The 144,179-nt window shown below is 41.4% G+C and overlaps 2 protein-coding genes and 2 pseudogenes across 7 annotated transcripts in view; 1 reads left to right on the top strand and 3 right to left on the bottom strand.

The window, feature by feature from the left end:
- The window catches only part of Ndufaf5 (NADH:ubiquinone oxidoreductase complex assembly factor 5), a 32,843-nt gene extending 20,274 nt beyond the window's left edge, over positions 1-12,569 (top strand). For all 4 annotated transcript variants that reach the window (XM_050134325.1, XM_050134324.1, XM_050134326.1 and 1 more), the window contains 4 exons: positions 231-291; positions 11,802-11,885; positions 12,223-12,305; positions 12,461-12,569. In XM_050134325.1, the coding sequence (XP_049990282.1) occupies positions 231-291; positions 11,802-11,885; positions 12,223-12,305; positions 12,461-12,550 (318 nt within the window). In that variant the 3' untranslated portion in view covers positions 12,551-12,569. The remainder of the gene's footprint in view (positions 1-230; positions 292-11,801; positions 11,886-12,222; positions 12,306-12,460) is intronic.
- A 24,260-nt stretch (positions 12,570-36,829) lies between these two features.
- Positions 36,830-97,762, bottom strand: Sel1l2 (SEL1L2 adaptor subunit of SYVN1 ubiquitin ligase). Of its 3 annotated transcripts, XM_050134322.1 has the most exons (18): positions 97,600-97,762; positions 81,631-81,733; positions 79,766-79,928; positions 72,581-72,634; positions 72,097-72,156; positions 71,929-72,010; positions 70,221-70,375; positions 69,348-69,404; positions 61,527-61,595; positions 59,811-59,888; positions 53,543-53,605; positions 52,929-53,016; positions 49,370-49,518; positions 48,142-48,307; positions 47,946-48,020; positions 45,148-45,320; positions 37,704-37,832; positions 36,830-36,949 (listed from the first exon to the last, which is right to left on the bottom strand). In XM_050134322.1, exons 2-18 carry the CDS (start codon positions 81,678-81,680, stop codon positions 36,830-36,832), a joined length of 1,731 nt encoding a protein of 576 aa, XP_049990279.1. In that variant the 5' UTR covers positions 81,681-81,733; positions 97,600-97,762. The 3 variants fall into 3 exon arrangements, with proteins under 3 accessions (XP_049990279.1, XP_049990280.1, XP_049990278.1); XM_050134323.1 differs by lacking the exons at positions 45,148-45,320; positions 48,142-48,307; XM_050134321.1 differs by lacking the exons at positions 45,148-45,320; positions 48,142-48,307; positions 69,348-69,404; positions 97,600-97,762 and having other exon boundaries at positions 36,830-36,952; positions 81,631-81,680.
- Positions 55,991-56,079, bottom strand: LOC126496869 (uncharacterized; annotated as a pseudogene).
- Positions 97,763-127,278: 29,516 nt separating the features above from the next.
- LOC126494625 (sodium-dependent phosphate transport protein 2B-like) lies at positions 127,279-129,352 on the bottom strand (annotated as a pseudogene).
- Positions 129,353-144,179: the final 14,827 nt, after the last annotated feature.

Below are 144,179 nucleotides of genomic sequence, written 5' to 3'. Positions count from 1 at the left end.
CAGTTGTTAGAGTTCTGGTAATATAACATTGCAAAGAATATTCAAAACAAGACAATTCTTGGTGGAGATAGAACTCAGTGGTGGACATTTACTTTGTACTCGTGAGGCTCTAGTAAGGGACATTTCCTGCTTACCTTGAGAGAAATAGTTATAACTCCTTTCCAAAGCTTGATTTTTGTTTGTTTGTTTCTGATAGTCCCGTGAATATTATGTTTTTCTTTTAAAAATAGGATACTGATGAAATTCAAGTTAACTATCCTGGAATGTTTGAATTGATGGAAGACTTAAAAGGTAAGGAAGGCATTTGTAGACTCCATTTGACACTGTACTCTAGGCATTTGGAATCCATTCCTGTAGAGAAAGCACACCATGGTCTAAAATGGAGGAGGCAGACAGTAGGCATGTCACAAAGAAGGGTTAAATTAGAGTTGTGGTCAGTGCTGTGAAACTGAGGCTTGCAGCCCTGCAGCTGCTTCTGGAATAACATAGGAATTTGCTGAAGGGTACACTTGTTATAAAATACTTTAGTGACTTCCATTAGCAGAAGTTCGTATCTCAGGTCTAAGCGTGCACACATGCATGTCTACACATACACACACACACACACACACACACACACATTTAAACACATGTCACCTTAGATAGTTTAATGAGTTTGAGATTGAGGGCTTAGTTAGAATAGATCCTGATCTGTGAGAGTAAAGAAATTTTGTTTGAGAAGCTGGCATTTGAGCCATGTTCTAAAGAGATAAAGATGAGTTAACTGGATGAAAAGGTGAGAGAAGTGTGTCTCAGGCACAAAGAATAGCATATTCAAAAGCCTTTTGCAAGAGAACATAGCTGGAACTGGATAAATGGCATTTGGCAGAGGACAGTGAGATGGATTGTTTAATGATGGGATTGTTAGCAAGCGAGAATCAGGTCCTGCACAAAACTTTACAGTCCCCGAATTACTTAGTTTTGTCTTTATGACCAAATAAATACCTGACAGAGGCAACTTAAGGGAGAAGTCTGTGTTGGCTCAGGGTATGTGGTCTGTCATAGCAGGAAAGGCTGTGTTCTGGGAGAAAGAGGCAGCTGAAATACCACATCAGGAGGCCAGAAGTGACATGGAACCAGCCTATAGTCCTCAAGGCTTAGCTTCCCAGTTGCTCACTTTCCTCAGCTAGGCCTTTCCTCTTCCACAGTTTTCCAGAATGGTGCCACCAGCTGAGAACTGAGATTTCAAACACAGGCTTTTTGGCAGTGGTGGTAGTGGTGGGGTTCCATGTTTAAACAATAACACACCCTCTTAATATTGTTTTCCCTTCCCTGGGTTTGATCTCTAGTACCCAAAATAAATGGACAATTTGACTTCCCAAATTCTTGAAATTTGGGGTGGGTTTGGTTTTGTGAAACTGTGTCTCATGGTTTGGCCCCAGGCTGGCCTTGAACACAGGGCTGTGCTGTTTCAGCTTGGTTTACAGGCATGGGCTACCCAAATTCATGTGTTGTAGTGCATTTTTTCTACATACATGTTTGCCGTCTCCTCAGAATTGGGGAAGGCCCTTACCATTAGGTCAGATCCAGAGCTTTAGCTTGACTTTGAAAGTTGCATAAATGTAACTGTACCAGGCTTGTCACTTAGACCTTCAAAAGTCTCTATAATTGCTTTTTTCACGGTTCATTTGTAGCATCCTGATGTATACCACACCTGCAAAGTGGCCCAAGTGTCAATAGAGAGCTCTTAATTTGTCTCTACTTGTGGTCATGCCCATGTTGAGGCTAAATTCCTTCGTCTGCTTCATCTGACAAAGGTCCTCATGGGTTTCACTTTTTAATCCCCAACCTGATGCAGTGGCCTTTGTGAAATAAGTATTTGGTGAATGCAGTCTTATAAATTTTGGTTACCTGTGTGTCTTTGCTGATCATCCTTTTACTCCTGTAGTAATTTGAGTATCCCACATCACTATAGATCTTCATTAAATAATAAATTAAAAAAGCAAAGATTGTTCTTATCAAGCATTTTAATTGGGAGGAAGTTAAAATATCATTAATATTTTAAATTTTTTTAAATTTATTTTATATGTATGTGTATTTTGCCTGCATGTATGTATGTGTGCCATATGTGTGCCTGGTCCAGAGGAGGCTAGAAGAGGATGTTGGGTCCCCTGAATTTAAGCTTATGAATGCGGTTCCTGGGATCAAGCCGTGGTCCTCTGCTAACACAACAAGTATTCCAAACCACTAAACATCTCTTTAGTCCAAAATTTGTATATTTAAGAGTAAATTAGCAAAAGAAGCTTCCTGCTATAAAGTTTGCTAAGAGATGGTGGTGTTTTGGATTTGGGTAAGTGTATTTCAGATATTTAGGAGGGAAAATGACAGTTTTAGGTAGATCAAATGTGGCCTTTGTGAAGAGTAGATGCAGTCTTACAAATTTGGACTATCTGTGTGTCTTTGCTCATGAGCCTCTTACCCGGTGTAGGAACTTGAGTCTCCCATATCACTGCAGCAGAACTGATTAGGGGATGGGGAGGCATATGTGTCTGTGTGTGTCTGTGTGTGTGTGTGTGTGTGTGTGTGTGTGTGTGTGTGTGTGTGTGCATGCAAGAGAATAGTTCTAGTAGACATAGATGTTTGTGTTCAATAGCAGTAAGTTCCCAGCTAATGAAGTTGTCTTCCTTGTTACAAAGGAAGTAATACAATATAGAGGTGCAAAGCTTGAGAATTATGGTGAAACACTGGGAAATAGTCATTGAAGACAAAGGTGAACTGACTAGGGAAACGTTAGAGTTGGAAGGGTCCATTTGAAGTCAATCAGACTTTTCAGTGTGGTTGGCTACATACAGAAAGGTAGTTGAGTCAGTTAGGGGTGGGGTTTTGCTATTTAAATGGCAGAAATCCAAAAGTGAAAGGTAACTCCATAAATATAATTGAAATAGTAGCCTGGAAGAATAGGAAGTAGAAGGCAAAAGTAAGTTGGGAAGTTGGGTGAAAGTTGCTGTAGCTAAGCATCTCAGAGTAGTCAGAAAATTGTTATGGCTGAAGTATGTAATCCTGCTGAAAGGCTAGAATAATGAAGTCAGAAAATGAGATGCCAGGTGAATGATGGAAGGTAAAGCAGTTAAAAGTGAGAACTCCTGGGGCACAGCTCACAGATGAGGCAGAGAGACGGAGCTCATTGGATATGCGGTGAGAGAATGGAACTTGATTGACATTAGCTCTGAAAACCCCTCCTCTCAGAATGGTGGCATGAGCAGAGGCACACAGGAAAGCTGAGCCAGGTACCAAAGCTTGCAAAGGAGGGGACTAATCTGCCAGCAGACGGGAGCAGGAGGAGGTTATAGCTCAGTGGACAAGCCCCTACAGGGTGAGGGTTTACACAGGCGGAGGAAGTAATATCTGGGAAGACACTGAGGAACAACAGCGACACAGACCCTACCTCCCAACTTAAGAAGGATGTGACCCTCTATTGGGAGACTTCCAACTGTTCTCCTTTGTGAACTACTTGATCATGCTCTCTCCCTCTCGCTCACACACACACACACATTCTCTCTCTCTCTCTCTCTCTCTCTCTCTCTCTCTCTCTCTCTCACACACACACACACACACACACACACACACACACCACATTTCAATAGTAGCATAGTTTTTTTGTTTTTTTGTTTTTTGTTTTTTTTTGGTCTGCTTGTTTGTTTTGTTATTTTGAGACAGGGTCTCTATATACAGCCCTGGCTTGGAACTCACTGTGTAGACCAGGCCTCCTGAGTGCTGGGATCAAAGGTGTGCACCACCATGCCTGGTAACATTCACAGTCTTAAGACCCAACATCAGCAAATTCCTAAGCATTACCCCTAGAGAAGCCCTCTGCATGCACCAGGAGGTCTGTAAGAGAACAGTTGCAGTAATACTTTGTGTCCTTGAGAAAAACATGGGTAAACAATCAGAAAGACCACCAACAGAAGAATGGGTAAATTGTGACATATTCATGCAAGACTACTCCCCAGCAATAGAAATGAAAAGCCAGACAGCTAGTCAATAACCTGGCAAGTCTAAAATACACAACACTGAATGGGAAAAAAAAAATTGCTCTGGAAGCTTTCACAGAGTGAAGCCAATTACATAAAGTTTAATACCAACAAAACAACATTTTATAATGTCAATGGGCATATTTTAAAAACGCTGAAATTCTCAACCCTAAGTGGTACATTTGTATCACAAGCCCTCCTCCCTAGGCTCAGGACTTCTCACAGAAGACAGGTGGGTAGATTGTAAGAACCAGCGATGGTGGGTGGCTACAAGGAAGCCGCGTGTCCCAGACAGAGCAGGCCAACTGCACACACAAACTCCCAGCAGTGTGGCGGCATGTACAGCACCTGTACATGCTCATTCCAGACAAAATTCCAAGCATGGAGAGGGAAGAGAGGTGGGCATCATATCCCACTTCTAGCTGAGAAGAGCTATAGGCAGTTGGTAGCGGCTGGAAAAGGTAGAGTCAGTATTTTTTAAGGGTGTGACCTCTGGTAGGCTACCACGTTCCAAGGGGTAGTCCCACACCCGAGACTATTTAGGCAGCCTAAATTGGACTTGATGGGTTTATCAAAGCAGGGGACGTGACATTGGGTGGGTGGGGAGGTAGAGGTTGATCTGGAAGGAGTTGGGGGAGGGGAGTAAGTACCACTAAAATCCATTATGTGACATTGTCAAAGAATTTCTAAGAATGCTGTTTTTAAAAATAGTAAAAATGCATGGCGTAAATACTAAGTTCTGAGCAGTGAAGATCTCTGAGGGACTGAAGGAAGAGAATGGAACCCCCTTAGCTAAATAGAGCAAAAGGAAAAAGCTGACACTTAGTAGGTCTACTTGATGAGTGCTCAGATATTCAGTATTCCAGTGCACATGTGTGTAAAACATTTCAGAAGTTCTTTTAAAATTAAAAATATATANTTTGTCATATGATAGGGCATCTCTTGGGTATATTCCCAAGAGTGGTATTGCTGGGTCCAGGGGTAGGTTGATCCCGAATTTCCTGAGAAACCGAAACACTGATTTCCAAAGTGGTTGCACAAGATTGCATTCCCACCAGCAATGGATGAGGGTACCCCTTCCTCCACAGCCTCTCCAGCAAAGGCTATCATCGGAGTAGCATAGTTTTGATTGCTGGTGGAGTTAAAGTTGGGGGTCTGTGAGATAGAATTATGCTTACCTAAAAAAGCCTTTATGTGGTTCTGAAAGTTGTAATGTTTTGAAATAATGAAATTTATAAAATTGCTTGCCTGTTCTTTTATTTATAGATTTATGGTTTTTACAAATATTGTTGCACTTGCTTATTTCAGTAGTCCTCTTGGTAACTGTGTTGCCCCTGTGTTAAGTGATAAATATTAGGGCTAAAGAGAACACTTGAATCTAAGTGGCAGAATTAGGTGCCAAACTCTTTTTCCTGCCCTGGCTTCTAACTGACCCCTGTTGCTTGTTGTTGTTGTTTATTAGTGATAAGGTTCTCGCATGCTTGCTTCCATCACTTTCCCATTTGTCACAAGGCCCATTTCACATGTTTAGCACACTTCTGAGTGTGTAGTTACACTGCTATATTCACACAGGGAAATACACATAGCCCAAAACTTACCATTATGGTCCCTTTTCATTATGAAATATAGGGTTGGTAGGCTCTAGATGTATACTCAAGATGATAAAGATATTAAATGACAGCAACCATTTTTGAACACTTCCCCAAGTACTAAACACCCTGATAGAATCATGGAGCCCTTTTATCTAAAAGCTTGAGACATGGTAATGAACTTATTTCTCATTTAGGCTTCAATGATAATTCTTCAAATGGAGTGTTTATTTTGCATTGGTCTATATTAAATGCAGTGTTCATGATTCATTTCAAGAAAAAATAGAGACAAGAAATTAGACCTATCAGTTGGGAAAGGTTACTGCCCACTGATTTAAAAATACAGTAATTACTCTGCAGTTCTGAGGCTTTTTCTTCCCATGTGTGGGTGCTGCCCTGCCCCATACGGCTGTGTGTTTCTAAGGATCAAAAATCGTTAGCCTTGCACATATAAAGAAAGTGCTATATCTTCAGCCTCTGATGTTTTTGAGATGGTCTGGTTATGTACCTCAGGCTAACCTTGATCTTGCTTTGGATCACAGACTGACCCCAGACTCCCTGTCTGCCTGCCTCTACCTCCTGAGTGCTGGAGTTATAAGTATGTACCATTGTATCTGGTTTAGATTTTTCTAATACATTGATTTATAGGTGAACACATCAAGGCCTAAGTACTTTATCTGTAGTCATGCTAAACCTAGAATTAGTTGCTTGAATTGACATACTATATACTAAATACAGATATATCTTTAAAACAGTGAAATTAGTCTTTTTGTCCTGTTAAGTGCCACAATCTCAATGCTATAGCTACTTGTTGTATATATTTTTTATTATTTGAGGTTTTCATATAATATATTTTGATCATATTCACTCTCCCCAAACTCTTTTTAAGATCCACTTACTTTCCCTTGCCTCCCAGTTTTGTGTCCCTGTTCTCCTTGGTTACCCACCCCCCCAAAGGCCAGTTTGTGCTACTTGGATCTGTGGCCTTCTGCTGGATTGTGGTTAGTTTATCAGTGGCTACATTCTTAGAAAAAAACTGAGCCTTCCTCTCCCTGCAGCTCACAATGGCTAATAGCTCTTCAGATAGAGGTGGAGCATTGTATCCAGCTCCACCCTCCTTTGCCGGGACTTGATTTGGCTTGGGCTTGCCAGGTCTGGTACATGCTGCCACTCGAGTTATGATTTCAGAGGCTTAGTTCATTATCATGGGAAATGTCAGGGAATTTGGTGGTATGCAGGCAGGCATGAAGGTGAGAGTTTACCTCCTGATCTACTGGCAAGCAGGCAGGGAGAGACACACCTTCTCCAACAAAGCCCACACCTACTCCAACAGTGCCATACCCGCTAATTCTTCCTTAACAGTTCCACTTACTGGGAACCAAACATTCAGATACAGCTATGGGGATCATTCTCATTCAAGGGCTATTCTCTTCAAATCACCATACATGGTCTTCAGGCTGTGATGTAGGTGATTTCATTGGTTAATAAAGAAACTGCCTTGGCCCATTTGATAGGCCAGCCCTTAGGTGGGTGGAGTAGACAGAATAGAATGCTGGGAGGAATAGGGAAGTGAGGCAATTGCCATGCCTCTCCTCTCTGAGCAGACACGATGAAGCTCCTGCCCCAGATGGATTTAGGCTAGAATCCTTCCCGGTAAGCTACTGCCTCCTGGTCCTACACAGATTACTAAATATGGGTTAAGCAAGGTAATGAGAGTTAGCCAGTAAGAGGCTAGAGCTAATGGGCCAAGCAGTGTTTAAATGGATACAATTTGTGTGTTGTTATTTCGGGGCATAAGCTAGCAAGGTGGCCGGGAGCTGGGCGGCAGGAACGCAGCTCCTTCTACAAGGCTGTTTGCATTTTTAACTGTTTGCATTTTTAACCACCTTCTAGACCAAGTTTTAAAACCTTTCTGGTCCCTCAGAAGGGTGCCTCAGCCCCTTTCCAGTTGGTGATGCCTGTTCCATGGGGTCTTAAGCCGTCTTACATTTTGAGGCTGTGTTTTTCACACTTACCCTTTCCATTGATACTTTATCTCTACTGTGAGGCCTTCTACGAAAGTCACATGTCTCTGATGTTTTTATCTGTCAGTGGATTAAGAAGAGTTATATGTGTAAACATGCTATTTGAGAAACTAGACAAAATGTTAACTGCTGGATTTTATATTTTTCACTTACTATTTATTGAGCAGTTGCCGTGTGCTAACTCCTCAGCCAGTGGGAGAGACACATCGTTTCTGATCTCAAGTTGCTAATAAAGAACTTCCAAGATAGACAGACAAATCTGTAAAATGAGAGAAGCAGAAGGGATTTGGCCTTAAATCTGCTTATGATGTCAGGGAGTCTTTTGTAGAAAAGGCTGAACCTAAGCTAAGGTTAGCTGTCCAGGAGGATGAAGTGTAGGGAATATTTGGAGGGATGACACAGAGAATGATGTGTATAAAGCATGAGTGGGGAGATATAAAAGGCCATGTGTATCCTAAGCTTGTGTTGGGGCAACTATGGTAATAATATTGCTTACGTGTATAGAAGAAGCAGATTTGTCTTGAGAATTTCCCGCAGAGATGAGTCAGATTTGGGAATAGAAGAAGCACACTGCATGCTTATAAGGCATGGCTTATAGGAAGGTTAAGACTGGAACTAGTATGATCAGTCTGTCCTGATACACGAGGAACTGACACAGACAGGTAAGGACCTTGTCCAAGTGGAGGCAGACAACTTAATTCATTCATAGCCTGAAATCACAGCTATTTACTCTGTAGGAAAAGGCCAAGGGCTATGAGACTTGCATGAGCTTGGGTGCTTGCAGGGTGCTGCTGTGCTGACTGGAAGGTGGTTATCTCCCCATTGGCTTTTGTATTCTTCATCTGTGTTGTGGTTGTTTTCCGAATAGTTGAGGTGTGTCTCGTTTTAGCTGCCATTATTATTAATTCACAGAAAAAAGTCCAGAATATTGACATAATTTTACAAACAAGTTGCATTACCAGCTGATGAATACATGAGAAATTTTCAAGGCTTTCACAGTGGTCTTAAGGTAAATTCAGTTTTTTTAAGGCAGTATTCATCATTGCTCCAGTAATAACATATTAAAGTTTGTTTTTAATAAGCAGTTGAACTTAACCTTAAAAACACTGTGAGAAACCTCAACCTTTTGGCCAAGATCAAATGTGAAAGCACCGAGAGTCTTAAACAGTTCCCTGCCGTCTGGTCTCATCACAAGCTCAGGTCGAGTCCGCTGTCATAGATGACTTTCTAGGTGGTTGACAGTCAAGCTTCCCCACGGTGTACTATAAGATACTCCATTTTAAAGATGAAAAACTGGTTTTACTAAAGGTAGAACCATTCTTGTCCTAGGTTACATAAAGTTGTGCTCCCAGGGTTCAGGTTCTCTTCAGTACTTCACAAGGAAAGCTGGGGGGGGGGGGGTGGTGTTCAGTGAGACAGTGTGCGGCCCGAGGAAGAGTGGACTCCTGAGGCAGTGGAGTTGCTGCTGATGCTGTGGAGTGTGCTCTTGAATCTTCTATAACTGAGCTGGGTCAGCCCCGCAGAGGTGGCATGTGCCTAATGATCTTATTTAGAATATGCAAGCAGTGATTGTTTGAAAAGCATTTTAGAACGTCTAGTAGTCCATTTTGTGCTGTATGTGTATTTACTGCATGTGATGTGTAAGGAAGCCAGGGCCATGGAAAGCTGAACAGAAACTAAGGTGACTGTGTCCCTCATCGGTAATGACCCTAGTTTACTTTTGGTCACTATGTGATTGATATTCACTATGTGGAAGAATATTTTTACGATGAATATAGAGTGGGTCTAAAATATTTTTTAAGCTTTCTCTCTCTCTCTCTCTCTCTCTCTCTCTCTCTCTCTCTCTCTCTCTCTCTCTCTCTCTTTCGTGTGTGTCTCTCAGCATATGCCACACGTGTAGATGCCCGTAGAGGACAGTGGATCCTCCAAAACTGGAGTTACTGGACATTATGAGCCTCTAATGTAGGTGCTGAGAATTGAACTCAGGTCCTCTGGAAGAGCAGTACATGCTTTTAACCACTGAGCCACCTCTCCAGCCCCCAGTGCTTTTTGTTTTGGTTGGAGGTTGTTTGTTTGTGTACTTGAAAAGGGGTCTCATAGCTGAGGATGACCCTCTCTAATCACGGTCCTCCTCCTCTGTACCCTAAGTGCTGGGATGGTAAATGTGTGTTTACAGTTTACACCCAGCCACAATTTTCGTTAACTTTCTAGTTTGTAGCTATTAATAATCTTTATGAATTGGGCCATTAAGCTCATAAACACAGGGCGTTATATTAGTACAGTCAGTTTCATTACTTACTGAAGCAGTGGCCTCAGAAGCCTGAAGAAGCTGTCAGATCTGTGGAGCTGGGGTTCTAGGTTGTTGTGTGCTGCCTGATGTGTTTTGGAAGCCAAACTCAGACCCTTAGCAAAAGCAGTGTGTGCATTTAATTTTATTACTAAAATTTTATTTAAATAAAAATTTAAAATCACTTATTTTTAACTCTTGAAGAAAATAAATCATTTCTTGATTAGTGAAAGTAAATAGTAGACACTGCTCAAGTTTTTGTTTTTGTTTTTTTGAGATAGGGTTTCTCTGTGAAGCCTTGACTGTCCTATGTAGATCAGGCTGGCCTCAGAGATCTGCTTGACTCTGCCTCTAGAGTGCTGGGATTAAAGGCATGTGCTGCCACTGCCCGACATGTAATAAGTTTTAGTATTATAATTATAACATTTTAAAGTTCCTTTAGTTATTTTGTAGAATGATCTTAAACAGGACCTTTCCAAATAACTTTAAATTTATATGTATAAATAAAGAACCAGGTGGTGGTAGTGCTCGCCTTTAATCCCTGCACTCAGGAGGCAGAGGCAGGCAGATGCAGGTGGATTTCTGTGAGTTCCACGGCAGCTAGGGCTGTTACACAGAGAAACTGTGCATTGAAAAACCAATAGATAAACAAACAAACAAACAAACAAACAAATGAATATATAAAGAAATATATATAACATTAATTTGATATTATATTAATTTATCTTTATTTTTTGTGGTACTTGGAAATGAACCCAGGACTCTGTGTGTGTGTGTGTGTGAGATATGCTTATGTGTGCATATGAGTGTGTGTGCAGCCTCCATATGTGTACACATGTGGTTGTCAGAGGTCTTTGTCAGTATCATCTGTTGCTCTCTCTCTTTCTCTCACTGAACCTGGAGCTCACTAATTTTTAGAATGAGCTGCCTCAAGGATTCCCTTGTCTCCCTTTCCAGCACTATGATCACAGGCAGGCAACACCACACCTAGCTTTTTCCTTTTTTCTTTTTTTTTTTTCAAGACAGGATTTCTCTGTGTAGCCCTGGCTGCCCTGGAACTCACTCTGTAGAACAGGCTGGCCTAAAACTCACAGAGATCTTCCTGCCTCTGCCCTTGCCCCTGCCCTCTGCCTTCTGTCTCTGCCTCAAGCTGGGTTAAAGGCATGTGCCACCACTGCCTGGCACACCTGCTTTTTATGTTAGATCCTGGAGATCATAGTTACCCATTAACTCATATCCCCAGCCTCTTGAACATGTTAAGCAACCACTGTACCACCTGTCTCTCTAGCTCTACAATAATAATTGCCAGTAAAAATGACTTCTTACCATCAACTTAGGGAAACAGTTTGAAATTTTAAAATAAGGGAAGAGGTCTGAAGATTAATTTTAAAATGTTAAGCTAGTGCCTCTGTAGGAAATCCACATAATTTTTAAATCTAGTGTTAGTAAAATATCACAGAATTTGAAGACATGGCGTTAGTCTTGTCTAATGAGTCCTATAGCCCTTTTCCAAGTTTTGAGCTTGTAATTATATATGCTGCTTAGAAGGAGGAGGGCGTTGTCACAGCATCACAAGAAGGGGTGTAAGATGTGGTTTTCTTTAAAGGCACTTGTCAATGTTTGTGACCCATCTGGAGTCTAAAGCTGTCTTACAATAGACGGTGGCTGTTGTGGGAAGAAGCATCCTGGGGCTTCCCTTCTGAGAGTTTCTTACCCGACTTAATAATGAAGAGGCTTCAAGCAGGTTTGCTGCAGTCAGAAAGCAGGCTAGCTATCATCTGAAGGTAGATGAGACTGATGATAGGTACGCTGTTGGATAAGATGGATCATGTCTTTATCCTGAGCTGCGAGGGTATTTGCAGTATTTTCTCAAACTGTAGTCTATTTTTAGGTATGGGTGAGAGCAACTGTTCTTGGAACAGAAAAGCCCTGCTGCACCGAGACACGATGCTGGCAGCTGCAGCGGTTTACAGAGGTAAGCTGCCCACCCTTTCTTACCTGCACTCACGGAGGGGTTTGTGCTGTATGCTGTTGGCTCCACAGTGCTGTTTCCTTCTTGTATGATATTGTCAGACTTCGTGGGTTTTATTCTCTCTAAACATAGATCCTAGCTCTGTATCTGTTTCCAAACAGTTCTTGTTTCCAAAGTGTCAGCTTCTCTGTGTTAAGACTTCTTCTGTAAGGCATTCATTCTCAGCCCTGCAGTTACCTTAATGCCCATTTCTCTTTAAAATACGTGATTTTATTTTATTGAGCAGATACTTTTTCCTCACCTGATTGTTTCCAGAATTTAACCACGTGTGTCTTTTTAGAAATGTACAGAAATGAGGATGGCTCCATACCTGCCACTTACCAAATCTACCACATGATAGGATGGAAATACCATGACTCTCAGGTAACATTATTAAGGTCTATCTTTTCCTAGAGGGTTTATGTTTCTCTTTGTTTCCCATTGTTGATTGACTTAGGGTATGTTTTATTATGCATAACATGATTGGAATTACTCTGGGCTTATCTATATCTAATATCTTTCATTTTTATTGTTTTCAGGCAAGGCCAGCTGAAAGAGGCTCTGCAACTGTGTCATTTGGAGAACTAGCAAAACTAAATGATGTCATGTCACAGGGAAAAAAAGAATAAATAATTTATTCAATTATAACATTTTAGAATTTTCATCAGAAATGAATAACTTTCACATCTAGATTATTGCAGTTTGAAGCAAGAAGCAATGTATTAAGCTATTTCCTAGCAACCTAATTCTGATCCATACTTAGTAACTATTCCAGGTTCTCATTGTTTCTATTTATGTGAGGATGTTGTTACCTGGTGTTTTAGGCATCTTTGCAGATTCAGCCTGAAAGCAAAGGAAATGTTTTCTGTGGTGGAGGGGAGGGGATGGCTTGAGGTAAAACTAGAAATGTGCATTTGATAGGAAAACATTACTCATACTAGCATTCTGTACCTTTCTGCCTTCTGGTCTTTTGTTATCTCTGTGGGCGGATCACAGCTCTGAAGGTGAGAGGAGGGGCAAATTGCTAGGTTCTGGAGAGTAATCTTGTGCTGCGCAGTGAAAGCACTTTTCATAGTGACTGCCGTAGACACTGAGGCCAAAATTATTTCTTACACTTCTTTTTGTTTATTTGATTTGATTTGGTTACTGTGTAACCTTAGCTGGGCTGGAACTCACTATGTAGACTAGGCTGGACTCAAACTGCCTTTAGTGTTCAGATTACAGGTATGCTCTACCACATGTAGGTGTTTGTCACACATTTGTCTTGTCTAGATGGCCAGAGGATTCTGTACATTCTATAAAGCTACTATATGATTATGGATTTTGAAAGAACATCTCTTTACCAGATCCACCTCCTTTCCCTGAGTGTGTTATTTTTGTTGCTGTTAGTTTTGATGTTGTTTTTAAGGGTTTAAAGTTTTATTTTATGTGTATGTGTATTTTGCCTGCATGTTTGTACCATGTGTATATTTGGTACCTTCAGAAACCAGAAGAAGGTGTTGGGTCTCCTGGAATGATGTTTTGATGGAATGGGTGATTGTGAGCCACCACGTGAGTGCTGGGAACCAAACCTGGATCCTCTGCAAGAGCAGCCAGTGCTCTAAACATTGAGCCATCTCCCCAGCTCCTCCTCTCTTATTATAAGAGCAACTGAATTCTGCTTCTTTTTTTTTACTTCTGTGGTCTAGGTAGGATCACCATGATTTCTATACTACTTTATCTTAAGAAAAGGAACATTTTAAAGAATTGCAGAGGCAGAATCTCATGTAGACATCCTGGTGTAGTGATTAAAAAGCTGTTTACATCAGGCTTTCCTTGTTCATTTTAGATCCGTTGCTATCCTAATCCAGGTCCACTGTCTCATCCTCTCAGGGTCAGAAAATTTGGAAGCAGTGAATGTGCCCACAGGGCTTTGTGTTGGAGCTTTTGGTCTCTAACTACTGCTCCCGTTTAGGGAGTTTGTGGAACCTTAGGAGATGGGGCCTACGTAGAGGAAGTGGATGATAGGGGCCACGTGTGTGTGTTTGTGCGTGCACACGTGTATGTGGAACTGGAGTTACAAGTGGTTGTGAGCAGCCACATGAGTGCTAGGAACAGAACCTAGGCCCTCTATAAGAGTAATAACCACTAAGCCAGCTTTCCAGCCTAAAATAAACATTTTTAAAAAATTTATTATTTACACTTATTTATTTATTCTTTTGTGTTGACCTGTTGTAGTCAGAAGACAACTTGCAGGAGTTGGTTCTTTCTTTTTAACATATGGGTTTCTGGGATCCAACTAAGGTTGTCAGGCTTGGTGCAAACACTCTACCTACTGAGCCATCTCTCTAGCTTTGAAGTAAACATTTTTATTTTTTTGATCCCCTTTCAAAATATTTTCATCCAGTAGGTGGAAACACCAATAATAAAGACTATTATTGTATATGTGTATTACATATATGTATATATACACATTGTATATACCTATTGCAGTCATGTTACAATTTCTATTCTGATTATGTAGTTCTTAGGTGGGGATAGAATAGTAAATATTATTTTGCCTTAGATTGGTCTCTGTCTAGGAAAGAAAGAAATAGGAGTACACATCTGAGGGTGGGGTAGATAGTTGGTGTGGGAGAGAAAAGGAAGGAGAAGAAAATAGTGCAGTGGGCCCTGGTGCATTATAGCAAATGAAAAGCTAATGCTCTTGCTAGCCTGTGGTTTTACATTGCTACACATATAGGATGGAGCATGAAGACATGGAGCTTCAGTTTCCTCCCTGAGTACCCTGAATCTGAGACATTGAACGAATAAAGATATTCAGGGGTATTGAAAGGCATTGCTCTTTCCTATCTCTCCTCAATCACTCACTTTGAGGCAAGCCAGCTGTTGAATTTTGAGGCTTCCCAGGCAGTTCCATGGAGAGGATATAGGGGTCAGAAGCAGAAGGTGCCTGCCAACTGATATGTTAGGGAACCTGCCTGGAAGCAGGTCCTCTGGTACTGGGACGTCTTAAATGACTGCAACCCTTGCTAACACTGATTACAACCTCATGAGGCCCTGAGTTAAAATTATCCAGCAAAGCCACAGAAACTGAGATCATAAATGTTTGTCGTTTAAGCACTGTGCCTTATAGTAATTTTTACAAAGTAGTAACTAATATACTCTCTTTGGGAAAAGTTAGGTACCTAGGGTAAACATCCTGTTATTAAAATTAGGTAAAAGTCATATGAAGTACCCTATTGCATTTATTCTCAGAGATCACAAGGCCCAAGATAATTTTGCCTGTAGATTTGATTTCATAATATCTCAGAAAACAAGTAAGCCTCCCAGGGTTCATGTACTGAGACTCAAATTTTGTTTCCTAGAAGTATTAGAGACAGTTTTCTGGAAGTGTGATTGGGGGCAGTTTCCAAAGTGAAATGGGAGAATTTGTGAAAGCTGACTTTGAAAATTCAGTGAACTATGGGTACATTCATGGACTCTTTAGTTGGTTCCCTTTTGATTGTTGAGTTGCTGACAGCTTCTTATTAAGATGGCGTGATGGTACCCCACACTTATGAGGCTGTTAAAGGAACAGAGTGTATGGAAATAGTATGGGTTTTCTTTTTAACGAAATAAAATAGAATAAGACAAAACAACTATATGTGCTTTTTAAAACTCAGATTTGATCATGCTCTGTGAGCCTGCTCCACCCTCCCATTAAAATTTATTTTTGTAGTTATGTGTATATTGTGTAAACATATGCACAAGGTGCAGGTGCCTATGGAATCCAGAAGAGAGCATTGGATTCCCTGGAGCTGCAATTACAGGTGAGTGTAACCTTTCCTACACAGGTACTGGGGATGAGTCATTTCACCAGCCCCGTAAATACTCTTCCAAAGTAGCATGTTTAACCCAGCCTGTTTCTAGTCTGTAAGTATGGGGATTGTTTTCAGCATGTCAGAATCATATTGGCAGAGAGTCAAGAACAGTTACCAGATTTACCTATGAATGGGAGAATGGGAAGAGAGAAATTCCATGTGAGAACTTGGCAGCCTTTTTAGCTAAAGCCTAGAAATGCAAGAAAGGGGCCTGGGAATCAGGTGGTCTGGGCTATGCCCTGAACCTGTTTCTAGCAATTTTGTCTAGCCTTAGGATCTTCATACGTAAGACTACATGTTTGGTTCAGTCTTAGGAGAGGCTCCCAGCCCACCTTGCAAGTTTCTGAGTGTCAAGTGAACTTTTACTGTAGAGATGTGAAAGTCATCTTATCCTGGAGAAGGCACCAGCAATGGACTAAAGAAATGATTCAGCCCCAAAGTCAAGCTTGATGAGCCAATGAGTGTATTGGGCTTACTCAAAGGTTTGTGGGTGACTGAAAGCTGCCACACTACCAGAAAGTCTCAGCATAGAAGACAACTTCCACACTATATATACTCTATAGCATAAGCCTAGCCAGGAGAATAGCCCTGGTATAGAAATACAACTGGGAGAAAGGTATAGGAAGGAATGACTAGACTCTCAGATGAAGGTCAGCAATTCTGATGAAGATAGTAGTGCATGTTGAGCTCCCAGGATGGCTTTCTACAACACTGACTTTTTCAAGCATTTCCCTTTTGTTGAGAATCATGGCCTAAGCAAACCCATCACTTAGGTAAGGAAGTGGTTATGAGCCATTGGACAGACTGAAATGAGAAGAACATCCAGTCTGACCCCAGGACCTGAAACTCAAGACAAACTGACCAGGGATGCCTTCCTATGCTTACAGTTTCTTGGACCTTTGTTTACTTGACATTTGTGTTGGTGATGCCCTGCTTAATGGGTTGCAGTCTGGTATTTTCACAGATCTGTATCACTGACTTGGTTCACATTTTCCTCCATCAGGTTGATCTTCCTCTAACTTGGGTAGTCCTTTTCCCTTTAAAGTTAAATTTGATTTTTATTGGATGATAAACTGGGAAAGAAGTACAGAAATACTTTGTGATTACCTAGGTTCTTCACTTTCCCCTTTCTCCTTTTCCTTTTTAGATCTTGGCGGTGTCCCATGTATCCCAGTTTGGCCTCAAACATGTAACTTGCTATGTAATTGAGAATGACCTTGAACCTCTGATACTCCTGCCTCAACTTCCCAAATGATATGATTACAGATATGATCCACCTTGTGTAGTTTCACATACTGTGGATTGGACCCAGAACTGCATGCTAGACAAGCACTCTTAAAAAATGACCTACATCTCCAGACAGAAAATTTGAACAATTTTCTGAGCTGTAAAGGAGAGTTTCAGTCTCTTGCACTCAGTAGGGATGGCCTGTATTTTCTGCAGAACACATTTTCTCTAGTCCTAAAGAAGTAGACATTTGGAAAGTGCCCTGGACTCTACAGAAGTTCCCAGTTCCTTACCCAGATGACTAGGTCATAGCTGCAAATCACACAAGCACTGAAGATGTTTGGGCTTCGGGTGGCAGTGGCAGTTCTGTGTAGGACCAACTAGAGGCATCTGTAGTCAGGTCAGATTGTCTGCTGGCTTCTTGAAAAGTCAGCTAAACACATGGTTCAAAGTAACTTCCTTTATCCTCCACAATGCCATGGGTTTTTTTTTTAAAGCTTTAAGTATTGATGGGCGATGATGTCACACACCTTTGATCCCTGCATTTGGGAGGCAGAGGCAGGCAGATCTGTGAATTCAAGGCCACTCTGGTCTACAGAGTGAGTGCCAGAACTACACAGAGAAGCCCCATCTCAAATAACAAACAGCAAAAAAGCTCTGAGTATTATTCTCTTGGCAGATAGTTAGTCTGTTGATAAACATCATAATTATCTGTAGCTCCTATGAAATACTAGTACTATTATCCCACTTTTCAGGTGAGGGAACAGGTGTGGAGATTGTGACTTTTGCAAGTTCATATAAATATCTGATCTCGGGCTGGAGAGATGGCTCAGCGGTTAAGAGCATTGCCTGCTCTTCCAAAGGTCCTGAGTTCAATTCCCAGCAACCACATGGTGGCTCACAACCATCTGTAATGAGGTCTGGTGCCCTCTTCTGGCCTGAAGACATACACACAGACAGAATATTGTATACATAATAAATAAATAAATATTTTTTAAAAAATCTGATCTCATTGCTGTGTGTGATGAGGCAGAAAAAGCAGTTTTAATGCTAAGGGTATAGTTTGGTGGTAAAGCATTTGCCTACCAGGTATGAGTGATGTTTCCTGAGTTGGATTTGAATAGGGGTGGGGTGCAGTGTGTTAATTACCTCATAGCATTCGTTACTTTTCTCATTGCTAATAACAAAATACTTGACAAAAGTAACTTCTTTTTTTTGGTGAGAGAGGCATGTACAGTTTAGAAGCAAGGATGAATGTTGCACACCATGCTCTCTTGCCCTGTTTTTTTTTTTTTAATGCAGTGTGGGAACCCAGCCTATGTTAAGGGTGGGTGTGGTAGTTTGAAAGAAAATGGCCCCCAAAGGAAATGGTACTATAAGGAGATGTGGCTTTGTTGGAGGAAGTATATCGCATGTGCACATCCATGCTCCCCACCATGATGATAATTGGCCATCACCCTAATTAAATGTTTGTTTTTTTAAAATAAGAATTGTTGTGGTTATGGTGTTTCTTCTCAACAAGAGAAACCCTAACTAACCAGTGGGTCTTGTCCTACCCAACATACACATGCCTAGAATTATGTCTCCTAGGTGATTCTAAATCCAGTCACGTTGACAGTAAGTCACGTCTGCCACCTTGTGGAGGACAAGAACATGAGCCTCCAGACTCTCTTTATATCTTCCTCCCCACCTGCTACAGTTTGGATCTTGAATGACCTCTACAGGTAAATATGTTGAAGGCTTAGTCCTATTTATGGTTCTCTTAGTTGGTGATGGGACATTTAGAAAGTGGGACCCTATGGAAAGAACATAAGTCATTAGGGGTGTGGCTTTGAAAAGCAACCTTTTTGGTTTCTGGCAGCATAAGGTTGGTGTAGGAGGTCCTTCTGTCTATGTGTTGCTTTCATTAGTTAATAAAGGAACTGCTTTGGAGCTATAGCAGAGCTATAGGGGAACAGAGCTAGATGGGGGAAAACTAAACGAAATGCTAGGAGAAAGGCCTCTAGATGCCATGGATCTGTGGCTGGAGGTAGATGTGCTGAAACTTCACTGGTAGGCCACGACCTTGTGGTGATATACAGATTACTAGAAATGGGTTAAATTAAGATGTAAAAGTTAGCCAATAAGCTAGAGCTAGTGGGCCAAGCAGTGATTTAATGAATATAGTTTCTATGTGATTATTTTCGGGCTGGGCAGCCAGGACAAACAAGCAGCCCCTTGCAACATAGAAACTTTGTTTCTGATTGCCTTTTCCATGTGAGGCTGCCTAAAGCAGCAGGGCCATGCATCCATGGAACTAAAGCCTCTAAAACCACAGGCCAAAATAAAACTTGTGATAAGTTCATTTTTCTCCTGTTTTTTCTTTGGTTTAGGTCTTGGTGGCAAAGACTCTGTGCACCCTAGCCAGTTATGAGTTAAGAACTAGGGAGAGGATTATGTCCTTAGCATACACCTGGCCATCCTGTTTCAGAATCTTGGTCCCTGCATATTTTTCTGCCTGCCACTTTCTAGGTCCCATGTAGCCTCAGCTCAATTGTCTTTTCAATCCAACCCAATTTCTTTTCGATTTTCCTGCTCTGATTTGAAGTTGTGTTACTTTGTCCTTTCTGCATCGTTTCCTGTTTGTAAAGTTAGTGTGACATCTTCAGCTAAATGTTCGCCTGCTACACTGACACTGCTATCACACCCATAGTTCTAGTAGCACAGAGAGAACGAATACGAACACTGGAACTCAAATGAACACAGCAGTATCAGGCACAGTTAGCTGTGAGTTCTAAGACCAGCCACTCAGTAGGAATTAAAGATGGACTGTTGCCTCAGAAATCTGAGTACCGAGGAAAACCGTAGTTGGATGTGCATGGTTACAACACAGATGTTGGGACTAGGAGGAGACGTATGCTGAGGTGAGGGGACTCACCCTAGAGATCAAAATAGTAGGATTTTGAGGTCAAAGCAGAATTTGTAGCCAAACTGAAGGAGCATCACATTATAGAATAGTGTACATCTAAAGTCCAGGAAGGTATCTAGCTGTCATTCTACACCAAAATGCCCTGCAGAATGGCAGTTAAGATTAGCCTGGCTTCTGAAGTCAGGCCTTCCCACTGAATTCCCTTCTATCATTATGTAGTTGACACCGATAAGTTAGATAACACTGAAACAAACTTTAGAAATGTTAGTGCACAACACAGCAGAGAATAGCATGATGTTTGTGATTTCTAGCCTAGAAAGCCCAGGCTCATTAAATGTTCTGCCTGCCTTAACACAGGCTAGTAGTAGGCACTATAAAGAAAGGTGTGGATTGGTATGAGGGTAAAATTTAGTGGCTATCTTACCTGTGACTGTTTCATAGAACCTCTGTAAGTCTCAAGAAAGCTCTCCCCCTGCCACACCCAGTCTTCCATACTCTTATCAAAACCATAAATTTGCTTCAGGAAATCCTCACTCAGCACAGTGGTGTCAGGTGTTGTAGAGGCTTGTTAAATAATTTGAATCATTCTGGGAGATTCAATGTTCAGTTGTTAGAATCTCCGCCTACAGACTTGATCCTCCCTTAAGACAGCACAGTAGCTAAGACCTGGGTCTCGAGTGAGTGACCTGACCTCAGTTTCCTCTTCTGTAAAATCAGGATGGTGGCATGGTGTTCTCCCAGGAAGACTTGTGAGGATCAAATGAGTGAGTCTGTCTAGTTAGAACAGTGCCTGGCATGTAGTAATTGTGACATGTGTTAGCTCTCATCTAGAAAGTTTTAAAGATATTTTCAAAAATAAATGGATTGTTCTTATGATGCCCATTGATTTTCCATGAAATTGCTTCCTGTTCATGCCCAGTTAATAAATAGTTAGGTACTATGTGAATCACTGACTTATTTATTTTTGAAATATTGTGATTTTGATATATTGATATAGCCCAGGCTAGCCATCATCTCACTGTGTAGCTAAGGAAAGCCTTAAACTCTTGATCCTCCTGCTTACACTTCTGGTGCTGGGATTAGAGTCTTACACCATTCTACCTGGCTTCATTTTTATATAAAAGTTATGCAAGTGTGTACATGGTGGGGCACAGGTGTGGTTAGTGCTCAGAGGACAGCTTTTGGAAGTTGGTTTTCTCCTGCCACCTTATGGGATTTAGGTTTGTTGGGTTTGGCTGCAAGGTCACCTACCTGCAGATACACAATTCTCACCAGATACACACTTCCCTTTCCTGCTTCCTTTTATGAGAAGACTAAATCACATGACCTCAGACATTTCTTTTGCTTCTCTGCAAAATCTAAACAAGGCTTGCATATAGGAGCACTGCAGAAATACTTTAATAAGGTGATGATGAATCATTTTCATCTTTAGCAAATATTTTCTGATGAATGAAATAAAAATTAGAATAGTCTTTTTTACACAAGCACACACTCAACACACAAAATAGGAAGCAGATATTGTTGTATCAAAACAGGCATACATGCTAGATGAAATTCACTGAGTACCAAATAGAAAAAAAGGTAAAAATTCAAACAGTGTTATTGCCACAAGAGGGTCTTAAAAGTATTTTCCCCATATTTTGTAGACCTTAATTTCTCATCTGAGAAGCTACCCTGCAAGTATTTGAAATTTGAGTCATAAGATACTAGAGCAGTTGCACTTTGCAGTTGAGAAAGCCGTGTCCTCCAGAAAGGGACTTGCTGCTGGCAGTACTGAGCTGGTAGTACAGAAGTGGAAAGGCAGGTGCTTCAGCTCCCTTGGCACAACCCTGGCACATTTACCCGGCTCAACGGCAGAGTGGGGAAGGGAATGGTAAATGAACTTTGTTGGGGTCCCTAGGGGGTGCTCATTTCCGGCCTCTCAGGATGGAGTTCACAAACCCAGGGTCACCTCTCATGATGCATGTGTTCATTCAAGTGTTCGTGTTGCAAGTCATGATAGACTGGTGTGTGTTGCAAAGGACACAACCCAATACCAAAACTCTTGCCTGTCACCTATGCCCAGAAATATTGGTTACCTTGGCTTCCAGGAGTTTTAAAAGATACAGACCTTACAGAAGAATAAGGTTTCTTTGAGAAGGGAAACGGAATCACAAAAACCTAGTTTGACCCCCTTATTTAAGGTGTTAGAAACTTCAATCAGTTGCTTGGTAAAACAGTGCTGGGGTTGGAACCCCAGTTCTTCCGCTAGGCAAGAACTCTATCACTGGCTGCCCCCACAGCCTACATCTGGGAATCTTGAAGGACTAGCTGCTGCTGGGTTGGTAATAAGGTATGTGTGTTGTGCTGGCGAGATGGCCCTTTGTGCTATGAAAGCCTGCTGACCTGGGTTGGAGAAAGGTGGAGAGCCGGCTCTACAAAGCTGTCCTCTAGCATTGCCGTGTTTGTGTGGTGTACGCACAGCAGTCAGTGAGATGAACTGCATGCTCCGTGATGTGTGTTATGTGAGGGGGCTTACTATGAAAGAGGCTTTTAGACTGCCGTGAGAGAGGAAAAGTGGGTATGGACAAGTTTGTCATTTAGTAAGTGATTAAATTTCCAACTGCAACATAAAGGAGCACAAAGATTGATCTTAAATGTGTCCCAGAGGCTCTTGGGTTGAAAGCTTGGTCTCTAGATAATGGCACTGTTGGATGGTATGTAACCTTTAGGAAGCAGAGTTTAATGTAAGGAATAAAGGTCACTTGGGACATGTCCTTAAGTACATATTGGGCTCTTACACACCTTCCTGTCATTTGCTTCCTGGTTGCTGTGACATGAACAGCTGTCTTCACTGCAGACTCCTCACCGTGGTGCTGTCTCACTATAGACCCCCAAACTATAGCTCCAATCAAGCATAGTGTGAAACTTCCAGAAGGTGAGCCAACAAATCTTCCCCAGAAGTTGCTTATCTCACTTTCTTCAGCACAGTGGTGAAAAGCTGGCATGTGTATAGTAACTGCTGAGTGCTCAGCACTGTGGGAGAAGCATGGAGACAGGAGGTCACTGAGGCTTGCTCACTAGCCAGCCTGTCAGAATCAAAGAGCTCCTCTGGCACATAGGCACATATGCACATACGCATGTGCGCATGCACACACACACACTCCCACATGAACCATGAACATGTGTATATACTATACACAATGAATAAATGGAAAGCACATATATGTCTCACTATACACTTATGTTTATTACAGTTTATATTTAGCATACTATTGCTGTTTTAATATCTTTAATTATATGAAAAAACGAACCTACCTGTTTTCCTATGGAACAGTAGCTTGACATTTGTTTAAGAACCAAGTTCAAGCCAGGTGTGAGCTATTCCAGCACCAAGGAAGCTAAGGCAGGAGGAGTGCCATGAGTTCAGTGCTGCTTGGACTATATAGTGGATTCTAGAGCAGCCTGGGCTATACTGTGAGATCCTGTATCAAAACAAAACAAAAACATAAAATCCATCTTGGCTGCCTGCTGCAGGTGTCCCTAAGTGGATCTGGGTGCAGTATCCACGCTACCTGCTGGGAAGGCCCCATTCCTCATCCCCTCAGCTGGGATGTGATTTACTGCTCAATGGGGTATCTGAGACCTTTAGACCCCTCCTCTATGGTCACCTTCCTATTCAGGGTTGCAGGAGTCCTTAATCCATCACAATTCTGCCCTGGCTCTGGGACATTCAGGGTGGTCCCAGTTTCTCTGGACTGGGACACCCATTTTCCTGAGGTGCGGAAGAGCATTGGTCCCCCCAACCCTCTGCCCTCAGTAAGCTGTTCGTTCACGCTTTGTCCATGCCTGTCCAGGACCGGTACCAAAGCTACAAAGAGACCCTGCATCAAAAAAACCAGAAAAAAAAAAGTTGGAAGTTACTGGTCATGCATTCCTTCTCAACAGAGTGACAGCAAGCTCTTGTTGAGATCTGGGAGACCTGTGTCATGTTCTGGTTGCCAGGGTAGGGAAGAGAGAGTGGTATAGGGGATTGGTGATTTCCACAGGAAAAAATGCTGAGAAGCTTTCATGGTGTTCAACAATTCCATTTTCATATTCCTGTGACTAGTTCTAAATTTTTCTTGTTGCAAAGAAATATACTCCTTCCCCAAAATAGACTTAGAGTCAAGAAACCTTTGGGTATCATTGAGGTTGCCTTTTATTGATTGACTTGAAAAAGAACCCAGACTCCTGTTTACATGTGTGAACCCCAAACCCAGCTTCTCTTTCTCAAGAAGTTGTCTTTTAGCTGGGCGGTGGTGGCCCATGACTTTAACTGCAGCACTTGGGAGGCAACGGCAGGCTGATCTCAGTGAGTTCGAGACCAGCATGGTCTACAAAGTGAGTTCCAGGGCTATGGAGGGCCTTGAGTTCCAGCCTCAACACCCCCTTGGGGTCCAGCTAAGATTCTCTTTGGCAGTCGAAAACTGGTTGAGGAAAGGAATCTGAGGAGTAGAACAAACTTACTGACGTTCTTTCTGTATGTTTTTTTATTCCTTGGACGATGAAGAAAAATGGGAAAGGGAAGGAAAAAAGAAGGGCTGTTCTCCACACAGCTTTCAGGTTATATAGGCATGCAGACAAGTTAGCATTCCCATAGGTGGTAACAATAATATCAAATACACATTTCACAGAATCACAAGAAAAAAACCCCGCAAGGAGGTGCCTTATGTCTCAGAGAGGCGTGGCTGTGAAACTCCCCGGCAGATGGGAACACAGCATTGGTAGCCATAGCAACTTGTGGGCTTGATTTGCATTAGCGTCTAGCTGATGGAGTTAAAAGAAATCTCTATTGGGGACTTTTGACTCCAGTAGGGTGCCCAAGTGAGAATTTTTCTCTCTAAAACTAGTTTTAGTGACTCAGGCCTTTTCCCTGTATAAACAGTTCATTTCCTGGGCTATGATCCTATGTTAATTGAAACTAAGGGTAAACACATAATATTAGCAGTTTTAAGGTTAAGACAGAGCAGAAGACCAGTAGATTACACCTTCCTGAGTCTGCTGTTTGAGTCCTGTCAGTAACGACAAGTTGTGGGGGACTAGATTTATGTAGATGTTGGCTATGAAAAGAAAGATTTGGCGGCATGAATGCTTTCACACCAGGCCTCATGGTGTGAGGAAAGGTATCTGGTCGCCCTACAGAAAAAGTCAGGTTTTCACTGCTGGGATATTATTTATAGAAGGGAGAAATGGCATGATTTCACAAGATTTCTACAGAACTGACAGTGGCTTATCCAAAAGACAAGTGTTCCCACAGCTTGGCTGAACAGGTTCTCCATGTGAATGTGTACATATGCACATCCCGTGGGTCTGCCTATTGGTCTGTCAGCTGTACACTGGCTGTGTAATACTTGTGGGCTCACCATACAGGACAGCCAGGACTGGTACACAGAGAAACCCTATTTTGAAAAACCAGAGAGGGGGCGGGGGTTGTCTTTCTGGTATCCATCTCAGTTACTGATTGGGGAGTCTAGGGTGTGGGTTCTGGCTTTGTACTATTTCCTACTAATCCCCACGGATCATCCTAGACGATCTTGATCCTTCTGGAAAGGGTGCCCATCATTGCTTAATGGGACAACTGCTTGAAAAAGTTATTTGGGACCAAAGAACGTCTAGTTTTCTCTCCGTGTACTTTATCAGATGCGCAGGGAAGGACTCACCCAGACATGGGAAGTCCATTCTGCGATGTGTTTGTGGAATACGGGTGTCAAACTCAATAGGCAGCTGAGAATGACTTTTGAGTTTCTGACCCTCCGGCTTCGTGAGTGTTGGTATTACAAGCATGCTGTACCACACCTGGTTGAAGATAAGGGTTCAGGACTCCCAACATGCTAGGCAAGCACTCTACCACTTGAGCACATCTCCAGCCCACAGGGGCTTCCCAAGCCCTGTTCATTTCTCTGCATTTTGTAGGCAGCAATATTGTTCTGTCTGCTTGGGATATTGCTGGAGTGTGAACAGTGCCCCTTGGGCTTTTCTTTCCTTGTTGGCACCTCCCAGTTTTAGAGCTTTCCCTAAGTCATTAGACCCTGCCCCAGGCCCATTCCCTCCTCCCCTCCATGTTAGGGAAGTTGGTGTGCTTTGGACCTCTTCCTGAAGTCATGAATTTCTGCTCATTTCTGCTCAAAGTGTGACTTGCTCCTGACGGGTCGTCAGGTTAGTTGACATTAAAGTTTTATGTTATGATTTGAATCTGAAATGTGCTGTCTCCTGAAGGCTTGACTGTCAGTAATGGGGCTTCAGGGAAGTGACTGGATCCCGACTGGCTGACTCTAGGGTTGAGTGGAGGCTGTGAGATGTAGGGCCTAACTAGAGAGGGAGGGGGTTGAGATGAACCTTGTTCCTGGCCTCTTCCTCTCTTCCCTTTGTCACATGTTGCTGTGCTCTGCTCTCTGCTTCAGACAAAAACTGAAACTATGTGAGAAAATCATCTTCTCTATTGCTTTTCTCAAGTTTTCTGGTTGTTTTGGGTTTTAGTTTTGTTTTGTTTTGGTCACAGGAACAAAAGGTGATAAATACATACAGAGATTAAATCGACATGTGTCTGAGGTGTGCTCACATATGTTTGTTTCTTATTGTTTGTTTTGTTTTGATTTTTCTAGACAAGGTTTCTCTGTGTAGCCCTGGTTGTCCTGGAACTAGTTTAGGAGACCAGAAGGACCTTGAACTCAAGAGATCCACCAACCTAAGCCTCCCAAGTCCTGGGATTAAAGGCTTACATCACCCTCCGCCGGCTTTGATTCTGTTTCTGTTGGCGTATGTGTGTACAGCTGTGTATGTGCGCTTGTGGAGGCAAGGGGATGACTCTGGATCTCCTCCATCCCTCTCCACTTCATATATTAAGGCTGAGTGTCTTCCTGGTGCCAGGGCTTGCTGATTTGTCTAGCCAGCCAGCTTCCTGGAAGTCCCGTTTCCATCTCCCCGTGTGCTGAGGGCCACACTCACTCAGCTTTCAGAGGTTCTAGGGATCCAGACTTAGATCCCCACTATTGTGTGGTTAGCACGTTGCCTGCTGAGTCATCCCCCACAAATATTTTCATTTTTGAGAGGAAGAAAATAGGCTGTAGATACCCTAAACAAAGAGCTTTTTAGTGGAGCCACTTGGAAGAGACAGTTGTCTTGGATGCCTCTGGGCATAGTTAGCTTAGTTTTGCACAACTGTGAGGTTGAGTTTGCAGCAGATATGAAGCTATTGGGAATCTTTGATAAAATAAATAGTTTTCGTGGTGTATTGACAATTATGAGAAAGGGAGATTCTAGCCAGTGTCAGGATGTTAGTCAGACATGCAGACTCTGCTCCTCCTGCGGTGCGACACAGCCACCCATCAAATCATGGGCCTCTCTGCAGCATCTTGAATTGCCATGTCTCCGTGAAAGTGATACTCAGGTGTACCCCATTTGAATCTGTGGTGAAGGTGAAACATGATATTCCAGAAAACTGACTCAAGGTAGTTGTGACTTTATCATTCCATTACTAAATAGTTTCAGGTCTGTGATGGGCATCAAGTCTCTTGATAGCCTGAGTAATTCTATAAGAAAGCAGGACGAGCAAGTCATGATGAACAAACCAATAAGCAGCACCTCTCCCTGGCCTCTGTATCAGCTGCTGCTCCAGATTCCTGTTCTAGCTTCCTTCAATGATGAACTTGCTTTTGGTCCTGGTGTTTCATTGCACTAGAACCCTAACTAGGACATGCATATAATATCTTTTGATCATGTTTCTCCCTGTTTTCCCTCCAGCTCTCCCCAGTTCTCCTCATCATGATTCCCTCCCAGCTTCATGTCCTTTGTTTTTTGTTTTTTATCTATTAACCACCGAGTCCTATGAGTGCATGGGTGTGGGACCATCCACTGGAGCATGGTCACCCGACCAGGGTCCAGATCCTAAAGAAAAAGGACGTTTGCTCTCTACTCTGTCAGTAGTCCCCCAGCTAACGGTGGGGGCTCAGGTGCTGGACTACTGACTGTCTTGTCACGGTTGCCGCGAGCTCATGGTTGTAGCAGTTGTCCAGAAGTCACTATCACTCCAGCCCTCCACCACCTGCCCCCTTGTACAAAGAAACATGATGTCGCTTGCATGATCATGGAGAGGGTGAGTGGTATATGCACAGGGTCTATAAATAGTAGAATAAATAACTGTTGGCTAGGTTTTAAGTAGACCCTACACCATTTTTCCCCCTGTGGTGATTTGAGGTAGAATAGACCTTAAGTGTTGGGCACATCTATTCCAGATGTTTCCCTCCTTGTTTCCGTTTTTTAGGTTATAGCGTTCTTCACTTGGTTGCTACTCACTTTGTCCTAGCAATGACTTCTACTGATTTGTACTTACAAATTATTACCCCATTCTAGGATCTTAAACATTATTTTATTTTTTTCCCAGTTTTTCTACCACCACCCCATGCTCAGGTTTGAAGCCAGGACCTAGCACATGCTGGGTGAGGAAATCCTTAGCCTTTAGGTTTTCTTGAGGCAGGAGCATGCTAGCTAGCGCAGGCAGGCCTTGAACTCTTGTGTGGCCCAAGCTGATCTTAAACCTGATCATGCCCTTCCTCCACAGTCAGTGTGCTGAGAGTGTAGGTGTGTGCCAACAAGCAAGCCCACTGGCTATTCCTGATAGTTCTATGCCAACACATTCTATCAAATTAGAGTAATTAATATTGTTTTTTTCCTTTGGTGCCTCACTCCCTTTGTCCAGTACTATAGCCATCTTTCCCTTTGGTTTCCAAGGCCTTCTTGTCAGGGAAAGGAAGACTAAGGAACCATAAACAGCTTTGGACCACCTTGGCCTCCTAGAAGTGCCAGAAATCACTTTCACAGTTCATTGGCCTGAATTAGTCACATGAGATCAATACACTCATCAAGGAGAAGCTTAGGGGAGCATGGGCAATGTTTTATTGAACACCATTAATCTGTACTATAGAGCGTAAGGAGCTAGCATGTTCCTTCCATGTTGTCTCAGCATCCCTTTTCTTTGACTATAATCTAAAAATTAAAATTTAACAATAAAATAACAGTCATATTCCACCAGCCCTAACAAATGTGAGGACTGTCATATTGTCCCCATCTGTTTATTTTTATAACAGCTTGAATGGAGCTATAATTTCCATAACATAAATTTTCCCTTTGTAAGAAAAGATTGAGTGGATTTTAATATATTCACAGAGCTGTAGAACCATTAATAATATGAAATATTAGAGTATTTCATGGCCTCATAATGCCCATACATATAAAATATTCTTAAATATTTTTGAGAAATTGACAGAGCATTTCCCACAGTTCTATTGTTGGGAGGGATGTTCTAATAGATACCTGCTGTGTCTAGTTGGTTTGTAGTGTTAGTCCAATTATGATCAGCTACTGAAAGTGGGGCAATGAATGGTTATTATTGGTGGATTGTCTCTCCCTTTAATCCTGCCAGATGTTCCTTCATGTATTTGGTATTGTATGCTATAATCTTAGCTTCCTGAGAAGTTGTTCCTTTCACTCTAAAAGCCCTTCTTTCTCTGTGTCACTTTTTGTTCAGTGCTGGGGTCAAGCCAGGACCTTGTATGCGCTGGACAATTGCTTTATCCCTGAACTACACCTCTATTCCCTTTTCTTAACATAAAATATTTTGCCTGGCATCAGTACCACTATTTTTGCTACTTTGGTTACTGTTAGAATAATCATATTTTCTTTTAATATTTTGTATCTTTGAACTTAATGTATGTCTCTTTGCTAAAGTTTATCATGTTTACATCTTTGCCTCTCTAGAATTTAATGTAGTTTATGAGGTAAAGCTTTGATTTTTGATTTTTTTCCTAGCAAGCTACCCAATACAAACAAAAAAAAATCCTAATTCTTCATTGATTTGAAACACCCGTTATATAGTATATATTGGGTCTTTAGAGGGCTTATTCTATTATAACTTATGTAAATGGTTTAGTTATCAATAGCCTTATATTTCTATCAGTTTGTTTATTTCCTCGATATTGTCTTTCTTTCCCAGAAATTGAAATAGTTTTTTTTCATACAGTATATTCTCATCGCAATTTTCCTCCCTCGACTCCTCCTAGTTCCTCCCCACCTCCCTTCCCATCTGAGTCCACCCCCTTTCTGCCTTTTATTAGAAAGCAAACAAGAATCTAAGGGATAATAACAAAATGTAATGAGATAAAACAAAAACAAACACATTGAAATAGAACAAAACAAAGAGAAGGAAAAGACAACCCCTTTAGAATCACAAAGGTGAGGTAAGTAATAGAGTATTTTCTATAAATTTCACAAATACAAATGGTCTGAATATTGTTACTGTAATTCTTACTTGATAGCTGTTTTTTTGTATATAATATTGTTATGGTAATGTTAAAACCTTTCTTTTTAATTAGACAAAAGGGAGAAATGTGCAATATTCCTTTACACTGTGTGAATATATGTTACTATGATTGGTTTAATAAAGACTGAACAATTGCTGGACAGGATAAGGTTAGGGGGAGAGCCAAACAGAATGCTGGGAAGAAAGGTGGAGTCAGAGGGAGTAGCGAGCAGATGCCAAGAGAAGCAAGATGGACAAGCTGTACTGAGAAAAGGTATCAACCTATGTGGCAAAGCATAAATAAGAATTGTGGGTTAATTTCAATGTAAGAGTTAGCTAGTAACAAGTCTGAGCCATTGACTGAGCATTTATAATTCATATTAAGTCTCCATGTCTGTTATTTGGAGGTGACTGCTGGGACAGGAAAACTCTGCTTACAGATCACAATCAAGAATGCACATTCCATTCTAAATTATGAACAAATAAAGTGGACAAATGCCTTTCTTTCTCCCGTCCTTCTTCTCTTTATTTTTCTTCTTTTATATTTAGTTATTTATACTACAATGACTCAAAATGTGTTTTTTTAAGAAAAGGATTTTTCTAAAGAAAATTGTAAAGTTTAATTTTTGCTCATTTTAATACTTTTGTACAAAAGTGAGCCAGGCAGTGGTGGAACACACCTTTAATCCCAGCACTTGGGAAGCAGAGGCAGGTGGATCTCTGTAGGTCAAGGCCAGCTTGGTCTACAGTCGAGTTCCAGGACAGTCTCCAAAGCAACACAGAGAAAGCCTGTCTCTAAAAACAAAACAAACAAACAAGGAAACAAAACGTGCAAAAGTGAAAACAGACGCCATAACAGTGAAAATTATTTTTGATGGTAACATGAAAGCAGGATAGACGAAGAGCAGGAAATGGTGATGTACGTATTCCTGTAAATTCAGCCCTTCAGAGGCTGAGGCACAGAACACTAAGACAATTTGGGATCCACAGCTATATCCTATCTTAAAAAGGGAAAAAATAAAGACAAAAGAGAATGAGAAAGGCTGGTGGTAAGGTTGCTAATCTACTCTCTGAGCTATGGAGTCCTTAACTGGAGGTTGTTCATGTTGTTTAATTCTGGTTTCTCCAGAGAAGCTATTGAGGCTCAAAATCTGGAAACTGCAGGCTTCAGTTGTGTTTTGCTTCTAGAAAGGCCAGCCAGCACCACCTGTTTCTCTTGTTGCCTCTGCTGGAATCACTATTTTTAGTTTCATGCTTTTTTTCGTTAGTAACCTACTATTGTTAGAATGGCACATTTATTTTTAATGTGGGTTGATACTTTTACTTCAAAAAAAGATGTGTCTAGAGGAGGTGGATAATTTTCCTGTGTCAATCATGTATAAGCAAAATAACTCTGTGGGAAAAATAATTTGTTCTGGTCAAGCAAGGATTGAAGGGAAGATAATTGGTGGGGAAGCATATGGCTCCTCAGGAAGCAAAACTCAGCATGATACCCAAGTGTCCCTCCCCCACTCTGCCTCCATTTTATTTCTGACCTCTCCCCATCTCCAAAACAAACAAACAAGTAAATTAAATTCTCAAATACCTTACATTCCTTTTGTGAACGAAGTAGTCTAGTTCTATATTTGTGAGCCACCATAAACCTACAGTTAGGTTTTCAGTTGGGACATAAGCACAGGTTCTTTGGGCTCCAACAGAATTTTCTCTTCAGCCTACTTTGAGCAGGGAGGCCCTTCTTCGTTCAGAGGTGAAGCTGTGTACTTGCACAGTGTTCGTGGCTTTGTAAACTCATCCAACATTCTCAACTTCCTAAGTGAACCGGAAAATGGAGCGGTTAAGTGACCAAAACCATAGTGCTGCTCTTGTTTCTAAGGTCAGAGTCATTCAGTGCTGCTTAGCCACAGCTCACACCTCAGCCCGAAACTGTCAAGGACTTCTGGGCAGTGCAACAGGACAACTCGAGTCTTGGTTTGGTTGAGACCTAAGTCAGAGTTAAGGAAAGGAGCCAGATGCCTCCTCTTTGTAATCTGGGAGTCTGGATGTCCTGGGCTAGCATTGCTGATGAGTGACCGGTGTGAAGTCCTGAAGTGGGAGGGTGACAGCAAATGTTTTTAGAAGTTCTGATCACTGTTGCATTTTCCACTGTAAAAAGACAGACAGCTCTCCCCTGAAGGCTCTAAGAAAGGTTCTACAGGAGCAGCTGAGAGCGCTTAATCTGCCACCTTTCTGCTAGAAAACAAATACAAGAAAGAAAACTGCTTAGCAGTCTGTAGAAAGGAGCTGACAAAGTTCCCTGTTGGAAGAAACTTTCTTGAGGTGGTGGGGGATCTGGATCAGCGATATAACGTTTGGAACAGAGGTCATAATGGATTTGCGTGTGGCACAGCCTAATAGCAGGGAGGGTGAGGCCATGTGCCAGAGGACAGAACAAAAGCAATGAAAGCAAGAGAGACCAGACTGCCCGTGGAGCCAGATGCCTTTCTACTAGCACCGAGGTAAGGATACAAACTTCTCCTTTCAGCAGAGAAGCAGGGCGGATAACAACATGGAAAGGTCAGTAGTTTTTTTTTTCCCTTAAATACTAGTAACAAATTGTGCTAAGGAAGAAATTGGGAAAACACTTCCATTCACAGTGTCCATAAATGATTAAAACAGGACTAAGCCTAACCACGGGGGTGAGAGACCTCTATTAGTCAAATCCTTGCCTTGGTCTTTGCTTTGAGAAAATCCTAGACACTAGGTTCCCAGTGGAGAATCATGAGAGCCTACCTGATGAATTTCTATGCTTAGAAGTTCCTGTGCCAGTTTAGGAAAATAGTTCCTGTCCTTAAACCATCCTGTCTCTGTCCCTGTTCCCTTCAACCATGAAAGAGCTAGGGATGGGAGAACTGGGGAAATGGAAGCTAACAGGGTAGGACTGGAATACAAGAATTCTGCTTTAAACACCCTCTGCTAATGGCTGTGAGGATAGGAAAAAGGGGAAACTAAGGAATCACAGGAAGGGAAGGAGAGCTCTCATCATCTGGAAATCAAGCATATCAGCACAATTAGCAGCATTTCCTCTGAAGCTTTTCTATGTGTGGATGATGTTATTCTTATACAGAGATAATTTCAAGTTAATAATGTTAAAATAGCAGTAAACCATGCTAAGGCCTTAGAATGACATTTTTTTTTTCCTTTTCCTGGTATTTTCAAGGGATCTCATAAGACTTTTGTTTACAATAAAACACCTTTTCCTATGAACCCTGTGATCTATGATATCCTTATCAGCTCTAATCCTATCCAGCACACCCCAACAAGGACCCCATGACCCCAATTCAAGTCCTTAGTTACCCTTTGAAGACAGGAATTCAGAATCCACCAAAATCACATATGTGGCTATGTAAAAACAATGAGAGGCAACCCCAGAGGAAGCTCACATCTGCACTCTTAACACTTGAACTTAAATTTATGTTAAAAATCTGTTTGAGTAAGTTCTAACTCTGCTTCCTACTGACTCCCCCTGAAATTCTTTTCTGTGAAGTTGGGAATCCCGACAGCATTTGAATGAAGGGCTCTTAACTCCTCAGGCTGCAGGCGGCGGCAGCAGAGCTGTGTCCCAGGCCCTACAGCTGCTGATCTGATTTGCGCTATCTGAAAACAGAAAGCTGATCATCGTTCCACGTGTCCATAGAACAGGAAGAAACAAAGCTCACTTCACAGACTGTCCGAAGGATGAAGGCAGCTAACTCGAGAAAATGCTTGTCGCATGGTGGATGTGCTGACCGTTGGGTTTTCTCTCTCCTACAACATACATTGCAAGCTTCCCGAGGACGAAGACCAGATAAAACTCATACGTATTTCTCAGGTTCTTGGCAGGGAATCTGGGACACAGGAAATGCTCAGTGGATCATTGGATTGGAGGAGTGAGAAGAGCAGAAAGCAGTTGTCACGCCTCCATCCTCCCAGGCCTCACAGTGCTTTGAAAGTGAAACTGATAATTTGACTACTTGCATCCTGTTGGTCCAAGGCAGTGATCCTCAAACCTGCGGGTCTAGACCTTCTTGGGGGGAGGGGTAGAATGACCCTTTCACAGGGGTCACCTAGCAGATACCCTGCATATCAGAGATTTACATTATGATTCATCACAGTAGCAAAATTACAGTTATGAAATAGCAACAAAATAATTTAATGGCTGGGGGTCACGGCAACCTGAGGGGCTGTGCTAAAGAGTGGCAGGAATGGGAAGGTTGAGAACCACTGGCCCAAGAGCTGTGTCTAGGGCACTGCCGTCCATGTGGGAGTTCAGGCAATTACTGTTCTCCAAAAGACCCATCAATAATGACATCTTGTCTGTAAAAACTTACCTTCCTTGCTCCTTCAGCAGAATAGCTAGAAAGTACATGCTCTACCCAACCTACCAGAAAGCTGCCCTGAACTCCAGTGGCCAGATGTGGTCCCCTTGATACCCACTCTGGTGTTTCCTTCTTGCCTGTTTCTCTTGAGATCCCCTCCAGATAAACTACTTACACAGAAATCCCTGATTGACTCATTGGGGAAGCCAAATGATGGGAGACTAATTAAATTCGAAATGTTGGTGCCACATGAGGCTCTCAGGAGTGAGGCCATTCCCCTCTCGCCACATCCATCCCTCCTCTCACCTGGTTTGAGATCTTTGTATAAGCTGATTGTCCTTACTCTCGTTCACCCTAGGCCAGCACATCTGCCAAGTCTCAGCTGCCTTCGTGCTGGCCGTGGTGGCTCTATTTTAGCTGGCTGATTTCCAGGCCCCATAGCAGTCCTGTGACTGATGTGGCTAAGCAAATCGTGGCTTTTCTTGGCTCTGAGATGACCTCGGCTTGCTCAGGGCTTATAATCCTGATCCGATTTGCCTGCTGTCAAGAAGACAGTGGCTGAACATTGTTACATTTCTCTTGGATTCTATTAAGAGTCTCTGTATACTTGCTTGTGAGTCTGTATGCTCTCTGCTAAATAATGTACTGAAGAGTACAAAATGCCACTTTGCTATGGTGGGGAAATGTCAGTGGCTTTCCAGAGGGAGGCTCTTTCTCCCTTGGTCAGTTATCTTGAAGCTGCCCTCTCTCCAGTGGTAGAACCAGAGAAGAGGCCCAGAAATGGACATTTTGATGACTTGTAAACTACTAGATTTTAAGCCTGCTTTTCATGTTTTTCTAGGTTCTCTTATCTCTATTTTTCTCCACATCATTTACAACAACAAACTCTTGTGACTGTGTTGAATTATAAAGGACCAAAACGGATCTCTTCTTACTGGTTCTCAGCACTTTTGCTGGAGAGTCACAGGGCACAGAGGCCATGGTGATTACCAACTCAGCTTCCCTCACCACTTTCCAAGTCATCTGAGGTTTTGTTTGTGTTTGCTTTTGTGCTTTAAATAGGCTCCCTTTATGTTGTCTATGATGGCCTTGCTCTCGCTATTCATACCAGATTGGCCGCAACTTCAATGCCTCAGCTTCCCAAGTGCTGTGACCACAGAAGTATACACTGTACCTTGCTTCTTCACTTTGAGTTTCAAAAGGATATTCAAAGCTACCACTTACTTGTTTGTTTTATAAAATTACCTTTATTTTTAATTATGTGGGTGTTTTGCCTGCATGTATGTCTGTGCATTGTGTTCAGGCAGTGCCCAAGGAGGTCAAAAGAGGGTGTCACAACCACTGGGACTGCAGTTACAGATCATTGTGAGCTGCCATGTAGGTGCTGGAAATTAAACCAGGGTCCTCCAGAAGAGCAGGCTCTTAATTGCTGAACCAGTTCCCCTATCATTTATGATGTACCTCCTAGGTGCAAGACTGTTGCTACTTTGTTTGCATTCCTTATTTCATTTAAGTCTCATGCCAACTGTAAGATAGGTATTTTTCCCTCTTGTCTTGCACATCAGGAAACTGAAGCTAAAAGATTTCAAAAACAGCTAGAAAGGTATAAAGCTAGGATTCAAGTCTAGCCTTCAACAGAGGTCATGGGCCTAATGGCTTCTCCTCATCCACCGATCCCCCTGTTTAGTCTTAGGCCCCCGACTTTCCTGTTGGGATCCAGAAAAGCTAGACCTTTTCATTTATGCCATGAAGCTAATACCAGCTTCCACTTTTGCCACCCCCCTTTTCCAGGCATGACCTGCTGTGAAGAAGCACTGTTGTTCATCAGGACTTCAGTTTGCCCCCGAGATCATCCCTATGGAATCTATGTGTTTAGTCTATTTGTCATCTTCTCAGGCATCTGCATTCCTACTTCCCCTGAAACTACCATACACTCCAGTATGTGTCTAGAGCCAACACACCCAGCTTGTTCTCTCAAGAGGGAAGGACACCTTTGCTATAACACAAAGATGGTGACCTTTATCGAGGCCAGGACTAGATCACCAAGATGATAAATTTGTGGCGTAGTCTTAGATGACCTGTCCTCAGCATCCCCCTTTGGTACCCTTGACTAAGCAGAAAGTCTGGAGTTGTTTCTCTAGATCAGTTCTTAAGCTTTGTCCTCTCTCGATCACAGCTGTGTGGGAAATCTGCATTAGCTCTTGATTTGGATGAGGAAACTCTTTATTTGGTGAGGATAGCTTGGCTTGAACCTGTGGGTAGGTTTCCTGATGGTCCAGAGCCTACCCATGGCGATTTGTAAGCAAGAAGATCAGCATGGCAATAATTAGGCCAATCACAAATAAATCCCAGTATGGTCCAACGGTGCTGTCTACTTTCAGCCATTTCCATCTCATGGTAAACTGCTGGCAAGAGGCATTCAGTCAAAACCAAAACCAAAACCAAAACCAAAACCAAAACCAACAAGCAAATACACAGTCCCAGCACCTGACTGTAGTCAGAACCAGCTCTTCTCACAAGCCTGCCACTGCCACCCTGCCCCCAGCCCGCCCCCTGCTCCCTTCCATCTTAGAAGATGCGATCTATTTCAGGGTAGAGCCCATACGTGGGCTTAATTACCACCACTAAAATAACCACAAAGTTGTATAAAATGTAGCTGGACAAGGTGGCGCTTGCCTGTCATCCCTGTGCTGGGAAGCCTGAAGCAGAAGGGTCTCAGATTTGAGGTCAGCCTGGGTTACATAGTGACTTCCAGGTCAGCCTTGATTATGTCATAAGGCCCTGTCTCAAAAAAATTAATGTCTATGTTTAAGAAATGCAGCTCTTTGTATCGCTTGCCACCTGCCATCTGCTCACCCGTCTCAGATTCTGATGGCAGGAGCTGTGTTTTGAACAAGTATATATAGCACATCTCCGCTTAAGGCTTTGAACACAGCGTGTGCGGGAAGAGTATCTGCTGAATTAATTCACTGGTTGTACTACACAGTGTCAACACATGCTCAACAAGCAGAGTTGCCGTGTGCTAAGTACAAGACTTTGCATTCCACTTATCAAAGAAAAGTTAGCTAAATAAAAAAAAAATTTTTTCCCTTCGTAAGCCTCATCATTTTGTCCCAGAGTTTCTTAGTTTCTAGAATCGATTTGAGACAAACTTACGTTAAAAAACAGGATATCTTGGAGCAGATGCACAGTTTCCAGCTTCATAAGGGCAAAGAACACAGGTATGTGAGCATCCGGGCTTGTCTGAGCAGCCATGTCGTACAATCTTCGGGCCAGATGAAGGTCCTGGAAAGAAAGCATCCTGTCTCTATCAGGCACAGATTCTTGAGAAACAGAAACCGTTGTTAGAAATATCACAGTTTCTATTTGGTAGGTAGAATGGGCCCACGAAATTGTCCATGCCCTCATCATGCCTGGGGCAGACAGGGAGATGGAAAGTATGAGAGGAACTCAACTTTGCTGGGTGCTGGGGTGCGGGGAATCACAGGGAAAGAATCAGAAGCAACTCAAAGAGCCAGCCAGCACACAGGGGGCTTGGTCTTAACACCGACAGAGAACTTAGTTTACTAACAACCTGAATCAGATCGAAAACACATTCTTTCCCATTGCCTCTAGTACAGAATTAGCCTTGATTTTAGTCGTACGAGACCATAAGCAGAGTCAGGCCATTTAGACTCTTGACCTACAGACCATGAGAAATCAGCATGCTGTGAATATCATCTGTGATGGAAAACTAACACAGGCCTTGAAAACCATTCTTATATCATCTGGGGTTAGTTAGCTCCTACTTGAGAACAAAGAACTTGAGGTGCCACGAGTACAGATCCCTATGTGTAGATAGCTAATAATAATCATACAATCTCTGTAGTATGTATCATAGAATTTGTTTATTTATTTGTCTTTTTCCAGGTCCTTGACTGTCTTGGACTATCTGTTCAAAAATAAGCTTAATAAGGTGCCTACTACATAGTAGGGCTGTTTTTTTTTTTTTTTTTTTTTTTTCTCCTAAGCTCTTTATTCTTTGGACTTTTGAGGGGAGGTTGTCACCCAGCTCCCAAATAAATCACACACACAGAGGCTTATTATTACTTATAAATGCCCAGCCTTAGCTTGGCTTATTTCTAACCAGCTTTTCTTAAATTATGCCATCTTTCTCTTGCCTCTGGGCTTTAACTTTTTCTTCTGTATATCTTATTTCACTCTTACTCTGTGGCTGGCTGACAGACCCCTTCTTTCCTCACTCCTTGATCTCTCTTTCTTACTTTTTCTCCTTCTATTTATTCTCCCTGCCTGCCATAACACATCTTAAAATAATATAGGGCTTCAATAATTCTTATGAAATGAATGGGTGGGCTATTTTATCTTTCAGGTTGGAATCTGATTCCTGAAATGATGTGTTATCGTATTCTTTGGGGGCCTTTTCCTTATTGAGTTATGCCAAGGCAGATAGTTATTTTCCAACTACGTATGGCTTATGTTATTTTATTTTTGTCTTGTTGCTTAACATTGATAAAAAAGACTTCTAAGGAATATTCCTTTAAAACATTTTTACATTCAGTGTGTGTGTGTGTGTGTGTGTGAGTGTGTGTGTGTTATCGTTCTCAAGTGGAGTACAGAGGCTGACTTTCAGGACTTGCCCCACCATGTGTGTTTCATAGATTGAACTAGGTCATAGGTCATCAGGCTTGGTGACAAACTCATTTACCTACCGAGTGTCTCTCTGGCACAGTATTGTTTTCAAAGCATCTTTCCCAGTTGGGTACCTATGGACTAAGGAGAGTTTTTTTCTTTTTTTTCCCAAGAAATTCATTTTGGTTTTGGTTTTGGGAATTGAATTCAACACTTCATACATACTAGACTACCACCAAGCTGCATCCTCAAACCCAGGTGTCTTTTTAGGCTTCAGTACTTGTGAGTTCTTAGGCCCTCTGCTAATCCTTGTCCTATGTAATGTCCCTCAGCTGTGTTCTGCTCTCTGCATTAGCTCCCTCCTTCCCCCTCCCTCCTTTCCCACCCCTAAGAAAGCAGGGTCTCACTATGTGATCCATGCTTGACCTTGGACTCACAATCTTCCAGACAGCCACCTCCTGAGGACTGGGATCACAGGTGTGTCACCATACCTGGCTCACTTCTTCCTTTTAATTTTTTTGTTAGTTTTGTTTTTTAACTGTTTTTACTGCATTATATACTTTTCTTCGCTCCCCTCCCTTTCTCCCCTCTCGCCTTCTACCCTTTCCTGTGACCTCCATGCTCCCAATTTACTCGGGAGACCTTTTCTCTTTCCTTTTAGATCCACGTATGTCTCTCTTTGGGTTCTTTTCTTTGTCTAGGTTCTCTGGGGTTGTGGATTGTAGGCTGGTTTTCTTTGCTTTATGTCTAAAAGCCACTTATGAGTGAGTTCATATTATATTTGTCTTTTTGGGTCTGGGTTACCTCACTCAATATGTTTTTTTTTTCTGGAGTCATCCATTTGCCTGAAAATTTCAAGACGTCATTATTATTATTATTATTATTATTATTATTATTATTATTATTATCTGCTGAGTAGTACTCTATTGTGTAAATGTACCACATTTTCTTTATCCATTCTTCAGTTGAGGGGCATCTAGGTTGTTTCCAGATTCTGGCTATTATTACAAATAATGCTGCTATGAACATAGTTGAGCACATGCTGATCTCCAAAATATAAAAGAACTCAAGAAACTTGACATCAAAAGAACAAATAATCTAATAAAAAAAATAGGGTACAGACCTAAACAGAGAACTCTCAACAAATGAATCTCAAATGGCTGAAAGGCATCTAAGGAAATGCTCTTTAGCCATAAGAGAAATGCAAATCAAAGTAACCCTGAGATTTCATCTCACACCTGTCAGAAAGGCCAAGATCAAAAACAATCATGACAGCTTATGCTGGAGAAGATGTGGGGTAAGAGGAGCATTCCTGCATTGCTAGTGGGAGTGCAAATTTGCATAGTCGCTTTGGAAATCAGTATGGCGACTTCTCAGAAAAGTAGGAAACAATCTACCTCAAAACCCAGCAATAGCACTGTTGGGTATATACCCAAAGGATGCTCATTCATATCACAAGACATGTGCTGGCTCATTTCTTAAAGACTTCTAAAGCTTCAAAGTCTGCTAAATAAATTTGTTGGAAGCAAAAAAAGAACATTCTCACCTGAAGTACTTAAAATTCAGAAGATTGGGACAAATCTTCCCAGCACGAAAGAAAACAGATGCTGTAAGGCCTAGCCTGTGTCTTAGTTTCAGCTGAACATAGGTGAGCACATGTGTTATGAATGAGCGTCATAATGTGAGCAATCACCTTATCAGGTGTATGTGATAAACATACAGACGAGTGAAGGAGAGTCAGACCGTAACATTCTAGAATTAGGTATCTTAAACCTGGGAATATACTGAAGGATTTGAGGGGAAGGAATACATAGCCCAGACTATATTTAGAAGAAAAGCGGTATATGAGGCTGTTGTTATCAAGAACAGTTAAGTCAAAGAAGGCACTGAATTTCAGGAAAGAAGTCGAGGAATTATATGCCAGGAAGGTGTTTTCAGTTTGTGTGTGTGTCTGCATTGCCTTTGGGACAGTAAGGGAAGTAATGGTTTGAAGGACTTAAACTTTATCCACAATATCATAGTAGTGGTAGATGAATTGAGCATCCCTTAAGGTAATGCTAACACTCATAACAAACTCCCTGAATTCAGGACACTGAACACTGAAAGGTTTGTTTTTACCTTTAATGAGCATTTTAACATGGGTGTTCCTGGGTGGTAGAGGATTTTTTTTTCCACTCGTAATTAAGAAACTCTGCGTTTCCCCCAGAACCTCTGCTTTCTGCTGTGATCCATCAACAAAGTGCAAAATGGCCAGGGAGAAACTGCTTTTATGTATTGGCTGCCTTAGAACAAATGGCATCTTTCTCTTAAGCAGTTGTGGGGTGGGGTGGGGGAGAAGGCACATGATGCGAAGGATGTTGGGAAATGTAGTCCAAGTAGGTAGGCATCCTTCCATAAATATTCTAAAGGCTAACAATTATAAGTCTCTAATGGGCAGAGGTATTTCTGGTATAAATGCAATGGGGGAATAGCAGAATTGAAGGCACCAGGTAGCCTTTGCAACAGACCAACGTAAAAAAAAAATCAGAACTGATCCAGAGTAGAGACAGTTGGAATAGCCAGGAGAAATGGATAGCAGGCTTTGTTCATAGCATAGCTTCTGAAGTAATTAAAAAATAGAAACTGCAGAAGAGTTTCATAGTAATTTGTGAGCAGAATGCTCGCGTTTTCAAGTTCCTATCCTCAGTTAATTTTCCTTCAGGCATGTGGGACAGCTCTATCCTTACAGCAAGACAACCACCATCTTCATCAGGTGAGCCTAGTCTGCTTGCAAAGGATCCTTACGCTGGGCCTGTAGAGTGTTGATACTCCCTGACAGCAGGGAGTTGGGGAAGTTCACTGGGTCCTCAGTTACTGTCTAGCTACTTCTTACAGCCCCATTGGTAAGTCTGTCCTATTTGCATGTGGCCTCAGGGAGGCGCTAAAGTATATAGGCTTGGGAAGCTCAGGGGGAGGGGTCCATCTTTTTGGCTATGGAGAAGCCAACGTCCACACTTGATGAAAACTTGCCCATGTGGTTGCTTTGGGGTCACCAACTGTCCTGTCAGCGACTCCTGACCCATGTTCTGTAAATAAAGCACTACACTCCTCACCCCAACTCATTAGTTCCCCTGGGGTGAACTGTAGAGGAGCCATTCTTTCTTGTTTTGTCCTTGGGAGTTTAGAAGGTGTTGGGGGTGTGTGTGGCGGGGGTTCTGTTTACATCTCTGGCAGAAGAGAGGTTTGGTAAACAAGGCATTGTTTTATGTTCCTACAGCGACACAGTCTACCCTAACCCTGTGTTTAGATCAAGCTGCCCACTGAGCTGAGGTGCTTCTCAGTGAAGCTATTAGAATAGGCATTTGTGTTACCTTAGGCCCACCGTCTGTTCCCAAAGACAAAAGCGCACACCAGAGGCTCATATTTTTACACCAACTCCCCACTTTCCTCCTTAAATTCAGGGGTTTACCAATCATGTTTCCACCAACCTTCTTACATTCTCAGAGACTCTCTGGAAATGACATTACCCTCATTTTTGTCTCACTGGTTTGCACAAGGATTTACGGTAACAAGAACTGTGGTGTGCCACACTGATGAACTGCTACGGTGAGGACAAACGCTAGAAAGGCTGTTCTCCTAATTGCTTTGGAATAAGTTTGGGGGTTGAACTCATCAGAAAGCTTGTTTTTGAAAATTAGAGTCACTTTACTAATTTGTCTGAGATGATAAAATTAATAAAGTTTGCCCTGAACACTTGGTAATTATTTTTCTAATTGCTAAACGAGGAGCTTAGTAAGGACAAAGCATAGTGACCTCTCACCAGCTGAATCCAAAGTTTTGATAGAGGTCCTAGAGCAGCCCCTGGGTTCTAGTCTGTCTGTCTTTCTTTCTTTCTTTCTTTCTTTCTTTCTTCCTTCCTTCCTTCCTTCCTTCCTTCCTTCTTTCTTTCTTTCTTTCTTTCTTTCTTCTTTCTTTCTCTTTGGTTTTTATTCATCTCCAACTGCACTCTGGTTTTTAATGTAGATGCTTTCTGTCAAAACAACCAACCCACCAACCCACCAACCCACCAACCAACCAACCAACCAACCAACCAACCAACCAACCAACCAAAAACCCATGAGACCTCCAGTGAGGAAAACTGATCAGTTTGATCACAGTGAATGACCTGTGAGTTAAGAGGAAATCTGGCAGGAAAGAATAGAAAAGGGACAGAGAGAAGAACCTGTGGCTAGTTTTTTTGCGTGTGGAATGGATGTCCCAACAGCTGCTATCTGAATAGTGAAGGAAGGGCCCAGCAGAGAGGGTCACTGGTGGGTATGGAGGAAAGAAAATCAAAGCCACTGGTACGGTCCAATGCTGGGCCCTTGACGGTCCTCTCCTGCAGTCTTGGCCACGTGTCATGAGGGGATGCGCCACTGGGCCTCTGGGTACACAGGAGAAAATGGTCTCACTGTGCTGAGGATGTGGCTGTTAAGAGTGAGCCCTGTTTTGAATCACCCTGGGCAGGAGAGCTAACTTAGTGAACACACTGAGTGGGGTCATTTGTACATTTTCTGTAAACAACGCTTCTCTTGGGTTTTGGTGTTTTATATGAGGACTTAATGATCTTGTTGAAACCTTAGCAGATGTTCAAATTCTCTTCTGATCCAAGTGACGGTTATTCCACATAGTGTATCACAACAAAGCCTTTTCACACAGGCTTGTTCATTTAATCCTCTAAGCGGGAGGGTAGGCCAGGTATCATTAGCTCTGTTTCAGTGATGTGGCTGGTGGTGGGATGTGGAGAGTCAACAAATGACATTCAGAGAAATATCCAGTTTAGCATTCGGTCCTGTCCATTTTACAATCAGAGGTAGCTCACCTCTGCTAGGAGTGGGGAAATGGGTTGGATTTGGAGTTGGCAAGTTATTGCTCAGGGCTGACTGATGAAAAATGGTTGGGCAAAGGCAGGCTGCAGCGAGGACAAGACAGTGTTGTCTGCATGACCCAGCAGTCAGGGCCGGAATAGGAAGCCTTTGGCTGTAGAGAGCACTAGCTCAGCGGTTCTCAGGAAACTCCCTACCAATAATCCTCAGCCGGACAGAAGAAGAGAGCACAGAGAGCCAGGAGGCTCCACGGCACTTCACTCTAGAACTATTTAGGAACAGAAGCACCATGAAGAGAAACGTGCTTTGTTGCTCAGAATGACTCATTGTCGGTCCCATTTTTTTTTCCTGAAATTGTTTGGGATCAGATATGCCTTGCATAAAATTCTGGATCCACCACTAAGGAAACTCTGCAAAATGATTTTATAACTGCAGCGTGGATTTCTGATACTCACAAGGACAGAGTGCTTACATGAATATAGATATGTATGTATGTATATATGTACATGTATATCACACCTAACCAAAACTGGTTAATATTGACATTTAACATACCTGCCTCCTCCTTTCATACTCATAATACATCTCTGACTAACCACACCCGCTGCCTAAGGGACTTTTTTCCCACTAGCTTGCACTGTTAGGGCGCTCTTTTATTAGTGAACATGCCTCAAGCCAGATGTGGGCTCTATAACCTCTTAGGTGTCTTTAGAGTGCCCAGCATGGTGTCATAGAGATGATGACTGCTTTGTAAGATGAATGCATGCCACCTAAATCTATAGCCCAGGCCTCGTTCCACCTTCCTGTTATAGCTGACCATTTAGGAGATGGTGGAGATGTCAATGCATAAGTCACATCAATGAAGAGGTGGAGACTGGGCTCACCACAAAAATATGTGTTGGGAAAAGGAGGGATACATGAATCAGATTGGCCCAAATTAGATTTCTTCTATTCATTAATTGTGTAGTTGGAGGACATGAAGGCAATAGTGTAGTTATATGTGTTAGCACAAGGGAGAGGGACTCTTTTCTTTCTTCTACATTAATGGCATCGATGAAATTCCAAACATTTATAATTTTTTTCTTCTTACACAGCTGTCATTTCTAGCTTTGAAAAAATGCAATTACCTTTGCGATACCCAAGCCGTGCTCATACATATAGGCCAGATTGAACATGGCTTGTGCACTGTGATGCTTGTCTGCTGCGATGCTGTAGTGAGTGGCTGCTGTTTCATAGTCTTTCTTAGTACCATAGCCGTAGTAATGGTAATCTCCAATTTTCACCCTAGCAAAAGCGTTCCCTGAGAGGAAGACCGGAAAGAGAGAATAATAACACAGAGATTCGTGTACAGTCCTCTGTAAGTCCACCTAGTAAGCTGCAAAAACACCAAATACGTACATTTACATGCATATGTACACATGAGATAGGCAATATCTCACAGGTAAGATTACATGTACTGTATGAAAGTCAAGACACAAATATGATGCTAGTCATGTTTATTGCAGGATAATATTCATGATTATAATGTTCTGAAAGAAATACTAAACTACACATAAATTCCTATTTGGAGATAGGACAGCAACTATTGGAGAACTGGATCCCATCTTTCCTGCTTCTAGAATTCCTCTCTAAAACTCTACTCTCATCTAGCCCCATAAGGGCAAAGCAAGAACTCCAAGGCTCTTAATTACCTAAATTGTTCTGGAGCCCAGTATGGTACTTGATAAATATTTATGAAATGATCATGCTAGGATATTTTTAGAAAATGCCTTCCCTGGAGCTAATTTAGGATATTACTTTCCAATAAACATGGATATATCATGGACGGAGGAAATCACATTACTTTCAAAGAGTTGTGGCCACTTAGAAATGGCTTTTGAGGGTATGTGTGTATCACAGGAGATGGCCATGCTTCTGTTTCCTAAAAGAATGTGGGTTGAGAGGATTAGGGAGAATTTATGATGGACATTTGTCTCAGCTGTGGCTAACCCTTCACAAAATCCAGGCTTTCTTGGAAAATGGAAACCAGTGTATTAGGGTCTGAGGTATGTCTTGACATATAGGACTCCCTTCCAAAATTCTTTTCCAATTTGGTCCAGTGCTGTGGATTTCTTTTAAATTTCTACCTTTGGTTAACAAAATTCCTCTAAACTTCTAGTTCAAACACAGACACTTGAAAGATATGTGACACTATGAGCCATCTTTGTTTCCCTCTGAGAAGAGCCAACATTTTAAAACTCATAAGCTGATGAAGACATTAGCTTTCAGATTTTGCTTCCTACATGATTCACACAAAATGTACAGGCAAGTGGGAGCGAGGGCCAATAGGGATGTCACTGAGGGCTAACTACAGAGGCCAGGAGAGACATGAGGCCCCAAAGAGAAACCTACTCCATCTCTAGTTTTGTTCCAATCTGTCATGCTGACTCCCAAGGTTACTGCTTGGCCATAGTCACAAAGGGATGGGACACCTGTGTAATCTTAAGCTTTGCAGTTAAGAAAAGGATCTCCCAAGTCTCTGAGAATGGAGGACAGTGACCAAGCTTGTGCTCAGAGCCACAGTACCCGAATGAGTGCATGTGGCAGTTCTGACAGGCTTCTGGGTAGATCTGTTGACTAGAGATGTCTACTTCAATCCCACAGCTGCAAGGTGGTTCTGGGCCCTGATGTCTCAGTAGCTCTTCATATGAAGAAGCGTTAGTGACTAATTGGAATTCCATTATTTGAATTCCTACCTTTTGTGAGCTACTCAGCAGCCATAACTTTGAGATGGGTATGTCTAACCTTTTGTCACAGGATTATTTTGAGCAATCTAGCTAGTGTGTGTGTGTGTTCTATTTAATATTAATGTCTCTTCATTTTCTGCTTCTTTTTTCTTTGGTCCAATTTCTACACCATTTCCTGGCTTGAAATAAACATGTATCTGTTGCAACCGAGCTGATTTGCTATGGCTGAGAGATTGCTGGTGTTGTTTTCTCGCTCCAAATAAGGTCTTTATTGCATTTTACAAAACATAGAATTTCTCGCTAAAATCGCATTGATGGCTCGCTGCTGCGTTACCAGCTCAGCTGGGTCTGCGAAGGCACCACTGTGGTTTTTTTCCCTCTGCTTCATATTAGCATCAGCTGAGAATCATTTTTTTATCCTATTACTTCCTGTTAAAAGGGATGATTCAGCCTTAACAGGAGATGATTTTCAAGAAACCTAATTGGAAATAAAATTGCTCTCTTATTGCAAGAGTTCCACACACATCCAAATGCCAACCATGACAGCTGTGCCACATCGCTCTGATTTTAATACTATAATTCTAGGGGGGGGAAATTGGAAGGGACATGGTGATGCAAATGCCACCTGCCAATGCTGTTCTGAGCAATGATAGTTTACGTTCCTTACCACGTGTGAAACCAGCAAGTAGGAAGGCCTGGAGGGTGCCAAGAAAGGATCTTCCCACTTTTTAAAAAAATTCTAACATATTGATAGTTAAATATCTGAAGTGTGTTGTCATCATCAATGTCTCATTTTAGAAGAGAAGTCAGATGTAGACGGCACATAAAATTACTTTTGCCTACAGACTCAGAGACACAGGTCACATCTCAGATCGGCTCAGCAAACAACTCAGCCAATGAATGGCTCAAGCCAGCCCCAGATAATTGTTTTCTTGAGTAAAATTATCCTGTTTCGAACAACAGTTCTGGTACCATGGAGACAGAGACACATTCTGAGGGCTTGCTAAACTGAGAGACTTTGAGAATAATGAAGAAAATGAATGCTCAGAAATGACCTCTCACAGCAGAGCAATTTGAAGTGCCCCCTGCTTGACACCCTGTACCTCTGTGCCTCTGTTCTCAACCACACAACTGAAGCAAATCAGAGGACTAGCCATCGACGTGGTCCAGCTATATGCCTATTTTGATCTGTTTTATACCTTGGATGGCGGCTCGGTTCCATAGCAGAAGTGCCATTGGATACATCTTCTCTTTCCCCAGAATTTTAGCCTTTTCTAAAAGAAAAAGGAAAAAAAAAAAAAAGAAGGAACTATTCCATTAAAAAGGCTTAAATGAGGACATAGTAAGCCATTTTTGCATACGCATCGTTGGGGAATTGCGAAGATTTTATCTTACTAGATTCCAAGATGAATGCTGAATTGCTTTGAGCGACTTCGTATCCCATTTCTGCGAGCAGTGCGTACTGAACGAGAGAAGAGTCTACATCGCCATCCTTATAGGCAAAGTAGGCTGTCAGGAATTTCTCAGCCCAGTGGCCGAGTTCGCAGACACCTTTGTAAAGCTGAAGGTGGAAAAAGGAGTCAAACGGGCTGGTTAGCTTCAGCCCACACAGTGATCTGTGGTCCTCGTCTTCAGCTGCTGATGGCTGAGCAGACAAGAACTTTTTTTCTAAAACAGCCTGGCTTTTGAAAATCATTGAGGGTGAAGAACTAATACGTGTATAGGCACACAGATTCTCAGGGTAGCTTTGTCTCTAGCGAATTGTTCTCCGGCTCCTTTTAATTTGTGTAATAAACTTTCCTGGCTTGGAGGCTATTCAAGAGGATAAGAATATCAATCTGGAGGGTTTTGTTGTTGATAGTGTCATTTTCCAGGCTCCGGTGCTCTGCGCGGATGAGGCTACAGCTGATGTGGGAATGAGGCGGAAGGGAAGGCAGCGCCTGAGGGTATAGGTGACGTGACGGGGAGGGAGGTGTGCGGAGCTCCATGGGGACAAATGTCAACTTAGCTGAATAGCCCTTATGTAACCAAAAGAGGTTAGCCATACATAATTCATTAGGAAGTTGGCAAAGGAACAAATCTAAAGATAGATTATTAGCTGGGAGCTTTTGAAATGAGTTTCAGAGGGACCAGATTGTAACGTGGAGGTGTTTGTACTGATGCAGCGGACGTATTTAATAAATCAATGAAGGGCATTAAGGTCCGGAAAGCATTCTTTTGAAAAGTACATTACTGGCTCAGGCCGAAAGAACCCACTTTCTCAATTGTCATCCGAGTCATCTAAAATCTAAGGACCCTGTTTTCTGGGAAGGAATGGGCTACGTTTCCTAGACTAAATCAAGCCTGCCTTTCCTGAGGAGTGACTCCCATCTCACTGGGAGTGCCAGGTCGCTCTGGTGGTTTGACTCTGAAGGCTGAAGCCCTTCTAAATTCCAGAGGCAGATTGTGACTGCAAGGAGGAGCCAGACTCCAGAGAGGAGGGGCTCATTGTTCGCCTTCTCTCCCCCAATTGAAGTTACACTATCATTTCTCCTCCTGTCAAATGGTGGTGTTCATTGCCAACAGCAAGAGAAGATCTGTGTAACAAAAGCGGCCTCCCCACTCCGTGTGACCCCAAGTTTACCTCCACGGCCGTTCTGCATGATCTTAGCACCCCGGTTCCAGTTGCGTACATCTCGGCTAGGTAGTAAATGGCGAGAGGCTGCCCGCTCTGAGATGCCAAGTAGAAATATTTGAAGGCAAGTTTATAATCCTTCCACACTCCAGAGCCGGCTGAAAACGAAAACTCTTTTAAGCCACTCTTTTTTTTTTTTTGGAAAAGCATTTTATGGATATAATAGTCGTAGTGATACCCAACATGTCTAAACAGGATGGGGAAAACCCTAAAACCGTAAGTAAAGCTACTTGAGAGTCACTATTTTGGGGGGCAAGTCTATGATCTTTACACATTCAGAAAAATTAAGAAACAAGTGCTACTCAGTTTCATGTACAGAGGAAGACAAGGAAATGTGTGTCACAGGAGTTTTTTTTTTAATTGAAAAAAAATTCTTGCCTCCTCCCAGCCTCCCATTTCCCTTCCCCTCCTCCCGCCCCTCTCCCCCTCCCCCACTCCTCTCCCCCTCCCTCTCCAGTCCGAAGGGCAGACAGGGTTCCCTGCCCTGTGGAAAGTCCAGGGTCCTCTCCCCTCCATCCAGGTCTAGGAAGGTGAACATCCAAACTGGCTAGGCTCCCACCAAGCCAGAACATGAAGTAGGATCAAACCCCCGTGCCGTTGTCCTTGGCTTCTCATCAGCCCTCATTGTCCGCCCTGTTCAGAGGGTCCGGTTTTATCCCATGCTTTTTCAGTCACAGTCCAGCTGGCCTTGGTGAGCTCCCAATAGATCAGCCCCACTGTCTCAGTGGATGGGTGCACCCCTCGTGGTCCTGACATCCTTGCTCATGTTCTCCCTCCTTCTGCTCCTCATTGGGACTTTGGGAGCTTAGTCCGATGCTTCAGTGTGGGTCTCTGTCTCTATTTCCATCCATCGCTAGATGAAGGTTCTTTTGTGATCTTACTGTCATCTTCTCTCTCTGTGTCTTTCTTCTCTCTCTCTCTCTCTCTCTCTCTCTCTCTCTCTCTCTCTCTCTCTCTCTCTCTCTCTCTCTCTCCTCTCTCTCCATGTAGATTTCAACCAGCCACAAACACAGAGCAGGCGAGTCCCAGGTCCAGGAAGGGCAGCTCTGTCTGAGGTCATGATGGGAGGAGAGGCAGAGGCATTTGGTGCTGGGCAGAGTTGGTACATCTCTAGCAGGTGAGATTCTTGGCTCAGCTCTTTTGTTAACTGTTATTCCTCTTTCTGAGTCATTCCCATCTAGGGACTTCACTTGCAAAAAACAAAGGGGCTTTCCCCGGATTGGCTTCACATTCCCTCCTAGCTCAAAAGTTTCATGGTTTTTAAAAGTGATGCCACACAGGAATTAAGCCAGAGCCAGCCTGGCATGGGGGCACACTCCTGCAATCCTAACATTCCAGAGACCATGGCCAGAGGGTGGCCAGTCTAAAGCCAGCTCAGGCTACATAGTGAGACTCTATGTCTAAACAGATAAGTAAATAAGTAAAATTTGAAAAAATTAAAAAGGAGCTAGAAGTCTGGTGACAGATTGCTTGGAATTGAATCCCAGCCTGACTGTGTCATCTTGGGTAGAATGTGTGGCCTTGATATCACCCAGTCAGCTCAGCTATAAGCTGTGGGGTGTCCATATGTTGAGAGAGTAAAATGAACTGGAACATGCAAAGCCATTGCTATTATTCTCTCCTAGAAGCTCTAGGAATTGGACAGATTGTAAGCTGAGGACTTGGAGCAAATTAGGAGAATATGATGTCAAACACGATAAAAAAAAAAAAGGCTGTCTTAGCTGGACCACAGTGGCAAACATCAGTCTAGCTGGATCACAGTGGAAACATCATCTTAGCTGGACCACAGTGGCAAACATCAGTCTAGCTGGACCACAGTGGAAACATCATCTTAGCTGGACCACAGTGGCAAACATCAGTCTAGCTGAACCACAGTGGCAAACATCATTTTAGCTGGGCCACAGTGGCAAACATCATCTTAGCTGGACCACAGTAGCAAACATCAGCCTAGCTAAACCACAGTAGCAAACATCAGCCTAGCTAAACCACAGTAGCAAACATCAGCCTAGCTGGACCACAGTGGCAAATATCAGCCTAGCTGGGCCACAATGGCAAACATCATCTTAGTTGGACCACAGTGGCAAGCTTCAGCATAGCTGGACCACAGTGGCAAACATCACCTTAGCTGGACCAGAGTGGCAGACATCAGTAGACTTCTTGACTAGATGTGACCTACTAGAGAGAGTTGGCTGTTGCCTTGGTTCCTTCTCTGACATGAAGAACTTGGTGAGGGCATGTTCAGACATCTGGGGTTTGTCCTGACTTCTCACTCTTTTAACTCCCGCAGGAATTATTACAAATCTCCTCTCCATCTGAGCTCCTTACTGTAACTGCCTTGCTATTGCTCTAAGAATGCAGTATTTTTGCCGGTGAAGGACAACTTCATCTTGTCTTTCCTCACTGACCTCTACCTCACCATCTTACCCCAGTTTGTGGATCTGTGCTTCCGCTCTCCCTTCAGTGCTGCAGGCTGAGAAACACCACTTCTCTATCAAGACCACGAGGCCTCCGCCTACCTGGGATCAATCAGATCTTAATGCCGCCAACTTTTCCCAGAACCTCCTTCTATCAGTTATAATTATGTTCATGTCTCATCATTTAATAACAATTCCTTCTTGGGTGTTGTTCCCTTCAGTTCCTTTTTTTTCTCTTTTCAAGATACATTTTGAAATATTATTTTTCTTTTTTCTCTTTTTGTATTCACACCCTGACCCACTGTCAACTGTGCTCGTTCAAATAAATACAATAATCTCACCAATCAACACAGCAATTCTACATATTGACTAAGTGATAAGGATACCAATTAATTTTTCTTCCCTCTTCGTTCCTCTCTCTTCCTTCTCTTTTCTCCCTCCTGCCTTTTCACTTCCTCCTCCCCTTCGCTCTGTCCTTCCCACACAGTCTTCCTCCTCCACTATTCTATTGCCAGACCTTGTGCTACATTATCGTTGCACACTATCAGTGACATGTACACGGCATCTGGAAAGTTCCACCTTTTTGCCCTTTTGGATTCCTCTCAACCTCTCCTCCCCTTCCAGGCTTTTGTTCTTTTCTTGATAGCCACTCTTCTTTGGCTTAACATTTCAAGATGCCAGAAAGGATCACCAGATTTATGAGCATAGCCACATCTCCTCTTTTTCACATTTTTTCTTTTTCCTTTGCAAACTCAACTACTCTTGGCTTACACCAATACGTTCATGTCTCAGATCTTTCTCCTCAGCCTAGTTCTCTCTCAAGAGTGCCATTGTTATTTCTGGACATGTGTGCTGGAAATTACAGGAACCTCAAAGTTAGCCTAGTCAAAGGTGGGCATCCTGCCTCTGTATCTCCTTACCCTTTCTTTCAACTAATATCCAAGTCTTTATGTTTCTTTAAAGCTCTCTTAAACCGATGCCTTAATATTCTTTGCAAGTCACTCACAGCAACCCTGTGATGCTTGCTACATGAGGAGGAGGTTTACAAATGCCTACGTCATTCTAAATAAGGTAGCCATATTTGCGGTACCTACAGTAGTACATGAAGCCTAGCTGGAACTGTGCGTTAGGCCATCCCTTCTCTGCAGCTTTCTGGAAGTATTTAAGTGCTTCACCATAATTCTGCAAGATAATCACACTGTATTACTCAATGCTATATGCATAACTCCATGGTAACAACCATTTCCAGCTTAAGTGTACTGTCAGCATCCTATAGGCTAGTTAACATAGCACCAGAAATAAAATTCATTTTCATTATTATTTTACATTCTATATAAAAATAATTATTTTATTATAAATTGTAGTTTTCTGTATTAGTAGTTGTTTTTTTTTTTTTTTTTAGATGAGGGAAGGTCACTCAAAAGACATATTAAGCTAAGAAGATAAATTTCTCTATCAGTAAAATTCTCAGGAGGCAGCTGTTTCAAAAGCTGGTTTGACCCTGTGAGTCTCAGACACAACTCTGGATGCTATTCTTGTCGCAGGCTTGTGCCTCTGTCTCTTTGAAAAGATTTCACTGAATCATTTCATCCTCTGTCAGATATACTAGTTTGGCTAACCAAGCAATAAAAACTAATTCTTATACATTAATGCTAAATGCAAAAATGCTAGAAATATGTTGAAAGGGTGGCAAGGTTATTGAACTTACCACAGGAACACCTTTTCCATGAAAGTAAAGGAGACCAAGTCCATGAAGACCAATTGCATTGCCCTAGAATAATTAAAAAAAAAAACTATGTCAAGGAAAATTACTGCAAAATCAATTCAAGTATTTCAAACGCACCCAGTAAGAAATGGCCAAGGCCACCAATTAGGAGGTTGGTGAGTCATTCGGTCTTTCATACCTTTATTCTAGTCACCCCTCTGACTAAATGTTGGAAGTGTTCAAGTTAAACAAGGTGAGAACACTGTGGGCAGATAAAAGGGGGTACTTGACTGTTGGGTTGAGGCTAGGAACTTGGGGGAATTGAGTTTTATCATGGTAGTGACACTTGAGCCACGACTTGAAGGATGGATTTTTTTTTCTAAAACGGGAAGGTCTATTCAAACAGTTGTTACCTAATTTGGCCAAAGAGAGTTGACATCAGTAGCCAAATAACATTTCGGGACATTGGATTTCAGTGCAACCACTGCTCACAGTTAATAATTTATTATATTTGTATATACTATATATCATATCATGTGGTATATGTTTATTCAAACTTAACTGTTCATAACATCACCAATGCCTACCTGATGCTAAATTACTGTTTCTTTTTCTCATCTATACTTAGTGCTCTAAAGATGAAGTGCTTTCAAAACGGGAGGGCTGTGCCTTCACTAGCACATGTTCTGGCATATTTGTATTTGGTGTGTCAGCACCGGGTGAAGAGCGAGTCTTAAAATGACAGGCCATATGGCTCATGGTAAAATTCTTTGGTGTGCTGTAAGTGTAACAACTTGAGTTGCAGCCATGCAACCTGTGGAAGCCATGGTTTCCTGAAAGTTGTTCTCTGATCTCCATATATTGTGGCATGCACGCACACACACACACACACACACACACACACACACACACACACACAGTAATTTTCCAATGGAGAGCTCCTTTTGTCTTTTCTCCTGTCATGTCTTTTGCCCTCTGGTGGCTGTGTAAGAAGCCCAGGCTTGGCCACTTGGCTTTTGTTCAGTAGATCTGCCCATTGATCTGTTTTATAGGCTTACAGAGTTTCCTCAGGAAGTTAAATTCTGATAGAAAGCTCTCCAGTGTCTCCTAACAACCTAAATTTAGTTCTTTGCAGGCAGCCAGAGCCTGCCCCCATGACCCGGGAATAGCATAGAAGCAGAGAAGGCATATTTTAAACACTATCTCAAGAATCCCAGCTGTGAGCCTGTGCATTTCAAAGGACCGAATATTATAAAAATCCTTAGGATATCCCATCAATATTAACTAAGTGGAGTAAAGGCCCTCCCTGTTTGTTTTGTGCTGGGTATTAATCCTGAGGCCGTGAACTACACAAGCATTCAATAGCTAGGCCACACCCCAGCCCTTTCTTCTCTTTTCCATCCACCTGCGATTTCTAGTTATCACCGTTCTGCACTCTGGGAACAATAAGACCTATTGCGAAGGATGTGGCAAAGTCTAGTGGGTCAATTATCTAAGAAGCATCATTTAAATGTTGAAAAACTGAAAGGGAGAGGAGTATGACAACCCAAACAAACTGTTTTCCTTCTTTTACTGGTAGCTCAGTGGTGGTAAGCTCAGAGAACCTATTTAGAATCTTGGGACCAAAGTGGCCTTCTCTGTCATCTCCATGCTCTGTGCTGCTGATGTAAGGGGTCGTTGTAGGATGCTGTCCTCTGAGTGTGTCAGCCATTACTATCTTCATTAGAATGGCTATGGCTGTTTCCTCATAAAAGATGGGGGAGATGTCAGCTGCTCTCTTTTACACCCTTCTCCCTGATGTGTGGAATTCAGCTTTATTTGCACATGATTTTGTGGTTTGGGGACTCACTGGAGTGTACAGATTATGTAGCTATGATGGAGCCATCGCCTGTACTGTCCTCAGGCCTTCCAGTGGGGTGGCTTTTCTGTGGTCATCCATGGTCCTCTAAGTCCAAGGTTCTCAACCTGTGGGTCATGATCCCATTGGGGGTTGAGCAACCCTTTCACAGGGGTTGCCTCAAGCCAACCTGTATATCAGATATTTGCATTACGATTCATAACAGTAGCAAAGTCAATGAAATAATTTTATGGTTGGGGTTCACCACAGCATGAGGAGCTGTATTAAATAGTCACACATTAGGAAGGTTGAGAACCACTGCCTTAAATCATCCTTGCCCAAACTCTGTAAGGAAGCCAATAAACTTCCTTACAACTGGTTTGCCCAGTGGGATTTGGTTGGAATCAAACTTTGATCTGTCCTTGAGTCCTCTCTGAGGTAACTTGATTGGACAAATGGTAGACCAGAGGAGAGTGAGGAAAACCAGAGGGTATCTGCTTTGTCTAGGGGTAGCAGCAGCTGATTAGCATCTCTGCTCCAGCTGCTGCCACATAGAACAGTAATCCTGCAAAGCTCTCGCCATTTTTAAACAAAATTCAAATTATATTTTCCTACTTCAGATGGGTCATTTGCCAGCATGGCACCAAGGTTTAAAAGAGGTACATCTCATATGTATTATCACAATCATGGACCACAGAAGGATATGATTGTCCATGGTTTGATGTAACAGTGATTTTAAAAGCACTTGTTAAGGGTTGAACAAGACATATGTATAGCCAACTTCCCAACAACTTCCATGTTAGGGCTTAATGTTCTTGATTAATTAAGGGTCATAAACATATGGAACAGATAGTCATTTATCTGACATTTACTAAATCTTAGCAAGAGGCTAGGACCTTGTCTTCCTCAAGTTGAGGGGACATTGATTCCAGACAGTAGAAAAGGGGTCAGAGGGCAGAAAGCTCTGATGTGGGATTCCCCTCTGTATGTTATGAATACCAATGATTAATAAAGAAACCGCTTTGAATCTATAGCAGGGCAGAAGTTAGGTAGGCAGGGAAAACTAAACTGAATGCTGGCAGAAAGAAGGTGGAGTTAAGAGAGAAGCCATGTAGCCCTGCCGGAGACAGATGCCAGAACTTTAGCTGGTAAGCCACAGCCACATGGCCATACACAGATTACTGGAGATGGGTTAACTTAAGATGTAAGAGTTAGCTAATAAGAAGCTAGAGCTAGGGCTGGAGAGATGGATCAGTGGTTAAGAGCATGGCCTGCTATGCCAGAGGTCCTGAGTTCAATTCCCAGCAACCACATGGTGGCTTACAACCATCTGTAATGAGGTCTGGTGCCCTCTTCTGGCCTGTAGGCATATACACAGAATATTCTATACATAATAAATAAATAAATATTTAAAAAAAAAGAAGCTAGAGCTAATGGGCCAAGCAGTGATTTAATTAATAGAGTTTCTGTGTGATTATTTCAGGGCTGAGCTTCCGGAGACCAACAAGCAGCCTCCTTCCAACAAAGCTCTACAGTCCTAGAGTAGAGAGTAAGGCACCAATTCAAAAGAAGAATGGATTTTGTGAGCAAAACCATGTAGGGAGGCTTTGTGGTGGGGACAATGATTGAGTCCTGCTCAGGATGAGAAGGGCTTAGAATGAGGAACACGGGACAGAAGGGTGTGATAAATGTACCGAGATGGGGTTGGACCAGCTATGTCCTCTGGGATACAACTGAGACCAGAGAGTTTATACATAGTACTTTTATGTCCTGGTGCTGATAGAACTTTAAAGAAAATTTAACAGCGCTCTCTCTCTCTCTCTCTCTCTCTCTCTCTCTCTCTCTCTCTCTCTCTCTCTCTCATCGTTTTGCAGACATGTTGCTCAGGTTAGCTTTGAACTTGGTATGTAACTCCTGACCCCTGATCCTTCTGCCTCCATCTCTGGAGTGCTAGGATTATAGGCATTACCACATCTGCTTTATTTGATGGAAAGATTAAACCCAGGATTTTGTACATACCGGACAAGGAGTCTACTGACTGAGCTGTAGCAAAATCCCAAGAGCAGCATTTTATTTTTTTAGTTACAAAACAAAAATACGTATGAAAGCTCTACCACGTTTTTCAGGCAGTGACTGTGGAGTGTGTGGCTGTGCCCACCTAATGCCATCGAGGAGAATTACTTTAAATACAGTTCTAGGCTTCCGTCATAAAGAAGAAAAGCTAAGGTTAAAATATAACTAGGCTGGGTCACCGGGTCACTGCTAGTTACCAGTTCTCTATTATCTGGAGAGTTACTTTATACACCCGGCTTCCTGGCATTATCCCTTTGGGGTGACGAATCAGTCACAAAATATTATCCTCACTTACCTCCTTTAAGTCTGTCCTCCTTTGGGTGTCTAATCTAATGGTATTCCAGATAGCTGTCGCGCTAAGCGACAGTTTCACATAAATTACAAAGGAGGGGGACCAAGGACCAGCCTCTCAGGAATTTTACCACAATAGCAACAGCCATGGGCTGCTTGTCATTTCTAAATAGGCTCCCAAGACAGTGTACAGCTTGTAGAAACAGAACAGCTGAAAATATTCTTGATCCAAATGCATCCTGGTTTTGCCAGTTTATAGAATAAAATTGTAATGCAGAAAAAAATGCTTCCTATTGTGGGTGCCAGAGAGTTAATTGGGCCATTTCCCGAGATTAGGCCCATGGGTGTGGGATGGGCTCATTCTTTGTGTAGAGAAGGGATTCAGGGTAGTCTACTGAGTTTGAACTGACAGACACCAGTTTCACTAAGACTACTGCAGAGATATTCTCTTGGATTTTGTTTATTTTTTTCCTTTGACACACTGTCTCATTATGTAGCCCCGTATGGCCTTGAACTCACAGTAATCTACCTGTCTCGGCTTCCGGAGTGCTAGGATTAAAGTCATGTTCAGCAGGAGACAGATCAGGATGTTCCACAGTTCCTGTGGTGGGGAGGGATGGGCTTCAAGACCTTAGAAGATACTAATGTCCTTAGATTCTGGCCTCTTGCGTATGATCATGTAGTATAGTATACAGCCGGTAGACATTCCCTGGGCTTTGAATCATCTCAATGGTAACAGAACGAATACATTCTCAAGGTGATGGACATGGCTGTTATACTGGGTAGGTCAGAAACTGTCTGTAATGTATTTAGTTACTATTTTTGGCTTCCTGATTAGCTGAATGCATGCATGTGGAACATGGTATACAGAGGGCCAACTGTCACAGCCTTTCTGTGTGCAAGTTCTTCTGTTTTGGCTGTACTTTGAGGTTCTCTTTACCTGACTAGTTCCAGATCACAAAGGACAACAGTCCATATCCAGCAGCTATTATATGCCAGGCAGTGCTCTCATGGTTTGTAATATGACAACACTAGGTAAGTCTTCAATTCTCAACCCACTGATAGGGAAAGTGAGGCACAGAAAGTTACATCGCTTATCCGCGGCCACACTGGGAATAAATTGCAGGAATGATACTCACATCAGAAAATCATGGTCTTCATTGCCTTTCCTTGTCTACCCCAACAGTCTTCCACATGCTGCTCTAACCATTAGATAAACTGTCACTGAGGCAAGCTGGGTGGCCACTCTCTTTGTCTTAAACTTGCTGCAGTTCATGATTAACATGTCCTCTCCACCCTTACCCCTTTATTCCCTGTCCCTAAGTCATGGCTTCGTCTGCTCCTCAGAGGCGATGGAATCTGCACATCTGTCTAGCTTCCTGCTGGCTCCAGCAAGGGTGGCATGAGTCACTGCCCTTTTCAATTACCAAAAAGACAGAGGACAGGTCGTATCCCTCCATGCTCCAGCTCGGTGCTCTATGGCTGATGATCTACTTCTCTTGGACACAAAAGTCCTTTCTAGGCTACTGATAGGTCCAAAAGAAACTCTGGACAAGTGGCTAACTGTGGTGCCCATTAGCACGCCAAAGTGCTTGTTGGCCTCCAGGTTCTCTCAGCGTAGCAAATACCTGTTACAGAGTCCGTGTTGGCATCCCAACTCCTCCCAGCTCTTGACCCCACCCCCTACCCTAGACTTCTCTAGCTCGTGGGCTTCCCTTTCTCTAACTTTCCATGCCCATACAATACAACCCTGCCATTTTGGCCATGTACTTGCTTCCTTGTTCTTTTGCCTTCCTTTCTTTCCTCTCTCTGCTGGTTCTTCTGACCCTCCCTCAGTCTACTGGCCATATTTAGTCCCTGCTCTGGACTTCTTCAGAAGTCTATAGCTGTACTCATTCCTCATGTCTGCAATAAAAATCTTCCCATCTGTCATACCTTGGAGTGTTCCTGTCTTCCTTTGATATACTTATCATATGGGCTTAGGACTTTGAAGTCAATTCTTGGGCATCAGTCTGCTTGAAATAGAAGCCAATTATCTTACATGTTTACGGCAGGGGACAGGGTGTATACCTTGCTGGCCGCCATGGAGAAGTATTTGAAGGCAGTGGCATTATTTTGTGGTGCAGCAATATTCCCTTCTAAATACATCTATGGGTGAAAAAGAGGATGCAAATAGCAAAAGCCTTTAAAAGCGATACAAATATTTTAAACCTAAACAGCCATAATGATTGCCAGAGCATTGTGAATATAATCAATACCACTGAAATGTACATTTTAAAGGAGCAGACATTGTCTTAGTTTTACTTCAAGCAAGAAAGGAGAAGAAGCTAATGTCATCTACTACACACACACACACACACACACACACACTAGAGAGATGCTGCCCCAGGAAAAAGAAATGAACCCTATTTGTGTTTTCTCATGTTCCTTGCATCTGAATTACAGTATGTAAGTAACATTTCTAGAAGCAGGATACTCATTCCCATGGTAACTAATGTAAATTGGCTACAGGGAGCCAAAACAGACTGGGGTGCTGTGGGGGGAGGTAGAGAAAGCAGTCTCTTTATGGGAGAGAATAGCCCATCACAGGAGGCACAAGATTTTGGCTTTGGTTAGGGTAGAACTGTTTCTCATTCTAGGGGTGGAGGAAAGAGACACGTACCTGATTGGGCCAGGGCCTGTACCGGTCTCTGATGACATCTAGTCTGTTACCTGTTGGGCCTAAAGGAAGCTCATGGGCTTTAGAGCTACTCTCTGTAGCTGAGTCCAGATGGGCTGTATTTCAAGGCTTTGTGAGTGCCTCAGATAAAGGCTGATGTCCTAACAGGCTTCTTCCTGTCACCTCAGGAGCCCCACCCACTGTCTGGAGCTGAGTGCCTCTTGAGTTGTTGCTAGAAAAGGGGTATTCAAGTGTGGTCACATGTTACTCTGTATTCAACTAGTTGTACTGGCCAATCCTTAGAGTGCAAGTACACACAAATATGTGCATGCATGCATGTGTGTGTGTTTCATTCATTTATTTATTTGCAGTGCTAGTGATTGAACCTAGGTCCTTGTATGTACTAGGAAAACATTTTGCCACCGAGCTACATTTCTTTGAGTGTGTACGCATGTGTGTTGGTGTGTGTGTGATATGCATGTGTAGGTCAGAAATCACATTGAATGTCTTCCTTGATGGCTCTCTACTTTATATAATTAATTTTTTTTCCCAGCTAGGAGTGGTGGTATATGCTTTTAATCTTAGCACTCAAAGGGCCCAGGGAGATGGACCTCTGTGAGTTCGAGACCAGCACCTGGTCTATGTCGCAAGTTACGGGCCAGTCAGGGCTACATTTTGTGTGTGTGTGTGTCTGTTGGTACAGGCGTATATTGCTAGCATGCATGCCACAGCAGGACAATTTTGTTAAGTTGGTTCTTTCCTTCCACCTTCATGTGGTTTCTGATGACTGAATTCAGATTACCAGGGTTCCCCCACAGGTGACTTTCCTGTTGGGTGACCTTACTGGCCCTTCTACCTGGTCTCTCACTAAACCTGGGACTCACTGATTGAGCTAGACTAGCTGGCCAATGAGATCTGAAGATCTGCTTGTCTCTACCCAATCAAACTGGAGATATAGACCTGCATAACCATGATAGGCTTTTTTTGTGGGGTGGGGTGGGGGATAGAGATTGAAAACTGTCTCTTCATGCTTGACAGCAGGCATGCTGAGCACTGAGACATCTCCCAGTCCCATGTTTCTTAACTTTTAAAGAAACAACAAGTACTGATGAACTAGAAGCATGTACCTTTCCTATAAATGCCATGGCGTTTGCACTCCCGGCCTTTGCTGCCTTTAAAAAGTAGTATAGTGCCTTCTGGAGAGAAAAGGAACAGTATTATTGACAGTCACAAATACATTCTACAAAATGGCTTTTTGAACTAGATTTTATTCATTCAATATGCATTTAAAAATATCTATGAAATAACCACTTTATTTAAGGCACTCTTCCAAGTGTTATTTCAACCATAAACCTGGAGAGTAGGAGAATATGTGTGTGTGTTCTGAAATAGCATAAATATATACCATATATATTCATACATATAAAATATAAAATTCATGAATATATATTCACATATAGAAGTCTTTACATTTTAAATTATATATTTTAAATTATATATACATAAAATAAATTATAATATATATATATAATTTAAAATGTAAAGACTTTTTTCTTCTCACATTTGGAAAAGCTGGATAGACATGTAGCTTCATAGTGGAAGATGACTCTCCGCTACAGATTTAAATAGTCCAGTATTTGAAAAAGTAGGCTTCTATGTACTTATTTTGAGACAATTTGTAATATAGTTGGCAGAATCCTAGTTTTATAAGGCCTGACACACTCAGCTGCTTGCTGAGACTATGTCGTTGTGTAGAGGTCTGCTCCAAGACAACTTCTGAATCAAGATGAAGGACATCAACAGAGGCTCTGATTTCTCTTAAGTAATAAGATTAAGCATCCTAGAGTAATCTTAAATCTTATTGCTACATTCTCTAGGCTTCATCTTGACTTTCTAGATAACTACTAAGAAATAAAAGTAACCAACCCCAGGATGAGACCCATAAACAACTCTTGGGTGTCAGATTTGCACTCAGTGCATCTGTTTGAGCACAACGAGTCTGTTCTTTACAGGGACTTGACTAGGTTAATGTGCAATGAGCTACTTCCTCCCAAAGAGAGTGAGATAGTGGCATGGTTGTTGGTGGTAACCAACACATTTATGATTGGATTTAAGGCTAGATCTATAGGAGAAAGTTCATGGCGTGACCAAAAGCCCACAGCTAGAAAGGTCATAGGCCCAAAGAGAGAACCTGTTTCTTCCATTTTGCTAAATGCCCATACTATCAAACTGCCTTCTAAATATTTATGTTTATGTACCCAAAGCTTAGTGCTGCTGTCAACCTTGGTCAGAGAAGCTTCTTTTTGCAGTGAGTAACAGTTAACACAGAGACTCATGGTTGCCAAAGGCGTGTGACTAAGTCAGTTTCAAATGTACAGCCCTAAATGGAACCTCTCTATGTCATTCCCCATCCCCCAACCCCACGGGCTCAAGGAACATCACAGAAAAGGAAGTGGAAAGAAGGATGAGCCTTAAGAATGGGGAAGGACACTGTGAAATGATGTCATCTGGACATGGCATGGTTGTCTCACTCAGGAACTCACCACGGCTGTGGTCAGCTGCAGAACTGTCTAAGATCAAAACGGTCAACATTCTAGCACAGACGGCACAGGGCCTTCCGTGGCCCCCATTCCTCATTTAGGAGCTGTTGGTAGTTGAAAGTGCTGGGGAATACAGAATCAAGTTTCTTTGGGGGTTTGGCCTCTGGGAGGTTGCAAATACCCCAGTGAATGTCTCCACAGCCATGCGGATGTAGGTAGCACTAACTTGTACATAATTCTATTTATATATATAGGAGAATTGATAACTATATCTATCTATGTAAATATGGAGAGAATGTGAGGTGAGGGGATTTATTAGGGGAAGAGGTCTGGGGGATTGAGTGGGGGAGGGAAGTAGCTATGTTGAAGATACCAAGTAGATATGTGTGAAAATATCAAGGAATAAATAGAATTATTTTAAAATAAAAGTTGTTTCCTACATTTGCTACCTGATAATGGTGCTGAGAAAGAAAATGAACATGTGTTAACAACATTGAGTAGGTGAAGAGATAAAAGAAATGTCCTCAAATAATGAGATGGGTAGAGAATGAGAAAAGAATATAGGCTGTACTGTTTCCTAACAAGTATTTATATGGCTTTTCTTTCTATATTCTCATAATATCATTTTAAGGAAGATACTGTTAATATTTTCCCTATTTAATGGCATCTCAAGTCATGCACTCAGTATATATATGTATATGTATATGTATATGTATATGTATATATAATATTCCATAAGAGGACTAAAAACAGTTCTATGTCCTTGGAACTCTGCCTTTCTGGTGTAAGGGGAAGGCCAAAGTAGTAGGAGCATCACTGTATCAAGGCCATCAGAATCCAGTGGAGTGTCAAGAGAAAGGGACTCTTCACTCCTTTGAGAATGTCTAAGTTATCTAAAAAAAAAAAAAAAAATCATCATTGTTTCAGTGTAGCCAGACTAGAATACCCCCAAAACTAGGGCTTGTGAAAGTAAATGGAAGCTAAGAATTTAACTAAGAATTTAATTTTGTTAGAAAGTAAACATCATTAGAGATTTACAATCTTTTAGAAATGTTGAAACTAAAATCTCTGGACTAATCTTAGTGTTAGGAGAAAATGAAAACTATGTATTATTTGTCAAATTGAAAAAAAATCGCTGGTTTTGAAAAAAGGGCTTTTTGTATGGATATTCCTTCCTATCCAAATACTAACCAGGCCTGGCCCTGCTTGGGTGCTGAGACCTGGGGAGATTGGGTACATTCAGGTTGATATGTCACAGGCTCTGTGGGCCAGAGCTAAGTGTACACCCAATAAGGGTGTCTTTTGTGCAAGTCACATTATCTCTTGGTTTGATTTCTCGTGTAGATTCTCCCCCTCTGTGTTCTCCAGGTACCTGTTCTGTCTCTGTAATGTCATTCACCCACCAATTTATCTGTCTCCTTCAGTGTTGGATCCTCTGTACTTAGCATAGTATCTTCCATATATTGAGCATGAATAAAACATTTTAAAAATGAACGAATGAATATTTATGAATCTTTGAAACAAGGGACCTGGAGTTTAATCTTTATGGGATATCTTGAAGGCCTAAGTATGATGGTCCTAAAATCATTTCGAAGTCTAGTTTAGTAATTTGGCTCTCAATTAGTTTGCAGTAGAAAGTTCTGGAAAAAAAGAGTTTTATTCTGGGGAAAAAAGATAATTTGAACTTTTAAAAAGAAATAATCTACTCAGAAGCAAATAAAAGTCCTAGAGTTCCCAACCCTTGAACGATGTGATCCCATAAGGTTCGTGAGATTTGGCAGCTTCTCACACAGCAATCAGTGATATGGCCTACTCTGCTCTAGTGTCATGGTTTACGCTAACCCACTGCCATGATGTTCATGGCTTATTTCACCCCAGTGTTGCAGCTTGCTCTGCTCCAGTATTGTGGTTTTCCTTATGTCGCTGTCTTTTCCTACTTGGAGCTCAGTTCTCCCTTTTAAATTTACCGGTTCTGTTGTGGTTGCTTCTATTGTGTAATTGTGATTGCTTCGCTTCTATTCTCATTTTTTCCCCCTTTAGGGAAAGGGTTTCTCTGTGTAGCCCTGGTTGTACTGAAACTCTAGACTAGGCTGGGCTCAAACTCAGAGTTCCACCTGCATTTGCCTCCTTAGCACTGGGATTGAAGGTATGCACCACCATGTCTAGCTGTAAAATGTATTTAAAACATCACTTGAAATTGTCATGCAAGTCACTTTGGTGGAATACATATATTGCTCTCAACAACTTTGCCGGTTTGGAGGCATAATGGTCAAGTGCTTGCACTTGCCTAGCTTGCACAAAACCCTGGTTTGATCTCTAGTACTGCATAAGCTGAGTGAGGTGGGAGATGGACACATTTGGGAGAGGGAGGCAGGAGACTCAGAAGATCAGGGTCATCCTCAGTTACATAATGATTTTGAGGCCAGCCTTGGCTATGTGAGATCATGCCAGAAAACAAACAAACAAAGCAGAGTAATTATCCACTCAGCCATCCATGTCGCCTTTAATTATTCACTGAGCAAGGCCAAAGATATAATTCAGTTGGTAGAGTGCCTGCTTGGTATCCCCAAGGCATTGGATTCAATGGATAAACTGGGCATGGTATTCATGCCTGTAACCCCAGCAGTCAGGAGGTAGTAGGAGGAGGAGAAGAAGTTCAAAGTCATCCTCAGCTGTGTAGTAAGTTGGAGGCCAGTCTGAGTGAGGTATGTGAGGCCTTGCCTTGACGAAAATTATTGAGCACTCGTCAATTGCTCATCTTACACTGTACATTTTAACCAGGATAGATCTTACTGCCAATGGCAGATGCTAGTCTAAAGTTCTATCGACAGCTACTTTCTTTCTCAGTGGAATAATGATTTGTGTCGCAGCTAATGGTGTGTTATTATGAAAAATAGATTGTCACAGGCATTGTGCTAGGTAAAGTTTCATTATTTAAACTTCCCCTATCTTGTAAATGTAGTTTTTTATTGGCTCTAAGAAAATCCCTAATTTAATCAGTTTGTAAGATTTTCTCTAGAATGAAATGTGAAGGAAATGCATTACTCTGAAAACATTTCCTTTATCCAAGGCTCTGAAGATCATCCTGGAAAGGAGCATTAGCTCTCCCCCTATAATCGGGCAGCAGACAGGATTATGCAGTTGCTCTTAGGGTTGATATTATTCCTTTGCCGGTTTTAATTTAATTATGCTGCATCCGTGTTAATAATATGCACCCAAGCACCCAGCTTTCCTAATCAAATTCATTCTGAGTGTTTGTATTTTAAGAATGCAAATGAAATTAAAATGTGTGTATAGAAAAATTCAAGATAATGTAATCAAGAATTGCACATACACAACTTTTAATAATTTCAGATTTGGTCAGAGAGGAGCCAAATTGTTCCCTCTGATAACAAATTCAGGAGAAAATTAATTCATTCCAATAGCGAGCAGTGATGGGGAAAGGGAGGATAGTTATTCCTGGGCACTTTGATATTTAACTCGCTGATCAGCAAACCGGAGCATCACACTTAAAATGAGCCTTGTAGTAAGAATTTCTTCAGCGGACTGGAACATCAGACTGGCTGAGGGCATCATCCAGTGTGTAGGTTACAAACATCCATTTATTGAATATGTATTTACACTGAGTGCACTATTCTGAGTAGAAGACAAACTAGAGAGCAAGACGAACAAGCACACAAGTCCCATTGTGGGCACAGACAGCAATAAAGACCAATATAATGAAGGGAGTTATATGTGCTATGCGGAAAACGACTGGGAGTGTAAGTAGTGGATAATAGATAATAGATAACTAGAGCTATCAAGACAATTCTCAAAGGATATGAAGCCAAATGTGGGAGGAGCTCCTTAGCAGCCTCTCAGAGTTTTTTTTTTCTTTTCTTTTTTCGTCTTCCCCTCTTCCTTGTGGCTAGCTAACTGTGCATAAGGCAGTCAGGCTTAAACTTGAGATTTTTGGGGAAACTTCCACATATATTCAGGTTCATCAGACTGAGGAATAGGAAGAACCAGCCTGAACCCGTCCCAAAGAGTGCTTGACTACTGGAACGGTTCTGTAATTAAACTTAGAATCTTGGGGTCTCTGGATGAGAAAAATGAGGCCCCAGACAATTATTAGAAGGTTGGAGATGGCTGGGTGGTGGTGGTGCACACCTTTAATCCCAACACTCAGGAGGCAGAGGCAGGCAGAGTCAGAGAGAAGCCATGGAGCCGTCCCCACACGCTGAAACCTTGCCAGTAGGCCATGAGCCTCGTGGGAAAATAATGGAAATGGGTTAATTCTAGATATAAGAGCTAGCTAGCAATACACCTAAGTAATTGGTCAAGCAGTGATTTAATCAATACAGTTTCTGTGTGGTTATTTCAGGAGTCTGGGCAGCTGGGAAACAAACAAGTGGCCTCCCTACTACAGATCTCTGTGAGTTTGAGGCCAGCCTAGTCTACAAGAGTTAGTGCCAAGACAGGCTCCAAAGCTACAGAGAAACCCTGTCTTGGGGGAAAAAACCCAAAACCAAAAACCAAAACAAAACAAAAAACTAGAAAGTCAGAGATGGAGGCACCTGAGCAGCCATGCCTTTCTGTAGTCTCGTTCTAAAAATGAGGAAGCAGATTTAGAGGCTATATTGTGGGAGTGGTGCAAAAATAAATGACATTTACTAAAAAAAATCACAGGTTTTCAATGATGAGGGCCTGCATCCACTTTTGCTTCTTTATTTTTGAAGATTTGTTTTGTAAAGGAGTATTTGGCCTGCATGTGTGTTTGTGTAACCAGACACATATGGAGGCCAGAAGAGAGTGTCAGATCTTTTGGGACTGGAGCTACAGACAGTTGTGAGCCACCACTCACACCCAGTTGTGAGCTACAGACGGTTGTGAGCACCCAGTGGGTGCTGGGAAGTGAACCTGGGTCCTCTGTTCTCTTAACTGTGGAGCCATTACACCAGCCCCCCAATTCTGCCTCTTAACTGCACTTACTTCCCAGCTCTGAAACCTGAAAGGAGTTGCTTTATCTCTACAGAGCAGGCTTTTTGTTTACAAAACACACTTTTAAAAAGTCCCTGCAGTAGTGCTCTGGGCAGTCTGGGATGGGTCCTCATGACGCCTGGTTCCTGGCTGCTGCCACTCAGGAGGGCTTGTACTTAACCTGAGTTGAGGTGGCTCCAGCTCCCTTCAAATGTTGCCATTGTGTGTGTGTGTGTGTGTGTGTGTGTGTGTTGGAGAGTGTTCTGTAAAAAGGCTGTTATCATCCTTGAGCTAGTAAAAGTTCCTGTTTATAACAAATGGGGAAATGTTCCCGCTTAAGTACCCAATGACTAACATCTATTCTAATCTAAAACAGGACTCTGGCGCAGTCTTATGAACGTAGAACTCCCAGCTAAGGAGCTAACACAGCACTCACAAATAGGTTTTAAAAGCCCTGGAAACCTCTGCTTCAGTTACTCTGGGATGCACATGCTTATGGAAATTGCTACCTACTTTATGAACTTAACTTTGACATTTTTCTAATGTTTACCATCTCTCATATAAAAGAGAAAGTAACAGCACCAAAGCCATACATGAAATAACAATATCAAGTGAAGTGGAAAGTAGTAACAGATCTCCCTTTTAATGTAGCTACCTTATAAGGGGGCGGGTAATTTCTGCCCCTTAGGCTGTTGGGTTTATACTGAGACAGAGTTTATATTCCCTTGAGAAAATGAGCACGTGGCTCCTAGAAAATAATAGTAAGTGCAGCATCATCTTTTAGAAGGAATCCTTTGTTTCTCCAGGTCTGTGGTGATTGGCACCTTGAAACCACAATCATAATCTAGGGTAGAACATAGCTTGCAATGTGGTATCTTGCCTATATAGGTTGGGCTTATTTATTTTTTTTCCTCCACTATGTATTTGGAGGGTTGATTAGGCCTCTAACTCACCACAATTAGGCAAGGTCAAACACAGTGATTAAACATTTCACAGAATTACAGAGATCCTTGAGTTACAATTAAAAGCAGTCTGATTCTTGACCTAGCCAAACCTGATGAATCAGGTCCTCAGACAACTTAGCAGAAATTTCCCAGGAGGACTTTGGGGGAAGATGAGAGTTCAAGGCCAGTGAAGTTCATGCTCAACTCCATTCTGAGGGAACTCCAGGAGTAGGAAATGTTCAGGGTCTGCACAGGCATGGGGCATTCTTTGCTTTGGTTGCTCATCAGAATTTGCTCTGTGCCTGAAGGCAGGTAAGGAAAATGCACCTGCTGGTAAACTCTGCTTTCTCTCAGGGGCTGGCATTTGGACCTGATCAGAGCAGCAGCTGTGGGATCCAAAAAGCTTGCCCACCCCCTGTTCTTCTGCTTTTCACTGGACCCTCAGCTTCCCTCACCACTGCCGTACTCACTCCCATAATAGGACTGAAGATTGAGATCAACTTACATAGTAATCCTGATCTAGACCTTTCCTCCCAATTAGATGTAATTGTCCAAGAGATACCTGGAAATGATGATTTTTTGAAAAAGAGTTTAGCAGTAATATTAACTTAAATAAAATAGCATTTATTTGTTGATTTTTCTATAGTGCATTGCTTCAGTTTGATGTTATTGGCTTGCTTTGAAAGGGGTGGGGGACATTCCAGTCTATGTCTTTTTATTACATAATCAGTTGCTACTAAGCATATGACTTCCTTAATGGTACAAATTCACTGGCTGGCCTATGGTAATGACCAGGTCCATAGATGAAGGGGCCTTAGTCTCTCTGTCTCACTGAGGTCACATAGGTGCTGTCCTATTCCACTCTGGTTCCTCGGGAGTCCATCTACATGAATGCCAACATTGGAGCTATTTTCCCATAAAGGTTTTTTTTAATGTTTATTTATTTATTATGTATACAATATTCTGTCTTCATGTATGCTTGCAGGGCAGAAGAGGGCACCAGATCTCATTACAGATGGTTGTGAGTCACCATGTGGTTGCTGGGAATTGAACTCAGGACCTTTGGAAGAACAGGTAATGCTCTTAACCACTGAGCCATCTCTCCATCCCCCCATAAAGCTTTTTAAAAGTGAAATTTTTAGGAAGAAATGCAAAACCATCACCACCACCACCATCTTACTATCACTATGGCAACCTCTTCTTGAATAAGTCCCCCCCCCCCACTCCAAACTACAGGTCGCAAGAGTCAGAGAGGAGAGGTTATCTCCTCCCCTTTGCATTCAAAGTCAGGTGTTGTTGATCCCCCTGGCACTCAAAAGGGGGCAACTCTCTGGTGATTGGCATGTCCTAAGAACGTGGTCTTTTCTCTGTGCATTACTTGTATCTGAACATCTCCTCTTTCTGCCAAGAACTTATAGTACTGGTATATGTCCCAATCCAAAATCTCACTGTTGGAACTCAGATTTTCAGGTCTCTCTGTTAGTCTCACTTTTTCCACTGGAATACCTTCACTTTTTTCCAATTTGTCAGCAACTGTGAATGGAAACAAATCAGAAAATAGAACACTCAGACTGAAAGAAGTAACAGTTAACTTGGAGAGTCATGGTCAGACTCATTCTGCTTAAATTGTGCAGGAATCTGGACTGCCGACAGGAGACACATAGGAAATAGGGACTTGTGGGATTTGTTTATTTGGATCTGAAAAACGGTGGGGGTAAAGTCTGTACTTGCTTTTGGAACTCATATAAATATTACCAGCATAGACTCTCGTGAGGTTATGAGCAAGGGGACCCGAGCTGGGGCTTTAAAGGGATACCCATTAGTCTCTCTGTGCTAACTTTTTTTCTGGAATGGGCATTGCCATATAAGAATAAGTGCCACTCAATTATTCCCTATAGTCTGAGAATAAATGTGAAGATATATGTGCTCGAATATTCCTAATGAAATGTACAGTTTGAAATATGCACATAACAATTCTGTTATCATTAAGCATATAAAATGATTTTGTCATAAATAGCCTCTGAAATCCAACAGTGTTTTTTTTTTTTCAAGCCTCCACCCCCATTTTCCCCAGATGCCTAAGATACACGTTCAGATGTTCTTTTGAATACAGAAGTTAGCCTAATCCACATCTAGGAAGACTTTGATTAGAAGCGTCTGTAATCTCTCTGAGTGATGTTGCAACATGGAGCACGACATGCTCTGTTTCTGTAGCTAGAACTTGGGTGTAGAACAGTGACTAAACTGTGGAGTGACCCCTCCTGTGTGTGTCTTCTATTTGCTCCATTAGAATTTTTTTCATTTTCACTTAAATAATTTTTGAGACAGGGTCTCTTTGTATAGCTCTGGCTAGCCTCAAAATTGAAGCGACTGTTCTCTGTTTCTGTGTTCCAAGAACAGAGTTTACAGGCTGCGATGGTTTGAAGGAAAATGGATCCCATAGGGAGTGGCACTGTGAGAAGGTGTTGTCTTGTTGGAGAAAGTGTGTCACTATGTGGGTGGGCCTTGAGGTCTCCTATGCTCAAGTTACACCCAGTGTGGACACAGAGACTACTGCTGCCTGTGGATCAAAATGTAGAACTCTCAGCTCCTTCTTCAGCACCATGTCTGTCTGCATGCCAGCATGCTGCTCATCACGATGATAGTGGACTAAACCTCTAAAAGTGTAAGCCAGCCCCAGTTAAATGTCTTCTGTTATAAGTGTTGAGGTGGTCATGGTGTCTCTTAACAGCAACAGAAATGCTAACTAAGACAATGGCCCATACCACCATGCCCCCACTAGGAACTTTTAAACAAACTATCCAACATTATATAGGTTAGACTTAGGGAAGTTCACTTAACTTCTATGTTTAAGAAACAAATACTATAGCAGGGCATAGTGGTGCACAGTTTTAATCCCACCACTCAGGAAACAGAGATAAATGGGTCTCTGTGAGTTCAAGGTCAGCCTGGTCCTACATAGGGAATTCCAGGCCAGCCAAGGCTATATACAATTAAATATTGTCTCAAAAAAAAAAAAACCCAGCCAACCAGCCAACCAACCAACCACCCAATAACCCTTCTCAAAGACTATGAGAATTACTCACTATAATCTGCCACTTTCTTGTAATGATTTAGGGCAACTTCACAATTTTGTAAAACATTGATTCCTGACAAATATCTGTACCCCTAAAACATAAGCATGGATACATGTTAATGTTCAGATAATGCTATAGTTATAATCCATCTATTTTGTTCTAAGAATATTTACAAACCAGAATCATCTGGGACATCATACTTCCTCCAGCACTTCCAAAGGTATAATATATCAGTGCCTAAGATAAAAGAAATACAGTTATAATGGTTTCCTAAACTGGAACTCAAGCCAAACATTGCTTCTTTATTCCTACCCCAGTAATGAACTGAAAGCCATTCCAAAATATACTCCAAGTCTCAATCTGTTCTGTTAGTTTGGTTTCCATTTATTGGGGGTTACAGGGCTTAGAGTCTGTGATAAAGGCATGACATATGGTATTTCATTTAATCATCTTAAAATCCTGTGAAGTAGATAGTATCTACCTTTAGTAATGAACCTGATATATAAGACTTTAAGAAGTTTGTGGCAGATTGCTAAATTTCTCTGTTTAGTGGATACTTTTAATATACAGTAGAATGAACTTCTTTAAGAATAAATTCTACCCAGTGTTCCTTTTAAGTAAATAAATTTTGTTCCTGAAAAAAAAATAGAGTTGACTTTACCTTGGCTTGATCATATTCCATTCCTATTCCATAAGAGGATAAAAACCCTAATGCCTAAAGGGCAAAAGAAAACAAACCGAGTCAGCCAATTTGTCATCATTTAGCATATATTTAGTTTTTAGATTTTTATTTTATTTTATTGTGTAAGTATTTTGCCTGCATGTATCTGTGTGCATCACGTGTGTACCTGGTGCCCTCAGAGGTCAAAACAGAATCCTTGGATTCCCTGGAGTAGGAGTGATAGATGACTGTGAACTACTCTGTAAGTTTTGAGAATTGAACCCTGGCTCTCTGCAAGAGTAACAAGGGCTCTTAACCACTGAGCCATCTCAACGACCCCATAGATTTTTGTTTATATTGATAATGGATATCTTTATACTTTTAATAATATTTTAAATTTATTATTTTAATTATAATTTATACTGTTAGAATACTATAAAAAGTGCCTTTATATTGGGAGGATTATATGTGTATGATTCTTGTTGTACCTTAGAATAAATCATAATAATAAAATACTGAAGTCAGACATGTGGTGCAGATCTGTAATCCCAGGAAGCTGAGGCAGGAGGATCATGGCATCTAGGCTATCCTGGGCTACATAGAAAGACCCTGTCTCAAAAGAACCAAAATGAAAAGCAAGCAAACTTAAAAATACTATAAACTTGTGGTTGACATATGTTTCCCTTTGCTGTTAACAACATTTTTCTTTGATATGTTAAATCCTTAAGTTTTCTATCCTTCTTGTTTTTTGTGATATGTGAACTGAGTCCAGGGCCTCACATATGCAAGGCAATGCTCTATTACTGAGCTATTTTCCACACCTAATTTGAGTACTTTTATTCATATTTTAAAAATAAAACAGGATTGACATAAGAAAATATTTACTTAAAAATATACTGAATAAAGAGTGAAAGTCTGATCACAGAGCAAGATGGAAGTAGTGGAAGCTCCCTCCTGCGTACAACACAGTATGCCATCCAAAAAGCTTTTATAGAAACCACAGAAGCAAGTTAAATCAGTACATCAGTGTGACGCACCAATTGGAAAAAGCGATTCAAAGCCCACATACGCAGCTCCCAGATGGTTTGACCTATGATTTTCCACATTTGTGATGGTGTGAAAGCAATATGCACTCTGTAGAAACTGTGTTTCAAATTGGGATTGTGTTATTTCCTGGGCTAGTGGTATGGGATGCTATACTCCTAGGATGCTGGGCAGTGGCAGCGAGCTGCAGTTCTGGGTCGGATGTGAGCACAAGGGTGGACCACTCTGTGATGTATGTGTTGGTAAGCTACAGTGCTTGGAAGGTGAAGTGGATTAAGTACATTTCAACTTGTGATATTTTCAATTTTTTATTGGCTCTTGCAGATTCATTTTTTCCAGCAGCTTCTCAGTTCTTATTGGGTCACCCCAGTAGTCTCCAGGCCTATCTCCTCTTGTCTGTTCCTCATTTGCCATTACTATCATCACCCCCATCTAGCATTAACAAGCTCATTTTGTAAAATTTATATTTCACAGAGTTTATAAGAATACTGCCAGATGTCCAGCATTTTCATTGAGGTTCAATAATTCAGTCTTCTCAGGAAATGAGTAACTAAAGGATAAAGAACGCTGTTACTTTTTATTTATGTGTATATATGCACATGTGTGTCTGTGTGTGTATGTATGTGTGTATGTGTGCATGTGTGTGTATGTATGTGTGTATATGTGTATGTGTGCATGTGTGTATGTGTGTGTATGTATGTGTGTATATGTGTGAATGAGTGTATGTGTGTGTGTGTTGGTTCGAGTACAAAGTTCCTCAGATACCATCCATTTCTTTTTTGAGGCAGGATCTCTTATTGACCTAGAACTCGCTAGGCTCAGTGACACTAGCTACAGGGATCATTTACCTGTCTTTGCCTTCCTAGTGTTGGGGTCACAAGTTCATGTCATTGCCCCTGACTTTTTGTGTGAGTTCTGGAGCTTAGAACCCAGATCCTCATGTTTACAGAGAAAGCACTTTGAACTGAGCCCTAACCTGAGTCTGGTGTTGCTTTGGTGATTTTGAAATTGGCTCTAGAAATTATTTTTTCCCTCAAAAGTACAGTAATTCTACCACAATAGTGTAACATCTGTCCTTTACATAATCTGTATACTGATAAAAAACCTCTACCTTTAACAATCTTCACGTTCTTCTTTAGGCCTAGAAAGTTGTTTCCTTTTAAAGACGCTGCACCTTACACGTTCATTACAAGCGAAAGACCCTGCACAGTGTGCCTCACACATTCATTACAAGTGGAAGACCCTGCACGGTGCACCTCACACATTTATTACAAGTGGAAGACCCTGCACAGTGTGCCTCGCACATTCATTACAAGTGGAAGACCCTGCGACTCCTTTACACTTTGCAATGTGTATTTGAAATGGCTAAATTGGCTCTTTTTAAGGATGTCACTAGCCAATTTTAGAATAAAATTTTTTCTTGCCACTCCTGGCAATTCTCGATCCTGCTAGGTTTAGAATCCGGTTCAATTATGCAGAAACTCTGACAGTAAACAAACATACTGACCTTTAAAGAGAAGGTATCATTTGGTCTTTTATTTGAAGACTCTCTACGGAGAGTACATCGTTTGTGGGCAGAGCTCAGCAAACATGTTGGCCTGATCCTGTGGGGAAACTGTATAAACTGGTGAAGTTGTGAAGTAAAGCTGGTATTAGATTTATACTCTGTGATGGGGAAGGAGTATTTCTCTATATGAAGCTCACTAAAAACAAAAGGACTGGACCATGATGGTACCGCCCTTGTGTAATCAATCCAGGGTCATGCTTCCTCCCTCTTTAGCCGAATCATAACCATGAATGAAAGGCTCTACTTTCATCTCATTTTTATTGTTCTTATGCTGCTTATATCATTCCAGAAGAAGCTGAGAGGCCCGAAGGGTTGTCACTTAATGGGCTGTGCTAAAAGTACCTGGCCTTTCTTTTGTTCTTGGGCATTGCGACCTAACAACTTCACAACCATCAGCTTTTAGTGGTTTTTGTCTTTTCTTTTTTAAGATAAGGATATGATAAAACTAGATGGATTGTAAAATGATTAAATTTTAACATAGGAAAGAAATGTGTTGTGAGTTAAGGGAAGAGTGGTGACATCTGTGACACTTGAACAGTTTTGAAGGTCGAAATTCTGTACGTAGGCTGGTACATAAGACTTGATTCTGAAGTCTGCTGGTTTGCCTTGTGGAGCTTAATACCAGGTTAAATGCCTGGAATTTATTGCAAAGGCTTCAGCGTAATGGGCATTTTTACCATCTTTTAAAGTAAATCACTTGGGGTCTGTAGTAACGATTTAAAAGTCAAATATTTTTCTGTTTGTTTTTTTTCTAAGGAATTATTAAAGGAGGAGAAAGATTAAGCAATTTCCCTCTAATTATCATACGAAGCTGGAGAGAATTGTGAGCATTACTTTTGGCTCAAACCACATGCCAAAGCAAAGTGTGAATCAGTTCTAATGAGTAACTCAGACACTCTTAATACAAGGCCATTAACATGAAAAACATCTAACAGAAGCCTCGAATCATCAAAGTGGTTCTTAGATTGATACTGGAGATGATGTTTTCAGCCATATCATGGTGCTAATGACTATATTTCTTCCAGGAAACACTTTAACAGTTCAAATTTGAAATAAATGAAGACTATGTGGAGCTGTTGCCATTGAGATATAATTATTTCAAATCTCAGAACACAATAAAGCATCACTCACATATTTCTCGTTTGTGCATCAATTGTACTTTATATGATAGGATTTTCATATAATCTGTGACAAAACTGCTTTGGATTTATAGGCAAAGAAGCATATACATTTAACTCCAATAACAAAAAAAATCACATTTATGTGTGTATGTGTGACAATAAGAATGTGGTGTTCAAAGGACAACTCCTGGAAGTCAGTCATCTCCTTTCACCAGGTGGGTGGGGGGATCAAACTCAGGTTTCAGGCTACAGATAAACACCTTTCCCTGCTGAGTCATTTTCATGGAGACTACACTACAGCTCTTATCTTTTGGAAGGTACGGACAGATGCTTTGTAAAATATCACAGCAGGCTGGCTTTACAGTCTTCATCACTTGTGTTGCCCTTTGAAGAATTTCCTTCAGTTAATTTGGATTTTTAAAATTCGGGTCTTTTCCAGATCTCTCACACTCCCAGTTTCTCTACTGTTTTCTGGATTTTCTGACTGTTTTACCTTTCCTTTAGACAGCATAAATATCCATTATTCACTCTCTGTGCACATGTATGCGTGTATTACTCTCTATATAATGTATACACATATACACAGTATATATAATAATATTATATATTATATACAAGAATATGATTATTTGGTCATATTTCCAGTCTTTTTAAGGTGCATTTCTGTGTGACATTGTCCTCCCAGTTCCCAGAAACATTTCTGACAATCCAAACAGTATTCCTCAGTTAGGCTAGTTCAAACAGCAGGCCAACAAAGATGCTCCTGGCTAGCCCTATTAAAGAGCTGTTATCAGGATGGCCTGTGGTACAAAATCCCTTCAACTGGCTGTTCTTCGTACAGTAAATGAATGAATGAGTAAATCAATTCCTAGGGAAGTTGCTAGAGGTAACAATGACTGATAGCTTTAGTTCAGCATCAAGTCCAGCTGCAGTCTTGGAGACTTCCAGCAAATCCATATGCAAATGATTTGCTTGCTAGTCCATATGCAGACAGCCTGAAGATCACAGGAGTCGAGGATGTCAGAGAAGGGGAAGTGGTCTTAACAGAGGATTTTTACTAAACAATATTATAACTTGCCACATTTCAACAGTATGACTGAAATGTACACATCAGGGCAATGTCAACTTTCTTTGGTTGTTTCTTCACAGGCACATTCTCTCTTCTGGTCTTCCTTGAGACCAAACACACACATGTACTCAACAGATAACCCCATTTTATATATGAGAAAACTGGGACTCAGAAAGGATACATCACAGGGTGTGGGGAGGGGAGTGTGGGAACCAACGTATAAAACAAGGACTGGCTGACCTAAAAGACAGAGCTGGTGAAGTGAACATTGTCCCACACCAGTGTGCTTTAATGTCCTTTACAACATTTGCTGAAGAGTCTTGCAGATGTCATTTACTTCTCCCAGCAGCTTTGTGGAGCACACACAAATTATTACCAATATTTTTAGGTTTGAGACAACTGAGGTTTTGGGACATAACTTCTTTAGAGATACCAAGAGTGAGCATGAGATGGAAAAGTTATTAGGATGCAGAACCCAGAGTCATGTATGCGCAAACATGGTCTGGGGACTCCTGCTTTGATACCTCATTATAGCACTGTGACGCCTGTAACTGCATTTTCTAGAGTTTCCCACGAGTGCCTTCATCTTTATATAGAGCTAATTATGGCCATTCATGGCCAGTGGTTATAGTTTAGAGCTGTAACCTCTGCTATTATGTTTGTCCTAGAAAACCATTTTCTGATTAACTTAAAAACCAATGGCAAACAATTTGATCAGAGGGTAGTCTGGTTGACTTAATTTTTTATGTGCATTGAAAATAAGGAAAATAATTAGGTGATAATAAATGATGGGGATATCTAAAGCTTTAGTTTTTGGTTACTCAAACTCTGAGATTTAGCAATTCTTGTATTTTATTAACATTCACAGATCTGTCCACTGTGTTCTTTTATATAAAATTACAAGAATTCGTTGGAGTTAAACAGAGTATCCACCAATATAAATTAAAATAATATGGAACTTTAAATAATGACATTGATCTCTATGTATTTACATAGAAAGATATCCATGGTTTTAAGTGAATAAAGATCTGACTAGGGAGAGGCAAATAGATATGGTCTCATATAAAAATAAAATACTCTATATAGTATAACAGGTCTAGAAGTATAATAGTGGGAATAATAATTTTTATAGCTTCCTTCTGCCTAATTGAAACTTTGTCTTTCAGCAGTCATTATGCCCCCACCCCACCCCCTCATCTGTCTTATAATAAATGACTATGATGTTCCAGGCATGGAATTGAATGCCCTACAATAACTCCATAAAACCATTCATAACTAATTAATAATTCATTCAACTTTACACTTTTTTGTCTTAGACACTTTGCTAAATGTTAGAGATATACCACTGAACAAGTTGCAGTGTCCAATGTTTTGTAATTATCTTAACTTTATAGATTTGCAGATTTAGAGAGATTGTCTTATCCATCACTGGTATTAAGTTCAACTTCTTCTGGCTCAGCTAAGCATACAGACCCACAGGACTCCCATGAACCTCACTTGCCACCATTCTTATTCTAGAAAGAATAGAGCAAATGATCCACAGTGGGAAATGTCAAGCCTTCCTTAGCAGTGTAGACAGTCTTCTAGAAGCGGTCATCCTGGATGCCTCAGAAGGTGACTCAGAGGCAAGGAAATGAGATCTATATGGGGAGAATATGGAAGCCATCTTGGTGCAAATGCTTCAACCCTCACATAATAACTCAACAAGTACAGGGTTCCTATGAAACTGTTCACCATCATCAGGTTCAATAGTTCATTGTAGTCTTTTCCTCTCCAGAGGCAGTTTGCCAGTCAGGGGCCATTTCCATCATAAGTCATGCTAGGTAAAGACATAGTTAAAATTTTATTCTTATCAGGTTGCCTGGGAAACAGAACTGAAGTGTGAATCAAAGGTCAAATTCTCATGCAGAAGAAGGGGAAAGGATTTTTGTTCAATAAGTAGCTTATTCACTAAGCAAGCATAATAGTGTATTCAAATTCCATGCGTGGTTCCTGTATTGCATTGGATGATACTACAAAAAGTCTCTACTGTACACCTTTTAGATGACCTTACTTTCGTCTTCATATATTCTGAATTCTCACACTTTTATTATTTGATTAATGGTCATGAATTTTGTTTGTGGGACAAAACTATTTGGTTGGAAGCATCACCCCAGCCCCCTGGCATCCATATATACAAGGAGTCTGGGATATTTGGTGGAAAGTTCCAAGTCTCCTCCCCTGGGAGTTGCTGCAGTCCAGACTCCATTTCCAAGAAATGGAATTTCTAGGTCTGGTCTGTGTCCATGCAGTAGGGTGGGGCATTATTTCTTCTCCCCTTCCATGTGTTTGTGTCAACTGAGGATGTAGCTACTGAAAAAAATTCATTGTCTTTTAAAGCTCACGTTTTGGGCCTTGTGTGATCCTTCTTTAGCCAAGGACTCATACAACCGGATAGCTGCTGTTATGTTTTGCATGCCGAAACTTCCAAATAGCAAAGCGTCAGCCATTTTTTCCATAGCTTTTAAATTTCCCATGTCAGCTGCTCTGGCAAAGAGTATGTAGGCTCTGTTTTGAAAATGTGAAGTCAGGAAAATGATTCACAAAACAATGAAAATTTCTGCTTCTGCTTTCATATGACTTTCTAGCAGGTAATCTGCAATTGTTGCTAGTCATGATGCAGCTTTGCTGAAATCCATTCTACCTCTAGACAAATAATTCTTTCACTTCTATGTGAATTCAAAGATTTGAATTTCAAAGCTGTCTGACAAATTATGAAGTCACTAAAAATGAGGTATTTATATAATATTTACCACCTGTCACACCTATATATCAACTAAAGGGAAAAATTAAAGACATCCTAAAGCAGTGAGCTCTTCCATGGTCTTTTTTAATTATTAATAAGCATTTGTTTGATAAAACAAATCTTAAAAGATACAAGAATTATCATAATTTAATGTCACATCTAGGAAATCTGTATCACAAAAATGTTGATAAGTCTATGTTCTAAAATAGTCTTCAAAAGCAGAACTAATTCTTCAATACAGCAAAACCAGACTGTTTAGAAAAATAACAATCCAAACAAACTTTAATGGGTGGACTTTAGCATCTAACTGCCTCGGTTCAAGTCCCGTCTCCACCCATAGTTGCACCTCTGCAGCTGTGAAAACAACAAGCCACTCTTCTGTCACCTTTGTGGTGGGGACTGGATAGTCTGGGCAGGAAGAGCCCAGCATAAAAGCTCCTCTGCTGATGGGAGATTTGCTCTCAGGACTGCATTTTCCCCTGCTGCTTCTTCCAAAGAGGAAGCATCCCTCCAGTGTTAAGTGGAAAAGTTCCATGGGACCTTCTCAGAGTGTTTTTGCAATATCAAACCAAAATTAGAATACCCCTGGGCTTGAGAGGGAATACCTAGTGGGCTTCTTTTCTCTGGGCACTCTCATGCTACAGGCTGAGAAACCTACCCCCAGGGTTTGTTTGTTCTTTTTTAAATTGTGTATGTCTGTGTGTAGTGTTATACATTGTATGTACACACATGTTTGCGTACATGTTGAGGCCAGATGTTGACATTGGGTGTCTTTCTTTGTTAACCTCCATTTTATTTTTTGAAACAAGGTCTCTTGCTGAATTCTTAGAGCCACTCAACTAGGCTGGGACCAGGGACCTTGGGGATCTGCTTTTCCCCGCTCCTAGTACTGGGGTGATAGGTGTGGGACACTGTGTCTGGTTTTTACATAGGTGTTCAGGATTCAGACTCAGGTTCTTGGGCTTATGTGACAAGCATTCCACAGACTGTTGTCTCCCTAGCCTATTCCCAGTGCTTAAAGGGGAAATGAAGTACCACTTACCTTGTGAAACTCCTCTGTGAACAAGACAGTATCCCATACATTAAAGGGCTTTGAAAGCCATAAGATCTGCACAAAGACTCTGGTAGAATTAAGCATGCTAAAACACAAACCATTTTATTTCATTTGAGATGCTTCACAAATCAGAGTAAAAAAGTACTTCTGCTGAACGTACCTATCAGTCACTTAGGTCTGCATTTTTCTTCATGGAAAGGAATCCCAATTCACATACAACCCTTTTCCTTACTAAGGGTGATACACTTGGGAATCCTTAAGTAACCATTGAACCCTTTTAAAAGCAAAAACTGATAGCAAAATAAACTTATTTATTATTCTAATAAGGTTTTAGTAATAAACTAGATTTTCTGACTATTTGTTTTTTCCCACTTGGAAATTTAACTTGGCTAAAGGAACGAGATACTTACTCTGTTTTCTGTTTTTGGCTTTTAGACTCCTGGAGCATCTTGTTGCCCATCTGAAATAGCTCATCTCCTTTGTCTGTGATACTTTCCTTGGCTTGCTTTTTGACTATATGAGGGGAAAAGAGAAAAACCAATATTATTTCTATTTTTAAATTTTGAGAAAAAATGTGCTACATTTTGTTTTGAGTTTTGCTACTTTCTTGTCAAGCATTTGCATTTCAAGCAGATTGTTTGGCATCATTCCTAGCTCAGGGGCCTGGGAAGTAGAGGGAAGGGATGCTGCCCTAGAAAGAGAGGTGTTTCCAGCCTCATAAAAGGATGTGGTTTCTGCAAGCAGAAGGTGAGCGGTCTCCTGGTACATCATAGACAGAGGTGTCATCTTAGGTGCTGTGTTCTTAGTCCTGGCTGTCAAGGCCTCACTTGCCTGTGCCATGTGGTCTATATACTTAGAGCCCTGAGATTTTATAAGTACATGGGCCAGATATCTCCAGGATGACCAGAATAGGAGCTGAAGAGACAATTTTCTTGTGAATTTTTCTTTGTGTAAGGCTTCTGACATTCCTTAAAACCTTCCCAAGATGCTGGGGAAGGTACATGAACTATCAATAATAATTTGCCTTGTTTAGGTGGGTACTCAGCATCAATGCGCCTTATGAGACTTAAGAAAAATAGAGAAATGATATTTTTCTAACATTTATGCAACACTAATTTTTTTTAAAAAACACTATTACTACTTGCTTTTTTGATAAGGAAAGCTAATTGATCAGACTTCTAATTCCCCATTCTTCAACTATCTTTCTCTCTCCTTTCTTTTTGCTCTCTCCTCCTCTGTTTCCAAATCCATTACAATACACAGTGGAACCTGATTAGAAAAAAATAGAGCCTGAAGCCCTTTCAAAGGAAAGGCATTTGGGATTTGAAGCCTCATTAACAAGATCACAAGGAACTTTAAAGTGGCTCTTTTTCTTCTCCCAGACAAGATAACAAGAGATGTCTATTTAAAAAAATAGAAAAAAATAATCAAAAAGTAAATCTTAAATTATTTTGAAAGCTTCAAGTTATTCAATCAAATCAGAAACACCAGGCATTTTAGCATCTAATTTCTGCTTTGAGCTGTATATTATCTATACTCATGATTAAAAGGGAAAAGTAATGGGGAAAAGAACTGATTAATCTGTGTATGGAATAGCAATTATTGACATTAGCATGCTTTCAAAGCATGAGCATACATTCCGGAAGATTGACTACAAGGAACGATTTACCATGACCAAATTCCTCCCCAGGGCTGTTATTTTTGCTGTGATTTTTTTTGCCTTCCCAAATGTATTGAAATAACATATTTTCAGTACTATAGCAGGATTCAATTTCCAGATAAAGTTATCTTTGTGATGCTCTAATTTTGTTCTTATGATTTGGAGGTTTCCAGATTTGGGAAAGCACAGTAAGGAAATGACTTCAGGAGGCTTTCTGAATTTGATGTGAGGCAGACTCAGTAGACACAGGAAAAAAAAAACAGGTGGGGGGGAGAGAAAGAGTAGATGAGATCAGCATGGTGGGCCAAGAAAACTGCTCACAGTCCTTTGCTTTGTTATTACAAAATATCAACATCCCTGTCTAGATAGTCAACCTTGCAAATTTGCCTGCTCCCATCATGCGTCTGATGTAATGACACGTCCAAAAACCTCATAAACGAACAGCTAAGGGGAGGAGGAACAGTGAACCTTATTTCTGGAAAATCATGACCCAGTCCTGAAATTTCTTGTTGCCCCTGAACATAATACACCTTAATTTCTCAGTAATCCCCTTTCCCATTGAAGTTTGCCCATAAGGACAAGCTACTCAAAATCAGGTAGACATTTTCTGGGAATCTAATAATTTTGGTTTACAGTGAAAACATTCTTTGTGTGCAGCGCTGGTGATCTTGGAGTTTTACTTTATTAGTTGTAACTCCATCCAGTGCACTTCTGGGGCCACATGATGAGCTCATTACCTAGAAAGGAAAGGTTCTGTAAGAAGCCTTTGAGATGTAACTGTAGATGCCACCAGTAATGGTACTGTGGCTACTGCAAAGTGTGATTCCCTCCTGAGAAGGTCACACTCATAATCAGATGTGTCGCCTCCTTTCCCCGAGCTTCTCTCTCCCCTTGCTTAAATCTATGTTAAAATATCTTCTCCAGAAACTTTAACTCTGCATCATACTGGTTCACGCTGAAGTTCTTTTCTGCTGTGAAGTCAAAAATCCCATCTTTACTTGAGAGAGGTCTCCGAAAAGAGCTCAGGCTACGGTAGGTCACTGTAGCATGGAGCTGTGCCTCTGGCCTATATGCCACTGTTGTTGCTGCCTTCCGCTCTCCCGTGGTGGTTTGAATGAAAATGGCTTCCACAGGCACGTTCCCGCTTTAGCAAGTTGTAGAACTTGGCAACGTTTGCCACATTGGTATGGCTTTAGAGGCAAGGATGTAAGAAAAGGGCTACAGAATCTCCCTCTGAGACTAAGGAAAGCCCGGAGGCCAGGCTTGTATCAGCCGTGTCCCTGCAGAGAGGCCCTTTTGTGAACCTGTGAGAGTGAAGCCCAGTTTCATTGGAGACACCAAGATGATGGGGACGCGAGAGCCGTAGAATATCTTCCGAGGAGAGCTACTCACAGGGTGTGGAACCAGCCCAGGAGAGAGAGGTGCGCTGCAGCCAACAAAGCTGAGCAGAGTTGCAGATCTGAAGAGTGTTTTGACATCAGACACGGAGATGCAGAGTTTGGAGTTTGCCCAGCTGGTTTGTGATCTTGCTTTGGTCCAGTGTTTCCTCACTATGTTTCCTTTTAGAATGGGAATGTATATTCTCTGCCATTATTTGTTGGAAGTATGTGATCTGCTTTTTAATTTCGATTTTGTGGGAAGATTGCAGTTAAGAGATTGCCATGAGTCTCAGAAGAGACTTTGAGCTTTGGACTTTTAAACAGGGCTCTGAGAATGTTATAGTCCACGGGGACTTTCGAAGTTGGACTGAATGCGTATTTGCATTATGATGTGGCTACAAGCCTGTGGGGGCCGGGGAGTGGGAGGTGGTGGTCTGAATGAGAATGACCTCCATAGATGCATAGGGAGTGGCACTATTAGGAGGCATAGATTTGTTGGAGGGAGTGTGTCACTGGGGAAGGGCTTCTAGGTTTCACATGCTCAAGCCAGGCCCAGTCTCTCTCTCTCTTCATGCTGCGTCCAGATATTGAACTCATGGCTCCTTCTCCCAGCACTATCGGCCTGTGTAGAGCCATGCTTTGCACCATGATGACAATGGATTAAGTCTCTAAACTATATGTCAGTCCTAATTTAATATTTTTCCTATATAAGAGTGGCTGTGGCCATGGTGTCTCTTCACAGCAATAGAAACCCTAACTAAGACACTCTAATCAAAATCCCACCCACATTCTCTCTACTTTGTCTTGTTTTTCATTCTTCCTCTGACAGTGATAAGAACCTAGAGACACCAGATAAGTGACTCTGTTTGGTCTTTAAGTCCTTAGTATTCACTATGTGCTGCCAGCAACAGATTTAAAGGGCCTCCTTGAGTTTGGAGTTCTCTGGATGGCCAGCCCGTGCGTACCTGTTTTGCTCTGAGGAAAAAAAAAAAAAAACAGGCTTACTCCTGATAGGTGTTCTAGCTTCCTTCTGCTGTGAAGACAAAAACACTCTGACAACTCAGAGGAGGAAAAGGTTGATTTCAGCTTATAAGTTGAGGGAAATCAGGGCAGGAACTTGAAGCAGAAACCATGGAGGACCGCTGCTGCTGGCTCATTCCCAGTTCCATCCTTAGTTAGCTTTCTCTTATTTTAGATTTTAGATATATGTGTGTGTGTGTGTGTTGCCTGCATTTGTGACTGTGTACTGGGTGTACGTCTAGTAGTTGCAGAGATCCAAGAGTGTGTCAGGTCCTTTAGAGCTGGGGTTACAGATGGTTGTGAGCTACTATGCAGGTACTGGAATTTGTACTTGAGATCCCTGCAAGAACAAGTGCTCTTAACTGCTAGGTCATCTTCCTAGACTTTTGTTACCTTTCTTATATAACTGAGGACCACCTGTTCAGGAAGTGGTACCACCTAGAGTTGACTGGGCCCTCCTATATCTATATCTAATAAGGCAATCAAGATAATCCCCCATGCCTGGTGACACATGCCTTTAATTCTTGCACTCAGGAGACAGAGGCAAGCAGATTTCTGGGAGTTCAAGGTTAGCATGGTCTACATAACAAGCTCCAGAAAAGTTAGAACTACATAGAGATAGGCACACTCTCTTTCTTTCTCTCAAGAACAAAACCCAAAACCAAAGATAGTCCCCTTCAGACATGCACACTATTTATTTTATCTAGGTAATCCCTCAGTTGAGACTTTCTTCCTGATTGATGCTAGTCAGTGTTACCTTGATAGTTAAGGCTAACGAAAACAAAAGGTATTGGAGAACTGTTCTTGCAAAGTATGGGGTGAGAAGGAGGTATACCAGGGTTGTAACTTTCCAAGGGATCTATTGGGACACCCTTTTCTGGCCTTCATGGCCAGCAGACACACACATGCTGCAGAGATGCACACAAAATCAAAACACACATACGCAAAGTAGAAAACAAAAATTCAAAATTAAAAAAGATACAAGTAGCAGGTGGTGGTGACATACGCCTTTAATCCCAGTAGGCAACAGGCTCTAAAGTTAAGAGAAACTCTCTTTTGAAAAGCTGAGAGAGAAAGAGAGAGAGATACAGAGACAGAGACAGAGAGACAGAGACACAGGAAAAGACAGACAGAGACTGAGAGAGAAGTTTGTAGTTGGACTTTTTTCCGTCAGGACGGTTGGCTCCCCAATAATGACATGGAGACTTATTATTAATGATGAAAGCTCGGCCGGTATTTAGGCTTAGACTCATTTTTAACTAGCTCTTATAACTTAAATTAACCTACACCTTTTAATCTATGTTCTTTTACGTGGCCCCGTTACCTTTACGCTGTACCGCCCATGCTGCTTTCTCTGTATGCCCTGGAGTCTCTGCCTTTCTTCTTCCCAGCATTCTCTCTGCCTGGAAATCCTGCCTAACTGTTGGCTATTCAATTTTTTATTAAACCAATCAGAGTGGCACATCTTCACAATGTACAAAAAGATTACCCCACAACAGAAGTAGGTATGCCAGCGGTCTATTTAAGATGGCAGTGTGTATGGAAAATGAAATCAGATTTATGTTTCAACATGTGTCAGAGACATAATGTGCAGAAAGATTTTTTGATGTTTCATGACTTCCTTTTCCTTATTTTTATTAATCTATGTTTTAGATGATTAGAGTACCAAACCCCTTTCCCATAGCAACTTCATTTGGAGATAGGGTCTTTGAAGAGATGATTAAGATGATTCATTGTTTCCAATCTAGGACAACTGGTGTTCTAATGAGAAAAGGTAGAGGCTCCAGGGTGCACATGTGTAGAGAAGAGACGTGCCAGAGTGTGGGGCTCTCAGTGAGGTGGAGACCTCAAGGGAAGAGTCTTCAATCAGAACCTAAAGTGCTCTGTTCTTTATTATCAGCTAAAACTATGGTGCAAGCTGCACATGCCTTAAGGCATTGCTGTCCACCGCTTTAATCTTTTAAACCTATGCTCATTAACTTGAGCTAAGCAACCCCAAATGTGTCTATTATCTTTGTTTCTTAAATCATGTCTTTAAACTGAGCATGCTCAGGGATGGAACTACCTCCCCCCCCCCCATGAGTATGCACGGTCTCGCCAATAAATCTCTATAGTTTTTACTTCTTTTTTTTTTCTTGCTTTGTAAAACTCCTATTAACTCCTAGCTGCTGCAGGAATAACTCTCCACTCCTCATGTTCTAGCGATGCTTAGTTTGCCTCTGTACTTGCCAACATGCTTGACCATTGTGTTGGGTTACAAGGAAGTAGTGAGAAGATGACCTTTAGGGATGGGCGCCTTCAAATGAAGCCAAACCAGCCAGCACCTTGGTTTTAGAGTCTGGGTCCACTGAACTGCAAGAAAACAACTATTGCTGTTAAGCCACGTGGTACATGGTGTTTTCTTCTAACAGGAATTTCTTATAATAGGAAATTGCGATGCTCACCCGGGATTGCATGAAAACAAACTGCTTGTTCCCTGTAGCAAGAGACACATTCAAATCAAAGCAAAGACTACCTGCCAAAGGCAGGAGGGACTGTAGCTTTCTGTGGTCTCTCTAGGTCTCCAGCCTGGACCTCTGTCTTTTTTAGACACCTGGATTTCCCGGTCCATAACTTCTAGCAAGGTTTGCTTTTTGAGATTATAAGGAGGCAGCGTTGCCGGTAAATGTCCCTCTGTTTGCCGGTTCCTGGACCCAGATCACCTCTCCATGGATGGTGGAAGCACTGGTAATCTTGGGCTTATATTGCTGACCCTTCAATTGCCAACTTTTTTAATTAAGAATGTTCAAGAATCAGGTCTATGTAAATGTATCTTTTGTAAAGACACTTAGGTGTGGGCCTATCTCTCGGGTCACCTGTATCCACTCCTGTCCTGTAATGCCTTTATCCATGTCTCCCTTCAAAGTTCCACTTGTGCTGCTCTTCCCTTTGCCCGTTGTTACATTCTTCCTTCTTTTTTATGTTTAACCAGACTCTAAAATCTTAACATTCAGATTACAAGTAAATAAATACTCTTTAAGTTACCTAGAAAACATACAGAGAGGAGGTAATAAATTATTTCACATTTCAACTTATATTTACATCATGTATTATGCAAAGGATCATCAAGAATTAAAGGAACTGATGGATGAGCGAGGAGCCACTGAGTCTGACCACCGGTCGGGTGTCTTCACAAAGTGACAGATAAAAATGGAAGGTTCTCTCCCACAGCAGCAGAACTCACTAACACCGACTGCTGTGTCCTCTCCAATTGCAGTTGCATTTAATATAGAACAGCTATAGTCTCTGATTTTTCAGGATTCACATCAGGAAAACACTTCACATTCACCATTATGTGTGCCAAGAAGATAGAATATTGTCAAAGGAGGGAGAATAATGATCTGTTGCTAAAAATAGCATCCCATCCAAGAAAAAAAATGACTCAGCACAGGGTTGAGCAGATAAAGATGCATTAACTCAAAAATACTTGAATAAGAATAATACTACTGCATCAATATACTTGATTATCTTCTGTTCATTGTCGTCAAACACCAGGACCCCTGGGGTACTGGAGGAAGTGGTAGACAGTGTTAACTGTAGCGGAAAATACTTCCTCTCTTCAAAAGCTTCGATGGAAGGAAAAATTGAGAACAGGGATTCTGACAAGATATAATTGTTGAGAAATAATTTATTGTATAAACTCTTAATTTAGCTAAAAGAAATATGTCTTAGAAAATAAAAATCAAACCTATATATGTATATGTATGTATACATATACATACATATGTATACATATACATACACACATACATATACATACATATACATATATATAATAGCAGGTGTTACTACTTATAAAGCGGTTAGTACCAGACAGTTCTCAGAGCTTATATTTACTCAGTTTTTTCACTGACTATCAGAAACACTAATATCATTTTCATGTTAATGCTGAGGTGGTGTGGCTACAAAGAAGTCAGGCAACTTGACCAAGGTCACTCAGTTGGTATATAGGATGACTCAATTCTAGGCAGTCTGATTCAAGTCTGTGCTTATGTAGTCATTACTCCTTTTAAAAACAAAAGTTTTGAAACACCATGGGCATTATTTCTCAGTATCTAAAATGGGGGGGGGGGGAAGGGGGCTTCAAACTGATTCAGCCAGCAGTTTGCAAGAATGAACCAAGCTCTTTTACATGTAACTGTGTTGACTTGAAAAGGCCTTTCGACCGTCAGCAGGAGAGATAGTAAGGTGTGCATGTTGAGTTTTCTGGAAAGCAGAAAGTGAGCATTGTGTTTAAGAAGCACTATTGGGTGGTTGTCTTGCCTATTTCTGTCTCTCAAAACCAAGCCCTGATCCCCAGCTTAGTAGCCTGAAATTGACTCTGTCAGGAGAAGGAGAATTTAGAACCCTGTGACAAGCTCCCTTAAGCTGGGTGTTTTCTTCTCCTTTTCCCCCACTACATAAGATTTACTTAACCCCTTCAAGACATACGTGAGTGATCTCTAATAAACAGTACTTCAACCCGAGCCAGTCGTTGAGGCTGATCCTTCGAGATCAAAAGAAAAAAGAGGTCTTTTTATGAAGAGATACAAGGCATGTTCATTCTTTCACTCTCAACCACTCCCTGCTATGAAGTGTCTTTGGACCCTCATCTGGGGAGAAACTAGATTGGGCAGAGGAAGATACTGAAGCAGGCTTGATTAAAAAAAAAAAACCACTTTGTAGGTACCCCACAGGGTATTCTGGAGCAAGAGTAGCCTTAGGATTGTCCCAAGAAGGGTGAGCTGATAAGTCTGATGGCTGTCAGCAGTGGCGACCAGTGGAAGGGGCAGTCGTCTATACACACCTGTCTGGCTGGGAATACAGTCTCTTTCAGAACTGGCTACTGCAGGCTATAAGGAAACTGTCGCCTCAGCAACTGGGGACATGTTTTCATTAAAGGGGTGTTCACCTGGCACTTCTCATGGTCTGTCTCAAATAATCAAAAAGTCAATAAAATAGAATGCAAACGATCAACTTAGCCTCGCTGTTTTAGATGGCAGAAAGGAGAAAAACGATGCCCAAATGGTTTCGTATGAGTTGTAAAATGCCCTTCTTCAACCAAGGACATGGTAGTGACTGAGTCTGGTGACTGAAATGAATGCTGATTAATCCCACAGGAGGCAGGAAGGAACACAAGAGCCTGCAGGAGCAGACACCACTACTCCAGTGCTCTGGCTGGCTACTGATTTGTCTTGCTAGCAATTTAATAAGGATTACTACTTTTTTAGACTTAATTTTATCCCAGAAGAAAGAATTAGCTGTTGAAGTCACAATGTTAAGGTACTCTGAGGGAAAGTGCACCATTTTTTAAAAAGGTAATGCCCGTGAGAACATCGCATTCAACTGTATAACGCCACTCAAGTTTGCTCTAGAAGTCCAAGGCTTTTTTTTTTTAACCTTTGAGTATCACCGATAAGGCAACATGCTTCAAAGAAAATTCTGAATTTGAACTCAGTTCTGAGACCATGTCCTAACTGTACAGAGGCAAGTTTTGATTCAATTTAATTCATCAAGTATTTGTTCATTCTGAGTATATGGCAAACACTGTGCCAGGAACACATCTTGTTTTTAAGTGATGGGGATACAAGTATTCTTTGCTATATTTGAGAAACTCTGAGTTAAAGAATAATTGGCAAGATTGAAAATGAGTCATTGCTTTTCAAAGCAATGGAAAACTGTATCCCTGTTCTAGAGACTTCAGTTGGATGCTAATCATTCCCATTTCCAGAACAGAAGCATTTTGAGGCGGTTAGGCTGAGTTTTATTTCTCTTCTTTGATGGAGCCAGTGGTTTGGGAAACAGCGTTTGCCCAGAACACCTACATCTCATTGTGAAGATTGGATTTTGACCTTGGTAATGTTAAAGCATGGACTGAATAAGATCAGAGTTCAGGTTTACAGTGAGCCTGTGATCATGTCCAACCTCCAGGTTATTATATTATTCTCACAGCTTGTGAAGTTCAAGTTTCCTTTTAGAGAAGATCTTGCCTCCATGGCTTGCTCTTTCTTAACACTCTGTGGCTTACTGGGTAAGGTTCTGTTCTGGCATCTTTCTCCTTCGGCAGCTACATGACGACTCCTTGCCTCTGCCTAATCTCTCTCTATATCTCTGTTTGGATTTCCTGCCTGACTCTACTCTGCTAAACCATTCAAAACAACTTTATTCTTCATTCAATAAAAGCAACACGTATACAGAGGGACATCCCACATCATCTCCTATTTTCTGTCTTATAAAGGAGACCATGCCCAAAGTGGTATGGTGTCTTAAAGACTATTAGCTGAAGGAGTTCCTACAGCAAAGACTTACCTCTACCAAGGCTGGGTGACTGCAAACTAAGCAGACTAAGCTTCTCTATTCTTTCATTCTATATTCTCTCTAGTGCTGGGTTTAAAGGTGTGTGACTCCCTAGGACCGGGATTAAAGATGTAAGCCACCACCACCTGGATTTGTTTCTGCATTGATCTTGTGTAGCCCAGGGTGGCCTTGAAGTCACAGAGGTCCATCTGACTCTGTCTCCCAAATCCTGGGATTAAGGATGTTTGTCACTATGGCCAGACCTCTAGTGGCTTTAGTTTTAGTCTTCAGGCAAGATTCATTCATCAAAATACAAATACAGCACCACACTTCTCGTTCATGACTGTAATTTGCCCGCCTGAAAAGCCAATGTGCTGGCTGTTCCCTGATTGCCTTTCTTGTGAGCTCCTTTCTACAGTTTTTGGATAGGTTAGGTCAAAAGGTGACCATGGGGAATATAAAGAGTAGGCAGAGAGTGAGATAAGGATATTTGCTCCCTGGCTTGCCCATCTGTGACTCTAGAGGCTGACATTTACTCTTGACCCAGGGTCACAGTTCTGTCACAGAACCTTCCCCATGAACCTCTTACTTGTTTTCACCCTGAGGTCCTTTGGAACCTTGAGATGCTGCTGCTGTTCCTGCTACTAGTCTGGCAGAGCCTTGTGGTTTCACTGTGTCCCTTTTAAACCCTTAGAAAAAGCCCCTGGTTTAAACTTCTCTCAAATGACTCCATGGAAAGGTGCCGTTTATTTCTTGCCAAAGCAAGTATATTGATATTTTCAGGTTCTATCTAGAACTATCTCCTATCTAAGCAGCAAAACAGGTTTCTGTGGGTAAATATGGGGTGAAATACTCTTGACATACTAAGATTGAAAATCTTTAGGTATCTTTGTTAAGGCAGGACTTTCAGAAGAAGCTGAGCTTGGTTCAATAAGAAACCTTCCAGCCTCGAAATGGATAGCTCCCCCTGGAATTCTACTGTTTTCAGTTTCTGCCTCTTGCTATTATTAGCAGTGACTGCTTTTCTGTATTTACTTCTAGAAGAAGGATACATCTCTCATTTCTGTAAATCTTGATGAAGGGATAGTGTGGCTTATGAAACAGGGCTTCTCATGTGCACTTGGCAGCACTTTGACCAGGCACCGGTGATGAATGTATACACACATGCTGGAGGTCCTGAGGACAATACATTTCTTCAAGGTCAAGTTTGACTATTCAAAATGTGAAATTTTAAGTCTAATGCATACACAGTAGCTGGTCTTGGTAGAGTATAAATATTTTTCATTATTTGTTCTCCTTTACAACTTTCAAATGAATTTTCTGCTTAGAAAATTGCAACATGTTTATGAGATAGTTCTGCATCGCCCCAAAGTCATTTGAAAAGCATGTAATGGAAAATTTTTGGAGAGTGTTTGATTGCATAGGCCAGGCTGGCCTTAAATGTGCAACTTTCCTGCCAAATCCTCTGAGTGCTAGGTTTCAGGCATGTACGTCTGCACCCGGCAAACATTCTTGCCATTGTCAGCCATCTTTCATGAGCGCATACATAATAGCTTAGTGGCTAAGAAGCAGAGGATTTCATCAATCAACCATTCAGGCTCAAGTTTCACTTTTTGAAACTTTGTGTGTTAAGATGTGATGGCTATTATCCATTGTTAACTTGACAGAATCCAGAATCCCCCAGCCTCTGGGCATGCGCATGGGAGATTATCTAAATTAGGTTAAGTTAGTAGGGGAAACCCAGCCTGAATATGGGCAGTACTCTTCCCTGGGCTTGGATCCTGGACTCCTTCAGAAGGAAGAAGCCAGCTGAGCACAAAAATCATTGCACTCTGCTTTCTGACTGTGGATGCAGCGTGACCAGCTGCCTCAGGCTCCTGCTGCCAGATTTCTCCACCATGATCCACTCTGCCCTTGAACTATTAACTGAAACAAACTCCTCCTTCCTTACATTAGGTTTGCATGGCATTTTATCACACAGCTAAGACATATCCCTTGTATCTTATAGAATGTCATGGGGGTAGAAGGCTAGGGATATGATCTGATTATAAAGCTCATGCTGCATACGTATGAGGAAATATAAGTTTGGGTCCCCAGAACCCACATGACTGCAGAGTAGGTGTTGCAACCCGAGTATAATTACAGTGCATTGACGATAGAGCCAGGGTGGGCTGGCTAAGCCGTCCAACCATAGTGGTGAGTGTGCATACATCACATGAATGTATATCACATGCACATACACATTTAAGACAAAGAAATCCCGGAGTAATTGTTCCTAAGTCTGCGCCAGCTGTATTTTCATTATTACTCTAGATATACTGATAGAACAGTACATAAATTGATGAAATAAAATTACAAAAAAATATGATTAGAAAATATTTAAATACTATGGGAAATTTTGATAATGAAGTTTCATTAAAAGTTACCCAATTTAATTATAATGAAGTATCTTAAGAGAATTAGGGGGTAGGGCACTCTGCGGATAGCTGGAAGAATTCCGAATAAGATTCTAGTGATGGTAAATATTGTCAACTTGATAGGATAGAGAGGAACAGTGGAGATAAGACTCTAAGGGATAAGCTTTTATTTTTGCTTGTCTGCTTTCAGCTTTTGGCTGACAAGTTTATGTTTCTGATTTGTGAGTTCATCGACACTGTTGCCTCCCCCTCTGTTACCATCCTCCATCAACAACACAACCCAGCTTCTTCAGCCTTTGCTCTAGAAGGTCACTATTGCTGGAATGAAAGATCATGACCAAAGCAACTTGGAGAGGAAAGGGTTTATTTGGCCTATGCTTCCACATCACAGTTCATCATTAAAGGAAGTCAGGGCAGGAATTCAAACAGGGCAGGAACCTGGAGGCAGGAGCTGATGGAAATACTTGGAGGGGTGAAGCTTACTGCCTTGCTACCCATGGCTGGCTCAGCCTGCTCCCTTATAGAATCCCAAACCTCCAACCCAGGAATGGCACCACCCACAAGATGTTGGGTCCTCCCTCATCAATCACTAGTTAATAAAATGCCTTACAGGCCCACCTATCGCCTGTAAGGGGCATTTTCTTGACTTTCCTTCTCTCAGATTACATTAGCTTGTGCCAAGTTGATATAAAACTATCCATCATAGTCTTCGAGTGTAGACTGAGGACCAGAGGTTCCCTACTAATCCTCCAAGATTTCAGCACTATTGAGTGGCTGAGGCATGTAGCCTCATGGACCAAGTAGCCCCAAGTTTCCAGCCTCTCCAGGGTGAAGACAGCCACTGTTGGACACCAGAACAACAGTGGAAGTCGATTTAATAAATCCACTTTTAATACATATTCATTCCCTGGGTTCTGTTCCCTAGACTTTGACTAACACAGTTGTTCCATGCGTCTGTCGTTCCCTATTGTACAAGAAAGTTCCTGTTGGGAGAACTCATGGGTAGTAGGATGGGCATGGTTTATACTAGGAAGGCCAATGCAAGCTAAGTAAAATGCAGACCAGATTTCTCCATTAAAAAACTGACAGATAAGGCCAGGTGGTGGTGGTGCATGCTTTTAATCCCAGCACTCAGGAGTCAGAGGCAGGTTGATCTCTGTGAGTTTGAGGTCAGCCTGGTCCACAAGAGCTAGATCTAGTATAGGCTCCAAAGTTACTGAGAAACCCTATCTCAAAAAAACCAAGAAAAAGAAAAAGAAAAAACCCCTGACGGATGCATACTACAATGGCATACAATGTACATTTTATCTAATTTAGACATGTGCTTGTTTTATAGTATCACTGAAAACTGATATTCTTGACTTCCTCCTCGATTTTAGGTCTCAAGTGTTTAAGTAACATGCTACTAGAGTAGAAATTTAAGTACATCTATTACACAAGAGCATGCGTTGGGCTTAAATAAAATGTTGAAATAATTTTTAAACTTTACGCTTAAGTGTCAACACCAAAGTAGGAGAGGGGCCATGTTGGGAAGATGCTGGTTGTAGAGGGAGCAGGGGAGGCATGATAGAGGGGACTATAGGATGAATGTGATCAACATTCCTTACACCATGTTCTTTGACATTTTTCAGTGAATAAAAATTTAAAAATGACTGAGAACCACTTAAATTCTTCACACAGACTCTATGAAGATCATATTTTTCTAGAATCTTCTTTCATGTTAAGAAATCTAAGCTATTGCCAGACCTTCTCTTCTCCCTTCCCTCTCCCCTCTCCTCTTTCCCCAACCTCACCTCCACCCCTACCCCCACCCCCATGCTCACAACTTTTACCCGGCAATCTTGTTTGCTTCCAATTTCCAGGAGGATCTATATTTATTTTTCTTTGGATTCACCTTGTTATTTGGCTTCTCTGGGCTTGTGAACTATAGGCTTAATGTCCTTGGTTTGTGGCTAGAGTCCACAAATGAGTGAGTACATACAATATTCATCTTTTTGGGTCTGGGTTATCTCACTCAGGATAGTGTTTTCTATTTCCATGTCATTGTTTTTTACCGCTGCGTAGTACTCTAATGCGTATATATTCCACACCTTCTTTATCCATTCTTCCATTGTGGGGCATCTAGGTTGTTTCCAGGCTCTGGCTATTACAAATAATGCTGCTATGAACATAGTTGAACAAATGCTTTTTTCAGTATGATTGGGCATCTCTTGGGTATATTCCCAAGAGTGGTATTGCTGGATCCTGAGGTAGGTTGATTCCCAATTTCCTGAGAAACTGCCACACTGATTTCCAAAGTGGTTGCACAAGTTTACATTCCCACCAGCAATGGATGCCTGTTCCCCTTACTCCACATCCTCTCCAGCAAAGGCTATCGTTGGTGTTTTCAATTTTAGCCATTCTGACAGGTGTAAGATGGTATCTCAAAGTTGTTTTGATTTGCATTTCCCTGACCACTAAGGAAGTTGACCATGGAGTGGGAGGGTGGAGATGGAGGACGGGCGGATATAGGAGCAGGGAAGAAGATACTTACATTAAGGCAATAATTTTAGGGTTGGCAAGAAACTTGGCTCTATCGGGGATCCCAGGTGTCCATGGGGATGTCCCCAGCTAGGTCCTTGGACAGCAGAGGAGAGGGTGCCTGAACTGGCCTTGCCCCACTATCACACTGATGATTATCTAGAATATCACCATAGAATCTTCATCTGGCGATGGATGGAGATAGAGACAGAGACCCTCATCAGAGCAATGGACTGAGCTCCCAAGGTCCAGTTGAAGAGCAGAAGGAGGGAGAAGGTGAGCAAGGAAGTCAGGACCGTGAGGGGTTGGTCCACCCACTGAGGCAGTGTGCCTGTTCTAATGGGAGCTCACCAAATCCAGCTGGACTGGATCTGAATGAGCATGCGACCAAACCGGACTTTCTGATTGTGACTGACAATTGGGGCTGACTGAGAAGCTATTGATAAAGGCACTGGGACTTGTTTTTACGGCATGTTCTGGCTTTTTGGGACCCTAGTCTATTTGGATGCACAGCTTCCTAGGCCTGGATGTAGGGAGGAGGGCCTTGGACTTCCCACAGGGCAGGATTCCCTGCCCTTTCTCAAGCAGGGAGGGAGAGGGAGGAGGGGGTGAGGGGAGCAGGAGGGGATTGGGAGGAGGGAAGGAAGTGTAAATATTTGAATGGAAAAATAAAATAAAAAAATTTTTTAATGAAAAAAAAAAAAAGAAATCTAAGTGTTTAGCTTGCATGCTTCAGTTATGGAGACTTAGTTTACCAGCACAGAACAAAAAGGGTGTCACATTCATTTCGGCTTCCCTCAGCACAAGAGGTTTTCTCTTAGAAGAGTAGGTGATAAGGACCTGTATAATTTTCGGAGATTTTTTTCCCAAGAGATATAATTATCAACCGTGCTTGTTATCATTATCCTGAATTCTGAGTTAAAATCCTGGAACAGAAGCTGACAGAACATAACGCTATTGTGCATATAAATATTTATAACCGTAGCCTATGTTTTCTCAGAAGCAGCCCTCAAATGTGAACTCTGGTTAGTCATTTCAGACTGATATGTGGGAGAGGGCTCTACTTACAATAGTTTTGATTTCTCTTCAGAAGATCCTTATTTTGAATTCCTTTTATTTTTAATTTATGTTGATTCTTCTTTTTTTCTAAGGGATTTTCTCTCTTATTGGTTATTTTACTTGATTTTCCTTGTTCCAGTAGATGCAATAGAAACTGCTTGATTTTGCTCACTGATACCTACAAAGAAAAGGATTTTGGTTTACTTCACTCCTGTGGGACTTTTAAAATGAGACAAGAAAGTTGAAAATTTCCCATTTCTAAAACAAATACAAGTTTAGTGCAATTATTCTAATTTTAGCTTTCTTAACATCAAAATGACATATGGCTTGCTATACTTAAAGGATCACGTTGTATAAAATAAACCCTTTCAAATCTATTTTATTATCTGAATCATGGAGCCAAACACTAGAGGCTAAATGTTATAAATAAAATAGATGGAGAATATAACCAGCCTACTCTTCCCCTGATAAGTTGTCATGGTGATATCAATTATGTGAGCTAAATAAATGGAGATGATCCTGTCTCATATTGTTACAACAAATATGTAATGAAATGTTGCTTTTAAAAATGTAAAAAAATCTGTATTTTCCAGAAATTATCTAATTAACCTACTTGAACGAAGTTGCATGTTTTTTGGTATGTGTAATACCGAATTGTATCAAAAATAAAGATTAAAAAAGAATTTAAAAGGTTTATGAAGAAAATTTATATCCATACTTTTTCAGAATAAATTAAATGAAATATTTTGTCAGTTAGTACTTCTACAAAGGGTCAGGTTTCTGTTTGTTTGATTTTTTTTTGTTTTGTTTTTCTGTTATAAAAGAAGTTTAAACTCCTGCTGTCTGAAATGCTTAATCCCAGGGTATACAAAGGCAAGTTGCCAGACAGAAGCTTTTTTAAAAGACAGCTTTGTTGGGCTGTGGCTGTAGCTTGGTTGGTAGAGGGCTTGCCTTGCATGTTCAAAGTTCTAGGTTTGACCCCTAGCTCCACATTTAATGGGACATGACGGTGGATGCCTGTGAACCCGGTAGGGGAATATGAAGTTCAAGGTCACCTCTCTCTACGTAGTGAGTTCAAGGCTAGGCTATGTGAGACCTTGTCCCCAATCAAAAGCACAACTTCAGCTTTGTTGATGTACAATCAACTTACCATAGTTTAACCATTTAACACATTGGACTCATTTTTTAAAATATTCACAAAGCATGTACAACAGTCAGTTTTAGAGTATTTTCTCACCTCAAGAGGGAACCACACAGTTTTTAGCGGTCACCATCTTATTTTCATGTCTGTCCCACTGTTTCTCCTAACTACTCATCTGCCTTCTGTTCCCATAGTCTCCATATTTTCACTCTTCATAGGCACATTATCACTTGGTGATATTTTTCTTTCTTGTATGATGGTTTCCTTGTAGGATGATTCTTTCCTAAGTTTAACTTCATTCTAGCTTATATCAACACTTCATTCCTCTTCACAGTCAAATAATAAACCACATATGGGTATATTAAATTTTCTGTTGCCGTGATAAAATATTCCCACTCAATGAAGCACTTTAGGGAATAAAGGATTGGGAAGGTTTATTTTGGCGTATAGTTCCAGGGGCCAGTTCACTGTGGAGAGAAATTCCAGGTGTGGGGCTTCGGGGAGACAACTGGTCTCTCTAGTCAGGAAGCGGAGGGAGATGAGTGCTTGTATTCAGCTCCTTTCCTCCTTTGTGTTCAGTCTGGGGCCCCATGACCAAGGTGACCTATAGAAGGGTGGATTTATTTGGGTGTCCCGTTCCACAGGAATAAAAATCTGCCATGGTGGGGGCAGATTGGCAGCAAGCAGCAGGCATGGTGGCTGGAGCCTGTCAGAGCCTATTGAGGGTATCCTCTTTCAAACCACCATGCTCCCTGCTCCCCACTTCCTATTTAATCTCATGAAGATAATACCCCTAGGCCTGTTGAGAGGCTAACCACACCCTCCCAGATGTGCCCAGAGGCTTGTCCACTGGGCGATTGTAGATCCTGTCAATCTGGCAGTCAACACAAACCATCACAACCAATAAACCATGTTCTATTTTTCCTTCCTTTCACCCTCCGTCCCTCCCTCCTTCTGCCCCTCTCTCCCTTCCCCCGACTTCCGCTTCTCCCTCCCTCCCTGCCTCCTTCCCNCCCTCCCTCCCTCCCTCCCTCCCTCCCTCCCTCCCTCCCTCCCTCCCTCCCTCCCTCCCTTCCTTCCTTCCTTCCTTCCTTCCTTCCTTCCTTCCTTCCTTCCTTACTTAATAGGTCAGACCTGAAAGTACTCCATAGTGCTTTCAGCCAACTTTCAGTCACTGAAAATGTACAAGGCTGGGAAGTGGTATCTCAGTACTGGGAAGCTGGCACTTTAACAAGCTATCTGCATGCTTTGGCATCATGAGATTATCATCTTGAGGCAGAAAAGAAGAACAGGAGAATTTTGGAGGCATGGGAAGGGAGTTTTTTACTCCAGAGTCTGTAGCATCACTTGATTTTTAGCTGAGGATCAGGTATTCCAGCACATTCCATGAAGTATTCCAGTATTCTAGCTGGAAGTATTGGTCAGTATAGAGAACTGCTTGCCTTTGAGCCCGACCTGAATCCAGTCCCTAGAACGCATATCTCATGGTGGAAAGAGAGAACAATTCTCTCAGGTTGTCCTTTGACCTCTGCACATACACACACATGCAACAACACAAGTACACACACACACACGAGAGATGCACATAATCATTTACTGTAAAGTGTTTTGATACAGAGAAAAAATTCCTTCTATAAGATATTTTTACATTTGTTATAAAATTATTTTCAATTAGGAATATTAAAGTAGCAACAAACCAGGCTTAGAACTTTGAATATGGCCTTACTTCTCTCCCAGCTATTTCCTGGAAAACTTAGAAACAAAATTATTAACTTGTGTTTACAATGAAAATATCCTAACTTTCTGTACCCCAATATTCTAGGGTTTACTTTATAAGCTTTAATCCTCTATACTGTGCCCAGGAACCATCCCATGATCTCAATTGATTTCCTTAGCAACCTCTGAAGGTAATTTCAGAACCCATAAAAATCATATATATATATATATTGTATATTGTAAATATATATTGTAAAGACAGCAAAGGTTGATTCTTCTTTAAGAAGCCCATACCCATAAGTAGCTCAAGGTTGCATTCCTCCCCCGCCCTGAGTGTCTTTCTATTAACTCCTGTGCATAAAATTATGTTTAAAACTCTCCTGATAAACGGTGACTCTGCTTCCTGCTGGCTCATCGTGAAATTCCTTTCCACGGTGAAATTAAGGAACTGGCTTTACCCGAGTGGAAGTTGCTAAGTAGAAGTTCTCAGGACGTTGCGTGGGGCAACTGCTACTGACAGGCAATAGGCCATGCTACTAAAAGAATGGTATTTAAAACATCAATGAAAAATAGTTGGTGTTAGGCAGTGGTGGCTCACTCCTTTACTCTCAGCACTGGGTGGGCGTGGGGAGAGGACACAGAGGTAGCTGGATTTGAATTTGAGGCTAGCCTGGTCTATAGAGCAAATTCCAGGATAGCCAGAACTATATAGGAAAACCCTGTCTTGACAAACCAAAATGAATGAATGAATGAATAAATGAATGAATGAATAAATACATAAATAAATAAATAAATAAATAAATAAATAAATAAATAAATAAATAAAAGTAGTTGAGGAGACAGCGTGAGCTTGACTAAAGTCTGTTAACGTCTCTGGAGGCCCAAAGTCTTGTTCTCACTTTTTCTACAGTGTTTTCTGAGTAGTTTTCTCTCTCATTCCCTCGAATCAAGTAGGTCAGCTGGGACAAGCATTAGAAAAACTTGTCTATGATTCTCCGAGACATCAAAGCTGGAGCTCAGCTGTGCGTAAAACGTCTCTACCTTTACAGCATTGTTTTCTGGTTGGGAAGATAACAGTCAACTGACAGAATGAGGATTTAAAAGTTAGTGTTATTGGATCCAGGGTGCCTAGGGACACATTTTCCAGTGAATGCACCCTCTGTGGGAAGAGAGGGAGCTGGTTATACAAATATCTCCTGAAGGAGACTTCCGGCAGTGATATCGCAAAGTCGGGTGCACACAGCTGTGCAAGGGAGACGGTGTATCTAACGGTGTAGCGGACAGAAGGATGGTGTAGCTAACGGTGTAGCGGAGAGAAGGATGGCTGAAGGGTGGTGGGCAATGAGGCAGAGGGGCAGGCAGCTCTGAAGCTAGGACAAGGGGAGACTTGGGGAGAGTTGTGAGCTGGGAGTGATCATCACTGATTGACTTTAATTTCCAAGAATCCCTAACTGCTGTGGGGGAAGAAAATTATGTGTTGGAGAGAACCTGGGATAAAGAGAAGGTCGGTGGGGCTAAACCAGGAGGGAACCGAAGATGGTGATGTGATGTCAGCACATGATACAGGGGACAGTGACAGAGGCAGGCGTCTGGGCAGGCAGACATGTTTGCATGTAGGGTTTTCTGTTGAAGGGCTAGTAATGTGTACTTTGCAAACAGCAAAACTGAAGGGAGGAAGTTTTTGCAAGTCTGTTTTTAAACTGCCAAGGGGTGATTTAATCAGAGATGGAAGTTGTGTTGAAAGGTTTCCTTTCTTCTCTCCTTTTCCACCCCCTCTTCTCTCTCCTGCATCTGGAAGATTCGTGATGCAGGAGTTCTTCTGAAATATCCCAGGGATACATCCTACCCAGCTTAGAAGCCTTTAGCCCATAGCCATAACAGGATAAAATGAAGCTCCTTTGCATAAATGCTAACATTCTCCCAAGTCTTCCTCTTTGTCTACTCTTCCCACACATCTGCAGACATCCTGGACAGTCCCTAAATAATACAGGTCCATCCCTACCTTCTTGTTCTTTCATTGTACCTTGGTACCATTATGCCAAATATCTCTCCTGTCCCAAAACGCTGCCCTAGTTCCTCCCCAGGGCCAGTCTCATGGCCCTGTGGTCCACAGCGCCCTGACTCTGACTTGCAGTTGCTTCTGTCTTGGATAGTACTAATTCACTGGTCTCTAAAGTGAAATCATTTTATTATCATACATTTTCTGCTTTATTTACTGAGTTCACTATATACATTTTGTAAATGTCTTAGTGTATTTTTTATTTACAATATATTATATTGAGCAGAGGAGGGCCGAATAAATGCATGGATCTATATATTTCACAGTAATTCCTCTTCCCTTAACGCACAGCCATAGTAGGGCATCTTTTTACACGAGAGACTAAAATACTAATAGACTCTGAGGAAAAAAAGAATTTACCTTGTTCTACATTCAATTCTAATCTGTAGCTAAATTACAGTTTGTTTGTTTGTTTGTTGCTGTTGTTTTATGCCTACGGATGTTTCCAAAGCAGAATCCTGTCTTCAATACTTAGATAAAGGCAAGCAAAATATACAGAAACAATATTAATAGTCTGAAAAAGCTTCAATTTTGAGAATCTGGCCACTAGAACTGACATATTTCCATGTTGTGTCTGGATGATAATTGACTTTACTCTGAAAAGCACAGAAAATTTTACTAACTCAGATTCCATATCCTAACTGCCCTTACCTCAAGGTAAAGATGCTACAGATTTTTTACATAGATATTATATGTAATATTTTATATTCAGCAATTAATCTCAGTTTGCTTACTCTATAAAATGGGTATAATAATACTGTCCACTTCAGTAGGTGTTGTGAGGGGCAAATAAGTTGATGTCTGGGAAGAACTTTTTGTATGCTAATAGCCCATTGACTATTGATGACTCTTATCAATATTTTGTTAATCATTTATTTCTTCTTAAATAAAAGTTTCTATGTTTTTAAACTTCCAGAATGCAGGTCCTACAGTTGTTTAATTTGTTCTGTTCATCAGTGAACTATGTCTTGAGCCAGAGAAATCAGTGCATGTTATTTGATTAAAAACAAAACAAACAAAAAAAAAACCCCAACAAGAACAAAAAGTCTTTCCAAAACAGAGCAGGGTATGGTGGCACCTTTAATCCGAGCACTTGGGAGGCACAGGCAGACAGATCTCTGTGAGTTCAAGGTCGGTCTGATCTACCCGGTGGATTCCAGGAGAGCCAGGACTGTGTACAGGAAGCCTATCTCAAAAGATGAAAACCAACCAAACAACCCCAAAGCAAAAACAAACAAACCCCTCTACCATCTTCCACACACACTTTTTTTAATATCTTAAACACAATATCTAAAGTTCTTTCTGATAGCAATTGCACTAATTTTAACCAATAACATTAAGCAGTAATTTTAGCATTCCCCACCCTACTGTTGCTGTCTGGGTTGTGTTTATTTGATGCTGAAAATGTAAGTTGGTCCTCAAATCCCACATTTATATTTAAATAGAATTTCATAAAGAAAAAAAACATGACTAATGGCAGAAGGGCCTCCTTATATAGCTTTTGGGAGTCAATGAATTTGAGACAATCAAGCAACACAGCCTAGGATTGATTCCTTAGATCTCATTTGCTGTTCTCTAAGAACTGAAGAGAATGTTAAGGAAAGCTGAGATACTCGCTGTTATATGAGGATATCCATTAGCCGGGAGAAGACAAACAGTAGCATAATCAGTAAAAAAAAAAAAAATGATCAAGTTAGTTTCAGAGATCAATGCATGCTATGAAGGGAACAAAATGAGACACAAAGGCAAGAAGGAATTGGTCACAGCTAGATTAGACAGGGTGCCTTGCGGTAGAGGTGACTTTGTAGCCAGCAAGTTGATAAACACGTAGTAGTGAACAGGCCCGGAGCAGAGCCTTCCCAGCAGACGGAAAGGCAGATGACAGTACCCCATGTGGGACCAATCAGTCCTGTGTTAGGACTGGGAATAAGGTTCTGAATGGGTGTGAGCTAAGGAGAGGACTATGGAGCAAGGTCACACAGAGAAGCAGGGGCTTCTCTTACGGGGAGAGTAGGGTTTCACTCATGCAGGTAGCTGCCTCTGCAGGGTTAACAGTGACACACTCTGTTTACACTTGACAAAGACCTTTCTGATGTGTGTGAGCAACAGACTGCAGAGCATCAAATGAGGGAGCAGGGAGAAGAATGTGGAAGCGGGAGGAGGCGCCTGGCGAGGAAAGGTATGACAGAGGTGAGTGCAGAAGCAACGGCGAGACACTGCATGGGCAGAGGAAGGAGGCTGCTGAAGGGGCACGGAGAGGGACTGGATGCAGACAGGGTCAGGGATAATCTCTTGCCGTTTTGTTTAGCCAAGCTGAGTGGATGAAGAATCAAGTTATAGAGAACGGAGAAGAGCGGAGGCGGGGCTGCACTACTGGGGGACTCAGACTCCCCCTGTCTTCCTCTGCATGCTTGTAATGCATCTGAGGCAGTGGTTTTCAACCTTTTCAATGCTGCGACCCTTTAACACCACACCGTTCATGTTGCAGTGACCCCCCCAACCCTAAAATTATTTTTGTTGTTTTACCATAACTGTAATTTTGCCACTGTTATGAATTGTAATGTAAGCATCTGTGTTTTCTGATGGTTTTACATGAAAAAGCCGTTAGACCCAAAGCGGTTCCTGACCCAAAGGTTGAGAACCAGAGAGCAGAAATTGTTTCTCTAAGAGTGAATCATGCCAGCAATGAGTTGGGACAGAAGCCTTGTTGTTTGCAAGTGAGAGACAGGTGAAAAGTTAAAGAATTGCACAGTGAAGATTCTTGATCTGCTGTTGACTTTCCTTCACTATGTCCTGGCGTCTCCAGCTCTCACCCTCAGAGTGATCAGCACTCCTTGACTCTGATACACTACATTACACTCCACAAAAACGTCCCGAGAAAGAGTGGACACTAAATAACTGAAGTCATTCACGAGAGCACCTGGAGTAACACAGCAAGACTAGATCAATGGCCCCGGTTTGGGTGGATGCATGAGATGACAGAAAGAACACAAGTTGCTGCCCCTGGTTTCATAAGAGTGCGACAAGTGAATTTCTACTTCCTAGTATGTATAGATGGAGATTCCATATGCGTATGTAAACCATCATATTTCTAAAACATTTACGGTCCAGACATCCTCAGAGAAAGGCCAGTTTATGCAACAGTCAGAAATAAGGGAGAAGAAAATGGCATTTTCTATAAAAGCACTTGGCTTCTCTAGATCACCGATTCAAAAAACATGGTCCCAGCAACTGCCTCAGCATCACCTGGGAGTAAGGAATGCAGTTTCTTGGCTCCATCTTAGGTGTCCAGCAGCAGAAACTCTGGGGGAGAGGTGAAGCCCACTCTCCTGTGGTCTGACACATCTTCCGTGGGAATCGATTGCCTGCTAAAGATTCAGAGCCCCTGCTCTGGGCAGCAGTGGAGGAAGATTGAAAATGAATGAGAGTGGATTCAAAGCAAGTGAATAGAGACACATGGAAATGTGTGTCACTCATCAAACAGTGAAGATATGCACACACATAGCACAGCGCCAGAATGAGCAGGGAGCAGATGCTGTTTCTGTTAGGGCTTTCAATCAAGAATTTACACTGCATCAGATCACCCTTTCTCTCAGTCTGAAATAAGTGTACACAGCACGTGTTTGGCAGGAAGAGAAGATGGGCAATTCTGAACAATTTTAGCGGCTCCTCTCTCTTTAAGATTTTTCGTCTTTGACTTGCTTAAATTGAAGCAAAGGGGCTTTTAGTAATCATCTTAGTGTTCTTCATTTCTCTAGACTATTTTCAATTAGGACTAGAAAACAGTCTTAGGATATGATGCCTAACATGACTAAGGATTTTATTTTAGCAAGGCAAGTATATTAAATTCAGAAAGTACTGCTATGTTAAAAACGTGCCCGCTCCCTATAGAGAAGAAAGAACCTTCCGTCATTAAAGCATGTCATCATCTTAGACTTCTGGGACTGATGGCAGACAAGAAGCTGCCTCTGTGTGACCCAGGAGAAGAGTCAAAATAGGAGAAAGACGGCTCTGCTCCAAAGAGAGAAAGAAAAGGAGAACTTCAGAAAAATCACAAAGGTAGCGGTAGGCTACCTGAAAACTACAGCGAATAAGACAGGTGATGCACGGGTGTTAGTTTAGCTAACAGCTCCAATTCAGTGATTCCCTGAAGTGGGGGGGGGGGAGTCTCCTTCAAAAGATAAAACATAGAGCCCCAGTGAGAAGAAGCTGGCGTCCTAGCCTTCAAAGAGTCTCATGACTCTCATATGCTGTATATTCTGTAGGAGGGTTTTTGTTTGCTTGTTTTATTTTTCTTGTCTCTTTTGCTTAAGAGAAGATCTTGCCAGGCAGTTCTAGTTGTCCTGGAACTTCCTATGTAGATCAGTCTGGCCTTGATTTTCCTGCCTCTGTCTCCCAAGTTCTCAGATAACAGGTATGTGCGATCATGCCATGTACCTTGTAGATATCTGAGACAGTAACTCCACTAGCCAATGGGTCAGCCTTTTATCACTCTGCATGACGCAGAGATAGTAACTGAGTGCTATCTTGGATGGGATTGTGCTATCTCAAACTGAGCCACTCTGGAGACCTAAGGACAGGGAACAACCACAAAGCAGCGAGCCTACCACAGTGCCAGGATGAGAGTCCCTTTAGAGGCAGCTGTGGGAAGCTGGAGGGTGGAGCACTGTCCAGAGAAGAGTATGCAGCAAAAGAGGCTCATCTCAAACAGCAAATGACACAGGGATAGGTAGCCTTATCTCAGGGGCCAGGAGCAGATCCCACCAACTGCCACTGGAGTTTGATAATTCTGAATTGGAGAGCAACAGAAAAAAAAAAAAAACAAACAACAACAAAAAAACCCAAACAACAACAACAACAACAAAAACCAACCTCTGGAGCCACCTGTCTGCCATTCCCTGATACAGAGCCCCAGACTTTGAAGCTCAAGCTGAATTCTGAACATCCCTCTAGTTAGATGAATCATATATAGAAGGCCATAGAACTATGGAGACACGTATGCTGATGTACAGATTTCAGTGATACGAATCCCCCTGATTACAACAATGGCCACCACATGTGGTACAGTTTGAGGAATCTTAGAAGGATGGAAGAACCTGCCACAGGAAGCATAAGAGTCCATGAATTCGAATGGTCTGTCCTCACTGCTGTACGTAAAACTAGCCATCCCTCAGTTCTGATGGCCCCAAAAGGAGTTGTTTCAACAATTCATGTTTTTTTAAAATCAATTATTCAAACAAAAAATACAGTGGAAAGCATCACTACTAGACTGAACTAGTCAGTAGGAAGACTATTATAGGTTGAAAGACAAGATTTAGGAAGAACTACATTCAAAGGTCAAAAAGGAAAAAAAGCATGATCATAGCATCCCAGAAGTCTGAGATATGATCAAGAGACTAAACCTAAGAATCTACATGATGGAAGAGGGGGTTGAGGAAAACTAAAGATGGGAAAATGGTATTGAATTTCCTACGATATTACTCCTATTCTTTATTTATCTTCCTTTATGTGAATATTTATATATTGTTGAATTAATGTGTTTGAAATTAATGTGTTTGAAAATGTCAGACTTTTAAAGTTTCTTCCAGGGTATTAATAGAATACTTATGGGATGAAGGCAGAAGTGGGGGATATTTGGTGTGTAATGAAAAAAACCAGCAAGGAGGGTCTATAAGAGATGGGGAGGTCAACAAGGACATGTTAGAAAAACCTGTAATGACAATTATAGTTATGTAATTCTGCAATATTGCAATTATGTAATGAAATCTATTATTTTGTACCTAACACAATTTTAATAAAAAAGACAAAATCTTTTCCTTTTGGCAAAGCATTTGTTGATTATTGTATTGCATAGTTTTATGGTACCTTCTACTGTCTTCAAATACTAGGTTATTGTATGTCCTTTGGGACATAAGGAAGAGTTTGATTCTTCTTTAAGTTTTGTGGAATGCATACTGTGAGATAATACAATATAATAGACAAAAATGGAGGCTGGATATCAGGAAGATGGTGGGAGATCTTCATGGCTGTAGTGGAACAGTTAAAATGATTTGGTACAGGATATATCTTAAGGACCAAGAGAACTGAGGTACTGGGTATGGGAGAAAGATGTATACATGACTTCAGGAGCTCCTGCATCTAAGCATATGGTAGACAGAAGAGCCTTTAACTAACATGGGAGACACTGGAGGAGGAACCGGCTCAGGGTTAAGGGAAATCAAGAGTTCAACAATAAACACAGCATGTTTCCAATGCCTTTTAGATGTTCTCATAGGGAGCCTTATGTAGTTTGTGTCTGGGGTTGTCTGACTCACACAATAGATGATGCTAGGTTGAGAGAGTTGTGGGTAAATAGCTGCAGAATTGCATTTTACATTGTTGTTTTTGAAACTTTTTTCAATAAGAAAAAAAATATGCTCATCAGTTAAAAATGAAAAGTGCATCTATTAGAAGTCTGAGAAGAAAGAGCTACAATAAGTGTGACTAGGAAGATGTTAGGGTTTACTGGGGGACACCAATGACCTACTTGAGGCTGGTGATCCTGAAATTAAAATAAGCCTGGTTTTCTTATTTATTTCCGGTCATTTCAACTACGTAGGTGTGGGAATTGAGTACACAGAGGACAGTTTTTTTTTTTATCATGGCTGAGATTTTACAGTAGAACTTGGTGGAATCATTAATGCCAATGACTCTTGGTTTAAGTATGACGTTTAAAATAGCAAGAGTTTGTTTATATTGTCACCTAAATTTTGGAATTCTGTCCTAATTCTAAGCCAAAATTCATCAAATTAATTTTTTTTCAAATTAAAACTCAACCAACAATCAAAATAACAATTATTAGCATCAAGTATTCTAACACAATACAACCCAAATTTATACTAACTTTATACTAATGTGGTATAAAATGATGGCTGGAAAATATTCAACATTTTTGTTTTCATAATTAAATTATATGTTTCTACAAAGTCAGTTTTGGATACTAAGTGAGAACACTGAACTCCATCATTTACGATATGTCTGGATCTGAACTGTGGTGTTTCAGGGTGATATTTATGGCTACGCGTGGCATGATGTCATGTGAAGTGCAAAGTGTGCTTGTGGTATGTTTACATGAGGTTGTGCAATGCGCTATGAGTACTGGCAGCAACGCCACATTCATTACATGTTTAACTCTGAATTAGCCTTTGGGTATTGTGCATTAGAAATGTTTCATTATTGCTCAACCTTTTGCAGTCTCTATATTCAGTACAGGACCTGGAGTATTTGAAACCTACTATTTTAAGAAGCTGTGTTTTTAATCAGAACTTTAGCGACAGTTCTCTCATTCAGAAGAGACAGCAGTTTTTTTCTGTGAATTTGGGGCCAAAATTTAGTTGGTGGGGGAAACCTTATCTAACTTCTGGTGAGGTCATTCATTTCTTTATGTGGTAGTCTGAATAGAAGAATGGTCCCAATAGTCCCATATGTTTGAACACTTAGTCCCCAGTTGGTGAAACTGTTCGGAAAGGATTTAGGAGATGCAGTCTCACTGGAGGAGGTGTGTCATGCTGGGGAGTGCAGACTTTGAGGCTCCAAAAGATGTATGCCATTCCCAGTGTTCTCTCTTTTGCCTCCTGTATGCAGATTCAAATGTGAGCTCTCAGCTGTTCCTGCTGACATGACTTTGCTTTGCTATCGTGGACTCTAACCATCTCGAACCATAAGTCCAAATAAATGCTTTCATTTATAAGTGTTCTTGATCATGGTGTTTTGTCAAAGTGATAGAAATTTGTCAAGTGGATAGAAATTTTAATATTGTTGAGATATCCGTACTATCTCAACATATCTAATGCCACTTTTGTAAATATCCCAATAGTATAGTTTTTTTTTGCAGAAATAGAAAATTCATCCTAAAATACAAATCTCAAGGAATTCTGAATAGTCAAAATGATCTTGAAAACTTGGAGATCTCGTATTTTCTCATACTAAAATTTACAGCAAATTATAGTAGGGAAAATATTGTCATAGTTGCCTAACATACATAAGGCCCTAGGTTCAGTCCTCAGACTACAGAAAATGGGTGCATGCGTACATACACACACACACACACACACACAATGCAAGAAATGAACAAATAAGCCTTGTGGGGAACTGACAATAGAGACAGATGCATAAAATAGTAGAATATGAGAGGCCAGAAACAAACTTTCCCTTCTATGGTTGAATGCTTTTTGACAAGGGAGCCAAGGCCATTTCATGGGAGAAGATAGGCATTTCAACAACTGTGTTGGCAAAATCATTTCCCCATGCATAAACAGTACAAAAGGATTTTAGTTTTCACCATAAATAAAACTGAAATGTCCAAAGAGCTAAATGTATGATCGACGACCACCAGAGTCTTGGAGGAAGCAGTAAGGGGATAGTTTCATAACATTGGTTTAGTAGGACTGCCTTGGATAGGATTCCAAATTTAGAGTCAGTAGATGTAAATAAAGATAAATTAAACAATAGAAACCTTACAAACTGCCTTGCATGGAAGCAGGACACCAGAAGAGTGGGGAGGCCACACCTGGGGTGGGAAACAGTGTTTCCAAATCAGATAAAAAGTTAATGGCTGGAATATATGAAGAGCTACTACAAGAAAGAACAAAAGCAACAGCAAAAATCCCCACAAATGGCCTGACTGAAAGCTAAGCAAGAGTCTTGAAAATGCATTTCTCCAGAGTACAAGCGGTAAACAAGTACATGAAATTTAGCTCAGTATCGCTGACACATGTATGAACTTGAAGAAATTATGATAAGCAAAATAAATCAGCCACTAAATGAGAAGAGCTGTTTGCTTCCACTTCCCTGAAATACCTAGAGTACTTCACTTCCTAGAAACAGCGAGTACAAGGCTGGTTGCCAGGGGCTGCGAGAGAGGAAAATATGGGGAGTTATTAGTCAGCTGTTAAGAGTTTCTGTTTAATTAGGTGCGTACTGAATGAATGCAACTAAATGTAGTGAATTGTTCACTTAAAGCTGGTGACTGATAAGTGCTACGTGAGGTATATATTACTATAATCCAAAAACCACCTGAAATACAGCTGCCAGCACAGGTTTGGGAAAGTGCACTGTGATCATGGAGCAATGAGAAGGCAAGGATAGAAGGGACCGACGTCACAAGGGCAGTCATGAGCAAATGAAAGGACAGAAGCCTTGAGGTTCTGGTGAGGCGGGAGCATTTGTGGAACAATTGAAATGATGCCAACGGTCATCAGAAACTGGAATCCTAGACTGGGACCCAGGGAAGGAGAGAAGGGTGTGGTTAGTGATAGCAAGACTGAAGGATGAAAGGATAAACCTAGAGTTCATGAACAGGGCAATATGAAAGAATAAAGTAAAAGCGGAAAGACCGGAGCTGCTCTTCTGCCCTCACCTCCTCGTGTTCCAATGATTCAGCAAACATAAAGGTCAATAGATAAGCACCTTGCTGTCCTGGACCGGAACAAGTGGATTGTGGGAAACAGTGTTCTAGAGTGTAGGGCAAGAAGTGCTTAGGAGATAGCCAGGCTCCATTTGGAGATGAAGGGGAAGGTACTATTTGGAAAAGTGTGTTGCAGGATGCGTGGTGTGAAAGAGATCAAATGTTCAGAGGGTAAAGACTTTATGCATTTTATGATGAAGCCTTGAACAGATGGAAATATGTTTAATTAAATGTGTACACTATCATTGTTTCTATCTCGTGCAAAGACTGGACTGGGGAAAGCTGAAAAAGATACTGTATTATACACTACAAGCTCAAAGAAGCATTATCAAATAAAGGACTGCAGAAACATAGAATAACATTTAGAACCTTTTGACCATTCTGAATTAGAGCTACTGTGTGGTACACAATAGACATTGTGTGTGATGAATGCACACATTGAAGTATTGTAATCCTAAGACTCTTACATTTTCAATGAGCTAGCCTATTCTCACCTTTAAGTCGTGGACGAGCATTCGAATAACCCAAATTATTCCGCACAAAGGTGTTGGGAAGAGTGAATAGCACATGTGTGGAATCTTATAAAGTTTAAAGCATTGTACACCTATGAAGGCACGGGTCCAAATACACACTCTGACCACATCATAAATCACGGTACTGGAATTTTGCCTTTCTAAAATGTGAAACTAACTGTTGGACCGCAATGCTAATCTCGCGATAATAACATAGGAAGGATGTTGGGTGAGCTGAGAAGGGAACTGCTCCATGCTGAGGGCAGCATTGCTGCTCCCTCTCCTGTGCAGTTTGGTTTGTCCCGTTGTCGCAGTGGCCCTCAATCATGCACTTGAGTTGTTCCTTAGTTAGTGATCCCCTCCTGCTACTCTTCTATCAAATCCCCGAGAGTTTATTACCTCTGTCATCACAGTGACTTTATTACTTTTTTTTTGTATCTTAGAGACAAATTTATGCTGGTTAGCCCTAGCTGGCCTGGAACTCGCTCTGTAGATCAGGCTGGTCTTGAACTTGTGGCAGTGCTCCTGCTACTGCCTCCTGAGTGCTGGGATCACAGGCATGTGCCATCATGCCTGTGCTGGTTAGTTTTTAATACTGAAGAGAACAGTATACAGAGTTCATGAAAGTACTGACTCATTAACACAGGAACATTAACTTTAAGTTAATGGTTCTCAACCTGGGGATCAAGACCCCATTGGGGGTCTAGCGATCCTTTCACAGGGGTCACCTAATACCCTCTGCATACTATGTGTTTACATTACAATTCATAGCAGTAGCAAAACGACAGTTATGAAGTGACAATGAAAATAATTTTATGGTTAGGGAGTCACTACAAAATGAGGAACTGTAGTAAAGGGTTTCAACATTAGGAAGGTTGAGGATCACCGCTTTAAGGAGAGAGAGAGAGACAGAAAGAGAGAATATGTGAGTGTTTTGAAGGAGAGTAGATGACTTTTGTGAACTGTAACATTAAAGTTAGAAAAGTCAGAAAGAGGAAAACTAGGGAGAAAGAACAGTGTTGTTTTGGTGTTTTTTGTTATAACATTAGTAGTCATTATCAAGGAAAAATAGCCCAAACCCTCCTGGTCTGCTATGGAGGTACAAATGGTGAAAGGACATGTTCAGCAAGACGATCCACTTCATTGTCAAGGAGCCATGGAACACTTCAGCAAGTTGGCAAGCTAGGTCTTTGGCTTTGATCTCTAAAGTCTGGGCTCCACGAGGTTGTTTTAAGGAAGCTTTAGAAAATGTAAACCAAAGAATTGGGAGATTTGTGGTGCCCCGATGAGCAGATGGGGCACATTCCTCCTTTGTCTTTGCTACAAAGGCAGGAGTTTGGTACTTTTTGTATGTTGAGACCCTGGAGAACCTTTTAATTTTCTGTCTACCCTGGCTTATAAATGGACAGTAGGTTCCTAACCTACTAATACTAGGCATTAAGAGGACATTTATGGGTCAGAGTCACATCTATTATCTTGAGCAGTAACAGGATTCCCAAGGGTGATTCAGGTGGAACCTGTGTGTTGCAAAATACCAAGAACCCATAGACAAGATTGGTGGCCATGATGAAAATGATGTCCCTTAAATCTCTATGCACCCATGAACAAATGGAGGTTTAGGTGAAACTTGTTTCTACTTTTGCTGATAGTAATCCCACTGCTAATTATGGGATGTGATAGTTATAGTGATGGGAGAGGGGCTCAGGAAATGTTACTATGTAAAGAAATGTGCTTAACTTGCATAAATCCATTTCCACATTTTATCCCTTAAGTATTTATTCACTAGTTCAATTAACATTTATTAGTGGAAGTGGTGGTGGTAAATGCCTACAATCCAAGCACCCAGGAAGCTGAGGTAGGAGACTCTCAAGTTCCAGGCCAATCTAGGCTACATGGCAAGATTATATATCAATAAAACAAGACAAATATTTTGAGTGTTTATGTAAGCCAGGTACTATTCTAGTAGAGGGACCTAACTGTAGTTAGCAACACAGATAATCTACTTTTATGGAATTTATGATTGACAACAAGCAATCGAATAGTATATGCTACTTAGTGACAATATAAAGAAGACATAGAGCATGGAAAGAAATAGGGAACGTATGATGTCCGCACACAGAGGGACATGGCTGTAATCCTAGCCTACAGAAGACAGAGGGAGGAGGATTGCTGAAAGCTCAGGACCAATCCATCTACTCAAGAATTCCAGTGCAGACAGCGCTACCTAGCAAGACCTTATTTCACTTCAAAAACCAGTGAAAGAAAGAATGAAAGAAAGAAGAGCACGTGAAAGAAAGAGATTGAAAGAAAGAAATGGACAGAAACACAAGATGTGGAACTTTAGAATGGAATGATATCTAACTCAGTTTCCGAGAAACGCCCCTCTGAAGAGATGGTGTTTGGACAACTACCTGGAGAAGGTGAGGAGAGGGGCGTGAGTACATGGGTGTGTGGCTAAAGAGGCACTGCAATTAAGAAAGAATAGAACTGGCTGGAGAGTTGACTCACTGCTCTTGCAAAGGACCTGAGTTTGATTCCCACCATCCACATCAGACAGCTTCCAACCACCTGTAACTCTAGCTCCTGGGGAGATCTGACACCTCCAGCCTCCAATACACATACACACAGACATATTCATCTATATGTAATTAAAACTCATTTTTTATTTTTTGTGAGAAAGGACAGAAATGTGTGCAAAAGACCAAGGCTTCTGAGGAATGGCACAGAGCCCAGCGTGTCTGTTAGGGGAGACATTATGAGTAGGTTATATAAGAGAAAACAGTGGGGACAGAATCCCAAGCCCAACGAACAAGGACTTTGGTGTCTCCACACTACACAAGATGATGAAATACCTAAAAGATTTCAAGCAAAGGCATATAACAGAAAATGACATATTTATCACTGTATGCTAGTAGCTGGGTTGACAGTAGAATGAAGAACTGAATCCCCTCCCTCTAAAATGCTAGAGAACACCATGTCCAATCCAGTCCCTTTCTGTCTAAACACTGAGGGTTGCAGGTCAGCCAGATCACGGGGGAAGACTCAGCCCACTGAACAGTCTTCCCCGAAGGAAGGAATACTTCAGAGTGAAAATTTTGCAAATTAAAAATAAAACAATAGCTAATGAGAAATTTGGAGCATTGTGAATACACACTATTAACAGTGTCTATAACCATAATTTTCTATTGAAAAAATATGATTTAGCAAAAATATTTACCTGTGTGGTGACATTCATTTCTTTTTGTTTCTTATATCTTTCTGCTTCAGTATCTGCAATATACAAAGCATTCCTATAAAATTTGAAGACATTGGAAACATTCACAAAAAGGCAGTTTCTAGTCTGAAAATGTCCTGAGAAAGCTAGAGCTCATATTGTAACACTTGAAATTGCTCTACAGTCTGGGGTTACTGATGGGGTGTTGAAATAGCCCTTTTGTTGATACTTTTCAAAGCTGTAACTTGACATCAGAGGTAATCTACTTCAATCAAGCATTTGGAACCCAAGCTAAGATGTCAGGGGTCTACGTGATAGCGCAGTTACAGCCGTGGAAGGCACTCTGAGCCGGTTTGTTGTTTGTTTGTTAACTTGTTTGTAAGTTACAGGAAGCGAATCAAAAAGAATTACAAAATGACTCATTGCAAAAGGAAATAGTAGAAAAGCCTTGGGAACCCACAGAGGCAGCAAAGAGATATGGAAAAGAACCCGGGGGGAAAATAGGTAAAATACAAGATGCAGACAGGCAAGAAGCTGAGTACAGCTTCAGCTCTGCAGGACTGTGAGGACAAAGAAGCTGCTCCAAACGGAAGCCTGATGGAAGGCCAGGCCTGCCTTCCCAGGACAAGCCAGGTTCCCAGGCACATCAGCTCCAGTGACCAGTGCAGAGGGCAGAGGAGACAGGGATTGTACTGGTGGATCAGCCAACAGGAGAGGAAGGTCCCATTTTGTCATGACGTACCACTTGAGGTATGTCATGGCCTTTTTTCCCTCTTTTACTTGTATAGATTTCATTGTGGCATGCTTGTGCACGCATGCACGCACACGCGCGCACACACACACACATTCTGAGCCCATTCACGCACATCTCTCATCCCTTTCTTGTCTCCTACCCAGTGCTACTGTTCAATCCTTTTCCTCCCTCCACCCATCTTTCCCCTCATTTGTTCCCTCTCCCTCCCTCTTCCTCTCTCCTCTCTCCCCCCCCTCCTTTCCCCGTTTCTTTATGATCCATTGAGTTTAATCATGGTGTCTACAGGCGCATGGTTGATTAAGGAGTTATTTACAGGAGCTAAAATTGTGCTATGCCACTGAAGACACGGCTCTCGCATTAACTGGATTTGCAGCATTATGGAGGAATGGCATCTCATGATCCCCTCCCTCTTCTGTGACCGAATGCTGATGGGCAAGGCTTACACTGATAATCTCAGCTCCTGAGAGCTCAGCTGTGATGGCTAGTCTCCATTGCCTACTTGACTATATCTGGAATTGACCTAAAACCAGTACTCTTGTGAGGGATTTCTTTCAATTAAATCATTTGAGGCGGTAAGATTCACCTTTAATGCAGATCTGTGAGGCGGTAAGATCCACCTTTAATGCAGATCTTCTGAGGTGGGAAGACCCACCTTCCTTCTGGGCCACACCTTCTGCCGGCAGTCTATTATAAAGGACTTGGAAGAAGGAAGCTTTCTCTTTCTATGTGCGCTCAGTGGCAAGTCCATTCCTGTCCTGCAATTACAGCCTACTTCCTTGGAATTCTGGTATATACTGAAGAGCAGCTGAGAAATCCAGCCTCATGGACTGAACACTACTGAATTTTTGGACCTCTCCTTGATTGACAGCCATTGTTGGACTAGCTGGACCACAGTCTGAAAACTATTCAAATAAATCCTATATAAATGTATATATAATCATTCTTTAAGTTCTGTTCCTCTAGGGAACCTTGACTAATACAGCAATGCAGGACTATGTCATGCTCTGTTCCATCTTAAGAGAGAAACTCTTCTTAAAAACTGAGGTACCCTGAAGACCTGAGACCAGGGAACACCCAGTGGGGGCCTGCCACAGCTTCAGAGAAAGTGAAGGCCCAGGAAAATACACTTTTAACACACAGGAAGGCTGAACTAATGGACTGAAAGGTGCTGGCAGCCAGAGACAGACTCAGGATGCGAACTGCATAGAGAAAGAGCCCTCCCTCAGTGCCTGTGATTAGATTGCTTCAAGTGAGAATGGACTGAGACTTTGATAGCTCTGAGCCCGAGGCCAGTGGATAAATCAAATTCTGGATCCACTTGTCTGTGCTTCACTAATATAGGGCCCGAGTCCTTACCTACAGCAAGGTGATTGATACCCAGGAGGCTTTGAAAGGAAGAATGTAGATACCCTGCCTCTACTGCTCCAGTGCTGTAGCTACTTCCCATGCCCAAAGCATTTTGGAGACAGCCCCCAACAGGCACAGCACACTTAGCCCATACTAAAACATTTTCCACCAGACAGTGTAGTCTGGAGTGTCTCAGGAAAGTGAGAAGATCTTCAGCCACAAAAGACAAAGGTAAGCGTATCCAGCGGAGGCAAAGATGGAAAATGGTCTCTGTGAAGACATCTGGGGCAGAGGGAGGGGGCATGAGACATTTGTGCAGACTCAGCCAGAACATCGAGCAAAGAAGAGGACGGAGCCGGCAGGCTGAAGGGCCCTCCACTCCATGCGTGTAATGTGATCTTTGCTTGTTGAGGGCACAGAAAGAAGCTGCCTCCTCGTTCCCTGCCCTTTTTTCAACTTTTTTCTTTTTCATATGATCATCCATCATACATTTAAAAGGATCTTAACTGTGCTGTACTTAATTTTTATTTATGTTTTTGTTTGTCATTAAGCTTCATACATTGGGATAATTTTGTTAAAGCATTTGACAAGGCAGAACTTAGGTAGGCAGGGAAAACTAAGCTGAATAGTGGGAGGAAGGAGGGCAGAGTCAGAGAAGCCATTTAGCTGTAGGAGACAGACACTGGGAATTTTACCCAGTAAGCCATAGCCTCATGACAATACACAGATTAATAAAATGGGTTAAATTAATATGTAAGAGTTAGCCAATAAGAAGCTAGAGCTAATGGGCCAAGCAGTGATTTAATTAATGCAGTTTTTGTGTGATTATTTTGTGTCTAAGCTAGCCAGGTAGCTGGGATAAACAAGCGGCCTCCTTTAATACCCCACTGTGCCTTTAAATCTAAAAAGTCCTCATTTCCTGTCATTTTTCATTTGTTAACTAGGATAATCATGTATTTTGCAGAGTATTTTATATTTGGTGAATAACAAATTCTAGCTTTATGATATCTAATTCTTTGCTTTTTTAAGACAAGATCTCTTTGTGTAGCTTTGGCTGTCTTGGAACTAGCTAGCTCAGTAGACTAGTCTGGCCTGGAACTCACAGAGATCTGCCTGCCTTTATCTCTTGAGTGCTGAGATGAAAGAGGATTAAAGTTGTGCAGGACAATGGCCTGGATGGGTATCTAATTCTTTAATGAATTTAAGATGGCTGGAGAAAGAAGCACTGGCTGCTTTTGCAGAGGACCTGAGTTCAGTATCCTGCATTCACATGTGGCTCACAAACATCTATAGTTCCAGGTAATCCACAGGTACTAGGCATGCATGTGGTGCACAGACATACAAGCAGACACAGTACTCATAGATATAAAATAAATCTAATTAAAAATACATGTAAGTTAATAGTTTTAAAAGAGTATGGAAAATAAAGCTTTGTTAGAGACTTTATAGTTTTAGACATTACTGTTTTGCTTATTACTAGTCTCTCAATGACTGCTTTTTTTCTTCAAATTACTTAGTCTAATTATAGTTGTGTATTAGAAATGATACACTGTGACTTGATATTATAGTAACAGTAAATGCCAGTAATTTTTAAACTCCATTATTACAGCTAGAGAAAAATGCTAGGAAAAGCAATGTGATTTGCTAGATTCCCATTGTCCTTTTCTACAAAGTACATGGAATATAATTAGACCCCGTATGACAGATTGTACAGACACAGAGTACAAAGCACAAAGTGTCAGGTGGACCAAATTATGGATATTAAATGGAATAACATTTATATTATACACTGGGGCAGAAAATCAAGCTGTCAGTAGCAAGAGTAACATGAAGATTACAGGGCTAACGTCAGTTATCATAGGAAGGAGAAGTGTAGCTAAGAGAATGAGTGGAGTGGGCCGAGGTAGAAGAGTAGAGCTGAGGGCATTAACTCTTCAGTGCCTGAAGAAAACAGAAGCAATCAGACATCATCTGCAGCAGAAGATGGGCAACCAGGACACTTGATGTTTACTAAAATGTGCTGCAGTTTTCTTTGGCTATTTTGGCTATTTTGATTGACTATTTAGGGAAAACATTCTATTGCAAAGAGCACAACACAGCACACTTTTTGAATGGTCGTTTTGTGTGAGAAGCCACGGCAATTGCTAGATGCTGGTGGTCCTCTGTCATCACTTCTTCCTGCATGGTTTCCAACATCGCCACAAATTCCAACACTACGAGAAGGACGCAATTGGCCGTGTAAAGGAAGAAAATACCAGAAAATTTTTTACTTATATGAGGCTTTAATTATTAAAATTCCATTTTAAAGATATATTTTGTACAACACACAATACTTTAGAACAGCAACCTACCATACGTATGTGTATATACCTCCAAAAGTTTGATGTGAAGCTAGCCTTGGAAGGGAAATAAAGCATCATTCTATTCCAGGACAGAATATCTAACTACAATCTGTTATATGTCAGATTATATATTTTGTCTCCAATATGTATAGCAAGGCAGTAAAGGAGTAAACAGTAAATAATTTGTGTTCATATTTTACTGATAGGAAAATGGCACTAAGTGATGAAGGATTAAGAGTTAGACAGATCCTTGATAGACAAACATGTGGGAAGAGGGACCATGACTAGGCCATAAAAATGCTGGCACTCTTCCCTCCGAGATGGTTAGCAACCTTGTGGCCAACATGGTTGGCTTCTTCTTCATCCTTCTTACCTGAGACAAAAGCCTGCCAACTTAAACAAAGACTCGGGGTACTTTTTTCCCCTTTCCTACCAGCAGGACTCTGTTGCTGGTGGACCAGTCATAAGAGTTCAAGGTCAGATCAGAACATATTTACGCAACAGATGTGGGCCAATCAACTATTCTGTCTTTGCTCAAATTAACCAACCCTAAGTTAGGGGAGGAAGACACTTTAAAAACCTAGAAACCTGAGCACTCCAGGAAAGAATGGATTTTTTTAGGCTCTCAAATTCCCCACTCTACTTTGAAGAGGTATTTTACTGTGGGTATGTGTGTGTGTGTGTGTGTGTGTGTGTGTGTGTGTATACGTGTATGTGCATGTATGTGTGTGTGTTTGTATATATTTCCTCACTACAATAAAAACCTGTTTTCACTAGAAGAAACGATGCCATGTGAATCGAGCTCTAATATCTGGAAAACAGAAAGCTCAAGTTATGTGAAAAGAAATCAATGGAAAACTTAAGGTTCAAAGGAAGCCATAACAAAGTTGAAGCGAGTCAAGAAGAAGCCCAGGTTCCATCTCCATCAAGCAGAAGAACCTGACAGCTTTAGTGGTGTGGTTTTGAATTTAGGATCAAGAAGGATACAGGACAGGAGGGTTACGAAATCTTCCACTGAGGTTAAAGAAAGCTGCTGAGGTCAGGCGTTTAGCAAGGCAGTCCCTCCGTGGACGCCCAGAGAGGCCCATTGCATAAAGCTGTCAAGGTGAAGCCTGGGTTGCCTTAGTGAACATTGGAGGTGCCAGATACCTCCTACAGACAGGGTGTGGAACCATCCCGAGAGAGATAAGCGTGCTGCAGTAAAGCCTGAAGGAGTGGGAGATCTAAGGAGTCCTTTGACAGTGGACACGGAGACGCAGAGTTTGGAACTTGCCCTGCTGTATTTTGGTCTTTCTTTGGTCCAGTATTTCCTCACCGTGCTTCCTTTCATCCCTTTTGGAATGCTAATGTATATTCTGCGCCACTGAATGTTGCAAGTATGTGATCCGTCTATTGATTTTGATTTTATAGGGATTGCAGTTAAGAGATTGCCTTGAGTCTCAAAAGAGACTTTGGATGATTAAACAGTTTTTGAAGGACTGTGGGGACTTGTGAAGTGGGAGGAAATGCATTTTGATGCGTTATGATATGGCCACAGGCCTTGGGCGACGTGGAGTGGAAAGAGGTGGTTTGAAGGAGAAAGGTCTCATCGGCTCATGTATTTTCATGCTTAGTCTCCAATTGGCAAACTGGTTTTGGAAAGTAGAAGAGGTGTTCCCTTGTTGGAGATGTGTCCCTGAAAGGACTTTGAGGTTTCAAAAGCTCATGCCAGGTCCTGTGTGTTTCTGTCTGCCTGCAGGTTGGTATATAAGACTCTCCGCTGCTGCTCCAGCGCCATGGCTGTCTGCTTTCCACCGTGACCATCATGGATTAACTCTCAAAAACAGTACGCTAGGTCCCAATTAAATGATGTCTTTTATGAGAAAAGAAAGACACAAGTATAGGAGACTCCGTCCAGAAAGGTGTTAGGCTTGAAGGAGACAAGACACAAAAAGGTGTGAAGGCTGCTGAGAGACACGCCGAACGATGGCGGTCCTAAAATCTGGGGGGAAGTTCTGAGAGCAGATCAGGCTGAAGATAAATGAATAGAGGCATTTGGAAAAATCCAAGTTCCCAGAAACAGACGGCTGACTGGTGAGCCACTACAGTGAGAAGAGTAAAGATGGGCCGCAGGAGAGTCCAGAGAAAACGACCCCGAGGGGGACATTCTGTGGAGATGGGAATTTAGCCTTCTGAGGAAAGTGGAGCATAAATCAACCCCTTTTCATTTTGTGCCTGCGTTCATGATAGCTGCCTCACAGATTTACTCGTGATTGATCTAATTTTAATCTAATTTACACGTACCCTCGGAATAATTTCCCTTCTACAGACACACATTCTCTTAAAAACCCATTAAGTCCTTGATGCAGAAAAATGAAATCCCTTGGTTGACCTCCAGTTTCCTTCATTATCAAGTTTAACCCCACATTCATAGCTCCGTCTAAGTCCAAATAATCCCCATTTCACTAGTCACTGGTTCTCCCTCTGAAAGTTTTCTCCTTCCATTTGTATATAATAACATTTTCTATTGAAAACGGACTAGAAATTATTGAAATTTTCCCTTAAAGAGCCACGCGCCTATGTCTTTTATGCATTTGATTTGTGAGCCCCTTCACTTTGGGAGTTGCCAGGAATGAGGTCTAGAAAGGGCATTTCATATCCCCTTAACTGTAGAAACCTGGGCAAGTTTGTTAAACTATCTGAGCCTGGGAACACCTGCCTCTCCTTTAAATTCTATACCCATCCCTTATAGTACGCTCACAGAATAGAGCAGAGTCAAAGTGTGGAAGTGAGTGTTTGCTGAGGGAAAGTATTGAATTTAAGGCAGTAAAATAATAACTATCAATTCTCTGCTCCCTTCCAGTGACCACCTTTAAAAAACATGCTGCACTGGAGATCAAATCCAAGCCAACCCTGCGCTGACTAGGCAAGTGCTCTACCCCTGAGGTACACACCCAGTGTCCAGAAGACTGGTCTTGTACACACACGTAGCATTAGCATCTGCACAGACAGCATTTTCCCCTTTAACCTAAAATAAAGTAGCTTTGCTTTGTTAGCAGGGGAAGTGGCTGCAGCCCAGGATTTCACCTTTGCTTCAGCTTTTATTCTCCCTGATCACGTTGGCTTCCACCTTCCCCTTCAAGCCTTTTGCCTCAGTAATTTACCGCATCTAAAGCTGCAGGCCTTTTCCACAGAAATTTAATCATAAGGAATGACAGCAACAAAAATATCATTAACAGAGGTCTGGTTACAGTACATGGACTGCCTACTCTGTGGACTGCCTTCTCCGTGGACTGCCTTCTCCATGGACCTGCCTTCTCCATGAACTGCCTTCTCCGTGGACTGCCTTTTCCGTGGACTGCCTTTTCTGTGGACTGCCTTCTCCGTGGCCTAGACTCACTCCTTCCCTGGCAGAATCTCGCAAGACTCCTTGCCCTCTTTCTGTAGGAGAAAGTGCCATCTTCTGTCCAGCCCTGGAGTGAGGATCTCCTCAACACTTAGTTCTCTGACTCTGCTGCTCACAAGGTCGGCGCCCTTTCTCTTTCTCACGTCTCTTACAGGATGAAGTGACGCTTCTTTCTAGTCTTCAGTCTTGATCCACTCTCTAGGTTCTCATGACAGTTGTGCACTAGCTGTAGCCTCTACGCCACAGAAGTTGCTCACTCAAGAGGTGGCTCTTTTTGTCCTCTCTCGACAGGAGTGATTTATAATAACGACACCCACACAACTAGATCAGACTTTGGAGTAATCAGTGACTATGAGAACGGATCTTAAAGAAATTGATACTGGTAATACAAGGACTGTGATAATGAAAATGCTAGTACCATAATAAATTTGTTGAAAGATAAATACATTTAATATAGTAACTCTAGAATTGATAATGGGCTGCTGATGGAGTTGTGTAAATTAGTTCAGTAATGTGTGCAGGGTTTCAAAACAGTCTATAATTTAGTGTTGGTATCTGAGAAAGAGTATTTTAGAAACCTTTTCTCCTCCACTGCTTTCTTCAAGTACAAAAATGAAAATTTTTCCATAGAATAAAGTTATTGGGAGAATAGGCTAACAATAAGTGAACAGTGCTTTTTATTTATTTTGATTGATATGCATTTTAATTTAATAGAAAAGGCTAAATAATTCCCTCCGCACTGCTAAAGACTTTCCTTCCAATAGATTGATGGCTCACTGTACGTGCCAGTAAAGAATGTAGCAGTCAACCTGCAAAAATATTTGGATAATGTATATGATGTGCCTGTCATAGTTCTTAGTTTATAGGAAGTGCTTACTGAAAGTCAGTTTTATTAATTCTTGCTTAGAGGAGAGGTAACTTGGTAGGAATCTAAATTACATGTGGAAAGTATGGTGGAGATGTTAACCGGTACTTTCCTCCGGATAATTCCTTGTACTTGAATCTTTTTCTCTATTCAGCCTTGAGTTGTTCATTGCTTTAAAAACAATAAATCTAATGTGGTAGGAAGATCTAGATGTGGATGTAGGATATATCATACATATCACCAAGGTGACAAGTCTTTCTGGGAGCCAGTCCCCGATTGGGAAAAGACTTGCTCGATTTGGAGAGTCAAGTGAGGTGGAGCAGTGGCAGAGAGACGTTTTGGCTATGATATGCTGATATTGAGGTGAAATAGGCATTCAATTATTAAAACTTAAGAAAGTTGTATGTGTTGCAGATGATGAGTTTGTAAAGTAGAATTCATGATAGACATCCTAATTATTTACTTTATTTTTTGTTGTTTTTTTTTTTTTGACTTTTCGAGACAGGGTTTCTCTGTAGCTTTTGGTTCCTGTCCTGGAACTAGAACTAGCTCTTGTAGATCAGGCTGGCCTAGAACTCACAGAGATCCGCCTGCCTCTGCCTCCCGAGTGCTGGGATTAAAGGCGTGCGCCACCACCGCACTTTATTGTACCCTACAAGTCTGGTGACTTTGTTAATGGCAAGTGTAAACTGTGACTCATACTCTAGGAATGGGGCAAGAGAGCGTTGAAGTGGAGACACTGGTGGTTTACTTGAAAGGAGAAGCTTTAAAGTTGATAATGTACAGTTTCAGTTTTAAAGAAAAATGGAAACCCCTAAGATCTGTGTGTCAACTAGAAGTGACAGAGGTATGATTAGAAGGGAGTTAGAGAGTGTGGTCAGACTCCTAGTACCTGTGTTGGAGTACCCTGCACTTAGGGTCACAGTCCACCATGTCTGGACAGCTCTCTGAGCTCAGCCCAAATAGAGAACTCCATTTTCCCAGCAGGGCTTCCTGCTCTTTGCCTGACCTTATTTGGAAGCTGTCCCTGAGCCTGGATGCCTGACTTTTCTTTTAAATTATTTATTTTTATTATATATACAGTATTCTTCCTACATGCATGCCTATATATTAGGAGAGGGCACCAGATCTCATCATTGGTGGTTGTGAGCCACCATGTGGTTGCTGGAAATTGAACTCAGTACCTCTGGAAAAGCAGACAGTACTCTTAACTACTGAGCCTAATCTCCAGTCCTGCCTGACTTCTCTTAAATGTGATCTTTACCACAGTTTCCTGCAAATGCTTTCCCCTCCCTGCCCGTATGATCATTAGGTGTTGTGCTCCAGCGATATGGTAAGACCATGCTGCCAAACGCAAATTAGGTGATGCCCCAGCTTCTGTCCCCGTCCTCTGTGTTCCCCTCACTTTGGAATAAAGCTGAGCTATAACACTGAAGCGGTCTCCCAGAAGACTATTTCCACCATACACACAGGCTGTACAAAGCTCTGCACGCTGCCTGTGCTCCCTTTGTCCTTGTCGCCGGGTGACCAATGGACTATGAGGATGAGGGAGACCCCACATACCTGTAAGATCGATGATCCTGAGCTAAATCATTACTACTCATATTCTTTTCCCCAAGTCATCTTCCCTTCTCAATTTTCTGCTAGCTAGGCAATTGCCACATACTCAAGTTTAAAATCTTTGGTAAACTTTATTTTTATTTTTGACAGGGTCTTATTCTGGCTGGCCTGGAACTGTGTACCCGAAGTTGACACTGAACTTGTGGCAGACTTAGCCCCTGAGTGCTGGGGTGGCAGACGTGAGTCACCAGGTCCAACCTAGATATAATTTTATTTATTCAATATCAACATTCCCATAGCCAAGAAAAACATTATTTTCTCTGAATTTTACAGTTGTGCGCAGAGAGGAGGGAGTCCTTCTGAGAACTAAATGAAATCATGAATGTACGAGAGCTTGACATGGGCTAGGAATCCAGTAATATTGACAGATCTTATTTTTCCAAATCATGTTTCCCAGGGTATTCTGCTCTCACCGACGTTGTGTGTCCTCCACCTCCACACCCCATCCATTCTTACACCTAGGCTGGGAACTTCCTTAAGTTTGGAATGTTCTCCCTTTCTTTTCCTGAAGTGCAAACGCTAGTCATCCTCGCAGGACATGTCTGTCCTCTTTCAACATTGGAGCTGGGGGCCTCTTCCATATCATGCTCTTAATATGTTGCTGTGAAGCAACTAAATGCATTTATTGTCCTCCCTCCTGGGCTTGATTGACTTAAATTATCCTTCTCAGGCACTGCCCCAGATTTATGCTATGTGCCACTCATGGCAGCACCCAACCATATACTGAGTGCAATATTATATTTCTTATTTTTCCTTCCCAGTTTCGCTATTGGACTTTTCATCCACATTGCTCCAACACAAGATTGTCATAATTCTGGGAATGGACTTACTAAGTTTAGGGCACTTTTAAGTTTAAATGTATTCGTGTATGTCTGATTGATTTCTTTTATTTTCTTTTCATGGATGAAGCTTTATACCAAGAAAGGTCAGCTTTGTACATCTATTTATGTATACTCTTACATAGGCCCTTTCCAGAACCTTCCCTAATACCTCCTTTAACACTTGTCCTTTGGGTGAGGTTGATCTTTGAAAGCAAATTCTAGGCAAGATAAGGATGTTGTCATCTGTGAGGCCACATTCACAGTCTCAGTCTCTGTGACTGTCTTCTGAGAGGGGAGATGCCCTTGGGAATCAGGGGACAAGATAAGTCCAATTCACATACAGGCTGAAACTCTGGTAGGAGAGCTACAGTTGATGTCAGCTCTGCTCCTCCTCAGGAATCCTGGTGATGTGGCAAGAGACGTGGAATGGGTGGATCTCATGGGATTTGGGTCCACCACTCCCCTGACTAGGTTCCCCTAGAACACTGTAGTATTGACATGGTCTTCATGCCCATGGCCTCCACTTGACCCTTGCCCTCATCTTGGTACCCTTTGCTCATAACTTCATTGTCAAAGGCCCCAGAGGCCTTGACTGGGAATCCTCCTCTTCCTCCTCCTCTGGGTCCCTGAAGCACTTGCTGCAGCGGTAGCACTTGCAGCCCCATACCATGCAGCGCACACGACAGGACAGCAAACATGGTGGCAGCAGCAATGTCTCTGGAAGCAAATGGTGGCCAGGGAGATGATGTTGTCCCAGGGTTTCAGAGAATGCATGCACAAGGGCAGGAAATCCCAGCCCCAGAGCTTCAGACGCAGGATGGAAGGGCAGTAGCACTGCAACATCCAGATGTACACGATCAGGAGCACCAGCAGAATGATGGGCATGCTCACGCCTACCAACACTGGCCAGCCGGCCAGAGACAGGTCAAACACTGTTAGCAGGATCAGGAAGAAGAAGAAGAGGTAGAAGACTGAGAACTGGCCCAGAGATGTTGCCCAGGTCTTTGGCCAGATGGATGGGCAGTTGGGTGAATGGGAATTGGGTACCACAGCAAGATTCCAGAAATGTTGAAGAAAAAAAATGGCACAGTAATCTGGAGATAACTGCTCAAGGTGCTTCCTGGGTTGGCTAGGGCTGCCAGGATGGCAGTGGTGGTGGTTCCAATGTTGGACCCCAGTGTGAGTGGATATGCCCTCTCAATGGTGATCACTCCAGTACCAAGAAGTGGTGTAATGGCAGAAGTGAATACGGAGCTGCTTTGCACAAGGAAGATCATGCCTGCCCCCACAAGGATGGCTAAGTAGCCAATCAACCAAGCAAAGGGAAAGGGGAAATCAGTATTAAGGATTTTCTCGATGACAATGGAAACCTGTCCCTTGAGCACAGAGCCCAAAAGCTTGACTATAATAATCAGACAGCAACAGATGACGAGCAGGGAGACAGCAAGTAGGATGATACCTGCAGCAAGATCTGGGAGACTGAAATTCATGACGATGTGCTGGCATTTAGCAATGTTCTCCCTGTGGATTACATTCTGGATGGTCCAAGTCTGTATGCCATTGGTCCAGCAATGTGAAGGAGAGGTGCGGTTATCAGGTGAGGGAATGGTAACATTCATCTGAGTCACTCTGGTGATAGGTTTTGCACCAGATCTTGACCAGGCTCTTGTTCTGGGCTGCTGCGTCACTTATTGCAATTTGTTGGATGACCTTTTCATCCAGTTGGATGATGAGCTTTGTGAAGGGCTCTGTGATGGCTTTCAGAAGGTCTGGGGCATCTTCTCCATTCTTGAACTTGAAGGTATCCACCACAAGGTTGGTCAAGATCTCTAGGTAGTGGATGGCAGCCTCCAGAGGCAAGAGCACCAACTCAGAGCCAGTTGAGGAAGTCATGGACAGTGGCCCCTGCAAATGCCCTTCTGAACTCATCCCGGTCTCTTGCCTGCATTAGTGCCACAGTAGTATTGGTGATGAAGGTTCTGCTTTGGACCCCATGATGATGGGGATATCAGCCCGCACATTCAGCAATGATGAAAAGCAACCATGCTGACAATGATGGATGAAGATGTGCTGGAGCTTTGCATCATGATGGTCACCAGCACCCCAGTCACTCTCCCAGCCACAGGGTAAGACATGATGCAGTTGTTGCTGAAGAACTGTCCAGCCATTTTCTCTCCAACCAGTTGGAAGGTACTGCTGAGTACATCCAAGGAGCAGATGAACAAGTAGAGGAAGCCCAGGAGAAGAATGAATTTCCCAATCCCCTGGAAAATGCAGAGACTCTTCCCTTGGTGTCTCCCTCTGACCATATGATCTCAGTGTCCTGGAGTTCAAGCAGGTTCCAGGGGTCAGTCCCCTCAGTGGGCTCCTCTATTAGGACCATGGTGGAATAGGAGGGTAGCAGTTCAATATTGGTTACAGGAGTCCAATATAATTTTGCTGGTCTTCTTGTCCTTGACTGCTGTGTTAGACTGTGGACCTGAAGCCCCTTCATTTATTGGGATTGGGCTGGGCATTTTCCAACTTGGGCCAAGGAGTCATGATCTGGAAGGAGGACAACACAGAACAGCTGACCTGGGAGCCCGAGCTGATAATCACTGAAGAGCTGGAAGCCATTGGTGAGCTAGGAACCACTGGGAGCTACTCTGTCTGACTGATTTCTAATGACTGAGAGAAGAGAAATAATTATTTCTGCTAATGCGATGTCACTGAATTTCCCTGAGTATTTAAGAATTTGTTTTGTTAATTTCTTTTTCTTTTATATTTTCATAGTATTGAGGACTGAATCAAGGATCTTATGTATTCTACTATTGTATTGAGCTGCACCCCCACTATCCAGACCAGTTTCAGAGCAAATTTAGAAGCCACTGAATCTGTAATGTGTCCTTTCACTATCAAGGAGTCACTCTTTGATGCAGAAGAAGCTATGTGGATAAGCAGTAAGACGGCAGAATTCAGAACTTTTCAATCCTTGCTTTAGTTCGCTTTGCAAAAGGTTATAGTGAGGCAGTAGGCCTACCCTGTCTTGGCTTCTCTAGTTACCTAAATAACTAGAGTGTTGTGTAGTATCATTGGTATTGCTATAACATACCTTAGAGTAACTGAAAGTGTTGCTTGAATAATAATAATTCAGCATTAATTAAAAGAGCAGAAATTTAAATATTTCTCATGCAGTACTACCAAATTAATACAGGGAATAACTATGTGGAATATCCTGAGAGCTTTTGTGTTTAATATTTTAGCATATTTTACATGCATATATAAAATTAAACGTGCTCTTACAAATAGAGTGACCTTTGTAGTATAAATACTTGAGGTAATATTTAACATACATTGAATATGGAGATAAATTAGTTTGTACTCATATATATAAAAATGCTTGGTCAACCAATTTATTCTTGAAAATTTCTGATGTGTTATATATAAAAAAATAATTCAGCCTGTTCTCTCCTTCCATCATGTGGGGTTAACTTAGTTGGCCAGGGTTGGTTGGCAATTGCCTTTACCCACTGAACTAACTCACTGGCCCAGAAATGGTCATTTGATAGTATGTTTACGTATTAATAGCTAAAGCCCAGTTGGCATTCCCCAAATGCTATTCTGATTTCTACTTCCATATGTGGAGTATTCAAATATTCATTGTTCCTTACTTCGATTGACAGTTTTTAATTTGTTGCCCATGTGTGGACACACTGGTGGCCTACTCCTCTTTTTCACTTGCCAGCTCACTTGCTGGAATCAAATACATGGAGAGCCTTTGTTTGCCTTCCCCAAACAACCGACAGGTCATTTACATATCTATCAGATAAAAAAAATCCTCCCAAATCTTGTATTTGTATGTCTTTTATATTTTAACTTTTTCTATTTTTAATCCATCTGAATTTTTTCTTGTGATTGGTATGAATTGGAATATTTCTCTTAAGTGAATGACAATTAGTCCCTAACACTCATTACTGTCCATCTCTTATCCATAGAATTGAAAAACCCTTTTTAGACATTTTTTTCTAATCATGCATTGGTCTGCTGTAAACTTAGTCCCATTTTCTTGATTTGTTTGTTCTTTTACCAGTCCTCTAATTACTGTAACTTTATTATAGCATGATTTAATATCTATTTATAAAGGAACATTTATTTCTATGTACAGATGTGTGCACACATGTGCATGCACACACATGAACACTCATTCTTACTGTTCCTCTTATTTTCTGAATTCTAAGAATTTCATTTCCTAAGTGAATTTTAGAGACAACATTTTAAATTGGTTATAAACCTGCTGATACTTTCTTTACTAATGTATTGTATTTATACATTAGTTTGAGAAGCTCTGGCATATTTATATTTATGTTCATTCAAGGTGTGTTACTTTATTCATAGTTTCTGTCCAATTCCTTCAGAAAAAAATCATTTTTCTTCATATATATTGATATATCTTCATCAAGTTTATTCTGAGATTTTTAAAATATAGTTAATATGGAAGGACTTTAAAATGAGCTCTGGGTGTTAAATTTTTAAAAATGTATTTATTTTGTGTGTACTCTGCATCATGTGCATGCCTGGTTCCCAAGGAAATAAGAGCTGGGGTTGCAGAGGGTTGTGTGGGTACTGAGAATGGAACCCAGGTCCTTTGGGATAGCAGTCAGTGCTCTAACCGCTGAACCATCTTTCCAGCCCTGGATTGTTACATTTTTAAAAACTAAAACGAGCTTTTATTTATATTTGTCATGTCTTAAATGTTTCTTTGGTAACTATTGATTTGTTTACTTACCTCTCGGATTCATGTTTTATTTTGCAGGAGCACCGTTTCCAGCAATTATTTCCACTAGGGTTTATGGGAAATCCATTTTATGAATCCATTTAGTTTAGAAACCGTTTTGCTTTGTCACTATGCTTGTCTGATAGTCTGTCAAATTATAGATCCGAAATGCACAGCGGTTTGTGCCTCAGTACTTAGAATATATCTCCATTTTCTCTTATATTTATGTTGCTTAATACACTTTAAGCCAACATGATACTTTTTATTTAATCTGTATACAATTTTACTTCCTCTTTCCCCCCTCACAGAGTCTTACTATGTAGACTGGCAAAATCTCCTGCCTCTGCCTCCTGAGTATTGGCTCCCAGTGGGTCACTGAATAAAAGCTTCTTTAGAAGCTTTTATGATCGCTTATTAACAATGAAGTACTAAAATTTACCACTGTGTTCTAGCAGTGGGCTATTTGACTTTTCTCAGTCTTATTCTTGGCCCTCAATGAAACTTTATGTAAAACTGTCCCATCTCGGAAATTTTATTTTATTTTATATTTTTTATTTTTCCTCTCAGTTCTATTTATTCTGCTTGGAAATCTATCATAGGGCGTTGGAGCTTTTGTATTTGTTCTCTGAGCTTCTTCACCTTTCTCTCATTTCCCAGGCAGTTTGCACGAGGAGCCCAAAGACTTGGAGCCTCTGGATTATTCTTCAGATATGCCTGTGCTAACATTGGGTCTTGAGTCTTTGACTTTTATTATTATACACTTCAATTTTGAAATACATATATCATCTTTTCTTTTGGTTAAATCCTCCTCTTGCTTTGTGGACACAAATATCTTTAAATACAGAGTATGCCATTGTTTTATGTTTATATAGGTTTCTTTGTCTTTTTGCAATGCTGAGTTATATGTGACCCTAGTCCTCATTTTATATTTTACAGTTTTCAAATGTGTGTACCTTTTTTTTGTTTCCCCCAATATTATTGAGGTGTATGGGCGGGTATATATGTTTGGTGTGTCTGTGCATGTATGTGTCTGTGGTGTTTGATTCTTCTTTTCATGACGTTGGCTTTACTCAAATTTTTGGTCAATCATTATTGCTCCTAGACTTGGATTTCCCTAACCTTGTCAAGAATGGCATTTCTAACTACTTAGGTTTTCTAACTCTGACTCTGTGGGTACTGCAGTGGGTATTGTCTGAGTGTGCCAGGAGCTAATCTTCTGAGAATAGGACCTGCCTGAATGTCACTAACCATTTGCAGCAGTTCTCTGTATCTTTGGCTCTATGCTCACTCTTCTGCTCCGGCTATGAACCGAGGAGGGCTATACTCAGTTGTCTCACTCTAAGGGCCTTGGTGCCAGGAGCCCCCTGGGATAGTGAACTCTGAGAATGCTTAAATCTTTTACATAAACTTGAAGTGTCAGCAGTAACAGCAGGTATGCAATTTTCTCATTTTCTTTGAATCATTTTGCGATTACTTATGATATCTAATGCAATGTAAATAATATGTAAATAGTTACACCATAATGCTTAGGGAATATTTGACAAGAAAAAAAAAGACTTATGCATATTCAGTAAAGATACACCAATATTCTCCATGAGTAACTGGTTGGCTGGGTCCACAGAAGCGTTCTGTGGATATGGAAGCCTGGCTACAGTAATTATTTTTACTGTGTCCTACAGACTGCCTCTGAGCGCCTGCTGGAGTGGAAACTGTCTTTCCACAGGAAGCAGGTGAATCTACTCCCGTTGGTGCTCTCGGCACTAGCAATATGACTCTGTCTTAGACCTAACAGTCCCCAGATTCAGTGCCTGGGAAGGGCACTAGGCTGTGAGGCTCCAGAAAGGTAGACCTGTGATAACAGTTTCTAGAGATGTAGTTTTTTTCCCTTTTCTTTTCCTTCCTTCCTTCCTTCCTTCCTTCCTTCCTTCCTTCCTTCCTTCCTTCCTTCCTTCCTCCCTCCCTCCCTCCCTCTCTCTCCCTCTTTCTCTCTCTCTCTCTTTTTCTTTTTTCTTCTCTTTCTTTTCCTTTTCTGACTGTATCAAGTCTGACAACTCCCTAGCCTTGGGAAGAGGGAATTTGCTTTTGACTTTGAAAAGGTCTCCTGTTATATTTCTTCCCTTGGACAGGTCTTGGATATTAGATTCTATGCTCTTTTCTTTATAAGATCATTAAAAGCAAAGTAGACTCTGACTCAGAAAAGAGGCCCTTTGATGGCCACATGCAGGGCTGAGGTGAAGAAAGCTTGTTTTGGGCCTGTTTGGGTTCTCTGTGCTTCCTTCCCTGGACTCTGACTTTTTCTTAAATTTTTACACTGTAGTTCCTTGACATTGTGTGCAGTAGTTTCTGTGCTTTTAAAGTTTGTTGCTAAGTGCATTTTCTCTACCTGATTATGAAATTCGCAGGTAAACAGGATGGAGATGGAAGCAGCCATTCTGAGTGAGTTAGCTCAGACACAGAAAGGCAAATACCATAAGTTTTCTCTCATTTGGAGATATTAGCCTTGAATCTGCAGATGTGGGTGTTCCATTTTGAATACCCACAGAGGTCAGGGAATTAGTAAGGAGTCAGGAGTACAGGTCAGTGGAGATACAACACAGTGTATGTATAAATAATTACAAGGGAAATACTTTTTTAAAAAAATTGTTTTATTTATTGTTTTTAATTGAGCTACACATTTTACCCACTCTCTTTCCTTCCTCCCCTCTCCACTTTCATCATCCCCCACTCTCATGCTACCAATTTACGCAGGAGAACTTGTCTTTTTCTCCTTCATAGGTAGATCCATGTATGTCTCTCTTAGGGTCCTCTTTGTTGTCTAGATTCTCTAGTGTTGTGGACTGTAGGCTAGTTATCCTTTGCTTTATGCCTAAAAGCCACTTATGAGGGAATATATGTTATATTTGTCTTTCTGGGTCTGGACTACCTCACTCAGTATGGTGTTCATAGGTGTATGGATTGATATCCAGGTCTGTGATTGGATTCCTTTGGTCCCCCTGTCTGTTTTCATGCCAATACTAGACTCTTTACACTACTATAGCTCTGTAGTAGACTTTGAAGTCAGGGATGCCTTCAGAAATTTCTTAATTATGCAGTATTGTTTTGGCTATCCTGGGGTTTTTGTTTTTCCATATAAAGTTGAGTATTGTTCTTTCAAGTTCTGTGAAGAATTTAATGGGTATTGCATTGATTCTGTAGTATGCTTTTAGTAAGATTGCCATTTTTACTATGTTAAGCCTACCTATTCAAGTGCATGGGAGATCTTTCCATTTTCTGATGTCTTCTTTGATTTCTTTCTTCAAAGATTTAAAGTTCTTGTCTTACAGGTCTTTCACTTGGTTAGAGTTGTCCCAAGGTATTTTATGTTATTGGTGGCTATTGTAAAGGGTGATGATTCTCTGATTTCTTTTTCAGTCCATTTATCATCTGTGTATAGGAGGGCTACTGATTTTTTTTGAGTTAATCTTGTATCCTGCTATACTATTAAAGGTGTTTATCAGTTGTATGAGTTCCCTGGTAGAATTAATGACCTGCCTGGTAAGTTATGTCCACCTTGGGCAATAGTGGCAAGAATATCACAGGAGTAACCAATCATTCCTGTTTGGATTTAAGGTTTGGTACAGAAGTTTAACCCATACCTGGATCCATCATTGGGCCCAAGAACCTGAGGTTAAATAGGTGTTAGTGTCTAGAGAGTAACCTATCATTGTTAGTCTGCTAAATGGACAGAGTATTAAACTGACATCTAGAGATATTCATAGATTAGTGTATCTGTCAACTCTCATTGGGAAAGCATTTTTCTTATTCTTTGCTGTAGCTGGCTGTTAACACAAAGACCCACAACTAATTAAGGTCTCAATAAAAGACTGGAATGTTCAACCCTAAACAAGTCTTCTATGTCATTCACTCCCTCCCAAGGCTCAGATACAAGGAAAGAGGAGGCAGAAAGATGATAAGAGTCATAGGGGTAGATGATTACAAAGAAACTGTTTTCTGGACACAGCAGGAAAGTTGGAAGTATGACATCGCAGCACTTGAGACAGCATGCATAAGTACTGCACACACTCAGGCTGGGCAGAATTCCAGCAGGGAGAAGGGAAGTGGATATGAGGTCTCATTCATGGCTAAGGAGCAATTGGCAGTTGCTAGTTGCTGGGAGTTAATTAGTCTTTTAAAGTGTGTGTCTCTGAAGCTGGACTACCCTGCAGTGAAGGTTACACATCTAAGAGTATATAGGCATCACAAACTATATTTGATGGTTAAAAAGAGAAAAAGATATCAGCCAGGAGTGATGGCACACACTGATCTCGGCACTCAGGAGACAGAGGCAGGTAGAATTCTGTGAGTTTGAGGCCAGTCTGGTCTACAAATCAAGTTCCAGGACAGCCAGGGCTGTTACCCAGAGAAACCCTGTCTTGAAAAGCCAAAAACAAAACAAAACAAACAAACAAACAAACAAAAACAAAAAAATAAACCCTCAAACCGAGCCAATCAAATACACTAAAAATAACTTCTAGTTTCCAGACCCCTAAACCCCCTAACACAATTGCTCTCTGATTTTCGTTCTCTGTCTGTGGAGAGGGCATAAAGGAGATTTTCATTTGTTGTTGTTATTCTTTTCTAAAGTGACTCTTGTTATGTAGAACAGGCTGACCCTGAACTCTCCAGCCTCCTGTTTGAGTCTGTCAAGTTCCCAGTTTATGACACATACCATATCCAGTTTAAAGAAGCTGTAAAGAAGGGAAGGAAGAGGCGAACGTGAGATAATGGCATTCTTATGAAGGGAGAAGGACAGTGATGGAGAGAAAGGAACGAGTTATCTTGATTGAGGGAGTCATGTAAGGGCTACCGAGAAACATAGCACTAGGGACTTTTCCAAGAATCCTCAAGGATGACTCCAGCTAAGACTCTAAGCAACAGTGGAGAGGATGCCTAAATTGGCCTTCCCTTGTAATCAGACTGATGACTACATTAATTATCTTCATAGAACCTTCAATCAGCATCTGATGGAAGCAGATACAGAGATCTGCAGTGAAGCACTGGGCTGAATTCCCTGAGACCAGCCCAAGAGAGGGAGGAGAGATAATATGATCCAAGGGGTTAAGACCACTGTAATCAAAAGCCCTAAGTTAATAAAACATAAAATGTCATATTCTGTAGTCTTTGAAAGATATGAAGAATGTCTATCTAAAATATATCTATGGACATCTAGAAAATCTAACTAACATGACTACAAGCTTGACTATTATTGATGACTATCCATTAACAACCTATATACATTCATATTTTAAAATGGAAAAAGAAAGCATCTTTAACAAATTTTACTGGCATAATTGGATATAGACATGTAGAAGAATATAATTAGATCCATCTCTATTGCAATGCACAAAACTCAAGTCCAAATGGATCAAAGACCTCAACATATAACTAACCACACTGAATCTCACAGAAGAGAAAGTGGGAAGTAACCTTGAATGCATTGGCACAGAAGGACCACTTACTAAATATAACTTCAGTAGCATAGACACTGAGAGCAACAATTAATGAATGGGACCTCTTGAAACTGAGATCTTCTGTAAAGCAAAACACACATTCAACAAGACAAAATGGCAGCATACAAAATGGGAAAAGATCTTCACCAACCAGACATCAGTTAGAGGGTTGATTTCCAAAATATACAAGGAACTCAAGAAATTTGCCATCAAAAGAACAAATGATCCAAGAAAAAAAAATAGGGTACAGACCTAAACAGAGAACTCTCAACAGAGGAATTAAAAATGGCTGAAAGACACTTAAGGGAATGCTCAACATTGTAACCATTAGAGAAATGCAAATCAAAACAATTCTGAGATTCCATCTTACACCTGTAAGAATGGCCATGATCAAAAACACTGATGACAACTTATGCTGGAGAGGATGTGGGGTAAAGGGAACACTTCTCCATTGCTGGTGGAAGTACATACTGATACAGTGCTTTGAATTTCAGTATGGTGATTTCTCAGAAAATTAGGAAACAACCTACCTAAAGACCCAGCAATACCACTTTTGGGTATATATCTAAAGGATGCTCAATCATACCACAAGGACATTTGCTCAACTATGTTCACAGCAGTATTATTTATCATATCCAGAACCTGGAAACAACCAAATGCCCCTCAACTGAAGGATAAATAAGGAATTTGTGGTGCATTTACACAATAGAGTACTACACAGCAGAAAAAATGACATCTTGACATTTGTGGGCAAATGGATGGATCTAGAAAATGTCATATTGAGTGAGGTAACCCAGACTCAGAAAGACAAATATAATATGTACTCCCTTCATAAGTGGCTTCTAGACATAAAGCAAAGAAAAATCACCCTACAATTCACAATCCCAGAGAATCTAGGCAACAACGAGGACCCTAAGAGTCTAATCTTCATGGGAAGTAGAAAAAGACAAGCTCTCCTGAGTGAATAGGGAGCATGGCCATTATGTGAGAGGGTACAACAGGAGGGAGGAGGGAGGGAGGGGCGTGGAGAAAATGTATAGCTCAATAAAAAATTTTAAAAGGGGGAAATGCTACTTTGGGGGTTCACGTTATCATCACATTGCAAAAACTACTGGTTGGAAAGAAAATAATCATTCTCCTGGCTGAGTGTTCTGCATGAAAGCAAACGTATGCGCACTATATTCTAAAGTATTTGGGTAACTGAATGTTTTATCGGACTTTTTGATAGGATGTAGAAACAACCTGAGGCTAGTCAATATGATAATGAGACAAACACCCAGAGCAGTCCTCTGGAGAATGTACAGGTGTGGTAGCCAACAGGGGATGCACAAAGTTTTCCATTACCAAAGAGCACTGGGGGCGTATAAACACTACACTTCAAGGTTCTAAAATACCTGTAAGTTAGAAAAATTAAAATATTGATTTGACTTACTTCTTTGGGTTTTGTGAATGCATTTTACAAATCTCAGAGTTACAATTAGTTTTGCAAGAGCTTTTGAGTATGTGGTATTGTTTTTCCTTAATTTTAAAAAATGTGTATAATCATTTTTGCCTGCATGTATGTGTATGCACTGCATGTGTTCCAGGAAACAGAGTTACAGATGGCTGTGAGCCACTGTGTGTGTTGGGAACTGAATTTGGTTATTCTACAAAAACATCAAGTGCTCATGATTGGTTGAGCCGTCTCTCCAGAGCATACCCTGCTACAAGTCACAACATTATACAGTAAATCTCAGCCATCTTTTCATGAGTGACTTATCAGAACCAAGGGATCTGGTAAAGGTTAAACCAAAAGGCAAGGTTTTTGGTGCCATTGCTTTGTGAATAAAGGGCTGTCCTTTGCTGTAGGTTTTTCCACCATAGCTGACTTCCTTTCTGTTACATATTTGGTAATTAATTCCCACAGCTCAGAACTGTTTCGTGAAAACAGTTTCCCACTGCCAGGCCTCTTTTGCTCTCACCTAGGAAAATTCAGAGGTCTGCCTTCCTGCAGTTATCTTTATCAGCAGGCATTTGGCCAGTCTTTAGGCAAGAGCATCCCATCTAAGATAGTCACAGATTTCCAAGGACATAGAATTACTACCTGCCCAAGCTGCTGCTCTTGTTTTACCCCTAACTCAAAAGATTCTTAACTCCTTATGCTCACTTTCACCTCAGTTCAGGACTCTCAAGAACAGCAGAAGAAATAATTAAGTGCAGCCCAGAGAAAGACCTGCGACATCCACAATAAGAATGGCCCATAACAGCATAGCCCGGAACTGATCATTTAGAGGCCTGGGTCTCCATCTAGAGCAGTAAGTCTAACTCCAGACCTAGGGCCATAGAAACTGCAGCATCTGGTGTATGTGCTATCCGATCAAGGGCCATCAGCTTCTCCCTGACATAGGTTGCCTGGGTACCCGGTATCCTCTATGCATACTGGGAGAAAAGAAGTGATGTGCTGATTTAAACAATCTGAGCTCTATTCATAATTTTACTGAAAATAAACCTTTCTAAGCACCTAAAATGTAGTGTAGCACACTAACCTTCCCCTCTAGAATTCCCTGATGATTTAATCCTTTCTTAACTAACTTTCTCCGTTAAGGGGTTCACTGGACATATACTGGCCACTCCTATGGATCTGTGTATGTGTGTGGAAACTCCTATCTGATTTTTTTATGGAACAAAAGAATTCCGGCCCTGGAATCTGCTAGGACTGGGGAATTACTGGTTTTAAGGATATATATGACTGGGAACATTTGTAATGGGTAGGACAAGGAAGAACAATGTAGAACTAAGAACAGTGTAGACTAAGGAGAACAAGTAACAGGTGGAACAATGGATTGAAGAGAGAAGAATAAAAAGAGACAGATGATTCCCATTGTGAGTAGACTTCTTTACCCCTCAGATTTCTGACCCTCAGATAATAGCCCCTCTTTAGCTATTTGTGGTGTCTTTAACTGAACCCCCCAAACACCCTACCTCCACTTTGGACAAGGTCTAGATGTATATTCCAGACTGGCCTTGAATTTGATATATGTAGCCCAAGTTGGTCTCAAATTACCAAGCCTCCTATTGAGGTTATGGGCACTTGCTATTGTATGCTATGTTTAACACAGCCAACTGACTTAACAAAGATGATGAGAACATGCAATGAGGAGATGTCAGACAGCCCTTAAAAACTGACATGGGAAACTCTCTATGAACATGCATAAGAATGAGAGAACTTATCTAATAATATAAATGTTAAGTGAAATGCTTTAAAGACTTACATATAGACAATTATAGATCAGAAACTGTAAAAGTATTAATGTAAGACATAGAGGACAAGCTTTATGGAACTGGGTGGTGATTCCTTGGCTATGACTCTGAGAAAGTGACAAAGGCAAAGGAGACAGAGTCAAACTATAAACAAAAATCGTATACACAGCAAAGGAAACACCAGGGTGAAGATCCGGGGAACATTTTTGTAAACGACGCGCATGTTTCCCCTTATGCAATTGTTCAACTGACAATAGTAAGAAGCAGCAGAGGTTGCCTTCCTGTGCAATTTAAGCTCAGTCCCTTTCTAGTTGCAAGGATGTTTGTTTGCTGATCTCTGAGGACTTTGAGACCTGTGACGTCTGCCCTCTTCAATTAGGATAATGAAAATTAAGGGTAGTTGTTGTTAGTTTTTCATTGTTCTAACTATAGAAATGAATGACAGTGAGAAGTTGCTACTAGAAAGAAACAGGAACTCGGGTCCTGGATGCTCCTGTGCTGAACTACTGGTTGGCCTTGGTACCTCTTAGTACCTCATAGGACCTTAAGTCAGAGACCGTTTTTAAGTCAGAAGAAAAACATTCATTTACTTTCCTTTTCTAACCCATATTCCTTAGCATCACCATCCATTTCCCCCATTACAATAAAGTAGCTTGTTCTGAGGCTTAGTCAAAGGGGAAAACAACCTCAGTAACTGTTCTAGAATTCTTCCTCGGTGAATGCAAAATCAAAGATAATCATATAGTTGTGACCCTATCTGTATGCCACCACCTTAACATAGTGAAAACAAAGTGTAATGAATGTCAGCTGGAAAAAATGTGTACAAAGACAAACTGGCAACGTGTATGTGAGTGAAAAAGCACAGACTGGTTCGTTTTGCCTTGTAAACTAGAGTAGAGGACCGGAAGCAGGAAAGCCAAACCGAAACAGTGAGAGCAAGGAATGATTTTATGTATGAATCACAAGCCTGAGAAACATCCGCCGTCTCCCAGATGAGCCCCTTCCCCGGGCCCCTGTGAATCCATAATCAATAAATGATCTATTGAACTATCACACCTGACCTTCAAAGTGTCACAGTTCAGAAAGAGCCTGTAATCATTGCCATCTCTACGTCCTTTCCCTTTTAGATGACTTCCTGAAATCTTGGTTCTGTCCTGGCTTCTGCCTAAAATTTCTAGGTAATATAAGGATTTCCTAGACATGAAATCCAGGGGTCTCTTGTCAGCCCCTATCTTAGCTATATTTCCTTGCTGATACTCGTCATTACTGGCCGTTCACCCTCAGCATTTGCACCACTGTTCTCTCTTACCCTTGTTAACCATCGCGGCTTCTCAGTGCCCACTGCTAATTCAGTACCTTGAGTCCATTTTGTTTCTTGTTTGGATTACTCTACAACCTCTTACTGGCTTCGCTGTCACCAGAGTTATACAGGTAGAATCCATCCCCTGGATTGCCAAGGCTACTTTTCTAAATAAATAATTCAATGAGTAAACCTTTAAAATTCTTCCCATTGGTCACAGGATCCAGCTCAAATTTTATAGCCTGTCACATTCTCTGTCTACCGTTTGAGCATCATCCACTGCTGGTGTCCCTTTTTATGTCCTACACCACAGTAAATGGACGCACTTCATAGACCATGCTCTTTTATCCTCTGTGTTTTTATCCCTTAGCTCTGCCCTGAAATGTTCTTGCTCTGTCTTTCCTGATCACCCATTAACCTTTCAAGGCTAGGTTTTTGCCATGTGGTTTATGTATGACCTTCCCGACCACTCCACACACTGCACCAACATGAACCTTTCCCACATTTGTATGATACAGTACCCTGTAAATACTTGTAAGATCCACAGCACTTTGCTGCTTGCTAATTTATTTTTCTTTCTCCTTGAAGACTCTAAGCAACTCAAGAATAAGGTTTGTGTATTAGCTATTTCTGCACCCTCATTCTTCTGGCACATAACTTGAATTAAATAATTTTTCTTCTATTATTCATTAGTTTTCAGTCTCTTCAGAAATTTGTGTAATTTTTAATGCAGTCAAATTTAATTTCATCATTATATGTGGCACTAAGAATCGAATCTCGGGCTTTGTGCGTGCTAGGGAAGGGCTTTGCTTCCGAGCTACCTCTCACTGTGCGTCTTTCTTCTGAAATGCCCTCTCGCTATGTTGTTCAGATTGGTGCTTAGCTTATGAATCTCCCACCTCGGCCTCCTGCATAGTTGGGATTATGAGCATATGCTTCTCATATTAATTTTAAACGCATTTTTATTAATCCCAGAAAAACCATGTTCCTCCAACTGGATTTTCCTAATCTCTCTGTTTTTCAGAACGCATGGTAAGTCATAATGTATGGTAAGGCTCTGAGAATTTGACTCTTTTGAAGCCTTTAGCCCCCATAAAATTGTAAAACCTACAATTTTCTATGCCCAGTTTATTTTTCTTAGCATAATGTTTTTAATACTTATCCACATTGTGCTCTATTTTGCTGAGTAATATTTTATTGCATAGATCTAACATATTTTATTTATATGGTCTTCAGTTGATAGACATTTGGGTTTGTCTTATTTTCTTTTCCTCTTCATAGTGGCAGGGGAATCAAGGGTGCAGGCTTGATGCAGCTGGACACGCTATACTCACAGTCAGAAGCCGAAAGGAATGGATACCTGCTGCGGTTCAGCTCTTTTTTCCATTTTTCTGTAGTTCAGAATCCCAGTCAGGCAATGGCTTTCTCCTCAATTAGTGTAGTCAAGGTAATTTCCCTCAGACATACTACCTCCTACATGATTCTAAATTCTGTGAAGTTACAATTAGCACAATTACAGTTCCACTCCTTGTCATTGGATAGACACTCAGATGTATTGCTTTTTAAAGTGACAACCTTCCACCTCCTGTTCCTATAGGCTTATGACTAAGTTATAATATAAAATGCATTCAGTACAACTTAACAATTCCAATTCTTTAAAAGTCCAAAATTGCTTAGTTGTGAATTCCTACAAAGTAAAAACACAAGTTATATAGTTCCAACATATAATGACACAGAGTAAACATTTCTTTTCTAAAAGATAAGAATCAAGGCATAGCAAGGAATGCTCAGACCAGAGCAAGACCAAATTTCAACAGGGGCAGTAGCAAATCCTGCAGCTCCATGTCTAGCATCTGGAAGACGTGATGAAATTATTTAGGTTCTAGCTCTGCCTGTAGCACGCATAGCCTTTCTCTATCTCCATGCAACCTTTCTTGACATTCACTCCATGGACCTGGTATCTCCAACTTCCTGTCTATTGCAACTTAAGCTTCATATTCATAGCTTTACTCAATAGCCTCTCAAGGCCTCCTTGTATGGATTCCAACCCTGAAACACATCGCCTGGCCTTAGCTGCTATCCGAAGCGGTGGAGAAAGACTCTGTAACTCTCTCACTCTTGAGTCTTTCATATCTTCAAAATCAGTAGCACATGGATGACACTGCCAGTCTTTCTGTAGCTCAGGAGGGAGTCGGTCACCCGTGAACCACAGCTGTACCAGATTCTGGGTGCTGACCCTGGAGAAACACTCTCTCAGCAAACTGCTTCTGAAGATCGGAAAACTCTCTCAGCTGGATTCTCAGTTCACGACTTCTTTTATAATAAGTTTGCATGTTTGGTTGGAAGTTCGAGCCTTTTCTATGTGGGGTCATGCCTTCAAGATCCCTCTCCTAGTCTCCCAGTGCAGTCTATCACTGTTGCTCATTGATGAAAATATTGGCCACATCTGTTGAGGTGCTATGTTTGGGTCAGACCATATGGGTTTGAGCTGATGTAGCAAGGGTGTAAATACTGGCTGATATTTGATAGGTGTCTCCAGGAGAACTGCCAGTGACACATCTCACCAGGTGTGCAACACAGCAAGCA

Source organism: Alexandromys fortis, unplaced genomic scaffold (assembly GCF_014885135.2).
Source record: "Alexandromys fortis isolate MF-2015 unplaced genomic scaffold, M_Fortis_MF-2015_v1.1 scaffold_6, whole genome shotgun sequence".
Lineage (NCBI taxonomy): Eukaryota > Metazoa > Chordata > Mammalia > Rodentia > Cricetidae > Alexandromys > Alexandromys fortis.
Note: the sequence above shows the minus strand (reverse complement) of the source record. Positions and strands in the feature narration are given on the sequence as shown.

Excerpts from the sequence above, each read along its gene's own strand:
- Sel1l2 (XM_050134322.1), bottom strand. The coding sequence starts at position 81,680 with ATGGGCAACAAGATGCTCCAGGAGTCTAAAAGCCAAAAACAGAAAACA. Across the intron at positions 72,011-72,096 it reads TGATGTCCCAGATGATTCTG|GGGTACAGATATTTGTCAGG; the intron begins GTTTGTAAATAT and ends CTTATGTTTTAG. Across the intron at positions 48,308-49,369 it reads CATGCAGAACGGCCGTGGAG|CTTTACAAAGGTGTCTGCGA; the intron begins GTAAACTTGGGG and ends TTCCACCTTCAG.